Source organism: Mya arenaria, chromosome 15 (genome assembly GCF_026914265.1).
Source record: "Mya arenaria isolate MELC-2E11 chromosome 15, ASM2691426v1".
Taxonomy (NCBI): Eukaryota; Metazoa; Mollusca; class Bivalvia; order Myida; family Myidae; genus Mya; species Mya arenaria.
Window position 1 is genome coordinate 30,371,880 of NC_069136.1, and position 139,914 is coordinate 30,511,793.

The 139,914-nt window shown below is 35.6% G+C and overlaps 6 protein-coding genes and 3 long non-coding RNA genes across 15 annotated transcripts; 6 read left to right on the forward strand and 3 right to left on the reverse strand.

Moving 5' to 3' along the window:
* Positions 1–2,762: 2,762 nt before the first annotated feature.
* On the reverse strand, positions 2,763–22,938 carry LOC128220244 (alanine--tRNA ligase, cytoplasmic-like). Of its 2 annotated transcripts, none has more exons than XM_052928560.1 (23): positions 22,824–22,938; positions 19,067–19,308; positions 18,360–18,548; positions 17,899–18,044; positions 17,032–17,223; positions 16,191–16,335; positions 15,637–15,782; positions 15,163–15,271; positions 14,588–14,626; positions 13,573–13,684; positions 12,677–12,813; positions 11,917–12,043; positions 11,287–11,450; positions 10,488–10,604; positions 9,715–9,855; positions 9,379–9,525; positions 8,838–8,920; positions 7,544–7,652; positions 6,950–7,063; positions 6,157–6,276; positions 5,212–5,286; positions 4,630–4,725; positions 2,763–3,808 (listed from the first exon to the last, which is right to left on the reverse strand). In XM_052928560.1, coding segments are annotated over exons 1-23 (2,940 nt in total). In that variant the 5' UTR covers positions 22,825–22,938; the 3' UTR covers positions 2,763–3,619. The 2 variants fall into 2 exon arrangements, with proteins under 2 accessions (XP_052784520.1, XP_052784521.1); XM_052928561.1 differs by lacking the exon at positions 22,824–22,938 and adding an exon at positions 22,592–22,811.
* LOC128220247 (aldo-keto reductase family 1 member A1-like) lies at positions 22,110–26,392 on the forward strand. 5 transcript variants are annotated; one of them, XM_052928568.1, is made up of 3 exons: positions 22,110–22,680; positions 23,519–23,658; positions 24,062–26,392. In XM_052928568.1, exons 2-3 carry the CDS (start codon positions 23,531–23,533, stop codon positions 24,912–24,914), a joined length of 981 nt encoding a protein of 326 aa, XP_052784528.1. In that variant the 5' UTR covers positions 22,110–22,680; positions 23,519–23,530; the 3' UTR covers positions 24,915–26,392. The 5 variants fall into 5 exon arrangements, with proteins under 5 accessions (XP_052784528.1, XP_052784527.1, XP_052784526.1 ...); XM_052928567.1 differs by lacking the exon at positions 22,110–22,680 and adding an exon at positions 22,752–22,889; XM_052928566.1 differs by lacking the exon at positions 22,110–22,680 and adding an exon at positions 22,868–22,921.
* Positions 26,393–29,606: 3,214 nt separating this feature from the next.
* LOC128220248 (stress-associated endoplasmic reticulum protein 2-like) lies at positions 29,607–33,449 on the reverse strand. The gene is made up of 3 exons (XM_052928569.1): positions 33,256–33,449; positions 32,304–32,376; positions 29,607–31,531 (listed from the first exon to the last, which is right to left on the reverse strand). Exons 1-3 carry the CDS (start codon positions 33,337–33,339, stop codon positions 31,494–31,496), a joined length of 195 nt encoding a protein of 64 aa, XP_052784529.1. The 5' UTR covers positions 33,340–33,449; the 3' UTR covers positions 29,607–31,493.
* A 188-nt stretch (positions 33,450–33,637) lies between these two features.
* Positions 33,638–52,164, forward strand: LOC128220246 (eukaryotic translation initiation factor 2A-like). The gene is made up of 17 exons (XM_052928562.1): positions 33,638–33,663; positions 36,305–36,374; positions 36,840–36,914; positions 38,009–38,127; positions 40,263–40,362; positions 40,620–40,702; positions 41,823–41,923; positions 42,298–42,502; positions 43,540–43,632; positions 44,131–44,232; positions 44,467–44,641; positions 44,914–45,080; positions 47,896–48,009; positions 48,537–48,601; positions 49,141–49,257; positions 49,812–49,877; positions 50,778–52,164. Exons 1-17 carry the CDS (start codon positions 33,645–33,647, stop codon positions 50,838–50,840), a joined length of 1,734 nt encoding a protein of 577 aa, XP_052784522.1. The 5' UTR covers positions 33,638–33,644; the 3' UTR covers positions 50,841–52,164.
* Positions 52,165–55,219: 3,055 nt separating this feature from the next.
* On the reverse strand, positions 55,220–68,246 carry LOC128218948 (mitochondrial import inner membrane translocase subunit TIM14-like). The gene is made up of 6 exons (XM_052926722.1): positions 68,112–68,246; positions 61,428–61,476; positions 60,708–60,781; positions 57,732–57,808; positions 56,036–56,106; positions 55,220–55,498 (listed from the first exon to the last, which is right to left on the reverse strand). Exons 1-6 carry the CDS (start codon positions 68,112–68,114, stop codon positions 55,431–55,433), a joined length of 342 nt encoding a protein of 113 aa, XP_052782682.1. The 5' UTR covers positions 68,115–68,246; the 3' UTR covers positions 55,220–55,430.
* Positions 68,247–68,454: 208 nt separating this feature from the next.
* LOC128220200 (probable glutamate--tRNA ligase, mitochondrial) lies at positions 68,455–87,584 on the forward strand. Its single transcript, XM_052928482.1, has 14 exons — positions 68,455–68,670; positions 72,483–72,555; positions 72,974–73,011; positions 73,237–73,284; positions 74,014–74,184; positions 75,258–75,344; positions 75,686–75,778; positions 76,467–76,561; positions 80,790–80,844; positions 81,048–81,152; positions 85,225–85,382; positions 85,612–85,672; positions 86,383–86,649; positions 87,430–87,584. Exons 1-14 carry the CDS (start codon positions 68,455–68,457, stop codon positions 87,526–87,528), a joined length of 1,566 nt encoding a protein of 521 aa, XP_052784442.1. The 3' UTR covers positions 87,529–87,584.
* Positions 87,585–96,304: 8,720 nt separating this feature from the next.
* LOC128220520 (uncharacterized) lies at positions 96,305–99,915 on the forward strand. The gene is made up of 4 exons (XR_008258801.1): positions 96,305–97,889; positions 98,228–98,387; positions 98,564–98,775; positions 99,093–99,915. It is a non-coding gene; the product is annotated as an uncharacterized LOC128220520 (long non-coding RNA).
* Positions 99,916–102,172: 2,257 nt separating this feature from the next.
* LOC128220523 (uncharacterized) lies at positions 102,173–107,466 on the forward strand. Of its 2 annotated transcripts, XR_008258804.1 has the most exons (5): positions 102,173–103,799; positions 104,139–104,298; positions 104,475–104,686; positions 105,004–105,164; positions 105,435–107,466. It is a non-coding gene; the product is annotated as an uncharacterized LOC128220523 (long non-coding RNA). The 2 variants fall into 2 exon arrangements; XR_008258803.1 differs by having other exon boundaries at positions 102,178–104,298.
* Positions 107,467–109,725: 2,259 nt separating this feature from the next.
* LOC128220521 (uncharacterized) lies at positions 109,726–115,016 on the forward strand. The gene is made up of 5 exons (XR_008258802.1): positions 109,726–111,350; positions 111,690–111,849; positions 112,026–112,237; positions 112,555–112,714; positions 112,985–115,016. It is a non-coding gene; the product is annotated as an uncharacterized LOC128220521 (long non-coding RNA).
* The last annotated feature ends 24,898 nt before the right edge of the window (positions 115,017–139,914 follow it).

Consider the following 139,914-nt stretch of genomic DNA (forward strand, 5'->3'; position numbering starts at 1 on the left):
ATTTGTGTAGGTGTGATTCAATTTTATTAATGCAAATCCTCTCCCATCACTCTCTGGCAAGCAACATTTTATTTCATTCTTGACATTCGAGAATTCACAATCAGAGCACACACAGCCAAGTGCATCCATATTTTCAATGTCCAGTCCAATCCAGATATCCGTGGAGTCTGGAGATATTGAAGAATTCGGTTAATACATGTTTTTTTATGCAAATCGATTTAAAACAGTAGAATTGATGTGTCCGAATTAGTATTATTGTTCAGTAGGGCGAAATAATGAACTAAGTTTTCTAATGATGATGTAAATGTTTGTGCTATGAACTTGATTAACCATTTTTGCTGAAAGCATCATTAACATTTACTGATCTAATCACTAAATGGCCTGAACTACGTGTTAACTTATGTTTAACCGTATGCATGAATAGATATCTGAATAACTAACATTCACCAAACGAGATATTTTCTGAATGTCATACTGTGGGTCTATGTTTATTGTTAACGGTAGATTTCCTTCTAGTTTCATTTAGTTGCATATATTCACTTCTAAAAGCATAAGTCATTGTCAACGATTTATTCCGTACGTACGTCCTTCCGTCACACCCTTGTCTAGAAAAACTTTGATGGGATTTCAATGAAACTTGAAACAAAGACAGAGGGCGATATACATAAGTGTAGTCCGCAAGAACCACAATTCTAGCTTCAGTAATTGCTCAATTATCCCAGCATGAATCGTTTATTTACAGTTTCGCTTTAGTAATGAAGCTGTTTGTCTGACCATACCGAAGGGACTTAAATAACACTTGGACAAACGATAAATAACAATGTGCGCAATAAAATGTCTCCCATTTGCCATGTTTTTTTTATCATAATTGCTTGTTATACTTAATATTTGTCCGGAGTACATTTTCAAATGTGTTTGAGGCATTGACTTAAAACTTAATATACATGAACATCTTAGCGGGGAGGGGTGTGGCGCACAGGAACCATACCCTTTGTTAATTTTTATACCTTTTTTGTGCTCATAACATTAAAAGTCTTTAAGGTATATACTTGAAACTTTACATACTGGTGGATCGTGTAAAGGAGGAGTGTGGTGCACAGAAGCCGTACCTCTGGCTTTGTTTTTATTCGAGTAATTGCCCTTTGAAATTTATTATCCGGAGAATAACTCGAAGCGTCTTCACATATTTACTGAGTAGAAGTGAAATGTAAACGAACAATAACTCTGCTTTTTGCATTTAAGGAGTTATTGCTCATTACAGTGAGAGAGAGAGAGAGAGAGAGAGAGAGAGAGAGAGAGAGAGAGAGAGAGAGAGAGAGAGAGAGAGAGAGAGAGAGAGATCGTATTCAGGAGGAGAGCAGTGCATAATTTACAATTTTACAAACTCATGTCATTTATCCCCATTTTGAGATTTCCTGTTGTCTATAACTCTGCTTTTTACCTTGGTTGGTGTCCTTGCCTCCTTTATGACATTCATTGTTGTCCTATATCCCTATTTTTACCTGTACTGTAGTTCTATTGTCCTTCCTTTTCCCTATTGTCCTTTTCCCTAGTTTGACATAACTTGGTGCCATTTATCCCCATTTAGTCATTTTTTTATATTCCACGCTTGACCTTCCTTTTCTTTAATCCTTCACCCCCATTTTCACCTTCTTTGTTACCCTTCATTATCAATTTGGCCTTCATTGTTATCTTTTATCCCCATTTTGACCTTCGTTTTTATCCTTTATCCCCAAATTTGACCTTCCTTGTTATCCTTTATTCCCATTTTGGCTTTCCTTGTTATCATGTATCCCCCATTTTGGTCTTCCTTGTTATCCTTTATCCCCATTTTGACCTTCCTTGTTATCCTTTAACCATATTTTGGCTTTCTTTGTTATCCTGTATCCCCATTTTAGCCTTCATTGTTATCTTTTATCCTTATTTTGGCTTTCTTCCTTGTTATCCTTTATTCCCATTTTGGCTTTCCTTGTTATCCTGTATCCCCATTTTGACCTTCCTTGTTATCCTTTATTCATATTTTGGCATTCTTTGTTATCCTGTATCCCCATTTTGGCCTTCATTGTTATCTTTTATCCTTATTTTGGCTTTTTTTGTTATCCTTTATCCCCAATTTCGACTTCCTAGTTATCCTCCATCTCCATTTTGGCCTTCCTTGTTATCCTTTATACCTATTTTTGCCTTCCTTGTTATCCTTCATCCCCATTTTGGCCTTCCTTGTTATCCTTCATCCCCATTTTGGCCTTCCTTGTTATCCTTCATCCCCATTTTGGCCTTCCTTGTTATCCTTCATCCCCATTTTGGCCTTCCTTGTTATCCTTCATCCCCTTTTTAACTTTTCTTGTTATTCCTTCATCCCCATTTTGACCTGCAGTGTTATCCTTCATCCCCATTTTGGCCTTCCTTGTTATCCTTCATCCCCATTTTGGCTTTCCTTGTAATCTTTCATCCCCATTTTGGCCTTCCTTGTTATCCTTCATCCCCATTTTGACCTGCTTTGTTACCCTTTATCCCCATTTCGGCCAACATCGTTATCCTTTATCCCCATTTTGACCTTCCTTTTTATCCTTTATCCCCATGTTGACCTTCTTTGTGATAATTTATCCCCCTTTTGACCTTCAATATTATCCGTCATCCCCGAATTTACCTTTCTTGTTATCCTTTATCATGCAAAGGCACATAACAATACCGTTTTTCACTTATTCAAGTTTAAATCTTTGTGTTCTTTATAACTAATTATAGAGAAAAAAACCCACTTAAATATAAAACTTTTATTATCTTTTTTTGATAGCAACCATCAACTGCATTATGACGCAACATATATAATAAAATATTTAAAATTGAACTGCCATATAAGTAATAATGCCAAATGTTCTTGATGCAATATAATGATGAAAAGTACAAAAAAAATAACAATGATATAAGATTTTCACTACGTGAGTATCATACTGTGTGTTGATCTCCAGTCAGCTCTATCTATACCATGAAGCTGTTGCATATAGAAGCCTAGAAGCAGTAATCTGTAAGGAGACATTTTCAATTGTGTGAACCTGTCGCAAGGATACTTTATGAAACAGCCCCATGAAGCATTATAAACAAACATGTACATAATTTTTTAACTATTTCAGCTTTGATATTATATGCTTTCAAACTGAATTATAAATTCAATCTATATGAGCAATTAACTAAATACTGCAATTTCCAATCATCTGCCAGATTGATGAATATTTTGCCATTTGTTTAGTAACATATTTCCTAAAAGCGACACAGAAATGCATTAAACAAAAAGAATTTCTTAACTTTTAATGTAAGAGTAAAACAAATGAATGTATCACAGTATGTGTATATGAATTAACACATAACTTTTAAGTATGTACAAACTCAACTTTTCAGGCCCCCAAAAAATCATTCTTAGATACTCATACAGATGTTAGTGTGTAAGGTGCTTTATTCTTCCTAATTGTAAAAAATACTTCTTTGCAAAGCTGGAATTTGATCAGGAACCTAAGATTTAAGATTGGGCTAGTCAGGGATTAACATCTCATAAGTATTTTTCTACGGCCAAATCACAAATTCAAAACACACTTATATGTTTAAACACACTTATATGTTCCCATGTTTAATTTTTGGTGGCACTTGTCTTCTCTGTGATGTAGTTTGCCTGTACACGATTAGCTGCCTCTAGAAACATGTCAAAGTTATCGCCCTTGACGGTAATTACGGTGTAGTTTTCCTCTTGTTGAGTAACCTGCCCTTGCACCATCTTGCACAGTTCTTGTACAAGCGTATCACTGGTGATGGGTGAGTGCTGAAATAGTAAATCACCACTTACATAGGTAATTATACATAAAAAATATCATAGGTACTCATATCATCTAGTGCAATAAAAATCTAGATAATAATTTGTCTTTTTTTATTTTTTTTTTAAAGATTTTCACATGAAGATTATGAGAGTCTGCCCCAATATCACAAAAATACTATGACAAGTCAAATCTCAATCACAAATTCAACTCGTTTTACTCAAAAATTATTAAAACTAGTACATCTTTTTCACCTTTAAAAAAAGCATTCCATCATAGAATATGTTGATAAATAACTTTGGGGAACATTCCAAAGAAAAAATATTCTACTGCATGAAATGTATCTTTTTTTGTAATGGTATGTCTCAATTGTTTTTTAACAATTACTCGTGTATATTTTTGGCTCTAGAAGAAGTTTTCTTTGAAATATTGACAATGTTTTTATCAACACCTTCTTTGAGTATACATTTTTGTTCTAAAATAGTTAAAACATGCAAGATTTTAAATCCTAATTTGTTTATGTCGTAAAATGAGTTTGAGATTTGACTTGAGTATTTTTTTTAATATTGGGGCCGGGAGTATTCATGAAACATCTCAAGTGACAAGAATTTCCTACCTTAGTCTTTATATTGTTTATTTCTCAGGCAAATTAAAGGACATGTTCAAGTTGTTTAAACAAAGGAAGTGAAGTATCTTAGGAACTATCCAGTAATTTTATCATGATGATCAGTGAGAAAGTGACTTACGATAGGAAATGTCTTGAGCAGATATTTAATAAATACCAGTCCTTATCACTTGATTGAAGTACATTAAATATCCACATTCCTACCTTTGGTACACACACATAAGCATTGGTGTTGTTGGTGGCTTGTACAACGAGGATCAACGGCCGCCTCACTGACAGTTTCTTCATCATCTTATTCAACTAGATAACAAAAATAATATAAAATACAAAGGTGAATAAAAATATGTATTACTATCAAGAACTCTCATTTTATTTGTATTTTGACAAATTGATATATTGTACCACTTCTGAAATATGGTATTGGTAGAAATTACTTATTAATATTATTTACTTATCAACTGTGAAATGTGTTTTCATGTTGGCTAAAAAATCCATATTGACCGAAGCGATTGGGGAACTGCATATTTTACAGCTAATAAATAAGTAAATAACTTACATGATACCGCATGATATGTTATAATATCATATGCTAAACTGTTTTCAGTCTTGAAACAGACAGTTTAGTTTGACATTTTTAAAGTGATTTTTCAAGTTTCCGATCTTTAAATAGACAGATCAATTTTGCATTTAATTTAGTCTATGAAAATTGCTTTTCAACAAATCATGGATGATTTATTTATCAATCATGAATTAATAATAATAATTTACTGATGAAGGAAATCTTACCTTTGGCAGAACCTTGACTGTGAATGAATGAACTATTATATCACTTCCGGGCTCATCCATTCTTCGTGTTAACTCCTGTAAGATCAATATGGTGATCATTTATACAATACCTGGCTATAATTATGTCATTATGTTTGTTTCAGTCAAAAATGTCATAATATAATTATATTAATTTACTGGGGTTTTTTCACGAAGAAAATTTCCTTTTTAATTGAAAAATCTTTTAAGATTAAATATTCTATAAAAATATAACCAAAACAAAATGGTGGGCTAAGCTGAATCCTGTTATAAGGGACTGAAGAGGTTTCGGGAAATGGGGGCCTGGAATCCAATATATGAGAAAGCAAATTATATTTGAATGGCCATTGACCATTATAATATCAATCCTTTGGTGCCATGTGGCCTGAAAAATTGTTGATAATAAATTAAAAAGTTAACACTTCCTAAATAGAACTAGGTTAATTACAAACTGTACATAACATATCTTAAACATTGTAATAATGTTCTTTACACATGATTGTCAGCTTTTCAAGGATTCTTGAACAACAATGTTGCATAATACATGCCCATTAACATGTTAGGTTTGGAGCTTAGAATTTGTTCATAGATTTGCAAAATCCCAACCATACAAAATAAGAATCAATCTTTACATTTACATATTTTTGCATCTAGTTTTAAACTTAGAATAATTGTTAATAACTTTCTGGTAAAATTGAAGAGAGAAGTCTGTTTTTGCATTATCTCCTGTAAAAGGAATGACTGATATTCCAAATATCATTTAATATTCGTCAAATGATGTCATGATTGTTCAAACGGAGCGCATTAACTAACAATGATATCATAATGCTGTGCAGTTCAAGCAAAATGATTGTGCATTAAAGACTAGAGTAAACCTAATATTTCTGATAAATACAACAATGAACATCATGAATAAATGTCTCGTACCTTCTCTAGGATCATGAACGCATGTTTATTAATCAGAGTGTTGATGTCCGTGCCCAGTGAGTCCATCTTCTGTTTGAGATCATCCTTGACCAACTTTGGTAGAACTGCCCTGCCTAGAACCTGGAATACATCAAACAAATAGAGGATAGTTGTTTGCTTCAGTGTAAAATCAAAATACATTTTTGCAATGTAATGGAGGAATATTATTTAGATGCTGTGATCTACGATAGCATATGAGTCTGATGTACTTATTTTCAATGGGGTCGTTGCAGAGGAGATGAGATTGTGTGAGATACATGGGGGCCTGGGTACACCACCTTAGCTCCTATTATCATATTTCAAATAGACCTCTAGCCTCTTAAACATATCTGGTATAAAGCACTATCACCAGGAACAAGTTTCCTGGATGTAAACCAGTATTGAGTAAGGCTACAACAATATACCATATTGCCATATATTGCAATATGCGGAGCCTGTATTGCACTATCATATATCATGAAACATTGCAATCTATTGTTATAAGATAATTGAAGAAAATTGTTTACGCCTCTCAAAATTATAATTTAAATATACAAGTTATCTTATAAAAATGAATCATCCAGGTTAAAAAAAATCTCAAATGAACAGCTGATCTATGAAGAGATTATCTTTTGCCAATAGATGATATGACAAGGTTTCATAAATAAATTGAATACTTTGAACTCCTCTGACAAACAACCTTATACAAATAATCAGGCGGTGAAAGGCTTCAATCCGCGTCATGTTAGTGAAGTAAAGACAATAAGTAACTCACTGCGTTAATTTCCTTTTGAAGTTGAAGGCATTTATCCAAATTCACCTCGTTACTCTTCAACTCAGTTATGAGGTCTTTGTACATTTGTTCAGTCTGAACAGCTTTGTGTTTCGCCTAAAATAATAAAACAAATTACAAATGGTCAGAGAATATCCTCCTTTACTGTATGCACCAATTTGTCGACCAATGATACCAAGTATTAGTCAAATATATGTCTATTTAAATTCCATAAAATGCTTGCTTCACATTGTTTTTGGTAATGCATGGTTTGGGTGATACTATATTTTGTAGAATGTAGGCTTTATATTTCCATCTGGTGAAATGGGCATTGAATAATCTCTTGAAATTGCATCAATTTTCAAAGTTTCATTTTGATGATTTTTTAAGTAAATGTAATTGACAAAAGTTTGTGGTTTAGACTTTAGTAATGTTGCAATATTTTGAGTAATTTGCAGTTAGCAGCATTATCAAGTAAGCTATTAAGGCTTACATTATTTAGCACCTTCTATGTGTGACTGAAAGAGGTTGAATAAAAAAAACAGATATTAAAACCTGAGGCTCTTGAAACATAGAACAAATTTATTATGGCCTAACCTTTACAGCATGTCTCCCAGTAAGACAAACCACAGACTTGACTGCGCTGGTATGACCCGTTAGACTGGTGATGCAGAAATCTTCTATCTCCTCGCTATTTGTAACATGCCTTTGAACAGAAAAGATCACCTTTAGCCTTACTAAGGTACAACATGCAAACGATGTAAGAAGTATGCTACACCAAAAATGCTAGTAAAATACTGAAAAACATGGATAAAAACAGTGAGAAATAAAAAAAAAATACTTGTCAAATTTATCCTTTATTTACATCAGTTAAAACCCTCATTGAATTTATGTGAAGAAATCAACTTAATTTGGTACGGACTTAAGACGTCAGTGATTATGTGCTTGGTACTCTTGTGCCTATATGTCAGCTGAAGCTAATACACTTGCCGTTTCTTATGTGCCAACTAAAGCTGTAAGCAAATACACTTGCCATTACTTACGTGCCAACTCAAGCTGTAAGCAAATACACTTGCTATTACTTATGTGCCAACTCAAGCTGTAAGCAAATACACTTGCCATTACTTATGTGCCAACTCAAGTTGTAAGCAAATACACATGCTGTTACTTACTTGCCAACTCAAGGCATAAGCTAATACTTGCCTTTACTTACGTGCCAACTCAAGGCGTAAGCTAATCCACTTGTCATTACTTACTTGCCAACTCGAGGCTCAAGCTAATACACTTGCCATTTCTTACTTGCCAACTCAAGGCATAAGCTAATACACATGCCGTTACCTACTTGCCAACTCAAGGCGCAAGCAGATACACTTGTCATTACGAATGTGCCAACTCAAGGCATAAGCTAATACACTTGCCAACTCAAGGCATAAGCTAATACACTTGCCATTACTTACTTGCCAACTCAAGGCATAAGCTAATACACTTGCCGTTACTTACTTGCCAACTCAAGGCATAAGCTAATACACTTGCCGTTACTTACTTGCCAACTCAAGACATAAGCTAATACACTTGCCGTTACTTACTTGCCAACTTAAGGCGTAAGCTAATACACTAGCTGTTACTTACTTGCCAACTCAAGGCGTAAGCTAATACACTTGCCGTTACTTACTTGCCAACTCAAGGCATAAGCTAATACACTTGCCATTACTTACTTGCCAACTCAAGGCGTAAGCTAATTCACTTGCCGTTACTTACTTGCCAACTCAAGGCGTAAGCCAATTCACTTGCCGTTACTTACTTGCCAACTCAAGGCGTAAGCTAATCCACTTGCCATGACTTACATGCCAACTGAAGTAGAAAGTGAGTATAATGTATGCAGCATACTTACGTGCCACCACACAGTTCCCTGGAGATGACCTGCTGAGTGCCAGGATCCCTCACAGTCACTACATACACATGGTCAGGGTATACCTGTAAACATGAATTCCACTTTAACCACAATAACTGACATACCATAGGCCAAAGAAATGAAAACTTTCTACATTTTCGTTGAAACACTGGGAAAAACTATAGCTATCACTGAATGGGATGAAATGGCAACTAATTTTAAATCTGACCTATGATAAAGATATGGACTAGAGACAAACCATCATCAATAAGGCTTATATAGCAAAATATAAGAAAGTTACTATGATCTTGGCCATGAAGGCAGTGACACAGATTTTGTGCACAACACATCCTCATACTATGATCGTCACTTCTGCTAAATCAGACGTAATTGATGATGCATGTTATTCCTATAAATCCCCCACTTCACAGAAGAAGGGGTATAATTAATACTCACATAATGATATATATCGGACAAAAAAAGCCCACTTGGCAATCTCATTTTGTTTTATAAATGCATGACGATACATAATCCGACATACAGCATTCTCAAGGTAGACAATTCCTTCCAATTGAAGAGCATGTTTTAGGGGAGTTAACTCCCTTTCCACCACAATACGGTCACCCTTGCCAAGCCAGGACCAGACCATGCTCTCTATCCGATATATGTCGTCTATATTTACATCTACCTGCAGCAAAATCAAAGCAAATTGGATTGGATGAAGTACAATAAAATTTATGAATCACATACTTTAAAATCAATTTTATGATAACAATATAGTGTATGACCATCTGGGACCGCAATCCAGAGCCATGGAAATAAAACACACACTATTTACAATAAACTGGTTAACAGAAAAATATATTGAATGTCATACCGAACATGAGAAGTCAAATGTAAGTTTCCCCGGTGATACATGAGATCCCCTCTGTTTGACCTCCGAGCCCAGGACATGATGTAATGCTGCATTCAGCAGATGGGTTGCAGTGTGATTCCTCATACAGCCTACACGGTGATCCTGGAAAAACGTCACAAAGCAGATTTGTTTTAGTTTGCATAATAAAAACAATAGTGCCAAGGAGTGAGTGTCAATGCTCATCTTTTTTCAGTCAAACAAGTGGCATTACAGATAATTATTACAGCAAAAGTAATGCACCTTGCTATGCATGTGAGTATTACCTTTGGAAACACTTGTGCTAACTTCCATATAAAAATCTTTATGTGGAAAACAACGGATGAGCTTATAATATATATGAGCTGTAATCTGAGGTAGGGTTCTTTAATGACATTGCAAAACATTTGGGCAATTTAGAATTTATAGTTGAATTCTGACATGTCTATTGATGATCACGTTTTTCTCCATTCTGAAAGGAAGAAAATCTGTCTGGTAGACTATGAATTATCTTTAATTTGCAAATACCTGCCAGATCTAATTTACAGCATCTGAACATTTGATAAAACACAAGTCATAGCTTTATGAATGTTCCTTACAGTTGTGTTGTACCTTTAATTCCACCAAATTTATCAAGAGAAGACTAACACCATTTATATGATAAACATACAAATATAGACACTAAATTGTGCCTCATAGTGCATCCGAATACAGTGAACATAGAACTTACATATTATAAGCATAGATACTTCACTTACTGGGTCAATATCTAGTTTAAGCTCTTGACCTTTCTCCATGTGACCTCTTGTTACAATGCCAACATGAAGAATGTGACCTTGACTGCACTGTGTGTCCTTGACCTCTATTTCACCTGTCTGAAACGTAACATAAAACTTATTTATTATTTATAAAAAGGCTTTTTATGTTCATTAAAAAGGTACTCCAACTGTGTAATATCATGTCAATAAAGATCCATTACTGATCAGTATGACAGTTTTTAAACTTTAAAGGGTTAAGGGGTAATTTACCCCTACTGCTATAAAAACCTTGATTAATGACATGGATTGTTTCAACGCATTATCAATTTGTGAAGAAGGAAAGGCATCCCAATTTAAAGCCACACCCACTAAAAAGCCGCTGTGACAGTCAAGGTTCAATAGGCTGCAGGAAATATACAGTTATATCTTGAGATTCAAGTGAGTCACATGCCCTGTGCATGTGCTGGCACTCGAAGAATAACTGAATTGCTTTCCAAGCAGTGTCTTTATGTTGGCCAATGATTATGCAGTACACCTACTCTCAGTGCAAGCAGCAAGGGGCCATCAACTATGGAGGTAGACTTACTGAGTAAAGGCCAACATGCCCTTTAAGGCACAAACAGGATAATATTCAGTATTTCAGAAAATGTTTTAAAAAATATTACCATCTTAATGCATTACATGTGTCTTATATCATTTAAGTAAATGAATTAGCTGCTTGATCAAATAAAAAAAGTCAATTTTGCACAAAAGAAATCATCTCTTAAAATACTTTGTGAATACAACTCCTGGTTCTTACCTCAGATGTAATAAAGCCTACATCACCAACTTGCCCTCCTTTCTCTGCATAAAACTGTGTCTTTCCCACAATCACACCAACCCGATCTCCAACATTAACCCTCTCTGATAGTTTGTTCCCATCATCCACTAGACAGCTTATAGTGCTAGTTACAGTGGGGAACTCTAATAAATCAAGTAAAGATAAGACAATCTTTTATTTTATTTTTCATAAGATAAGACAATCTTAATACCAACATAATATCTTATTTTAAGTCTAAAATTCTAAAACTATTGAATTTTATATAACTTGCAACTTGTTGAGCTTTTAAACCGACCATCATTTTTAACAGTAAATCACAAACAACAGTGCTCTACAATTCTTCAATGTGTTCTTCAAAATCGAGAGCAATTAGGGCCATGACATGAATCACAGCTCAGACATTGTGTTAATTATTGTTAGAAAAAAAATGTCCAGATTAATTGACAGATAAGTGGATATTATGATTACTAATTAATTGCCTCTCTTTAGGTACAAAAATACCCATCTTTCATCCCAGACATGACACAAGCTTGATGTTCAGGCAGTTAATGGTTATGCACACACAAATTATATATATGCAAAGGATATAACACAAAATGAGATTAGTACCATTAAACTTCAGGATTGCAGGGACATATTTCAAATCATCATCTGTTGGAGGGACCTCCCGGCTAGACAGTTCATTCAATAACTCGGCAGTGAAACACGGATATTGTACCTCAGCTTCTATAGGCACCTGGAACAAACATTTCATAGGTGGCCTTATGGTAAAGAGATTATGGGTTTGATCCCCACCAGAAAAACTTTCTCATGGTATCTCAACGTGGACACCAGTACTGGTTTCTACCCAGAAATGGTCACAGGCATGATTTTGCTTTTGTCAGGATTGAGCTGCAATAAGTAATACCAGTTTACTAAACAAACAGGCTCTTATGGCGAATAACACAATCTGGTTGTCAAAGAAGTCATGTGTATGTGCATTTGGTTGGTGGTCACCAAGTTGACTAAGTGAGTTTCCTCTAGTGTTCAGGTTTGACCACCACACACACACATACAGTCAGCACAATAACAAATGCTCGTATATTATTGTGGTGACAAACCTAGATACCACCACACACACGCACACACACAGCAATACCCCACACTCTCATATAATATAGTGCAAACTAGCCTGGTAAATATCAAGTGGTAAGAACTTCCTTAACACTGGTTGTAAACATATATATATTTAAATTATTAACAGAGTTGAACCTTTTGTATGCTTCTTTGAAGCACCATGGAAATAAATTTGTTCAAAATAAAAAGTTAACACACAAAAATCTCAATATTTGAAGGCAATCTACAGCAATCAAATTATTAGTTACAATACCTGTTGTCCGGCAGAGCTGAGATCCTCCATATCATTTCTGGCTATTGAAAGCCCAAACTGTGAGGCCAGTATCTCTATATAGTAGGGGGACATAGGATGTCCAAACCAGCCATCTCTCAATCGCCACAATGTTTCACCTGATTAATATACAAATATAGAAAAGCCTTTCCAAATTGATTATGTCAGGTTACAATTTTGAAACCTACATACAGCAGGACAAGTCAAACAAAGTGCCTTGAAAAAAACATCACCTTATAGTTTCTTAGACGACAAGCCCTTAGCAGGTTTTACCATGAAATCTCAATGATAGATCATTTGTTGGTCCATATCTGACACTAAATTAAGTTTATCCTTGACTCATTTTAACATTTTCAGCTGCTTAAAATCAATTCTTTTGGCTCAAGCTCAATAGGCATGCAGACAATGAACACACCAAATGACTATAACAACTCCAAGTCTATCACAATGCCTGGATTAGTTTGTAAAAAAACAACAGATGAGCTAAATATAGAGTCAATTTTAGAAAAGTAATGAGTCAGATACAATATTAAGCATCATATACACAATGTACAGGTATGAGTCCATCAGTTTAATACTACTTATTCTACCTACACACCTGTGAGAATCATCCATAACAGAATGTCAAAACCGGTGCTACTTAAGTTGGCTATATTTCACAATATTTTGGTTGCAGTTTGAAAACATATGAGATACTAATTTATTCATTTTTGTCAATATTTCAATAATGGTGTTGCCAATTTTCAGACTTACAAAATTGGCCAAAATCAAGAGCTTTGCAAATTTTTAACAATCTACAATAAATATCACATATAAATAGAAATTACTGTAAATAAATGTATATAATATTTATTCAAATGTATCTAGCTATTTATTACCATTTACTGACTTCAATTCTGGATTTTTCCTCATCAACTTCTCAAAGTTTTTCCTTCCATCACTGTACATCAGCAGGTACCTGTCTTCTGCTTCCATCAGTATTTCTTGTGTCTGCATATATGTAAAATAAACAAAATTAGCTTCAACAAGAGCAGCAACTGGATGTGATCAGGGCCCTAAATGGTATCTTCCTATATTTATTATCTGTAGAGTACCCAAATACCGAATACCTGTTAAAACATGCTCTTGTTTACCATGATCAATAATTTGATGAACTAGAGCAAAATAGATGTCTGCTTCAGAAACGCTTGTTGAAATTTGATTTTGTGTTGTCGAGTATTTACCTAAATAATTCCATTCATTTTGCACTAACCAGCAAAAATGTTTGAATGTAGCATGTGGGGGAATGGCATCATAGTGTGTGTGCACATCTTTGAGGCCCTTCTTTGTACTATTAACAAATAATAACTATTATTGCACTAATAGATCTGCGTTGCCTACTTATTTCCCTTTTTAGCAAACAGCAAACTTTTGAATTATCCCGTTATTTTAATTAATTGACGATTGAATTATCACTTGAGCTATAAATCTTTATTTAAACATGATAGCATTTTTTAATAGCAATTCAACAAATATTGTAAGATTTTCGAAGAAGGAAGTAACTTTTCACAATAACTAAACTGATTATGTTCAGAGTTGCTTCCCTTTTACTGCAAACTTTAAAGATGTTTTCTTTAAGTAATTTTAACTAACAACGACTAAAACTCGCAAACTCGCAGAGATAAAAGTGAAAAACAAAAGAATTCAGATATAGGGACTCAACCATTATATTTAATGTCAAGTGGGGTGACTATGCAACGAGCAATGAAATATGCACAGAGTATACACATTTTTTCATAAATGTTTCTTTCTTTGATTTCATAACATTACATCATCAAATAACTTTTCAAATATTTTGTCTTATACAAGTTAAACATCGAATGCAAAAACTCCCTGTAAATCTGTACAACTCACCTTTGAGGCATGCTGGCTCACCTCAGGGAAGGGGTCCCCCTGTAAGGCAAAACATTCAAACTTTACATCACAACACCCAAGTATAAAGTGAATACAATATTTCACGCTTTCTTCAGTTGGGGATTGATTTCAATTTGCTAAAAATGTTAAGATGAGCTTAGAATCGTGCTCCTTTGACTGAATTCATTGTTGACATATCTGTCATTTCTTTTGTGCTCATTCAAACTTACTTACCTCAATCTTATCAAATAAAGATCAACATATAAAACCTATTAAGTATGACCACTTGTAGAGACTGTTGAAGACATTGGAATGTACAATTATAACACAATAACTTTTATATCTCGCGAGAATCTCTCATTCAAATAGAAAAGTTTGTTATATATTTTTTTCATTAATATGGAATTAACAAGCTTAAATATTGAAAACCTGTTTGCACATGGATGATTTTACTTGGACTACAGTACGAGAGCCAAAGTATGATAAGTCGAGATAATACATATTGATGAAATCAACAGTTTATCACAGTCCATGATTGCAATTCCCTGAAAGTCATTGACATGTTCAGTGCTTACCAGAGAGTCAATGATTGGCTGTACAAGTTTTGGGAGCAGCCCTGGTTCCACTCTCAACACCTGGTGACACTGGTGCAGGGCCCGGTCTAACACCATACGCAGCCGGTTCCTGCAATAAAAGAGAATATCTATTGTTATAAAACTGAGAATTTCCCAGTTATGATTGTGAGAACTGCAGAGGGAATGCAAACAGTCTGTTTGGTTGAAAAAAGGGGCATAAAAATATGCTGTACGAACATGCATAATCTATGGCAACATGCGTACATTTCATTTGAATATCTTTCATGGATTTAGAGATAATCAGATATGGTCAAGTGTTGTATGCAGCCATGCTTATACCTTATACCTTTTCTTCTAAAAACAGACAAATAAAAAAATGAAGGAATTTTGCAACAAAACCTGAACTTTTTTGGTATCGCTGGGAAAAAAGGCAAGAATAAAATCAATTCCCTTCCAAAAGTAAAAAACTCGTACTGTAGGTCAAGCCTTCCAGGAAGCAGTCCATCACTGACACATACAGTGGCCATACGAGTGTGGTCAGCTATAATCCTGTACGCAGTGTCCAGTCCATGAGTGTCTGCACTGCCAACTTTGTCACCATATTCACCTATACCAGTCTCCTGGATAAAAAATATACTTTGATGTTCTAGAATAAGTTGTGAAGTAGTCTGAAGGTTTTAGGAATCTGACGAGTAGCAAGTTCATTGAAAGCTAGATTAACAATAATGACTTTTTATGTTAAATATTGATGTCCAGTGACCCAATACAACATTGATATCATTCCAGGTTTATTGCTTGCTGATTACTTACATGAACAATAAATGACTGAATAATACTCAAAGATTTTGTAAGGTAATTTATATTTTTGCTCTTAATTTAGCTGAAATCAAGACATGAAATTACCTAACTTGCAATTTCTCAACGCCAAAAATACCTTCAAATATATCAGTATATTTTACTTTTATGTTTGACTATGAGCCAGCCTGCTGTTTCAGTCAGTTATAAAGGATTTGATTGCATTCCTGTACCTTGTGTATGGCATCAAATATTGGCAGGAAGAGATCAGTGTTGTAGTTAGATCTGGTTCCCTGCAGGACTGCACATATTCTCTCGAGGCCCATACCAGTGTCTACATGATGGCTTGGCAATGGTACAAGGTGACCGGCTCCAAGCCTGTAAAACAGTAATACAGAAGTTGAGTATATACTGATTAATATAGCTATGTTGTGAAGACGGCAGTAATCTGATACATGAATCCCTTTTGAGTTAATATCCTGAGTAGAAACCACCAGTCCAGGTATCTTCTTTGATAGGCCATGAGAACTTTCCGTTGGTGGGCTCTAACCCAGGAGCTCTTTGGTGAGAGGCGGACAGTCACCAAGTTACTTTCACCATTGAGGTTTAAGTTAAAATATAATTTAAGATGGAGTGAGGCAAACAGGGTGCCAAACACAGATTAATCCATCTTTATGCTCAATTTTTTTCAAACTTAACAAAACAAAAAGATCATATCGTTGATAGTAGTAAGCATTTAATACTAGAATTCAGCAAATCATTTTTTCGGGAGTGAAAATCTTTTTTTTGGAAAAGGTCTTCATCAACATGACTTTTGATATACTGACCTGAAAATCATCAGATTCATCTACTTACCAATGGGTATACCAAGACTTTACAACAAAAGATTGGAAATGAAAAAGTGATACCAAGGGTATGATAACATCTGACAAAGTAATCCCTATATGTCTGCAATGCAGGCAACCTCAAAAGGCTAAAAAGCCTGCTATTAGGCCCTTATGGCAATCAATGGATGATAAATATGTTAATTGCAAAAAGACAAATGACACTTGTGCTCAAACCCAAAAATCGCACCTATTATACTGCATGAAGACAATGTTCCATATCTCTACAACCTCCTGTAAGCCTGTGTTGACTAGAATACCAGCATCACGGCTCCCTAAATGGTCATAGTGTATCTCTGTGCAAGGACCACAGGGGCCAGTATCACCCATGTCCCAGAAGTTGTCCTCCATTCCATATGGTAGAATGTGAGCCTCTGGGACACTGAAAAGTGCAATATCTTCATCATTATGGCGGAATGCAAAGCTCATGTTTATTTGTATATATTGTACATGTTTATGACACGCAGCAATAAATAAAAATCAACTAAACTCTATGGAAGATGGGTTTGATGCATCAACACCTTAACTACTAAAATATTTATGATAAGAGTTTAGTTTATACCAGTTAATTTTTGGTAAAAGGGACTTACAAAGCCAACTTTGTAAGCAATAACATGTTGCGCTTACCAAATCCCTCCCTCGCTATTTCAATTTTCTAGTCATATTAATTACTGCTACATAAAAACATAATACATCCTATATAACGTAGACAACCCTGATTCTTATAAGCTAAAGCTGAAAAAATATATCAACCATGCAAGTACATACCAATGCTTCTCTGTTTCTCTCAGACAATGAAGGGACATATCTTGACAATTAATAAAGCCAGAGTTATGGCCCTTGATACACATACACTCATTGTCACTGGTAATTATGTACTAAAATATGTCCCATGTGAATCTTGTCTTTAAGTCATGGCCAGTTAAAACATGTTACATGAAGCCAATACCACTGACACCAAAAAGAATGACAATTCCTCAACTTTTCATTAAAAAATTCAAACAAGCATATTAGAGCAATCAAAACTTAATTTCCATATGATTCAAGACCACCCCACCCAAGTTCTCTCCAGATCTCCCTGCACTCCAGGTCAGGCTTGAGTTCCTGACTGGGGTCCCCACCAAAGTAGGTAAAGTAGAGTCTTTCCAAGGGTAGTCCATACACACCCACCAGCAGGTTCAGGGCCATGCTGCATGCCTCTTGCTGAAAATACATTTGTACAAATGTGTAATTTTTATAATAATTGATTTCTTGGAATAACAAGTGATGAGTAACTGTAAATAATATATCAAAAAGTCTATGTATATAGTAGTCTCTAAAAAGATTCACCCTAGTTGTAATCTGCTTGTATGACTAACATCTGCCCCCCTGCTGCTATTCCAGATATATATTTATTGAATTATGAGTAACAATTATTTGTTACATTATCACTATTAAATATATATACAATGTATCTTACTTCCTTATTGAGGGATACAGAGAACAGTACATGTAGACTTTTTGGAGTGTGAGTCTCACCTTGAAATAATCCCCAAAAGACCAGCTGCCAAGCATTTCAAAGAAAGTGTGATGTGTGTAATCTCTGCCAACATCGTCCAGGTCATTGTGTTTGCCCCCGACCCGTACACACTTCTGACTGTTGGCTACTCTCTTGTATGCTTGAAGCTCAGAGTGGTCCTGGGTTGCTCCAAGGAAAATTGGCTTAAACTGTAAACAACAAGATCCATGCAGCCATAGTAAATATGAAACTAAAACTAATAGAAATAGCCACACTGTTTAGGCAGGACTTGGGGGAGTCCTTTTGATCGAAGCTCACCTAAAGTCAATAGATGTCAAGATGCTGTAGGTAAAATATATATTGAGAATATCCATGAAATACATTCTAGTCAATAGAAAGAGTAACACTACTTAATCATATTATAAATAATAGTTATGGGTAAATTTTCTAATGATTGGAGCCTACGACCACAGAAGCACTAGCACAGCTGAGCTAACCAGACGGCTGGTTCATACACACACTCACACACATACACACACTGCACTCCTCCCCCATTAACTGCCTAGTACCAATCCAGGCACTCTTGCCTTGTGGGGCTCGAACTCAAGACCAAAATAAAAACTAGCATGGCACTCTTCCAACTGAGGGATTGGACACTACCTAAACAATTCACTACTATGGTGCAGAATTGAAAAATGTACAATGTACATATTTTTTTAACAAATACCTGATTCATCCCTGCATTAGTGAAATATGTTCCCTCTCCTTTGCCTGGTATGACAGAAGAAGATTTCACAAACTGGTGATCATGCTTCTGACAGAAAAAGTCCAAAAATGCTTGCCTAACATTTTTCGACTTCCACTTGGTGTTGTTAGTTTTGACACTATATCTGCGGAGAGTGATGCTAGTTATCTTCTTCAAGCATGTTTGGCATATGCTATGGTGGAACATAGTGTAAGGAAGCAACACTGTAGATGTAAGAATATTTCATTTAGTTAGATACAGTAGGCAACCCGTTATAAATACATTTTGTATTTTGCAAATTATCAAATAATTCATCATAGGCTATAAAGATAAGAATACGTAATTAATCTACATAATTATTCATTATGATCTATGTTCTAAAGACGTCTTATGAGTTGTTCGATATACATTATTATTTTTAATGTAACACAAAAACAAGAGCTGTCACAATATGTGACGAATGCCCCCGAATGTGACATTGACCTATGAACAAGGTCAGTACATGAAAAGTTAAAGATCAAACAAATACATATGGCAAGTTATTTTAAATTGCCTTTGAACATAAAAAAAATACCACCCATACTTGACAACCTACATTCTTATGTCCTCATATTCAGCATTCCATTGTGAATAAACACAAAGTGTATCTTTCACCTTAGAGGTAGGGACACGGGTGTTGCACGTGACACGTCGTCTTGGTATGTCGAACACATGTGGCAAGTAATTTTAAAATCTGTCCATACAAGAAAAAGTTACAGCCCGGACATAACAATCTATACTCTATGTCATTATATGCAGCATTCCATTGTGAATAAACACCTAAGTGTGACCTTGACCTTAGAGGTAGGGTCACGGTTCTTGCACGCGACAAGTTGTCTTGGTATGTTGAACACATGTGGCAAGTTATTTTAAAATCTTTCCATACAAGGGAAAGTTACAGCCCGGACACGACAACCTATACTCTATGCCCTTATATGCAGCATTCCATTGTGAATAAACACTAAGTGTGACCTTGACCTAAGAGGTAGGGACACGTGTCTTGCACCCGACACATCGTCTTGGTAATTCAAACACATGTGCCAAGTTATTTTATAATCTGTCCATACAAGGGAAAGTTAGAGCCCGGACACGACAACCTATACTCTATGTCGTTATATGCAGCATTCCATTGTGAATAAACACTAAGTGTAACATTGACCTAAGAAATAGGGACACGGATCTTGCACGCGACATGTCGTCTTGGTAAGCCAAACACATGTGGCAAGTTATTTTAAAATCTGTCCATACTAGGAAAAGTTACAGCCCGGACACAACAATCTATACTCTATGTCATTATATGCAGCATTCTATTGTGAATAAACACTAAGTGTGACCTTAACCTTGGAGGTAGGGACACGGTTCTTGCACGCGACACGTCGTCTTGATATGCCGAACACATGTGGCAAGTTATTTTATAATCTGTCCATACAAGGGAAAGTTACAGCCCGGACACGACAACCTATACTCTATGTCATTATATGCAGCATTCCATTGTGAATAAACACCTAAGTGTGACCTTGACCTTAGAGGTAGGGACACGGTTCTTGCACGTGACACGTCATCTTGGTATGCCGAACACATGTGGCAAGTTATTTTAAAATCTGTCCATACAAGGGAAAGTTACAGCCCGGACACGACAACCTATACTCTATGCCCTTATATGCAGCATTCCATTGTGAATAAACACTAAGTGTGACCTTGACCTAAGAGGTAGGGACACGTGTCTTGCACCCGACACATCGTCTTGGTAATTCAAACACATGTGCCAAGTTATTTTATAATCTGTCCATACAAGGGAAAGTTAGAGCCCGGACACGACAACCTATACTCTATGTCGTTATATGCAGCATTCCATTGTGAATAAACACTAAGTGTAACATTGACCTAAGAAATAGGGACACGGATCTTGCACGCGACATGTCGTCTTGGTAAGCCAAACACATGTGGCAAGTTATTTTAAAATCTGTCCATACTAGGAAAAGTTACAGCCCGGACACAACAATCTATACTCTATGTCATTATATGCAGCATTCTATTGTGAATAAACACTAAGTGTGACCTTAACCTTGGAGGTAGGGACACGGTTCTTGCACGCGACACGTCGTCTTGATATGCCGAACACATGTGGCAAGTTATTTTATAATCTGTCCATACAAGGGAAAGTTACAGCCCGGACACGACAACCTATACTCTATGTCATTATATGCAGCATTCCATTGTGAATAAACACCTAAGTGTGACCTTGACCTTAGAGGTAGGGACACGGTTCTTGCACGTGACACGTCATCTTGGTATGCCGAACACATGTGGCAAGTTATTTTAAAATCTGTCCATACAAGGGAAAGTTACAGCCCGGACACGACAACCCATACTCTATGTCCTTATATGCAGCATGCCATTGTGAATAAACACTAAGTGTGACCTTGACCTTAGAGGAAGGGACACGGTTCTTGCACGCGACACGTCTTCTTGGTATGCTTAACACATGTGGCAAGTTATTTTAAAATCTGTCCATACAAGAGAAAGTTACAGCCCGGACACGACAACCTATACCCTATGTCCTTATATGCAGCATTCCATTGGGAATCAACACCGAAGTGTGACCTTGACCTGAGAGGTATGGACACGGTTCTTGCACATGACACGTCGTCTTGGTATGCCAAACACATGTGGCAAGTTATTTTAAAATCTGTCCATAATATTCTGAGTTATTGAGTCGGACGGACGGACGTGCGATTTTAATATGCCCACCTTCGGGGGCATAAAAATGAGAAATATATTGTTAAAATGCACAGTAATTTTCTCAATTTTAACAATCTTTGAAGGAATGGTGAAAATGCTCACTAGTAGGGTATGAATGAGTTGAAATTATAGCCCTAAGTATCCTATGTCAATTACCTGCAGGTCACTGTGTATACATTCAAGCTGCAGATAAATACTACATTTACCAAAAATGTATAACAGAAAACATGTCGTCCAAAAGATAGATAATATTCAACTAAATTGAATTGGTCGGCTACTGTGTACTAAAATTGTACCTTAAGTACTTGCAAAAACTTGCATGGCCTGCCCATGTATTTAAGATGATTACTTAACTAAATGCCAAGTGCCATTTAGGTGGACTAGGTTGTCATAAAGCTAGAAATGGCATATTAAAGAAAGATTTTAGTTGTAATTTCACAAATTGAACGACATTTATCTAATTTTATTTTCTCAACTTCTTGTTCATTACAATGCTCAAATATGACGCAAAGTAATGAAAAAGATCTTTATTGAAACAGCCCCCTGAAGTTTGTCTTTTTTTTTTGTCGATATAAAATAGTAGTATGTAACCTGAAATGCAATATGTATCCGAAAATTAGTATCCGAATACAACACTTAGAAATAAACTACCTTTCATACGAGCATGCTTTTAAAGATAGCAAGTGCAAATTGATATTAACAAAAAGCGTGAAAACCTCTATATACCTTTTAATGTGAGACGTAAAGATTGTTTTACAAAGATTCAAACCGTTGACGTCTTGTCATAACAATTTACTGTTGCACCGTCAAATGGGGTAGAATATATTCTGACTGTTTCTATGTACTATTTCAAGGCGTTTCTAGTTCAATATTATAAATATTACAACCAGAATATAATTTCATGTTTTTATGAAATTGCTGATGATCATTAAATTAACTGATAATTTAAATATCTTACTGTAAAACTAGTACTTTCTTTGACCTTATTACTGTACTGACACTGGACATATATTCATAAACAGAGGCAAGGATTATCACTAATGTTTTGCGCACACGGTAGTCCATATAATCAGCCGCTTCAGAGTCTTTGACGATTTTTTATATGGCAACTCTACGCGTCTATATCCCACTTGTTGTTTTCCTAGCCAAGAATGGCAGATCCCAGCGCCAAGTATATTGAGCGGAAAGATAACGGGCAACTGCTATAGATGGTTTCAAAATGGCGATGCTTTATTGACAGACGTTAATCTAAATTAAACCAATAATTTGTGTTTAATTAAAAACTGTAATTAGTAATAGGTATTGGCTAAAATAATTAAAGTGTAACTTTTATGTTTTTATTTATAATTGAAGTGTTTAGTATTGTGGAGTAACAGTTGAAGAATATATTTTACATTGATATTGAATAGACGACTTGTGGCGTTTAGGGAACAAAATGAATATATATATCCAAATGTAAAGAAAGTTCCCTAAACACGCATTATTGTGGCTAGCGCACATGGATGATTATTAGATTAAATATGATCCCTCTATCACAACTGAGAAGTAAGATTCTTGGACCGATTTTTTTTATTTGTGGTGTAATTGTTTTGCAATCTTGTTCGCTCCTACTATGGGCCATGACACAGGGTAAAAATACATAATACATTTCAGTTCAACACAAAGATGTCATTAAGAGTTTTGAAGCCTCTTATTCTCGGGAATGGGTATTTGATGCCAAGACTTGGAATAGGAACATACCAGATACGTGAAGACCTGTGCAAGGAGATTGTCCATAGAGCTGTGACACTTGGGTATAAACATATAATCTTGTCATTTTAATCTAGGAGACAAAATCAAAATCTGATGTACTGTAAAACATGATTGGAATCTTGAAAGCATTCAACAATAATGTGAGAACAAAATGTTTTTAGAACATTATGGACATAGTGCATATTTTGTCATTATCTGATGTATCAGCATCATTTAGCTGTATACACATACATATATACATGTTTGTATTTTTCTTACACTGAACAATTTATTGTTTCATAAATCATTTATTATAACAATGAAAAGTGAAGGTAGTGGTTATGATTATCATAAAAGTCTTCTCACATCCTGCATCTGCATGCTGTGATTGTGTTCTTAGAGCATTCCAATCAATATAATAAAAGCTATTTGTGGTAATACAAACACTTTAATATTTTTATTCAGATACAGACATATAGACACAGCACAAGTGTATGAAAATGAACAAGATGTTGGGGCTGGCCTGCATGCAGTCGAGAAACACAAGATTTGTCGACGTAATGACCTCTTTGTAACTACTAAATTGTCTAACATCTCCTTACATCCTCGTGATGTCCGTCCAAGCCTGCAAGAGTCTTTGGAAAAGCTGAAACTCCGACATGTTGACTTGTTTCTTATCCATAGTCCATGGGGATTGGCGAATAGGGGTGATGGTAATTTACGCCCTCAATTGAAAAATGGAACATTGGAGTATGCGAGATATGACATTGTCCAAACATGGAATGCAATGGAAAATCTTGTTAAAGAGGGCTTGACCAAATCTATAGGAATATCAAACTTCACTCAGAACCAAATGGAGAAGATTTTTGTAACTGCAAAAACAAAACCACATAATGTTCAGTTTGAATGTCACGCATATTATCAACAAAATGTGCTAAGAAAATTTCTAGGAGAAAGTGGTTTAAATGCCATAACAGCCTATAGCCCATTGGGAGCACCTACAAGGCCAGAAAGACATGTTATACCGGAGAATAAGTTTGAGATTCTATTGGGAGACAGGACTGTTTTAGAAGTTGCCCAGAAATACAATGTCTCATCAGCTCTTGTATTGTTACGGTTCTTGTTAGAACAAAACATGGCTGTGTTGGTGAAGACTTCAAATTTTGATAGGTTAGAGGACAATTTGAAAGTTGTTGATTTTACACTGGACCATGAAGATATGTCAAAATTGAAGAATTTGGACAGAAATGTGAAGTTCTTTGTATTTACAACTTTCCAAAACCATCCTGATTTTCCAAAGCCTGGGGAGCCATACTAGTGTCAACTGCATTTAACACAAAGTTGAAACAAATTCTATTTAGTTTGCATTTATAAATCATCCATCTTGACAAATTTTGTGGTGCTGTTTTATCCAGTCCAATGTGCAATAAGCTTTTAGCATTTCTTTATCTCCCTTTGTTTTTACTTAAGACTATCATGACACAAATGTTAAGGGTGTTAGAATATGGTACTGAACTTAAATGTGTAAATCACTAAATACTGTTGAAAAAAAGGTATTCAATGAATACATATTCATTGTCCAACAGATCCATTACACATTGATTGTTCAGAACTCTGTTTAAAAGTTAACTACGTTTTTAAATTTCAAATTTTTATTTCTCTAGGTCATGTCTCTGCTTATTTGGGTTTAACATTATGTCATCGTCGGAGGCGTTGGTTAAGTTTTGCATTTAGGTCACTTACATGGAAACTATCAAAGCTATCACTTTGAAACTTGGGGAACTTGTTCATCTAATGCCCTTCTTCACATTGTACCAGAGTCTCACCTGTTTTTCTTTGGCTAAAAACATGAATTTTGATGGATTTTGGTTGATTTTGAGAATTGGATTTTTGTTGGCTTTATTTTAAAAAAGATTCACAGACAATAAATGGGTCATGCACTTCAATATATCAAATGGGTTTTTGAGTCACACATTTGGAAAGATAGGGGATATTTTAGTATTTTGAAGTTTGGTGCTTGGGTCACTTACCTGCAAACTATCAAAGCTATCACTTTCAAACTTTGCAATACCTGTTCACTATCAAATGTACATGTATGTTAAAGGATAAAATCAGACGAGCATTCAGCACCCACAGGTGAATAGAAATAGTTCACCTTGAAAAGTTAAAAATGATTCTGAACAATCGGCACAATGGATAGCCTGTGGGCAACCCAAAACGATTACCGGTATGCAAACAAAATCATGCAAGCCAGTCAAGCAAGTTTGAAAGTGTTAAATCCTGATGCCTTTTTTTTTATTAATTACATCACACTCATTGTGCAATAATAGACTAGTGAATGTTCCATGCTTGTGTCTACATACATTTAAGGTGTCTGATACATTCTACATTTATTAGATTTATAGTATGCATTTTAATTTTAATTGATTTTTAAAGTGGCATTTATTCGTTCATTACCTACATGTATATATTAATGTTTTATACAAGTTACTTCCAATTTTTTTAATATACAAAACAAAGGATTCTCAATAAGTTTTGGTTGAACTGTACCAAATACAAAAGTAACTGACAAGCTACTGGTTGAAGAAAAGTGCTTTTTGGAAAAAATGTTTTTTAGAAAATTTGAGGCGACATTTAAGTCATTTAAACCGTCCAGTTTAGGTTGCCGGCCTGTTCTTATTGAGAACCCTGAATACATGTACCATTCATAATGTTCATGCCTCATGTTTACAAGACTTGATGGTCAGTATATACATAACTTAAAAATCATAGATAAGCAATAAAAATTGCATAAGAGCGTTGTGTTTTATTTATGTATTTATTTATGGAAAAATCCTGATTATTAGATGAGGGTTCGCTGTTGGGCATCAAACAGATGATTTCCGCTCAATAAGATTAGTTAGCATTGATGGACGACAAGAAACATGTTATATACAATGTAGGTAGCTTATGTGATAACAGGTCATTTATTTATAAAAATGGTTACTGCCTTATGACTTTGAGCATTTGATGGAGAGTGATGAAATTTGGTTTTAAGGTGGCTTAGGAAGACACATGTTTTTTGGGTCAGAAGCTGGAAGGGTCAAGGTTAAGATCACTATTACTAAACACTGAAATATCATATCTTCTCAATTACTTTAGAATTGATGTACTTGTATCATGGATGAAACTATGTATACAGCAAACCAAGCTTATTTTAAGATGTACTTTGGGATTTTGTGGGTTGATGGGGTAATGGTGAAGGTCGCTGTTTCTAAAAATAGAAATATGGTTTCGCTGAAAACCTTCAGTTACATATAATATATATATTGATTAAACTTCTTGTGTAGAAGCTTATGTTGAGTTAATTGCTTTTTTGGGTAGGGTCGATTTCGCTTAAAAACCTGAACTGAGAATAACCTAGTGTTGAAACTTGAAATATACCAAGCTTATGTAAAGACATTCATTGGAGTCAATGGGATCAAGGTCAAGGTTGCTGCTTCTGAAAATAGTTTCAGCTCCATAACTTGTAAGAATTGGCAGGAGGTGATGAAACAAGTTATGTATGAAGCTTGAGTAAACAATAGCTGCAATTGCTTTGATAAGTTAACCTTGATGTCACTAAAAATAGAATGAATAATAGAAAAATGGTTTCTGCTAAATGACATCAATTAGAATAGAATAGATCTTTGGGCCCTGTCCACACAAAAACTCAAGAACATTCACAGTGCCGTAGCTACACTGAGGCAGCTGCCTCGGTGTATTTTTGGGCATACTAGTATATCAATTTCTATAGCTCTAAAAATAACTCTTCGACTTTCTTCATTTGCCTCAATGTTCACAAACCAATGCGGCAGAATGTCTATATTTGAAAAAAGAACTGAATATTAGATAGAATAAACTCTACTAACTACCGCGGTACTATACCTTTTAATGTTGACTTATTGAGTATGTAACATTTAATTAGGAAGAATCAATATTTTAAACATTTTTAACTAACACTTTTCTTTGGGTTTTCTGCAAAGCGGAAAGATATATTAAAAACATTCTTGACTAAAGATGTGTCTGATCTGTTAGCTGGTTTGACTGAAGAAGAAGAAAAAGAAGAATATGAACTCTACAATACGATGTGTCAAAGCGACAGTCTTTGCCAACACTGTCGGACACACGTTGGCTATCATGTGTTGACTCAATAAGCACGCTAATTGTAAATTATGACAAGATAAACAATGCACTACAACAAGTGCTTGATGAATCTTCAGGCCAGTCTGCAAATGATGCAACAAGTTAAAGGCGCATACTGAAGCACAGAACATCATTGAAATTCATCAAAATATTAGAAATGAGGATGTTTGACAAATTTTACAATCACACAGTAAGTATTGCTGCATATATTGAAGTTGTACCAAAAGCCAAGAACAGTTGGCCGAGAGAGAAACCGTGCAAATTCATCTTCGGATAAAGGCAGTGTCCAAGACCATTACAGATTACTTTCCATTCCTCGACCACATGATTTCACACATGAAGACACGTCTGCCTGCTGAACTGGAAGGCGCACTTAAGGGAACCATTCTTCTTCCTGGACACATGCAAAATCTTGACTCCGCTCTAACAGATCAATTAAAGGAGGCATTTCTAGATGACTTGCCATGCCGAACCCTGGGGATTTTGAACAGAAAGTATTGCGATGGCCTTGTACAACAAAAACTGTACCAAAGTCATGACGTTGGAAGAAGGTAAAGCTGCATGTGACAGTCTTTTTCACCAACTTTTCAAGAATATTCAAATAAATTATGTGTCTGCCTGTTGGTTCTTGCACTTGTCAAAGGAGTTTCAGTTCACTGAGGCGGCTTAAGACCTGGAGTCGGACATCAATGGGTGCCTCACGATTTAATGGTTTGGCACTTGCCTACGTCCACAGGAACAACATTGCTTAAACAAATTCTTAAGTTGTGGAAAGCCACAGGACACCATCGCATAGCACTGGCATTCATAAATTAAACTGATGATATGTGCAACGTTTAGAAGTAGGTTTATGGTATTGGTAACAAAGCCTCATATGATTGTGACAGTAAATTTCTTCTAAATGCACATTTGAATGGTCTAAATTTATGTAAACCATGTAGAATTAACTTCAACTGTATCAAAACTTATAGCACTAAAATGTTCAAATGTTATATTTTTATGTAACATTTTTATGCATTTAATTCCAAGCCCCCGGACCCCCCTAGGCCGTTCTGCATCGGTGTTTTTATTTAGGACCATGAACAAAACTTGTAGCTTGCACTCAAACTTAAGATGATGCTTACTGGTTCTGGAGTTCAGTCAATAGCCAAGGTCAATCATTACGTCAATGCATAACTTCTAAATAACATGTTCCTGGTAATATTTAATCCTTACTAAAAGCTTACTGTAATTTAATGATATTTCATTATCAAGGACAAATGCGTTAACTTAACAGCAAACTGCAAGAATCTTTATTTAAGGTCAGGTATATGATAACAGGCTAAGAGACATAAGCTTAATGAGCTATTTTCCACAGTATATACCGAGTAGTATTTAAGGCCATTGGCTGTGTTGATAATTTTATACAATACAGTACACTTACATCTTGTTATTCAACATGTTTCCTTCACTTTCACCTGATAATTTTTCACCAAAGTTATGATTACAAGTTTTGGTACTATTTCAAGTACTTCAAATTTTGATTCTTCATCATTCTTACTGTATCCTTTTCCAGAGAATTAAAGCCCATTTTGACCATTCTCAATTCCTAGGCAATTCCCAGGTATAACTCCAGTTATCAAAACTCTGATGGTTTTTACTTAAATGGCACAATGGTGTCCTGTGTTTGGGCTGCCATACAGACCTCTTGGAAATTAAGTAAAACATTTACTCAAATGTGTTTTGGTTTCCACAGAACCAAAATAAATAAATTTATGTTCAATATTAGAGTCATGTTTAGCTTGTGTCACAGATAATATTCTATCATTTATGAAACTCATGCTGTGAAGGAAATAGATAAGAACAATTTCTATTTGTCATGTTTTATCTATAACGTACCATCATTGACATCAAATATATACAACAACATATATATTTACATATGTTGAACACAGATATATGATAAAACTTGATAAAACTTCAGACTATTTGAGAAAGTCAACAGCTTTTTATCTTTTCTTTATAAAAAAAATGCACCATACATGCACATGTATGTATTAGTTTTTAAAAGTATTTATTGTATAACAATCAGCATTCTGATAACAACTATTTCAAAATTATTGTACATTGAGTGTTTTTTATCAATTGCTTGTCAAACTTACACAGTAGGAATGCATTAACAAATCTCTCTGAGATTTAATGCTTAACAAAAACGAGATAATTTAGCATATCCAGTAGAAGGCAGTACATAATAAAAGTGTGTGTGGTCCATCCTGTCTCCGCCAGTATCAAACAAACTTATGAACTAATGAATGGTAATCAAGGGCTCAGCACAAGACGGACACAACTCGAATTATTTCGATATGGAGTTAGGTCTGGATTGGGCTGAGCCCTGGCAATGATGACAATAATCAGATGACTAGCACTTCCCGATATTGGAACAATTATGCTGATACGGTCAATTAAAGCTGCACTTACTAACTGCACATATTTTATGACCTGTACTGGCAGTTAAAAAGGTAGTGATTTTTTGCCTTGCTCTATTAAAAAAAAGCATTGCTTCATTGAAAAACCCCAACTTGTCTTCAGTAGCAATTTAAAATCATTTACAACAAACATTAACTCGGGACTTCAAACAATTGATTTTGGCATGTAAAATAAAAACTGATGTAGGTGGGTAAGGGTTTTTTCCATCCCTTTTCCAATCAAAAAAATCTATCGAAGCATCATGAGCAAATAATTAAATGATCATTTTGTTATTAAAAAAAGTAGCTTTTCAGTAATTGAACTTAAGTTGATAATTAAAATGGACATTTCAAACCATTCCCTAAAACTGTTATCATTGATGATATAAATCAAAATATGTTTTTAATTAAATATCTCAATTACGAGGGATACATTTGCACATCAATAATTTTCCATTAATAAAGATTTTATCAACAATCGTTCAAATTTGATATAAAAAAAATTATACCAGAAAATCTTTCAAAATTTAGATATTATTTACGAGGCAATCACTAAAACAAGTGAAAAAGATGAAAGCTGAATCAATGTTCATGTATGCTTCAAAAAATGTACCTCTCATTTACCTTACAACATTTATAATGATGCAATCAACATTTTAACATCAAAGCATAAAATGCATGTAGGAAGTAATGAACAATGAAACTTGACAATCACTTGTCAAGAAATTGACATGTTTTGTTTCTTTAGTTTCTGCTGCAGGCATATTACAGTGTCAAGTGATGTGATCAGTAAATCAATTCATGAATTGTTTGTAGGTTTAAATGTGAAGGTTAACTTTTTCCAGGGGGTGTCACAGACACTTTAATATAATATTAATAATTTACTACATTTCAACACTTACTGGCATCTCAATATATCATTTTATGAACAACATATTCCGATTGTATTGAATGCTTTTAACTGGCTTTGTATAATATGCATATAGGAAGAATCCAAAACTACATGACTAAAACTTACTATAAAGTATTTATCTAAAGAGTTAGCAGACTTACTAAATGTACTTAACTAGTTACAACAAGAAATATGTAAACAGTGTCAGTTCAAAGGTTTCTATTTGTATTATTACATTCAACTAATTATCTAAATTAAAGTTTCTTGAACTAAAGAATTCCAAGAAACTCATATATATTGCTGCAGTCTGGTATAATCTGTTCTTTTTTTTGAAGTGTGCCTGAGACATTGGTAAAAATCCTGGAGCATATTCAGTGTCCGTATCCATTCCGTCCGTCTAGAACATTCTTATACTCTGTATGATCTGGAAAATGGCTGAAAAGAGATAAAAATATCTTATAAGTTAATATCAGTCTCTTATACAAATATAGGCATTGCCAGTTTGTTACATCTTCACAATCACATGTGTATATGAAACATGCCACATGTTAAATTTGTTGGTGTGCGGTATTGAGTGGCATTTTAAGGAGTACTAGACAAAGGACTCCCTTTGCAAAAACCTCAAAATTTGGCATTATTCTGTATGAAGACTCTCAAAAAGTTATATATACTTATTTATAGAAGCCAAGGGGGAAGGAGATTACACACTCGTAGTATCAACAAATAAATGGATATGGGTATTATTATTACCAGTATATTTTAATACATAAATTTGTATTCTCTGATTGTTTTCAGATAAGTTTTTAAAAGAATATATTTGTCACCTTAGTGCAATAACTCAATAACTGCATATAGAAATAGAAGCAGATATTGAGTTCTTGCACTTAGGTGACGAATTATTATTCATTTAGTCTGCGAAATTAACAATTAAACCTACTTGTCCTTTTGATCGGTAAAATGTCAAGATAAACTAAGATTGACAAAATGTACCTGTCGGAAGAAACTCAAGTTAAATGAGTCATGTACAGAGGGTCCTATAATATTTTTTAATAAAGTTGTCATTCAGGTAAGAAATTAAGTTTTTATAATTAAGAAACTTCCTTTTATTTGGACAGCAAAACAACCAAAAAATGCTTGTCCAATATAATTTGTCCAGAAAATGACAGTTGCTTTTTTCGCATTCTTTATTTCTCAAGAAGAACCTAACCTGATCCACACACAACAAAGATGAACAATGCTAACAGCCAGGGTCCTACTGGGTATTTTTCTTCCTGGGGTTTCTGAAAACATAAAAGGTTGGAGAAAATGCGAGGAATAAAACAGGAATTCATATTTAGAGTGAAATTCTTGAAATGATACCTTACCGGTGAAGTAAAAATTCCAATGATTTATTTGTACCATCCAAGAGTGATGTAAAGGAATCCCTTTTCTCCCCAAAAAAGTGTGTTTTTTTCAAAATAAATGGAATGTTTTCAAATGAATTTTTACAGGGAGAAAGTCAGGCCCCTGAACTAAAATATAGTTTAATACGATTTATAATGTATGCTTATTAAACAAATTGAGGTGCCAAACCTGCTCAGTAAAACCCACTAAAATGACAGTGTACTAATGTACCAATAATTTGCCCACTTTCAAAAATTGTTATTTATAAAAATTGTTCCGGAGTGAATTTTTTTTTCTATAAAATTGTTCTGTTTAAACAAGTATTTTTGGGGTGACATATTTTTCATTTCGTTGAGCGGTAAAAAGTATAATCACCAAACTGGCTCAATTTTCCTGATGAAATGCTCATTTTCAAAGAAAAAAATCCTATTTTGAACACAAACTATCATCATGTATAAAAAACAATTTTAAACAAATTGCTTAAAAAAGTTAACATGGTAAAACAAATAAAACGTACAAGCAAAACAGTGGCTTCTTACCAGTGCATTTCAAACATAACAGAAATTGATCCTGTATTATCTATTTGAAGATTTTTTCTTCAATACATTAGTGATTAAAGCAAGAGCACTTCAATTTTCCGATTTGAAAATAAACTCATTAAATTGTTTTTCCGTTTTCATTCTTTGCTTTAATAACAGAATATGTATCTAAATGAGTTTATTTTCATTTTTTTTTAAAAAGAAAAATCGGATGTTTTTGTCAACAAAAAATCTTACCAATGATTTTGGCACATTTCCTCTGGTCGTGATGTTTTTCAGGTGCTTTTCGCTTTGTAAGCGCATTCTCTGTTTGGCAGGCATGATTTCTGTTGTTTATTTGCGTTCACCTCAAGAAAAATCGAATGAATAGTGTTCAAGTTTGAAAGCTGTCACTTTCTCAAGATTTCTTCCACGTAGAGGAAGTGTAATGCGGTCTGTTTCGACACGTCAACGCCCATAAACAAGTTCTACAATTGTTGATATTTTCATTTTTACAAGTGACTGCAAGAAAGAGAAAATATGTTTTTCTAACAAATAAGGTGATTAGAGCTAAATGAATAGTTTTCAATAGAAAACTACCGCAATTTCATTTATTGTTGTAACTACTTTCTGCGTAAGGATACAATATGGCGCTGCCCATTGCACGTGAGAAATTTGTTTACATTTTTACATTTTAAAGACAATTTGTTAAGTAGACTATGGCGGTGTGTTTGAGAACACGCATTATTACAAATGATAAATCTTAATGAGATCAAAACAAGGTGACAAAAGTCTGACTATCTTGTAGGGTTTGGTTTTTCTGTTCGTACCCAGATAATTTCGTACCAGAATAAATTCGTATCATTTTATACCCTATGTCGGATATTGATTTAAGTGTATCTATCTCTGTTTAATGTCAACTCCTCTTTCGAGTGTTACTGACATGTTAACAGTAACGACAAGCACGAACTCTAACAAAAGCCACAAACACGGTGTTTTTCACTCTACATTGTCCTAACTGTTGGTCGAAAAATCGTCTATCTGGAAAACAAATAACATTGAAAATGCTACATTTTTATTTCCTCCGCTATGATTCAGTATCATCTTGCAATGTAAATTGCAGGGAAATCATGAGCGAAAAAAACCCACCAGGACTTGAGATATATTTCATTTCTGGTTCCCATTTTATTCTAATTCTAAAAATATAGAAATTAAATGTCCGGATACATAGAGTATGTATGTATTGAATTGTCTCCCCAATAATAGCATCTACACTGATTATAGTCAAACATAATCAGAACTAGACATTTATTTCGGTTACAATTACCTATATTTAATTGATACTCTTCAACCATTTTCGTCAAGGAGATCTTATAACTGGGAGCTCATTTGCAGAATAACTCGCTTAAATTAGAGAATTACACAATGCCTTGAAACTTGAACTGTTAATCAAGTTCTTACCTACAGGTTTTAAAGAGCATGAACAGCCTGCTAAAACAAATGGAGATTGCAGTGGCTGTCAGAAGTATAATTAAAGGGTTTAAAATGGTTGGAGGTGCTTCAATGGCCTATTTTACTGTGACAAAGTATTCCATTATATTGATGCAACATTCATTCAACAGTTGAACATAATTTTGATAATTTCTTGACAGAAATGTGAGCAAAGTCAAATGTGTCTCCTGATTCTTGTATTTGCTGCCTGCGCAAACAATATTGAAGTGGCTTTGTTTTTGAAATTGTTAAAACTAATGTCAGGAGTGGCTTTGAAATTTGTTATTTATAGAAAGCCTTAATCCAGGAGCTTCAAGGGACCTATGGCTTGGCCCCAGGAAAATTTTCAGTATTATTCAAGTGATGTAAAAGATAAAAAGGTCAAGCATTCCATTCAAAATAAACCCTATCGTCACAATAGGTGAATCTACCACCCTCATTAAAAATAAACAACAAATGTGAATCAAATCATGATGTCACTGTTTTCTTTGATAAGACCAGTTTCTTTTAAATTATTTTTAAATAAACCCTGCACACTACCACAGAAAAGTGAATTGCAATATAACGAAAAAATAAAAAGCTGTTTTCAAATTATGATATTATTTTTTCCCTCCTACAACATTTTTGGATTCTGGTGGAATCGTTCTTAGCTTTTTGAAGGGGTTTTGCAACTACAAGTATTGTATGTATTCTTCTACATATAGGTCAGACTTTTTTTAAGTAATTTCTTTGTGAATAAGGAACCTTAGGGAGGGCAGCAATTTCTTATTCACAAAGAAATTTAACTCAATAAATTCTAACTCACTTAGTGTTAGCCCCTCCAAAATTGCGTCAGCTGTAAAATGAAACTGTGCGCCTGTCAAGAAGACTTGTCAAACACGACAAATATTGTGTCTTCATTTAAATAGGGTTGTCCGGTTAGTGCAGTGGTTAGCACATTCGCTTCTCACTTAGGCAACCCGGGTTTGATTCCTGGCCTGGGCCCCTGTGAGTTTGGTTTGCGGTCACAAAGCGAGACAAGTTGGTTTCCTCCAGGTACTCCGGTTTCCCCCACAACAAGACCACACTTCCTTGTAACATTGTGCTCATGAGAATGAATATTATAATGTTGTAATAACTTGTTTCACAATCGTTGTAAAGTGAATAAATGTTTACAAAGTAAATCAGCGTTGACACTGAAATTGCTCCTTTGCAAATGCAAACAGTAGGCATGAATATAATAAAAATGATAATGCAGATGTGCAATTATAGCAATTACTTAACCATCTTAACCATGAAGAGTCGTCTTCAGCAAAGTAACAATTCTTCACAAATATAAAACTAAACAATTTAAAAATCTAGCGCCACGGAATCGGTGAATGGTTAAAAATGTAGGGCAAACACTAAACACTGATGAAAGAGTATTGTGATCTGTGTGCTTCTAAATTTCCATGAAAGAAGAATTAAAGTAAATAAAGTTTTATAATAAATGAGTTTTTATAACCAATATTCATGGTTATTTGGCTTAATGCTGTTGAATATTAAATCATCATCTTATCATTGGTGCCAATCATACAGTAAGGACGCCTATGGAAATGATATATTAGAGTAATCCATATCAGCTCTACAAAACTGAACAGATTATGGTGAACATGCAGCCAGCACATTACACAAGAACAGATTATGGTGAACATGCAGCCAGCACATAACACAAGAACAGATTATGGTGAACATGCAGCCAGCATGTTACACAAGAACAGATTATGGAACACTGTACATGTGTAAACACTATTGCCAGCTCTGTTTTAGTGACATTTTTAGTTTTATTCTTTTACAGTTCGAGGTTCGTCCGGGATCTGGATGGTAAATGGGCCACCAAACCCAGGGCAACAGCATGATTTTGCAAGGTAAACACAGGCTATTCTAATGGGAATATTTGGTTTATTTGAAATACATACATGCTTGAATTTATTACTCTTTTTCTCACCATTCTTTCAATTTTCAATAATATTTATAAATATTAATAAATATTTTTTATTAAACTGCACATGCACCTTAAATTATTAGCTGAATGCATTTATAGTATATTTCTTTAAAAGTTGAAGGCAGTTCACTTAAAAAAGTAAAGCAAAAAACAAGGTCAAGGTTATGAGTTGATTTTTCTATCTTCAAAAATAATTAGCGTACTCAAAAAATTATATTTTTTTGCATTTAATTTGTTTAAAAATATTTTTTTATATAAATGACATGATTTCATGGTTTATGTACAGATATTGTTAATGTACATTTGCAAATTTATTTATTATATACAATTATTGTACTGATATTAACCACTTTAAGAAATGAAATAAATGTTTATTTGTCTATTTCAGGGAGCCGAGTGGACGTTGTAAAGTGATGGTGTTCAGCAAGGATGGCTCAAGACTCGCCTGGTGTAATGGAGATTGGTAGGGATTAGCATTCATGATTTTATTGAATAATAGAAAGTCGGAGCAAAGAGATTGTAAAAGAATGTAATGATGTAACCCAAAAATAGGGGGTGTTTTAAGCTTCATGTTTAGTTTAGAAGAACACTTTGAACTGTGTACACTTTGCCTTTGGTAGGGGTTCCAGCACCATAGAGGAATTTATGTTGGCCTCAACTCTTACTCCATTCCAGGTTTTTTTATGGCTGGAAAGGTGGGCATATTAAAATTGCACCATCCTTTCATTCAGATTTTCTATTGTATGGACAGAATAAAACTAAAATAACTTGCCACATGTGTTCGACATACCAGGACAATGTGTGTCCCTTCTCTAAGGTCAAACTTAGTGTTGGTTGGCTTTAACTTTCTTTCGTATGGACAGATTTTAAAATAACTTTCCTCAAGTCTTCGACATATCAAGAGGACGTGTGGTGTGCAAGACCTGAGTCCCTAACACTAAGGTCAAGATCACACTTAGTGTTTGTTTACAATGGAATGCTGCATATAAAGACAGAGAGTATAGGACAGGTCATGTCCAGGCTGTAACCTTTTCTTGTATAGACAGATTTAAAATAACTTGCCACATGTTATCCACATACCAAGAAGACGTATCGTGTGCACAACCCACTTGGGGGGGGGGGGCATTCATCACTTACAGTGACAGTTCTTGTTTTGTTCTTTGTTTCCCATATGAAGAGTGTTGATAATGCTTAATAAATGACAATTAATACATATTTTTGCAGTAAGTCTTCTGTTAAACTTTCGTAATTTATGTATTAAGGATATGTATATTGAGTGTGTAAAACAATAATGTGCATGTGAATTTCGTTTGTGGTCACCAAGCCAGACAAGTGGGTTTCCTCCAGGTACTCAAGTTCCCCCACAACACAAGACCACACTCATGCTTACCTTCGTGCCAACATGAGTAATTAATATAATGTTTCAGTAACTTGTTAATATTTCACAATCATTGAAAAATAAACAAGTTTAAACTAATAATGTGCAGAAGAATGCATCTGTCATGATAGCATTACGTTTGACATGATTATGATAGCCATTGTTGTGTTATTTTCCAGCGTGAAGGTTTATGACACAGTGAAGAATGAGTTTATTCAGGAATTTCCCCGTCCTAAGGCCTCCTGTATGACGTTCTCACCTAGGGCCTCATTGCTCGTCACTTGGGAACCGTACACAGGTAAGCAGTTAACAAAGTCTGCTGATAATGAAACTAGTATGCCTTTAGTTTTAATCAAATTGCTGTCTTACTGTAAACATTTTGTTTCATGCCTAAATTTTGAACAGGTATTGTACTCAAATACAAGTAGGCTATCAAAATAGTTTATAATTATATAGTTATGTTCTGATGATTGATTATATTTTATCAAAAAATGATTGGTTGGGCCAGAAATTGGAGACAATCGGTTGAATTTCCTCATATTTGATCATTGATTCAACCGGTAAGTTGTTTTTCTTCATTCCTCTCATTATTTGCATTCAGTTCATTTCTGCCAATTTTCTCCTTCATTGATACATTCGAAAGTGTTCATCAGCAATATGACCGAAAGCAATAACAACACCAGTGCTCCAGCTAGCCCGTTTTTCAATGGCGCAGCGCCCGTGCCCCTTTTCTTACCGCCCTGCCCTTTTTATGAGTAGTGCCCTTTTCACAAATACTCTATTAGGGCCAATTATTCCGTTAGTGCCCTTTTTACTATTGATATCATTATGAAAGAGCAGCAGCCCTTAATCCGCTGTCATAATTTAGACAAATTACGTAATACTTATGATAATAGTGATCCCGCTAGGTGTCACCATGCCGCCATTGTCTGCTTAAAATATGCTGTACTGCCCTTTCATCTTCCCATGTGCCTTGTCCAAGTCATATGACAGCTAAGTGTGTATTTGTGTAGTGAGCAGACGACCTGTGTATTCATAATTGGTCATCTTCTAATCCAATAATTAGGAAGAGCCAAATACGGGAACAACGGCAGGAGGCGGGGCTATTTAATGTCAGCCAATCAGAATATACATTGAGAACTCGTTCATTCAATCATGAAAGTTCATAAAATGCGATAGAAAATGTGAAGGGATGGTGAAAAGAGTTGTCAAGCACAAATCTTTAAAAATAATTATATTGTACTGATGATACTCGCCATTTTAATTAAAAATTGTTGATTTGAAGCAGACGGTCACTGCCGATTTGTAAACATAAGAAAGGTGGCGCTGACACAATCAAATACCTCATCTTTTCAGTAAAAGTTTTGAAAGTTAATTTCTAAAATATTCATGATGAAAATTTCTTTGTTACCCACAAAAATATGTTGATGTTTTATGTAGCATTTATGTACCATGTCTTGTCAAAATTCGCCGAAACCGCCATTTTGTCAGAACATTTTTCTGAGTTATTTTTATCAATGCTCTGTTTTATAAGTGATTTTTTAAACCAGGGAAGTGATTTTTATTTTCATTTTCTTCTAAAACATCTGCATATTAAACATTATTTTACCAAAGACAATTAAATAACAGCCAGGCTGAATGTAACATTCGTACCCAATCGCGATCGTACCAAACTAAGATTCGTCCCCAACATATATCTTTTTTTTTAAATTTATTTATTTGATTGCTTCAAATGTTTAACTGTGTTTGTTTTTTTCTTCATTTAACATGATTTTTTGGAGAAATATGTGACATTGCACTAAAGAAGATGCCAAACAAGTACAACCATACTACCACAGACAAAAGACAAATTTTAATTTTGATATTAAAACACACCCTTCTAATTTTAGAGAAAAAACAACAACACCATTTTGTATAAGTCTGAAAATCATGAAAAATGATTTAAATTGAGCATGTAAACAAAACAAATTCTAGGGGCAGACCCGCCCCCCCCCCCCCCCTTAAAAAAACAACAACAAAAACAACCTTGTGACAGGGATTGACCCCTCCCCCCAATCGCCTCTACACGACTCATGTAGCTTGCCCTTTTCAAAACTCCACCCTGCCCTTTTCAAATCCTGGCTGGAGCACTGAACACTAAATAATTTCAAACATACACATAACATGTTATAAAGCATAGTTATGGATTATAAGTTCTTGAACAAGAATAAAACTGTTGTCAAAAACTGATTGCACCAGTTACTTGAGTGGAACCAATTATGGATAGTCAAACTGGAACCGTTGCCCAACGCTATCGTTACATGACCTTTGTCTCTTTACCATCATTATAAATTCACATGTACAAGATAATGAGGCAGTTGTTGCTCCTGATAAAAGAAGTAAATATTACCTTGCTTGAGACTATTACATTGCATGTTTATTCTGCCTTTCCAGTTGACAAGGAAACCCAGGCTGGGGTAGCCAACCTTCACATCTACAATGTGGCCAGCGGACAGTGTGTCAAGTCACTTATACAGAAGAAAGTCACATACTGGTATGTTCTGAAGTGGTGTTTTATTTCTAACTATAGGACTTTAGGGATATTGAATACATTGCAGTCATATTTTTTATCATCCATGCCCTATGAGGTATGAAAATTGAAATGTATCTATTTACAGTCACAGCAGTACAATGTGTAGCTTTGTTGCTCTATTAGTTCGTTTAGAGCATTGTTATAGTGATAAAAGATTTTAAATACATTATTTAAGGGGGAACAATAGCTACCCTTTTGATATAATTATTTTCATGCAGGAGTCCCAGTTTCTCTGATGATGAGAAAATATGCTGTAGAAATGTCAACAATGAGCTTCACTTCTTTGAAAATGGAAATTTTGGTAGGTGTTCAAATACTTATATTGTGTCTTTCATTTGTCTTGATTTTGAGGTTGCTTTATTAGTCAGGATTTAAAGTAAAGCTTAAAAATATTTTATTATTATTTGTCAGTTTAAAAAACAACATTTATCATTATTCAAAGTGCATCATGTTTTTTTCCTGGTATCCTGGTTACAAAAATCTTTCAGGATTTGGTAATTGCCAGTAATCTGTTAAAAAGATACATGTTTCATTATTCCCTGGAGTCTATTGGTTGGTTGGACAGGCAGGTAGTTTGTCAGTCTGTTGCATTGTGGATCAAACTACTTCTACAGTTTAACATGATGTTTTCTGTGACTTGGTATATACATTACCATCTGACATTGTATTGAACTGGTGTAGCTAAGCTTTCTAATGTAACAAGGGATTAGGACACTCCAACAGTCTCATGGATTAGCTGTATCTTACCCATCATTGATTCAAATATTTTTAGGCCCTAATAGTTGGTTTATCCAGATATCTTCTTATTAATCAATGTACAAAGCTTATTGCACTGACTTACAGTTTAATCTACAAATATATTTTATCAGGCCTCACAGAGTGTACCTCAGCAGTTTGTGTTTTTTTCTGACCAATTTGTAGTCAAAATTCAACCCCATGCTTAATCAAAACAAATAAAAAATCCCCAAATAATGTGAAAAATTCCCGATTGAAAGTTGTTCATTGTTTTAAATAAAAGAATTAACCCCCCAAACTGGTTTTGTATGGAAGAGTCCATGTTTTCATAAACTAACAATCTTAAACACTTTCATCTTTTCTATATGATTTTCAAAGTATACATGTTAATTTCTAGGCTAAAATGACACATTTTTCCCCTTTCCAATCATGATGAAAAAGGTCCTGCTCAAGTATGATAATGGAGGTTGTTTTAACAGTATCTAAATGTTCTAACAGTTTAAACTATTACACTGTTTCATAAGATATATAAGGAAACCCGTTCCCATGGTGATGGAGCATCGCCTACAAGGTTATTGTGGTTATTGTGTGGGAGCCAGGGCCAGATTATTCAAGAAATTCTCAATGGTTGCCATCTAGTTTACATATTTGTTATTACATAATAACTGATGAATGATTGTACACAGATGAAATCAAGACCAAGTTGCACCTACAGAAGGTAGCAGGCTACAGTTTGTCTGGTGCTGGCCCGCCGTATATGGTGGCAGGCTACGTCCCTGGCGCTAAGGTAGGAAATCTGGCTTCATTTTTAATATAATTTATGCTTGATCTTCAAGACTCAATCGCCTTGATGTTGGATGCTCTGGTAAAAAGACACTCAACACTAGGGGTAATTTTGAGAGTACATGAATTATCTGCCCTTGATGAGGCTGGAACCCAGGATATAATGTCATTGTCAGACCTCATTTAAGTAACTGTTGCATCATTAAAATGTGGCCGTTAGTCGGTATTTTGGCAATAATGAGTTATTAATGTAGCATTATAGTTCAACTTATTTTGAGGGCAATTGTTTCTTATTTTTGAATTTGGGCTTTTATTTTAGGCCTATTACCCATACCGTGGCACAGTTAAAAGTTTATACAAAATGTTTCCATACTTTAGGGTCAGCCCTCTTTTGTACGAGTGTTCAAGTACCCTAACTTTGGTGGCAATAACGCAGCCATCGCAAACAGAACGTTTTTCAAGGCTGACAAGGTGGAGATGCAGTGGAACAACAATGGGTCGGCCATGTTGCTATTGACAACCACAGACACATCAGAGTCATCATATTATGGAGATCAGGGACTGCACTATCTGGGAGTTAATGGTGGGAAAATAACTGAATTGGTTTTTGTGAATTATAATTATTATACCCCCCAAAACAAAGTTTTTTTGGGGGGGTATACTGGAATCGGGTTGTCCGTCCGTCTGTCCGTCCGTCTTTTTTTTGTCCGGGATTCATCTTTGTCGTTATTGAACGAATCTTTTTCAAACTTTCAAATATTAATGACCATGATGTAAACCTGTGCCTCCGTGGATTTGGTCAGGATCGCATGATCCTGAGTGGAGTTGTGGCCCCTTAATGAGTTAAATTGGGCAAAATTAGCTTTGTCCGGGATTCATCTTTGTCGTTATTGAACGAATCTTTTTCAAACTTTCAAATATTATTGACCATGATGTAAACCTGTGCCTCTGTGGATTTGGTCAGAATCGCATGATCCTGAGTGGAGTTGTGGCCCCTTAATGAGTTAAATTGGGCAAAATTAGCTTTGTCCAGGATTCTTCTTTGAAGCTATTGAACAAATCTTTTTCAAACTTTCAAATATTAATAGCCATGATGTAAACCTTTGCCTACATGAATCGCATGATCCTGAGTGGAGTTGTGGCCCCTTAATGAGTTAAATTGGGCAAAATTAGCTTTGTCCAGGATTCTTCTTTGAAGCTATTGAACAAATCTTTTTCAAACTTTCAAATATTAATAGCCATGATGTAAACCTTTGCCTACATGAATTTGGTGGGAAATAAATGTATTGCCTTGTGCGTTCTAGTTCATCATTGGATTGATCTTTGATAAAGTTTATGTATGGATAAAGACAGCATTATGGTTCTTATATCAGTTGATACTTATGTTTGGTTGTTGTTTGTTTGCAGATGAATTTTGAAATGAAATGACGGAATACAAATAATTTAATGGCATGTAACATCAAAATACAATTTTATGGACTAAAGTGAGCATCTTTAAATAAAACTGTTCATTCCTCTGGCTCTGCAAATATTTCACTGCTTGAAACCCTTAAATTTAAGTAATTATTGGATTTGCTACAGGCTTTGAATTAAAAATTGATGTGCATTATATATGTCTAGGTGAGAGCAGCCTCGTTCACCTGGGGAAGAATGGACCGGTGTACCATGTGGAATGGAGCCCTAAAAGCACTGAATTCTGTGTTGTGTATGGATGTATCCTTTCTCTGATGGCCAGCACAGTTTTAAGACAAAAGTTGAAACACAAGTGTGGTACAAATGTCTGCTGGTTGTCTGTGTATTAAATTATAAATATTAAATACAATTAATTAAATTCAAGGTTTTTGATTTTTTTTTTTTATACACCTCTGAATCTTAAATTCTTAAGTTAAGCCAGCTTATCCTTACTTTAAAACTATACAGAGGGTCATAAAGGCCAGGTATTGCTATAAAGTTATCTATACCATATCAATGTATTAATGATATAAATAAGGAGACAAGTCTTAATATTAGCTCTCTCTTCAATCCTTGACCCTGTATAATTGTAACATGCTGATATATTAACAACATATGAATAAATACTGTTTAAACCAAAGGCCACTTAAACTACATTTTCATGCAGATAAAATAATCGGAAACATCTGAAACATTCAGGTTGTTGTAAACATAGAACATACATGTACATGAGAGTATTGGATCCTTAACTCCACCCAGTCATGCCAGCCAAGGTGACAATCTACAACCAGAAGACAGAGCCTGTGTTTGACTTCGGCACGGGACCAAGGAACTTCTCCTTCTACAATCCACAGGGAAACAATATCCTTTGCTTAATATGACAGTTGAAGTTTGATGGTAACTGATTTGATCATTGAAATTTAATTTATACAACAGCTTAGTCATACTTGATTGAGTGTACAATGTCATTCTTGATAAAACACTGTAAATTACTTGTACATGTAATGGAAAATACTCCAGGGGCCTTTTTTAATTAACATCCTAGTAAATCTCGGTCATATTTTGAAATGAATTGTTTAACCTTGACCTTTGTACTTCTTGCATTGTGTGGGTTTGGTAATCTCCGTGGTAACATGGAATTCTGGGACGTAAAGCAGAAGAAGCTGATATGCCAGGCCACATCACCAGACACGACATCGTTTCAGTGGTGCGCAGATGGTGAACATGTGCTTACAGCTACCTGTGCTCCCAGACTCCGGGTTGGGAATGGGTAGGTTTAATTTGTGATTAAAGAGATTAAGCAAGGCCTTATGATTAAAATTAACAGAACATAAAAGTCAGAAAACACAAAAGAAATATGGTTATGGAAAAATGAAGCCAAATTGCGAATTACATGTGATTGTACGTTCATGAAAATATAATTATAATTGAATCAATTATTGATCCATTATATCTCCAATAATTGAATTGTAAAAAAGTATCAATTACCAACACTACATTAAATTGTCATATCAGACACCTGTTATTACCCTCTTTCTACAGGTTCCGTATCTGGCACTACAGTGGTGCGATGTTACATGAGGAGTTAACAGGCAAAGGGGAGGAACTCTGGGAGGGATTCTGGTGCCCCGCTCCCACTGGCCGGTTCCCGGAGAAACCAATTAGCTATAGACAGGTTCAGTCTGAAGTAGCTGCTCCTGCACCTCCTCGTAGGTTACAGGCAACTTATGTTGTGTTAAAAATACTAAATGGTTGAGTTTGAGTTTGGTTGGGGGTTCTCAAACCTGATAAGTTTTTTACATAGTTTTAAGAATGATGTACTTCCTTTGGGCAGGCAGGCGGCCAGCTATTGTCTTCAAACCTATGAACTTAAGTAAGGCTTGACATATCTTGACCAGACTTTGTATATAGGAGGAGATTAAAGATACGGTAACTTTCATGGGATTGCGTTTTGGGCCCCTACGGTCAAGGTCACAGTTACTTTAGAAAAACGGTTTAAACTAAATAACTTTAGTAAGGGTTCACATATCTCGACCAAACTTCATATATTGGAAGAGTTTATGGATATCTTGAATGGGATTGTGTTTGGGGCCCCTGGGATCAAGGTCTAGATCACTGTTACTTAAAATAAAAAAGTGGTTGACACTGAAATACTTAAGTTACTAAGTTAGGGTTGACAAATCTTGACTAAATTTAGTATTTAGGAAGGGCTTATGGAGGTTTTTCAAGGGATTGCGTTTGAGGCCCCTGGAGTTAAGGTCAAGGTGTAACTTAAACAGTTGAAACCGAAAAACTATAGTTAGGGTTAACATATCTTGACTAAAATTGATATTTAGGAGTTGATGGAGACCTTTCATTGGATTGCATTTACGGCCCCAAGGGTCAAGGTCACTGTTACTAAAAATATTTTTTAAAAAACGGTTGAAACTGAATAACTTTAGTAAGAGTTGACATATCTCGACCAAACTTCATATATCAGTGGTCGAATATAGCACAAGCCTACAAGCCCTGCACTGGTATAATGCTTTCCAGGCTTGCTCAAATTCTGGGTTTTATACAGCAGGGGTTGTTCAAAAATGTAATGCCAAGCATTAGTATATGAATTCGGGCGTGTTCATCCAAAAGACTAATTTCGATGACTGATATATAGGAAGATTTAAGTAGACCTTTCATGGGAATGCATTTAGGGCCCCTAGGGTCAAGGTCACTGTTACTTAAAATTAAAAAAAATGTTTGGTACTAAATAACTTTAGTTAGGGTTGACGTATTGTGACCAAACTTGGTATACTAGTATAGGAAGATTTTTATGGAGACCTTTCATTAGGTTTCCTTTGGGGCCCCTAGGATCAAGGTCAAGGCCAATGTACTATTTTATAAATTTTTGGTACTTAAGAACTTCACCATAACTTAAGTTAGGGTTGACAATTTGTGACCAATCTTAGTATGAGGAAATAGTTTATCAAGGACTTCCATGGGATTGTTTCTGTGGCCCCAAGGGTCTTGGTCATGGGCAATGTTAATTAAAATTGAAAAACAGTTGAAACTGAATCGCACAACGAAACCTGAAGTTCTTCGGTCAATCATTGAAAACCTGGTTTCGTGGCATTACAGTGTTTCTTGTTTGTATTGTTTTTAAGTATTCAAATTTGCCAAAAAATAAGCTGCACTTACTTGCAACAAAGTAAGTTGTTAAGGGTGATGTGATGTTACTTTGTTAGTATATAAATCAATACCTTGATTAAAACTGATGTGACTGCAATCTGTTTACCGAACATGTACCAAACTGGTACTTTAAATCGGATAAACTTTCTTGGGCTGTATAACAGTATTGAAGGACTATGATCCTAAAAATTACATGTTGAATTAAATTTCATCTCCCTAGTAAATGATTTCAGCTACTTCAGTTGAAAGTCTTTGATGAATTTTGGATTTAAGTCAGGTTTAAAAAATGACAGTGTGTTGCAGAAGAAGGGCAGGGTGCTTTGGGTAAACAGGACAAATTGTTTAGGGCTGTGAAGAAATGATTCATTTTGAATTTGATATATAATGTAAGGAATTGTGTTTAAGACAATTTAAGGGTTTAAACTGCCAAATATTTAAAGTTTGTGATTATTTATAACCATATTATAAGTTTAAATCAAAACAAACAAAAACAGATTTGATTATCTTATCCATTTAAATTAGGGATGGCAACGAGTAGTAAAATTGGTACTCGAGTACCCGGACAATCTTTCGATCGAGTACTCGGGTACTCGATTACTCGGAAAAAATGGATTTGTTTTCGGGAAAGACAAGATCGTGTATACATGAATCGTTCATGACGTATATTGTGCGTTGGTCGTATTATTGGACGTTTCATCCTTAAATTAGACTTTCATTATGTACTTCAACAGAAAATTAAATAAAAGGAAAACAAATATTGTTTCGTGCTTGATAATAATGAACGAAATACTTCGTACTGTATTGTTGTTGTTTACCTCATTAATATTCAAAATTCTTTGATTTAACATCAACCAATCAATTGTGATAAACATTACACAAAATAGTTAAAATACGCCCATTAAGAAATCAATGCTTGTAACGTTCGCTCGTTAGCGTCCATTGTTTGGTGAAAGGTGTCTAATTGGTAAACAATAGAATTGTGTAGTTGAAAGTTCCGCTATCAAAACTTCGCTAATTAAGATCAGTGCTAATTAGAAATAGGGCCCCTTTGTTGACAGTTTGCAACTCTCAACTAATTCATTAGGGTCAATTGTGTACACAGCGGGGATTAAAGGGACCGTAAATTGTCCTCTTGGCAACTAACCAGATCTGTTACTTTGTAAATTGTGTATTTTGTGATTTTATAGATTTTTTCCGAGTACTCCAGTAGTGATTTGGTACTCGAGTACTCGGACGTTCGATCAAGTACTCGGGTACTAGTTGCCATCCCTAATTTTAATATATGAAAGCAGAATGGTGTACTTGATGGTCTCCATGAGGGCAGAAGGGTGCTGCCAAAAAAGTTATTAATTGTCTTTACAGCCGGTGCCCAGAAAACCTATGTGCCACCATCAATGCGGGGTCGGGAAGGGACCATGCCATCCACGAAACTTCACGAGTATGAGCTTCCGTCCAACATGAAACAGCAAGCCACAGGTACACTCACCATAATTTGTCTTTTTGAGAAGCAAGATATTGGTACTTCATAGGCTTTAAGTCTATGTCAGGGATCACTTGAGTCAATAAACAAGATATATACATGAAATCTGGTTGGTACACATGTTCACTATTTGATTATTCATGATGCATAACTTATGTAGTAGCAAGGCCCATAACTCTCAAAGTAGCATCACCTACAACTCTTGGTAAAATAATTGTTGTGTAACCCCATGTTTGACTGAGAAAAATGGATCGGCTTGCCATGCTATTGTTCAAGTTACATAAACAATGAAGGTGTTGTCATCCATTGATTGTCCTATTAATTTTTCATTGGCATTGTGTCATGTCTCAAATGTCAATAATATTAGACGAGCCTTTGGCATGAGCTAAACAAGATTTTAGGGCTAATTCATTTACATCATAGACAAGTTTTAATGTTAATGCAAAAAGCTCAGTGTCTTGTTGTTTTTTCAAAATTCATTGACAGTATTCAAACATTGGCTGATACCTATCTATACTTGCAGATCCTAACAAGCCAATGAGTAAAAACAAGAAGAAGAAAGAAGCAAAGAAGAATAGAGATGCTGATGTGTGTATATGCAACTGATTGCATAGTTTTAGTTTTTATTTTATTAACGCACTTCCTGGTAAATTTGTCGAATTATACAATTAATAAAAAAATAAGCATAAATACAGGTTTAAACCATTATTCGCAGATATAAACTGCAGCAGAGCTAAAACTGACCATTGTTTAATTACTTCACTTTGAGTAACCTTTTAGAAAGTAAGGTCAAATATATACTGGATTTCAAAGTTGCATATATTTGATTTTGCATAGTAAAAACTTTTTTGTACATTTTTGTCCTGTTTAAAACTGCAATAACATTTTGTAAAATAGTATTTTGATCTTTTATTTTTCATACAGATTAAATAAGCAGGCACTACCCTTTCAAAGGAGTTAAACATTTTTGTATGATGAACAAAATCTATCATGATGGTCAATTGAATGGTATTGTTAGAAAAATAGTTTTTTGTAGGATGAATATCCTTAATGCAATAACATACATTCTCATACAAATACATAGTTGTATAGTTTTTTATCACATTTGTCTATTTTCTGTTCTGTAGAAGGGGGGAGCAAATGAGCAGGCCCCTGCTCCCATGGCAACTGCTGCCCCTAGCAACCCAGCAGCGCCTTCTACAGGTGACCCAGAGAAGGACAAGAAGATTAGGAATCTCAGGAAGGTGGGTGGAGTATAACCTTGAGGGTTTAATGTAACCTTGAGGTTATATTAGTGAAAATTATTTAAAATCGTTGCTAGAAAAAAGGACGTATGAATTCACATAGTATCATTTGGAAATGAAGGAGAATTATTGACCAAAATGAAAACATGGGAGGACATTTTCCACGAAAGTTGAGAATTCACTGCACTGGGCAATTTTAGCAGTTTATCGACAGAAAGGAAAAATTTAATATCACTTTATTAAGTCTAATTTATTTTTGCTTAATTATGAATACAGCTGTAAGCTGGTATAAATGACTATCAAGTTTATCATGGTGGAAACCAGGGCTGGTGTCCATTTTGAGAGGCCATGAGAAAATACCTCTGGAGGGGTTCGATTTTACAACCCCTTGGATGGGAAGCAGACAGCTAATACCACTGGACCACTCTCAACCTTCTTTGAATGCACCTTGACTACAACAAACATATAACTTTGTAAGCTTCTCCTAAAGTTGAGGGAATTGGCCTGCATTATGTGAACACTGATAGCTCTAACCTAGCTTTTCTCTTATTCAGAAATTACAGCAAGTTGAGAAGTTGAAGGAGCAGCAGGCAGCTGGGAAGACTCTGGAGAAAAACCAGGTGATCATTAGAAGATTCATCTGAAACAATCATGTTCTTAAGATAATTATTTTCAACGTGTGATTTAAAATTAAACCTCCATCAAATACTTCAGGACTAATTAAACTGGCCATGGAAATGGTTCAAACCATTTCAAATGTTCAAAGCCAATTGTATAAAACTGGTTTGTTTGGTTTGGTCAAAGTTAGCGAAAATATGTATGGAAGAGTAAATATTATCAAAATAATCACTTTTGACCAATCAAATAACTCAAACGTCAAACTAACCAAAGTCAAGCACTGTTTATTCACATATACATAGCAATGTCAGAGGTCAAAGGTTACCAGTAGATCTTGTCAAAGTTTTATATAATTCGTAGATACTCTTTTGAACAAAAGTTTGTAAATTCAAGGCCTAAGAAAGATCAATTACCAATAGAGTTACTAAGGCTTTTTGACAGAATATAGCATATTCTGTCACATTTTTATCTAACTATTATCAATAGGGCTCTATTTTGACGATGTTTTATCATTTTGTTCACATTTTAGTCACACAAAAAAAATCAATGAATTATCCTTAACAATGTGACCGAGTCCCTTTAAAATTCAAAATAAAAAACAAACACTTGAGCCATGGTCATTGCCTTAGTGTCGTGCGCAGTAGCATCGTCATAATGCAAAAACTTGAGCCTTGGCCATTAGTCCAGAGAACATTTAAGATATTCAATGAAACTTGATACACACATTGCCGGAGAAAAATAAACACATCCTTAGATAAATAGTTTAATTCATGTCTAGTTACGCCCCTTGCTTGACTGATAAATAGGGACAAGCATACGCTTTTGCTCCGTGTTACTCTTATTGGTAATTATCTTATTGTAATGTAATGAAATGTTCACCATTTTATCATTTTTACCTACAGTTGGAGAAGTTAAAGACTGAGGACTCATTACTGGAGGAGATAGAAGCCCTGGAAATAAGCTGATAAGCACTGTGGCTGATGCCGGGAAAGAATGAGTTATTGCAAGCTGTAGGGTGAAATAGTTGTACTGGTGTGTTTAATGGCATTATGAGAAGTGCTAATTGATGTGCTGGAATTTGTATTGAAACCAAGCAGTTTTATGTTAAATATTTGGTGCATTTTTCAACAATATTTTCCTTTTATTTAGAAAATGGGTTTAATTGTATTGATTTATTGTTATTTGGCAATCAGTTTTGTTGTCGATGGTTCAGAATGCATGGTTATTTACAACGAAAAATGTCAACAATACACTTGTAAATAATAAAGAAAAACGTATATATAGCAGGACACAAGTGCTGATAACTAGTTGTTGATTGGAGAAACTGCTGATTAGATCAATTTCAACAGACATTCAAATGACAATTTAATCTGAAAGGATTTTATTTCTATGGATATTATTGTCAATTGTGCAATACTGTGCTCAACCCTAACATACATACCAGCCATTGTCACTAATGTTCTGAGTCTGAGTGGCAGACTCATACCTCAATAGTGCAAATCCTATTTTTAATCTCCAGTGCAAAAAAAAATTGGTTTAACATCAATTTCACATCCAAAAAACTGATAAAACTATCTTTAATTACATTTAAAAAAGACCTCAGCGGATCATGGTCCCTGCAGGTATTTACCATGTACATGTATGCATACTGACACTCTAGACCTCAGCGGATCATGGTCCCTGCAGGTATTTACCATGTACATGTATGCATACTGACACTCTAGACCTCAGCGGATCATGGTCCCTGCAGGTATTTACCATGTACATGTATGCATACTGACACTCTAGACCTCAGCGGATCATGGTCCCTGCAGGTATTTACCATGTACATGTATGCATACTGACACTCTAGACCTCAGCGGATCATGGTCCCTGCAGGTATTTACCATGTACATGTATGCATACTGAGACTCTAGACCTCAGCGGATCATGGTCCCTGCAGGTATTTACCATGTACATGTATGCATACTGACACTCTAGACCTCAGCGGATCATGGTCCCTGCAGGTATTTACCATGTACATGTATGCATACTGACACTCTAGACCTCAGCGGATCATGGTCCCTGCAGGTATTTACCATGTACATGTGTGCATACTGAGTGATCTACTACAAGCCATCACATTTACGTTCATGTCTGATTGTGATCTAGATCATATTAAACCTGACTTAAATCATGCACTTTTTTCATTTTGTGTTAAACTGTGTTGAAAATAGATTAGATTGTTAGTTATTATGTTGACTGTATTTAAGAACTGTTTACTGACAAATAAACCTTTTGTTAACTTTCTATTTCTTCTTTCTCCTATTTGGTGATCAACTTGTAGATATCTCATGAGGCTGAGTATCACACGCCTCTCCAACTATCTGCCATATAAGCCATCCGCATAAGACCTTAAAAAGACCTTAACCAGACTGTTTTAGGCAATTTAAATTTAAAAAAAATATTTAACCTCACTCAGTAAAATGGCAGTTATTTAAGATTTAAAGGCAAGTGATAAATTTGCAAAATAAAATAAAACACAGCAGTCCAAAGGAGGTGTATATCCCTCACCATTGTTTTTTTTTTAGAACATTTTGTTTTTCTAAATACTTTAGTAATGAAATTGATGAGATCCAGGAGAAATGTTTATGTTGTCACAACAAGAAGTCCAATAAGTAGGTCACTCAATGAGATCCATTTGTACCAAGTTAAATAGTAACCATCAATGCATAATAAGTAAGTTATAGCGCATACATGAGCATTTGTACTTGATCTTTAAATGGTTCGTGTGACCTTGGCCTTTGAGTTATGGACCCGAGTCAAGGTCACTGCATATCTTCTCAATGAGGACAACATTTATACAAGTTATATGGTAATCCATCAATGCATAAGTAGGTTATAGCCAAGACACTACCATGTGTTCTCTGACCTTTGAATGTCTTGTGTGACCTTGACCTTTGAGGTATGGGAGTGGGTCAAGGTCACTGCACATTGTCTCAATGAGGGCAACATTTGTACCAAGTTAAATGATAATTCATCAATGCATAAGTAACTTATTGCACGGGCACGAAATATTAAGGACAGACTGACGGACGGACTAAGTGCATTCCCATAATCACCTTCCAACTGTGGCGGGGAATAAAAAAATATGGAAAGTCAATGGCCATAGGTCTTCAGTGTTTTGGTTGATCTAGCTTACAGTCATTTTAATTTGAATATGTTTATAATGCCCTCACATGTGAGTGCTAGGACTATCTGAGAGCTAATTTGGTCAATTTAGAATGCAATGTAAGAGTCATAACAGATAATTGGGCTTCCCTCTTTAATTTGTTGATCTATTCCGACCATAGACAGGCTAAATGTTGCTTAAAGTTTGACAGTGGACAAGGTCCATTAAGTATAATTTTGAACATTCAATTTCATGTGCAATGATTGTGGATCGACCATAATAATCTTGTTTTTATTTGACCTCATACAAATAATGATGACACCCTTATAAATGTTACCAAGTTTAATGGTTACTGAAGGTGAATAGTAGATCAAATTGTCAAAACTCATTGAAGGTCCATAAGTTGTGAATAAATTCAAAATTGGGACTAAACTGGGACACAACATATTCGTTTAATCATTGTCTAAATATTTTAAATTATTTTGCCAGCTGATCTTTAGCTTGTATCCAAGACAATTGTGGGCTAAACAGTAGCCACATGTAATCATAAACAGAATAATCTGATGTAGGTTAATATTTATACCACGGAAATGCCATTTTTCATCTTTTCTAAACGGTCCACCGTTTCTAAAAACAATAAATTCGGTCTTATCAAGGTTGACCTCCATACCTGTATCTAAACATGTATTCAACTGTTGTGGTAATTTTGAGGACAAAATTTGTTGAATTTGACTTATCCCCTGTCTTGGACCTTCATTACATAGAAACAAATGGTGTCTCATGACCTGATCACATATTTTAGGACTCTATGGGATCTTTCAAGTGATTTAAAGAGTTTAAAGTGGTTGATTTTGTCAAAAGCCTTATGAAAATCAATGTATAAACAAGACAAGGAACATCGCAATGGGACCAAACCTGGTTTTCAATGATTGACAGAACAACTTCAGCCTGTGCTGTGAAGAGGGCCAAATGTTTTACTGGCTGCTAGATAAATATATTGAAGCAATAATTGAAGATATTGCAATCAATTTATATTGTATCTTAAATCATATTACTAGGGCACTGCAACATCAGGAAAAATCTACAGTCAAGTTTTACAAAGATGAACCCACTTTTCAAAATAAGATTTCTTAGGCCCTAAATTGATTGGAATAGATATTCCGTTAAAATATGACTCCATAGAAAACATGTTTCTTTTTACGAATAGTAAGAAGTTGAGGTATCATAAATGAACTGTAACTGAAGATATTCAGTTCAAACAATAGTTCTATTTTTAGTAACAGTGACCTTGAGCCTGAAGCCCCAAAGACCTCATAAATATTCAGTTTTTCTATTGTTAGTAATAGTGGCCTTATCCCTAAATGCAAACTCCTCCTTTATACCAAGTTTGGTCACAATATGTCAACCCGAACCAAAAGTATTCAGTTCCTTTTCCTATCCTGAGTAACAGTGCCATGGCTTTGACCCTACTTGGGGCTCCAAATGCAATCCTATAAACGGTCTCCATAACCTCTCTCTATATACCAAGTTCGGTAACAATATGGCAATCCTAACCAAAGTTAGTTTTATAGCTGAGTTTTACGTGTCCCGCCCGCACAACGACGTACATAATTCTAATGACCAGATTAGAATCACACTTTTTTCCCAAAGACATTTCTGTACTATGGCTTGTAGACAAAACATTTTTATTGACAGTTGAATAATTGCGACAAAATCCAGTTTGACATTCATCAATCTTTCTTCTGTCTTCAGCCCATCTGAATATCTGTGTTTTTTCTTTGCTTTAAATACATGTACTTCGATTTTACCCAACATTTCAATACATGTACATTTTATGGCAACTCACACCAGTTTAAATTGTTCTCATAAGACTGTAAAACTGGAACAAATTTCTGAACAGACCTGGAATGCCAAATAAAAAAGCATATTTAAGTTTTATTTCATGTTGAACTTCTACATTTTCACATACAATCATCCAACATACATGTAACATTTTGTAATATTATCACAGATTTGGCACAGTTTCATACAGTAATCATTGTCAACAATTCTGATAAGACCTAAAGCTATGTTCAGACCTTTTAAAGTTCATTTCATTATTGAAGGTTTCATTCCTTTAGAACTATTTTCATGTTGTTTTTTTAAACATTAAAAATTAACCAGATGCTTCCCAAAATCCTCCTTATTTCAAAATAGGTGCACTCCTGATTTCCTATAATAATCGTTTTTATGCTTTAAAACACACCCTCGAAGGTCAATAAAGCACCAAAGATATGACATTAATGAACTTGAAGTCTGTGTCGTTCCGATGTCAATGATTTATGATGATCTGATCCAATATTTCATCCAATGCAATCATGTTTGGGTAGTTCGGTAGTAATCTGCCCCCTGTATGTCTGAGGTTTCAAGGCTTTTTCGATTCCAAGTAGTCTTTTGCCTCGTTGATTTTGGTGGCCAGATAAGGTGATCCTCCTGTAATAAAGAATTGCTGTGTAACGATACATATACGTAACTCAGGAAAGGTAAAATAAAACTTATAACTTACTACTTAACATGAATCAGAGCTGGTATTCACTTGGTTAACTTATGGTCATACCAATATGCAACCTGATTAGCTACATTATTCTTAAATCCAACTAAGACCAACATTTAATACCACCCATGCAAGCTTATTAAGGCTAAAATGTCAATGTTTTAAAATATATTCTTCATTACTGCTTAGTTAAAAGGTATGACGAAACAAAACAAACAAAAATGGGGAGATACAATTCTTTGGGAGATCCTACCCAGTCTGTGATTAAGTTTACCTCCTCGTTTGGATACTGGTATTAAACCCAAGGGTACCTCAGACTCATAAACTTGAAATTAATATCATACTGGGTCAAGTTCTTGTAGTGAAGGACGCTTCAACTACTTGTCTTTTTGCAGCCTTGCATTCCACCACTAAAGTTACTACTTTCTGCAGAAATAATAAAATGAATAGGAAATGAGTCCCTGCTGCAGACTTACCACGATCAGGGTGGTTCAGTAACATGATCCTTTTATGTGCTTCCTTTATTCTCACTGGAGAAGACGACTGACTGAAATTACAAAACATAGTTCTATCAATTTACGGTATTGGGTAAGTATTTAACAAGAGCATCACTGAACGAATGCCAAAACTAAGACTTGTTTGTTGGTTTCAGTCAAAAGCTGAGTCATTACTTGACAATTAATAAAGTGAGAGTTCCTGGCCTTTGCTAAACATGAGTGTATTGTCACCGGCGATGTTTTTTTAATGTTGGCCAAGGTTTAAAAAATTGCACTGCGATACAAAGGCTGTGACAATACCTCGACATTTCTTCATCGAAAAACAGCTGAGATAATAACAATAGATGTATTAGGGTTGTTGTTGATGAGTTTAGGGAAAACATTTAGCTTTAGATTTATCAGTATTAACAAGAGATGTTTGTGAAACATTATGCCCCCTGAGCGCCAAGTTGCCAGAAATATTTGGACAATTGAATGAAATATGCATGGACTGAAATGACAGCTGATTTGTCATTGGATGCATATGAGGCAGGTCATCTACTGGTCATACCTAATCTTCATGTCAAGTTTGATGACCATAGGTCCGGGAATTGTTGAGTTATCACTCGGACAAGCTTTGGTCTTCCAACAGACCGACCGACATGTGCAAAGCAATTATATAACCCCTCTGCTTCGAAGGGGGGCATAATTAAACTAGATGTTCACTGAAAACTGATACTTCAACTCATGCATTTAGTGACATATAAATTTCTACTGTCTACTATATAAGAAAATAAAATATGGACAATCAGAAAACCTTTTTTTAGCTTACAGTCACACTGACCTTGACCTTTGACCCACTGACCTCAAAATCAATAGGGTTCATCTGCTGGTCATGACCAATAAGCCTACCTAGTATGAGGTCCCTGGGTCAAAGCGTTCTCAAGTTATTGATCGGAAACCGTTTTTCATGTTAAGGTCACACTGACCTTGACCTTTGACCCACTGACCTCAAAATCAATAGGGTTCATCTGCTGGTCATGACCAATAAGCCTACCTAGTATGAGGTCCCTGGGTCAAAGCGTTCTCAAGTTATTGATCGGAAACCGTTTTTCATGTTAAGGTCACACTGACCTTGACCTTTGACCCACTGACCTCAAAATCAATAGGGTTCATCTGCTGGTCATGACCAATACACCTACCAAGTATGAGGTCCCTGGGTCAAAGCGTTCTCAAGTTATTGATCGGAAACCGTTTTTCATGTAAAGGTCACACTGACCTTGACCTTTGACCCACTGACCTCAAAATCAATAGGGTTCATCTGCTGGTGATGACCAATACACATACCAAGTATGAGGTCCCTCGGTCAAAGTGTTCTCAAGTTATTGATCGGAAACCATTTGGTATTCCGACCGACCGACAGACCGACCGACCGACCGACCGACCGACCGACCGACCGACCGACCGACATGTGCAAAACAATATACCCCACTTTTTTCAAAAGGGGGCATAAAAATGAACATTGTTTCTGTTTTTTGTAAAAATCAGTTCATGATCCAAGAGTATTGACTTATCAAGTTAAAATGGAAGAAATGCATCCTATGGCTATGGAGCAGAAATAAAGTCATCAGCAAATATGTTCATATTCACTATTATGTGATAACCTTGAAAAGATCCAAGGAATGTTAGGGCATACCTGACTCCAAGAATTAGACTGGCCTCTCTTTTACTCATCTTTTTCTCAAACCCTCCTCTGTAATATTTGCTGAAAGGCTGTAAACAATACACACCCATAATGATAATGTTCATGTTAAAATGAAAAAAAAATTGAAATACATATGAAAATTGCTTGGACGGAAACAAAATGTAACAAGAGATGTTTGTCAAACATTATGCCCCCCCCCCCCCCCCCGAGCGCCATGTTGTCAGGATTATATGGACAATTAAATGAAATATGCATGGACCGAAATGACAGCTGATTTGTCGCTAACATTGTATGCCGTTGAGGCAGTTTTAAGATTATGACCATTCAAAGTTTGAGGATAGAGTGTGTTATGACCATGACCTTTGACTCTATGACCTCAAAATCCATAGTAGTCATCAGCTGGTCACCAAAAATCTAAATGTTAAGTTTGAGGGCCATGGGTGCAGGCATTGACAAGTTATCACACAGACAAGCATTTTTCGTTCAATGTCACTGTAATCTTGACCTTTGATCCAATGACCCCTTAAATCATAAGGGGTCATCTACAGGTCAGACACAACTCCAAGTCAAGTTTGAGGGCCATGGGTGCAGGCATTGTCCAATTATCACTTGAAACATTTTCGCATTCAAGGTCACTGTGAACCTGACCTTTGACCCAATGACTCCTAAAATCAATAAGGGTAATCTCCTGGTCAGGCCCAACTTACATGTCAAGTTTGATGATCATAGATTCAGGCATTGTTGAGATATCACTGGGAGAAGATTTGTTAACTTTTTTGCGTTAAAGGTTACTGTGACCTTGACCTTGGCCTGATGACCCCCAAAGTCAAGAGGGGTCATCTACTGGTCAGGCCCAACCTTCATGTCAAGTTTGATGACCATAGGTCCAGGAATTGTCGAGTTTGCTTTCAAGGTCACTGTGACCTTGACCTCTGACCCCTTAAATCAATAGGGGTCATCTACTGGTCAGGCCCAACCTCCAAGTCAAGTTTGAGGGCCTTGGGCGCAGGCATTGTTGAGTTATCACTCGGGCAACCTTTTATCGTTCAAAATCACTGTTACCTTGACCTTTGGCCCAATGACCCCTAAAATCAACAGGGGCCATCTACTGGTCAGGCCCAACCTCCAATTAAAGTTTGATGGCCGTGGGTGCAGGCATTGTCGAGTTATCACTCAGACAACCTTTTACCATTCAAGGTCACTGTGACCTTGACCTTTGGCCTGATGACCCCCAAAAACAATAGGGGTCATCTACTGGTCAGGCCCAACCTCCAAGTCAAGTTTGAGGGCCATAGGTGCAGGCATTGTCGAGTAATGACACGGACAACCTTTTACCATTCAAGGTCACTGTGACCTTGACCTTTGGCCGGATGACCCCCAAAAACAATAGGGTTCATCTACTGGTCAGGCCCAACCTCCAAGTCAATTATGAGGGCCATGGGTGCAGGCATTGTTGAGTTATCACTCGGACAACCTTTTACCATTCAATGTCACTATGACCTTGATCTTTGACCCGATGAGCCCCAAAAACAATAGGGGTCAGTTACTGGTCAGGCCCAACCTCCAAGTCAAGAATGAGGGCCAAGGGTGCAGGCATTGTCGAGTTATCACTCGGACATCCTTTTACCATTCAAGGTCACTGTGACCTTGACCTTTGGCCCGATGACCCCCAAAAACAATAGGGGTCATCTAATGGTCAGGCCCAACTTCCATATCAAGTTTGATGACCATAGGTCTAAGCATTGTTGAGTTATCACTCGGACAAGCTTTAAAATTATTTTACCATTAAAGGTCACTGTGACCTTGACCTTTGACCCGATGAGCCCTAAAATCAATAGGGGTCATCTAATGGTCAGGCCCAACCTTCATGTCAAGTTTGATGACCATACGTCCAGGAATTGTTGAGTTATCACTCGGACAAGCTTTGGTCTACCGACGGACCGACCGACATACCGACATGCCTGTGCAAAGCAATATACCCCTCTTCTTCGAAGGGGGGCATAATAATAGTAATACAATAACCTGGTATTGTTTTTTTTTAAAGAAGCTTGACTGTGGGAGAAAGCTGAGAAATAATCAATGATGGACATTAAATTTGCACTTTTGTATTCAAAGCTGCACTCTCACAGATTGAAATTTTGACAATTTTTTTATTTTATTTTTTCCAACAGTGATCTTGAAAGTAGGCCTATTCACCTGTATTCAAAAGCGACCATCTACTGCATAAGATCAGTGATCTCAAAATCAATAGGGATCATATACTAATCATGACCGACTTGCGTACAAAGTATGAAGTTCCTGGGCCCAGACCCTCTTTAGTTATTGAGCGGAAACCGCTTTTCAGCTCCAGGTCACCTCGACTTTTGACCTTCTGAACTCAAAATCAATAGAGCTTATCTACTAGTTGTGACCAACTGGCATATCATTATAAATTTCCTTTGACCGTCTGATATCAAAATCAGTGTGATGGACAGATGGACAAGGTAAAAACAATATGTTTCCCCATTAATGGGGGATACGTAATTATTTCCCAAAATAAAATGTTCTTCCTACCTAGCTTGCTATTTTTGTCAGCATGTAGCCGGAACCACATAATTATTTGAATTTGGCCTGAGAGAACATATCTTTATTAAACCATCTTAAAAAAATGTTAAACTTATTAAAGGTATATATTTCATTTTTACAGATTACAGCCACATATTCGTGTACTGAAATGTTCATGTGTCAGTAATATCTTGACAAATGTCATTCAAACAAGAAGTCATTATAAATTGCTTCTAAATATGATCTTGAAAGAATAATTAATTTAAAACACAATCAACTACTGAATACTTTAACCATTTTTTTTATTCGCTGAACATAGAATATCAACGAACATTTTATAGATTTTTAAACATCTTATAAATGGAAAATTGTCGTAACTCTTTGAGTCCTAGACAAAAGAGTCTAAATTTTAAAGAAGCTTACATCTTTTGGCAAGAGTGTATCTGCTTTCTTGTATGCCTGTTCTAGAACTTTCCTGTGCTTTAACATCTGACGTCCTGAAATCCGAGAATTTTAAAATTTTAAAATGATCAAGCTGAAAATTTTCACTCACAATCTTAATGTTATTTGTCGAGAAAATTACACTTACAAATAACACAATGGAGAGGAAACATGTAATTCCTGCTTGCATATAATTTGAGGTTAATAATTTGTTGCTTTGATAATAAAGAAAGCCCCCACGACCTGAGTTGTTAAAATTATATAAATCACCAGTATGTATAGTATTTATCCTACAGGTTGGGTGTTTTGTACCATCTACTAATAAAATATTGTCAAGCTTACCATGTAATAAGTAGTGTGTGTAATTGAACTATCATTGTATAGTAACTTAGTGCATGTGTAGAAGCTCTGCGTACTGATTAATGTTACGAAAATTGATGAAACAACAAAAACAAAGGAATACTAATAAGATACAATAGTTCTTGTTTCTAATTTATAACCATCAGTCATCGAATTAGACTTTTGAATGAACAAGCCTGAATTCTTACTATGGCTTGGCATAAAAAAAAATAAAAAAAGCCCTGCTATATAATTTTCAGAATATGAGCAAGCCCTGAAAAACTTTTTATCAGTACAGGGCTTGTGTTAATTTCAACCACTGAACCATGCATGAAGCATGCAAGACAAACAGGTTAAACTTACCTATAACAGCCGCTGTTGTGAGACCCAATCCTGCTAAGATCATACTCGTCTGAAAAAATAAAAGTAAAATTGTGAGGAAACTTTGCCTTTATCCATGTGGTCTCGATTCTTCATTTATAGTGTTCACAATAGCATGACTCTACTAATTGTGCTCTGCAATTCAAAGACAGAGCTTCAGATAATACTTTGTACTCCCTTATGTAATTGTATTTAAAGTGTATTGTACACATTGGTTTCATTTAATAAAGTCGGTGTTATGGCTATTGGTGAAGATGACTGGCACATTGAATGGCAGACATACATGTACTTTACTCTCACATTATCCTTTATGCAAAATGTAGATTAGTTGAATTGATTTTAAAACAGTTTAATGGGCATCTTTGATTTGGTCAAAAGGGTTGTTCCGAAATGGAAGTAAATTATTGTAGTAGCCCAACATTTGTATTCATACTGATATGAACAGATTTTTGATTTTAAATAGTAATTGTAGCATTTTAAAGGGTATTTATGGGTCCTGTATTTAAACCAAAAGCAACCGTATTCTAGCTTTAGGAAGAAGAAAATTTACAAACTTGTCTTTTATGAAAAAAAGATAAGACTATCCAAACCAAAAATCACTCCTGCCTGCAATTATGACCGTTCATGGATATTTTTTCATTATTTTGACATTCTTATGTATGGTGGCATTTCGGAGGACTAGCCTCCTGGTGTCTTTAAACGAACTGCACTCCTACACGATCAGGGATACTTTTTTTTACTATTTTGACATTTCTTATGTATCCCTGTAAAGCTACAACTCTCTACCATTTAACACCATGCAAAATAATATATAGTAATATTATGATCTAAACTGGATTGAACTTGTCATTAGAGTTGTTAAGTTCACATAAATATATTCTGGGTCAAGAATACCCTTTCATACATGTACACAAACTGTCCCAGATTTACAGATATGGGATAATTGATAAACAAACAACACAATCATGTAAGTGTTTTATGATATCTGCACATGTTATTTGGCATAATGAGATAACTTAAAGCTGCACTCTCACAGATTTACCATTTTTACAACTTTTTTTATTTTTGTCTTTGAAAGAGCAAATTTTTGCCTAGATATCTGCAAACCAATGATATAAGACTGCTGACAAAAAATCAGATCATAGATATTCCTATTTCCGTACGAAAATTAATGTTTTATGGCTCAACGGCTTAGCCAAGATAAAGTGGACACTTGCGTTGCACGAAGGTCAATTTTTAAAGTGGTTCGAATCGTTAAAATTCAATATGAGTTTGCAAGCTTAATGCCTCAAGCATTATGCTCTAAAACTGTTCTTTTGTAGCAGACCTGATAAAAAAGTTACAGACTGATACATGTATTTACAAGTAGACGTGTTGGCCTACGGACTATACATATTGAAGCATAACATGTTTTGTTTGGAAAGTAGATGCAAATATCCTACCTTCTTTTTGCTCATAAAGTACTAGTAATGTGTAAACATTATACATTCGAGCCAAAAATTTGATTCTGAATCAAATGAAAATATTTATATGTGTAGGATTGCAAGATCCACCAAAAGCAGAAAAGAAGTCACACTTATATTTAGCAGAATCATTTAGATAACAGCTCAATATAATCAAATTTCCTTTTAGATCAAACATATAGGTGTCTTTTGTTAGCATACAAAGTCTTGAATGACCTACACTTCTTATTTTTTTAAAAGCTTGAATCATAAATTTAGGCTACAGAGGGGCTACGGACTATACAAACACAGTAATCATTCTAGAAACATAATTATATGTTTGCATTATACAGCAAAAGTATCATCTTTTACCAACTGATCGTCCCCAGGCCCTATTATCGCTTGAACATTTACCTCAATGAAATAGATAATTTATGACACTTTATTCAAAACATGGAAACAACCAGCAAAATAACAGTCATTTCTTGACATGAAAACTATTTTAAGTGCTTATAGCACTACATCTCCAACTTAAAAAATTGCTATTAACAGTCAAACTTGCAGAAACAAAAGTAAATGTAAAGAAATAGTGACAGAAGTTTTTTATCTTGCATTTATACTTGTTACGAAGAGGCTACGGACTATACAGGCTGGGTCCCGCATGTGCTTAATTATGTGTTTACTTAATATCAAAAGGTTAACAGTTGAAGTAAATTGAAACATTAAATGTTCAAAAGTGTATAATAGCATGATATAGTATATTTACCTGTTGAAACAGTGCTTTCAGGGAAATGCACGGAACTGTTTCACAAATGAGCATTTCTCAGAAAATTTTCTCATTAATTGACAGAACTGATACATATTTATATAGGCATCAAAGATTAACCAATGTTTGATTTAATTTGTGTTAATAATATTTTCATACCAATATATACTTATTTCTTTTTACATAAATATTAATATTAAAATAAGTTGTATATTGAATACCAATCCTGACTTAGATTTGATTAGGCTATCATCTGTCATTATCTCCTTTGTATCTTTGTGCCCTAACATGTATATGTTAAGAAATCTCTTGGCATCAATATTAGTGAAGTAATCCATTTATGTGCAAATTTCAAACTATTTAAACTGGTATTTCATTTTCTAATCTTTTTTAACTATAAGTGATGCATTCTCCATATAAAGAAAGCCACTGTAAATTCATTCAAATGGGGGAAGTTTCATGAAGGCTTTTTTGCCCCGCAAAAGTTTCAAAAAATAAATGCCAAAATGGTGCTTGATCTATATGTTAAACTAATATAAACCTTAATAAATGCAAAGATAATTAATATTATCTCTTTCACCAAACAATTAAGAAATACTTGATGAAAAATGGGTACATATCTTAATGAAACGGCAAAGTTGCAATTTATCACAGTTACTTTCATTTTCCGAATGTCGCAGTAACCGCATCTATAGCATTTCGCATGAAATTTATTTGGTTTAAATATCTTTACATGTTGGAATTTCTACCTAATTCATTTTAGTCACAAATTCATTTAGAATTACTCAAATGGAATATCATCATTGTTCACATTTTATATCAATTAATGATCAAGTCTTTGCAAATTGTTTGGTAAAATAGAACACACTACTATTTTATGCTAAAAAATTGTGTTATTCTGTGCTTGAAAATAAATTTAAAAAAGCACTAGTGACTATAGTGCTTTTTTAAATTTATTTTCAAGCACAGAATAACGCAACTTTTAGCATAAAATAATGCATGATGTATCAATACGTATTATTGGTTTCATATAATTATGCAAATTATACACATGTTAATACACTAAGTGATTAAATTTGCATTGTTTAATGCTCATAAATTTATCACTTTTAAAAAAAATTGTTGCGCGATTGCGAAGCTGTAATTGAGCCTCTGCCTACATACCCCTTTGATTTCATGCAATACTTCCCGGTTAAACATTAACAAGCTAGATATCACACACACAGACATTTTAACCCCTAAGTACTTTATACAAAATACAACCAAGTGCTACTGTTGATTGATATTATGTTAGTGAATATACATACAATCAACCTAACTGATGTTGAAGGTCCATATGCATAGTATGAAGTACAAAACATGGAACAGAATGAGAACAAATACAAAAAAAGTCTTTTAAATACTGACATCAAGTAGATATTTATGACATAAAAGCAGTATAGTCCATAGCCCCTTTAACTATCATTATTGTGTTTTACTTATGTCGAACAGATTATAACTGAACACCAAAAGATTTGTATAATATCAATGTGAGGCTATCAAACAACATTGAAATTACATTGTAACACCATTTTATTGCACTGAATGAATCTTAAACACAACTGATTGTAATCTGCTCTGTATTTACGGATTCAAACCTTCATTACATACATATATTTAAGACAAGTTCTTATTTCTATTCTCCCTTAAACTGTGTTTGCTTTCATTTTACATTCATGATTCTTTTTTATTAAAAGCTAGCTTTAATTATGATCTGACCTTTCAATTTAAAAATAATTTTGAGGGGGGCTACGGACTATACAGGGCTACGGACAAAATAGTTTTGACTGTTGATTCTTCATTCAGTAAGCTAGCTTCTAAATATTTTTGTGATAGCTTCCTGCCATTGCCTAGAAGTATACAACAGATTGTCATTGTCATACATAATCATGTCACAGTTGTAGGACATGTTGAAAAGTGGGGCTACACAAACTATATTTACTATACAAAAAAAACTTCATTTGGGCAAAGTCACGAGAAACGAGTTGAGGACCTTTAATAAAAATGTTTGTGATTTTCATGTGTTAAAATATTCTATGTATTCATAATAGGTGTTCTATTATTCAATAAACAAAGTTTAATAGTCCTTTTTCAGTGTAGAATAAGTAAGGGTGAAAAAAGGAAAATGTATAATAACAAGTGTACACATTTACAATTTTCCACATATCTTCATCAATTATTGTACAATTTTCATTCCGTAAAAAGTAGTGTAACTAAGAATGGTGTCCTTAATTGGAAAACATCATTTTAGCAATGTATTCAAGATTGCCTTTATGAGCTGTATGTTTAAACAAGAGCTGTCACAGAGACAGCGCGCTCGACTATTCCGCCGCTTATCAATGTAAGGATTGAAAAGTTTTGAATGGATCACATTTAGATTAGATTTCAATGCAATACATGGTGTGCCGAGATATTAACATAAATGTGGTTCCATGCAAAATTTTAATGAAAATTTCTAAGTCTAATAATAAAGGGCCATTAATTGCAAAAATACAGTTATCTAACTTGGTTATTTAAGTTGGGTGGTTGAATACCATTGTATAAAGTCTCAATGCAATACATCAAATAGTTGCTGAGATATTATACTATGTGTGCTAACATGCAAGACCTTAACCAGAATTTCTAAGTCACATAATAAAGGGGCAAAACTTATATATTATAAAAGATAGAGTTATCTTACTTGATTAAATAAGAAGGTTAAATAGATGGGAGCCTGTGTGTAAAGATTCAATGCAATTAAAATTACATGATGTATTCGCTGAGGTATTGACTTAAAAGTGGTTACATGCAAAACCTTAACCAGAATTTCTATGTCGAATAAAGAAGGGGCCATTATTTTTATTTAATGCAAACTGGAGTTATCTTACTTGGTTTTTAAGTAGATTGGATGGTTGAGTCGCATTGTATTAAGTCTCAATGCAATCCATCAAGTAATTGATGAGATATTAACCTATGTATGCTTACATGCAAAACCTTAACCAGAATTTCTAAGTCAAATAATAAAGGCCCATAATTTGCATTATATTCAAAAAAGTGTTATCTGGGAATACATATCTAATGTTTCAATGCAATACATGATATATTTGCTAAGATATTGACTTAAATGTGGTTACATGCAAAACCTTAACCAGAATTTCTAAGTCGAATAATAAAGGGCAATTATTTTGCATTAAATGCAAACTAGAGTTATCTAACTTGGTTAATTAAGAAGGTTGGATGGTTGACTACCATTGTATAAAGTCTCAATGCAATACCTCAAGTAGTTGCTGAGATAATAACCTATGTGTGCTTACACGCAAAACCTTAACCAGAATTTCTAAGTCAAATAATAAAGGCCTATTATTTGCATTATATTAAAATAATTGTTATCTAACTTCATTAATTTAGTATGTAAGATAGTTGGGAACACATATCCAAAGTTTCAATGCAATAACTGATGTATTTACTGGGAGAATGACTTAAAGGCGCTTACATGCAAAACCTTAACCAAGGTGTGACGCCAACGCTGACGCCAGGGTGAGTAGTATAGCTCTCCTTATTCTTCGAATAGTCGAGTTAAAAATGGCTATTTTTTGGTGCAACAGCATAACATCCAAAATAAGGGCATTTCTGGACCTTTCAAACAGTATATTTGGAAAACCATTGAATAAACATACATAAAACTATATATTGCTGGAAAGGTCTTACTCTTATCAAGTACTATTAAAATACACTAAAGTGTCAAAGATCTTATGTAAATGGAAGCCAAAACCAGCATATAACATTGGAAAAGTTAAATGTCCACTTCATCTTGGCTAAGCCGTTAATCCGTTACTAACAGTTTAAGAAAAATGCACAAAATATCATTTTTTAATTTCAATATAAAAATCAGCAGTCAGCAGTCTAATATAACTGGTATTCATGGATTTTCGCCAAAAAATTGGCTTGTTCTAAGACAAAAAATAAAAAAAGGTGTCAAAACATTCAATCTGTGAGAATGCAGCTTTAATGTGTGTTTAAAAGTAGGCGATAATATTTTCGTAGAAATTTGAATTTATAACGGAGATAATTTCAAAACTGGCCGCAAGGACAAGGACCATTTTCTACTTTTTGCTGGGACGGTGGATGTCACGAGTCTGCCATTGTAAAAAAATGTAAACAAAAATTGTTAACGGGCATTTAGCCTTTAGCCAAGTTTAGGTGGATAGGTCTGTGACACATATTAGTGTCTTCGGTTTGGGAGCTCCACGTGTAACAGCTTAAAGTTACACAAAAACATAATCATAAATGCAATAGAAACAACCGACTTGACAAAATTTTGTACGGTTCTCTTACTCTTTCAACTTTTGTTTTTTAACGTTTGCAAGGTCAAACTAAAATTTAATTTTGACAGATAAAACATTAAGAAAATGTTAGTTATTTTTTAGTCAACATCATTACCATTTTTCTTTTATCTCCAGGAACGATATCGACAAAAACAATGTAAATATTTCAAGTAAATTCTTTGATTTTCAGCGTGTTTTGATTTGACAGTTTTCTGACGAAATTTGTTTACGAAACACACGTGAAGAGAACGCTTTTTGTTAGATTAACAAAATTTACGACTATGGGTAAAAATGATAATTCATTGTACCATGATTTCTGGATAAACTGTACAGAATCATTTAAAAAAAACTATTAATTATGAAATACTTCAAAGGTTGAATTAGAGTCACTGTTTTATTCTAAGCGAAAAATGAAGTTTTTCAAATACTAAATTTTACGACAGTTCATTTACGACAAGATGGCGCTGCCCATGATGAAAAGAAAAACGTACATTATTTTTCGTAATTTTTGCAGAAACTATGGAGTGTCAGTTGACAGAATGGTCCGTGTACGATTTGCCCCAAGTCCTACTGGAATGATGCATCTAGGTGGTCTTCGAACAGCTCTGTTTAACTATCTGTTTGCGAAGTCAAATAATGGAAAGTTTCTCTTGAGAATTGAAGATACTGACATGGTAATTTACTTCTTTTATGTTTAAAGATTTGTTTTATCCAACCGTCACAATATAGTGTCACACAACTAAGTTAGTATTAGGTACAGTAAGTCACGGCTTGAGGCAAGGGTCGTAAATTTGCTTTACAATGATTAAATTTCTATTAGGCCAAAAAAAAACACACCTGTGTTTCCGGTAACCCCACCGACCCTATTATTTCCATGATGACCCAAAAAATTTTTAGACATAAAAGTAAAAAAAAATATTTATTTTTTAAATATTATCCTAAAATATATATATGTATTTTTTTAAATATATCGTCATTATTTTCGTTGTTTGTCTTTCAATGTCCCTGGAGCATAAACTTTCTTTCCTGATTATGTATTACTGAGACGGAAAACAAAATGGCCGAGGGTGGCGAATTCTGTCCGATGTCTCCAAATTGACGCATGTTTACGGTCCAAACACGTGGTTGATAACAGGAGACATATTTCGCTGTCTTTATAATGAACATTTTTTTAATTATAGCTTGCGGTGTTTTTTATCCATGTCCAAAATAAAACTTACTTCTTTACGATTAGGCTTTGCGTATATCATGCAGGCTTCTTACGATTAGGCTTTGTGAATTCATGCAGGCTAACTGCCAGGTTCCAATACACATTTCACTAATCGTTTAATTAATATATCCACAATTATCAATGGTTATTCATTTCGCCTTATTTAACCCTTTACTTCATAGATACGCAATTTTACTTATCTATCCATAGCTTCATAGATACGGATCTTAAAGTTTTATCAATAGCTTCATAGATACGTAATCCTACATATTTGTAATGTAGGGGCATTTATTTTCATACCTGATGCTTGTTTATTTGCTATAAATTCATATTCATGAAGTATAAACATCGATAAATACAATGCACTAAAAAAAACCACTATGTTACTATTTAAAGAATTTCGGAAAATCGCGAAATAAGGTCACTGGTATCAAAGATGCATAAAACGTTGACTGCGCAGGTTTGTGGGCATTCCTGTTTCGTTTTCCTCGTGGAAATTTACACAATACTGCAAGTTATAATTAACTACCAATAATACAACTATATTTTATTGATCACGCACCTGACGTCACAGGTCATGGTTCGGAATCGTGTCAAAATGTCGACCATGTATGATAAACAAAAAATCATCTGGCTTGTATAAACAAAGGCCATAAATCATTATACGGGACATTTGTGTCACTTCTGTTTGCCAATCCGGTCATAAAAATGCGCATCTGCTTCTACAAATTGAAAGTAAGTATAAAATAATGACTATCCCTATTGTTAAACTTTGACATGACCCAATTTAACATCGATCAGCTGTTGAAACACGTGTTTTCGAATACACAAGAATGCAATGTAGAACCAATTTCTGCCCTTGTTAACTTCAGTTTAAAACAACATTCCTGAATAATGTCATTTATATTCCAGTGATTGTCTGACGAATCGGAACATTCTGGCTTCGATTAAAATGAGTTTGAGTATGACGTCGAGATGGCAAATTTGGACCTCGGCGTCACGTACACAAGGATACGAGAAATGAGGATTTTAAAATCAAACCCAATTATATCAATACCTGGACGTGCAATAAACGATATAAATTTAGTAAACAACAACATGCAGGCCTCATTTAGTAGTTGAATAATAACTTTATTTGTTCATTGTAGTGTTTAATAACCGAAAGTGATACGTACTGTGACTGTTGATCAACTTTTCATTTGATAGCCAGGATTTCGCCTAGGCTGGTAAGAAAATATGATACGATCGAAAAAATAATAATCAGTAATCATTGTCTGGGAATCTTAAAACAATGACCGAAATGTTTGAATTCACTATAAATATGAATGAAACTTTGATTGTACGAAAATAAGATACGTAAAATAAATCCATATCCGCGTTAACTTGTTCTATTATTAACGTTCTTCCACTTGAAGGCCTAGTTTAGGGGGCTCATAGTTGACAAGAAAATCGGCGATTTTCCTGCAGCAAATGAAAAAATTTAGTTGATAATTGACTGTTTGGCTAGAACATTATCACAGATTTGTACGCGACTTATAAACGAGTATTGTATACATTTCATGGGCAAAATTGGAAGGAAAATACGGTAGTCGAAGGTAAGAAGATAAATTCAGACAAGAAATAATGCTATTTTTATCAGACTTTTTGTAAATTAGGAAACGCTTAGATATAACATAAATGATCTGATGCAACAGAAAATTGCATGATATTGAAACCGTAAAAAAAAAAAAAAAAAAATCCAGACCCTATTTTTTTTGCCATGTTACCGGAACCACAGGTATTTTTTTTTTTTGCCTTAACAATCGACTCTACTCTTCATTAAATTTAAACAAAATGTGCTCTTGATTCATAGACAGGTTGTTAATTCAACACAGTTACTGTTTTGGCCTGGTCCATTTCAGCCTCCTTTTTTTCATTTATGTTTTTTGGATATGTTTTGCTGAAAAAATGTATGCAAATTTAGTATGGAATTTCATTTCTTTTTGACTTATCACAAAACAGGGTTTGACACTAACCTCGTTCAGAAACTACATTGTCTATCAAAAAGCTGGTCCTGTCTAGAAAAATCCATGTCTTGTTAGCCCAACTGGACGTGTTGAAATTTTTTAGTGTTTGTTTACTTGTAGCTCGTATACAATTATACATGAAAATGAACAGATAATTTGACAGTAATACCGAACATATCAATCTTTTTTTTTCAATTTTGCCTGTATCATTAATAGAACTGGGATTTCCAGTGTATGTGATGGAAATTCCAGTGCATTGACGGATTTCCCAGTTCTATAATCAGGTATGACGTCAGCTGTAGTGGATCAATCAAACCATTTGACAGGCTCTCAGCCCTTCCTACATGCAGGTGCACACTGCACACCATACATGTTATGTGTCGTAAAATGATAAAGTCGGATTGGTAAAAGAAAAAGCCATGCTTTAGTGTTGAATCACCTATTTTCCTGTCAAAGTAATTAAATTTAGTGAATAAACATACTTTTTTATGTATAATGTATATTAGTGTTTACTAACTTTTGAGGCTATCCAAATATAGTTGTTTCGAATTGTTTACATGTTGCTTTCAAGCAGACAAAACTAAAATGGACCTGCATAAATACAGGTGTTTTTCCGACAAAGAACCCCTAGAGAGTACAAAGTATAGTAAAGTACAAAAAAACACAAAAGTGTAAAAGGTGTTTTAAGTGTAAAAGGTGGTTTTGTAAGAAATGGAGAGACAATTTTTAATGGCTTGTTTATACCTGTAATGACAAAAACAGCGTTATGTTCTGCACCCCGTTTAGAAAATTTTAACATGATCTAAGACTTACTGGTCTAGTGATTGAAAAAGTTAACGTTGAACCCTGCAAAAAAGTAATTTTGGTTCAGTTTGTCATGTTTTGGAATATTATATATATTTTCTAAATAATTTTTAGGAAAATATTTACTGACAACATGCTCTTCTATAACACAAATGTGGTAACAAGAGTGAATACATTAATTTCTTTGGCAATAAATATTCCTGAAAAGAAGGATTAAACATTTATTAATATTTTTTCTGTTAATTTTGAGAACAAGACTATGGGCTAAGTTAAGTCACACTGGGTTAAAATGGAGCAGACCAAAATGGTTACTGGGCAAAAATCACTCTAATTCGAAATACAATGCATACTTGCCAAGCAGTTGTTATTCACTTTGCAATAATATTTCTTCCAGCATTAACTGCCATTGTCCTTAAATTATCAAATTTAAATAGTTTTTTAGAAAAAATATGTTTTCAAATTCCAGACAAGGAAGGTTGATGGAGCAACAGAGAAGATCGAAGATGTTCTGAACTGGGCCGGACTTGTTCCTGATGAAAGTAAGTGAGGGCCAGTTTGAGTTGGGGTATATGTAAGTTGCTGTGACCCCATTCAATAAGAAATCTTAGTTGTAAGCCTTACCCTGCTGCTTAAAAGTGCTTTAGGACACCCATAAATGTACTTTAATATTTTTATTGAGATGCAGATTACACCCAAAAATGGGGTAACGATCTGAAGCCTTACTATCTTTATTGTTTCTTAAATTGTGTAATCATTTGTATGTGAAATTATATTACTGTTTTATTATATTCTGTAATAAGATATAAAACTAAGCTTTTTTAATATCACCCAGTACTAAGTTCTAGTAATTAAATGGACGTCTTGTTCTTTTTTATTTTAATGAAATATATAACGGGCTGTTATTCATTACCTTACATGTATATCTTCAGTTTTGTAAGAATATCTTGACATCTACAGGTCCAAGACAAGGTGGCGAGTTTGGACCGTATTTGCAGGTAGCTATAAATATAGTATTGTGGTAAGAAAAATGTACGAAAAATACATTGATAAATTGATCCATCTCTTAAAATAACTGAAACATACATAAATTTCAAGAAAATGAAAACAAATCATTATTGTTAATATATTTGGGTTCATGAATTTAGTTTGTGTTTGTATTTGTGAAATAATTTGGTTCACAAATGTCATAAATTATTATGTTGATGTACGTGTATCTACAGTCACGGAGAATACAGCTGTACCAGGACAGTGTGGAAAAGTTGCTTAATGTAAGCTTTCATTTTTTCAATTAAAAATGGTGAAGTCTGTTTACATGTGATACTTTTTAGAAAAATCTCTGTTTGAACCTTAGCATAAAGTTTAGGCTTGTTCTATATTTTGGCCTAGGTTCTAGGTTATATTCCAGCAGGATGTGTTTATGTGCCCACTTAATGGGGGTGCATATAGAAATGCCCTTGTCAGTCACTGCGTCCGACTGTGATTCCATTGATAAGTATTTTGCGAACTATTGTCATTCAAAACTCCCAAACTGTTTGACCTAGAGTCTTGAAACCTTAGGGGAATGTTGTTGAGATGATGAAGTTGTGCACCTGGGGGTTTGTTTGCAGCTACACATAGTAAGAGAGTTATGGCCCTTTAATTATCAAAAATTGGCATTTCCTAAGTTATTGTCATTTCATTTGATGGTAGTAGCAGTAAAAAAAGTTCTATTATTGTGTCAACAGCTAAGAAAATAGTTCTGGTAATACCATTGTTAGCATTTTGTGGGCAAATATGAGTGACAAAATGAATGTCTATGGATAGACTTTCATTTTGGTTGGAAATAAATTAGAACTGGTGTGTCTTATAGACACAATTTTAGTATCAACTTATTTTAGATACAAAACTGATTAGAAATGTTGCTCATTGCTGCTACATGTAAAGAACATTAGGAGTGCTTTTATTGGCCATTATGTTGTGCCAACCATATTTACTTCTTTACAAATATCACTACCCAGTCCGGTCACTGCTACCATTGTTTCTGCACGGAAAAGCGCCTTGCTCTACTGAAGAAGGAGGCGATACGACGTCAGGAGACGCCCAAATACGACAACAAATGTCGAGACCTCACACAACAGCAGGTGCAAGACAAACTGGACAAGAAAGTGCCATATGTCACACGCTTTAAGGTAAATATATTGTGCTTGTTACTTATTGAGGCATTTTGCTCTTGTAACTTTATGAGGCATTTTGCTCTTATAACTTAATGAGGCATTTTGCTCTTGTAACTTAATGGGGCATTTTGCTCTTGTAACTTATTGAGGCATTTTGCTCTTGTAACTTAATGAGGCATTTTGCTCTAATACTCAATGAGGAATTTTGCTCTTCTTACTCAATGAGGCATTTTGCTCTTCTTACTCAATGAGACATTTTGCTCTTGTATTAGTCTATGAGACATTTTGCTTTTGTAACTCAATAAGGTATTTTGCTCTTGTGTTACTCAATGAGGCATTTTGCTCTTGTGTTACTCAATGAGGCATTTTGCTCTTGTGTTACTCAATGAGGCATTTTGCTCTTGTATTACTCAATAAGGTATTTTGCTCCTGTTACTCAATAAGGCATTTTGCTCCTGTTACTCAATAAGGTATTTTGCTCTTGTGTTACTCAATGAGGCATTTTGCTCTTGTTACTCAATGAGACATTTTGCTCTTGTGTTACTCAATGAGGCATTTTGCTCTTGTTACTAAATGAGACATTTTGCTCTTGTATTACTCAATGAAACATTTTGCTCTTGTATTACTCAATAAGGCATTTTGCTCCTGTTACTCAATAAGGCATTTTGCTCTTGTAACTCAATGAGGCATTTTGCTCACATTTTGCTCTTGTTACTCAATAAGGCTTTCTTTCCAAGCTTAATTCAATGCAGAATATAAATCTTTTTACAACAAAAATATGAAAATAAGCAAGAAAAGATCAAAATAATAAAGTCATATATATATAAATTTGATATCAAATCGTAGATATTTCAAATTTTCAATCTTAAAAATTAGAAAAAGTTGAAAAGTTGAGAAGTTTTACTCAGAAGCTTTATGAATACAGGCTCTGGACATACCGGTGCATTTATTGGTGCAAATACAGTAAAAGTGTGCATTTGTGAAACACACTGACCCTGACTCTGTGCACTTAGAGGAGTTTTATAATGCAAACTGACTATTTCAACATTTGAAATTGATAAACATGAGCAGATATGTTTTCCTTACAGTATGAGGCGATTACAGAGCCATGGACAGACCTTGTGTATGGGGAAATCATGGACAGCTCTACTGAGGAGGCCCGGGAGGGAGACTTTGTAGGTTATACAGATCATTCTCATAAGTTTAGTTTATTCAAACCAATTTCAGTTCAAATGTTACCCAAGTCACTCTTGACTCTGTTTCCTATGTAAACACCATTGCTTATGGCCTTTTGAGAGGCCAAGGAAAAGGATCAAACTGATGACCTCTGGTTGAGAGGTCGATGCCTTTGACCACTGAACCACTCTCACCCTAATATGTTTTTGATAGTAGGTAGAACAGTATTTGGCTAGGTACCTTCTTTTATCTCAATTGTTTCTTAGCTTAGTTTTGTTTTTTTAAAAGATGATTATAACATGCAGTCTAGTATGATTTTAAGCTAAATATTCTGTTTTAGGTAGTTATAAAGTCAGATGGCTTCCCGACGTATCATTTTGCGAATGTTGTGGATGATCACCATATGCAGATTTCACATGTGCTCAGGGGAATGGTAATAGGAACTGTTTTTACTAATTCTGAATTAGAAAGATGTTTGAGCATAATACACTTATTAGGTCAATGAAAATAGAGCAGTTAAAAAATTGTTTGAAATGTCAGTTCCCCCTCCCCCAATTTTTTTCCCCCCATTTTGATAAATGCATATTACTTAAATGAATAAAAAAGCAATGGATTTCTTGAAAAAAAAAATCTTGACAATACTTTTTCTTTTATAGCATAATGTATGCATAACAACATGAAAACATGCATATTTTCCATTTTATTAGCTATTTTGGCCCGATTTTGTATATTTCTCAAAGTCAACTTTTTCCCCAATTTGGTAAAAATAAGTCCAAAAATAATCACTGGATATAAAGTGGGTCTTGTGGACAAAGGAATACTATTCAAGCAGTGAGACACTTAAAAAAAACAAGGCTTTGAAATTTCCATATCAAACATGAGGAATTTGGACTGTTAGATTTATATTTCATCTATTGCAAATAGAAGCTAAGTCTGTGAAAAAATCATTTATTTTCAAGATAAATTATTATACCGTAGTATTAGATAACCACTCAATTTCCTTTAATAGTGTAAACCTGCAATTGATAGATATTCTATGATATTAGTAAATTAAACATTTTACTTGAAAGTCTCTAGGCATATTTGCTTCAGATTCCATGTTGTATGTTTCTCTTCACCAGGAATGGAGTGTGTCAACTCCGAAGCATCTTCAGATGTACTCAGCGTTTGGTTGGCAGCCACCACAATATGCCCACCTTCCTCTCATACTTAACAGGTTGGTAGATATTCCTTCATTTTGAATGAAATTGTTTCCTGATTTCCTTTTTTAGCTCACCTGTCACATAGTGACAAGGTGAGCTTTTGTGATCACAATTTGTTCGTCGTCCGTCCGTCCATCGTCCGTCCGTCCGTAAACTTTTACTTTAAACGACATCTCCTCATAATCCGCTTAGCCAATTTCATCCAAACTTCACAGGAATGTTCCTTGGGTGGTCCCCTTTGAAAATTGTTCAAAGAATTGAATTCCATGCAGAACTCTGGTTGCCATGGGCTACAAGGCCTAGAGCCTTAATATTTGGTATATAGCATCATCTAGTGGTCCTCTACCAAAATTGTTGAAACTATCCCCCTGGGGTCAAAAATGGCCCCGCCCCGGGGGTCACTTGTTTTACATAGACTTATATAGGGAAAACTTTAAAAATCTTCTTCTCAAAAACCACAAGGCCTAGAACCTTGAAAATTGGTATGTGTCATCATGTAGTGGTCCTCTACAAAATTTGTTCAAATTATTCTCCTGGGGTCAAAAATGGCCCCGCCCCAGGGGTCACTAGTTTTATTACTTAGTGTTATATAGTAAATCTTTAAAAATCTTCTTCTCCGAAACTGTAAGGCCCAGGGCTTAGATATTTGGTATACAGCATCATCTAGTGGACCTCTACCAGATTTGTTCAAATTATTGCCACAGGGTCAAAATTGACCCCGCCTAGGGGGTCCTTGTTTTTACGTAGTGTTATATAGTAAAAATATTCTGCTCCAGAACCGTAAGGCCAGGAGCTTAGATATTTGGTATACAACATCATCTTGTGGACCTCTATCAAAGTTGTTCAAATTATTGCCACAGGGTCAAAATTGGCCCCGCCCTGAAAGTTATTTGTTTTTATATAGTCTTATATAATAAATCTTTAAAAATCCTCTTCTCCAAAATATAAGACCTAGAGCTTTCATATTTTGTATATAGTGTTACCTAGTGGACCTACACCAAAGGTATTCAAATTATTGTCCCGGGGTCAAATTGGCCTTGCTCAGGGGTCATTTGTTTTTACATTGTCTTGTCACTTAAACATCTTTTCCTCTGAAAGTAAAGGTCAGAATGACTCCATACTTGATATGTAGCATCCTTACATGGTCCTCTCTCAACTTTGTTCAAATGGTTTTGTTTGGCCCCTTTTAGGGGTCACCAGAGCAAAAAATAGAAAAACCTTTAAACAACTTGATCTTATTAACTGCTTGATGGATCTGCAAGTCTGAAGCATCCCAGCATGGGCCTCTGTCAGGTCTTTTCAAATAATTTTGTTTGGCCCCTTTTAAGGGCCACCAGAGCTAAAATTAGTAAAAAAAACTTAACATTTTCTTTGCATGAACCCCTTGATAGATCTTCAGCAAATTTGGTTTGAAGTGTCCTTGCATGGACCTCTCTTAAATTTGTTCACATAATTTTGTTTGGCCCCTTTTAGCTAAAAATAGAGTAAAAAACGATTATTCTTGTGAACCTCTTGATAGATATTTACCAAATTTGGTCTGAAGCATCCTTGCATAGACTTCTCTCAAATGTATTAAAATAATTTTGTTTGGTCTCTTTTATTTTCATATTTCTTATAATATGCATGAATGTTCTCAAAATGTCAAGACTTAAATCATTGTTGTGTACGCTAAATTACTGAAATACGACGATAATTATCGAAATACACAAGACAGTTATCGAATTATGCCTTACATACAATTTTTTGTTTGATTTTTACTTCAATATATGTTGTAAATACTAGTGTTGGGAATCGGTTGCAATTTTACTATCGATGATCGGTTCCACTCAAGTAACTGATTATCGATAGTACAATCGGTTTTTAAAATACTAGATAGTACCTGAGTTGTAGTTTTATTCATGTAGAGTATTAAACTCTTAATCATTATATGCATATACCTTATGTCTATGATTGAAGTTATTAAGTGTTGTTGTATAAAAAATAGTTCATTTCCTTGCTCATTGTGGCTTTCATCAGCCATTTTGTTAAAGATAACATCTTAACACTTACTAAAAAATTTTTTTTCGATAATCGATTATAACTAAATACTATCGATTGTCGCCGATTTCAGACCCAACCAATCGATTTTCGATTATAATCGATCATCGGAACATCACTAGTAAATACTTTACCAACCTCAATTTTTCGGCTCTGATTTTTACATTTTTCCGCTGCGTCCTATCTTATATATTAAGGGTTTTTACCCCGTTTTTTCAACTATTTTTTGGCCTGTGTCCTATCTATGCTAGCGTCCTATACATGATATAATATGGTACCTTTCAGCCAAGTCAAAAAAAAGAAAACAACATATGCTGCAAATTTGTTTTTCCATCATTTCCATTCTTTGAATGAATAATCCAGTAATTTGTTCTTTACAAATCACTGATACTCTTTTTTTCATGTCTTGAATTTCACAATTTATTGTTAACACAATGCTCTAGTATCAAGAAGAACAACAAACTGTTCCTAAAATAATCTAAAACCTTAGTACAGTGCTCCAGCGAGCCCCTTTTTTGAGGGCGGTTACCTCTAAGTTGAAGGTCACACTTAGTGTTTATTCACAATGGTATGCTGCATATAAGTACATGGAGGTTAGGCTGTCGTAACCGGGCTGTAACTTTCTTTTGAATGGACAGATTTTAAAATGACTAGCCACATATTTTCGACATACCAAGACGACCTGTCGTGTGCAAGACCCATGTCCCTACCTCTATGGTGAAAGATACACTAAGTGTTTATTCACAATGGAATGCTGAATATGAGGACATAAGAGTGTAGGCTGTCAAGTATGGGTGGTATTTCAGAGGCAATTTATAATAACTTGCCATAACAATTTGACACATAAAGGCAAGATCAACTTTTCATGTACTTGTTCATAGGTCAATGACACATTCGGGGGCATTCGTCTCATACTGTGACAGCTCTTGTTCAATATTCTTTGAGAAACAAGCTATATTGATAACAAAGGTTAAACTCTTTTACTCAGGTGAGCGATTTAGGGCCATCATGGCCCTTTTGTTTGTTAAAACATTATATTTTGAACCTCAGACATGCCCTTGTACAGTGTACATAATGTCATACAACGTTTTCTTGCTTTAGTATGAAATAAGAATCTAGTATTATGAAACAATTTTCTCACACTTATTTTGTAGAATGTACCGGCTAAATCCCTTGATTTATTGAAACAGTATCTATTTTTATTATGCATTGATTAAAGACACCTGATCTGTTTAAAAGTAAACTTAAAACTGTTCATTATGAGACCACTTATTCTGCCATATGTACAAATACTGGTTATACACTGCAGCATTAACTGTCATGAACAAAGAGCAACATATCTGAATCCCATACATGTACTTTACTGTTTAGCTGTATACCATAACCTTCATGCAACCTTCATGCAACCTTCCTTGTAACAATGGTACCCTACTGGTCGCAGCGCATCGTTATCAACAACTGTACTTAATTCCGTAATACTATGGGACAATTGACTGCCAAAATCTCAGTTTAATGAATATGCATGAGGCAGGGAAAATAACTATCCTACCAATGAATTTGCATGTTAGTTTTGTAACAATTCAATATTCTTCAATAGCACTTTAGTGTCAGTAGTCTTCAGGCCGAGTAGTCTTGACTGCTGATAAAAATTATTGTTCTGAAAAGTGGACCCTGTTTAATTCTAGCTTTCCCAAGAATATATTTCAATGATATAGCATCTGATACCTTGCGAAACGATTGCCTGATTATTTATTTATGATTATAAAATTTTCTTAGCCGTATCAGCCATGGTACACAAAGATCATGGTTGGGGATTTCTATATACTTTTACAGTTAAATCTTATAAAGTCTTCTTCTCTGAAAGTGCAAGTCACAGACCCTTGGTATTTGGTATGAAGCCTCATGGAGAGTTCCTTTACCAAGATTGTTCAAATTATGTCTCTGGTGTGAAAAATGCCCCCGCCAAAGGGTCCTTAGTTTTCTATAGACTTATATAGTAAGTTTTTAATGCTTTTTCTCCATCTCCACGTATATAATATTATGAGACATAGTAAAACCCTTTATACCTCCTTAAACTGGTGGATGACTTTGACAGTCCGGGTGAGACCACCACCAGGGAAATAGACTTGAATGGATGTTTTACTAAATTTGAGCTTGTCCTAAATTGGACCACTGAATGTTATACATACTGCACTTAATTTACAGAGATGGAACAAAGCTTTCGAAGAGACAGGGTGACATACATGTCGAAAGTTTTAAGGTAAGCCGCCCATAAATTTTGCCTATTTTTTTCTTACATATAAGTAAAACTATGAAGACATGAAACTTTTTCACAATAATAATCTTAAAAAACTTGTAATTCACTGCCCTGCAAAAAATGAAATATTTTAAAGAGAGTATTTGTATTTGTTTTTTTAACCAAAATTTAAGCATTCAATTTGCTTTCATTTTTGTTTTTTCTAGAACCAGGGAATAGAGCCAGATGCCTTGTTGAACTATCTTACCACTGTGAACCGGGGATTTTCTGGTCCAACAGATGGCAAAACACTTCAGGAGCTAGTACAAATGGTAGGTTAGAGCTGTCAGACATACACAGTGATAGGTCCATGTAAAATCTTTATCTGTTTTAATAAAGTTCATAAGTAACAGTTGAATCCCTTTGGCTTGAACTCTTAGGGACTGGTGGAAATTGTAACCTCTAGCCTCGAAGCGTTTGAGCCTAAGAGAATTGCTTACAGTCTGTTTAAAGAAATCGGTCTTTTCATCCAGTTTGAGCCTATGAGGAAACCCAGCCCAGGGAGTTTATGACAACAGAGTTCGTCTGTAAATAATCTAAATGCTTGAAATAGATTTATAGTAATATTTCAAAGTTTTGTAAAATATACCCCTCTGGACCCAAACTCTACAGAAACAAATTAATGTCTCTAGTCAAGCAGAGGGTCGTCACCAATATACACCAATATACACACACATGAGGGTTTTTTTGCCAGAATACATACATGGCATATCTCCCTGTGGGGGGAAAAATCCCCCGGAATTTCGATCCATTCCCCGGTCTCCCGGCGGGAGATAAAATTCCCCGGAATTTAAAAAAAAAAAGTTGTTTTTTTTTGGGTTTTTTTGAAATTTTACATCAGGCAATAATGACATAGTGAAACCACAGTATGTGAGTGAAACTCTCCAAAAGGAAACTTTTACAACAAGTGATCAATTAATTTGTAGTAATTAAGGCAAAGAAATATTACTCTTTTGGAAGGAAGAAACTAATAATATTTATTCTATTCTCTTATTGTCTGAAAGTCATCAAAGCTGATAGAATTAAGCACAATTTGTTTAAAGACTTTGGAGGAAGGTAAATTTAATTTAATTGTCTTGAAAACATATTTTTCCAATGACATATTTTGTTCTGCAAGTGCATTACAGTATGACATGACAGTGTATCATAAAAATATGATAAATCATGACATAAAATAATTCTGTATAATGAAAAAAGTTCAGAAGTTTTCAAAGCAAACTATATGTGAATACATTTTTTCTTACTTGCGTCTAAAAATACTTTAAAATTTCGCCAACTTAGACCTACTAAAAAAATCCCCCTGAATACAACCAAAATCCCCCTGAATTTTCAGCCTTTTGAACAAATCCCCCTGAATGGTCTCCAGAAAATATGGCATGTATGAGAATAACCTTGGTCATCTCTCAGACTGCCTCCTGGAAACAGACTATCATAGATAGGCAAATAGCAACTTTAGTAAACAACAGTTCTCCTGGTTACTGAAATTTCTATAAATGTTATTGTCTTTTAAGTTGTTGATTTTGCATTGCAATAGTAAGTTAAATGCAATTTGAATATACATGTAGATGGAAGGCTTTGAATGTGCAGCAGGTATTATGAAAATGCTATAAATACTATCATGTAAGATAACTGCAGATGCTCACGCTAAATTTCAAATGGGTTTCCCAATAAGTACGGAATATGTTTCTAGAATATTGGTTTCTATTTTGGTCAATATCAATAGGAAAATAAACATTAAAATTTATTAATTCTATGTTAATTTAATGGAGAATGCATTTTGGTGCCAATCTATGAGAGTTCCTGTAATGGCATATATATTCATTTACTTCAAAAATGCTTCAAAGGATTACAAATTTGTCCTCTCCTCTAGGAATTTCAGAGGTTCAGTGGTAAAGATTGGCATAAGATTTTTATTTCTATAAATCTTTTAATCTTAAAAATGGTAAATTAAAGCTGATTCATAAAGGATGAATCTAGTAAGCCAAATAATATTTACACCTCAACTTCCATTCCTTAAATGAACGTCATTTCGGTAATTGTTCAATCGATGAACGCAACATCTTCAGATATGTTCGGATCGCAATTCATTGCATAACAATATACATGAAAGCTATTGATCTTGTTATTGGTTGTATTGTGTCTGCAGGTCCCGTAAAATAAAGATCAACATTTTTAAAAGGGTTAGTTTATTATATTTTAAATATATTGGTACCAGAAATGTTGAAATTTTATGTTTTTAAGTGATTTCAAGCGCTTGATCTTTTCCCGCGTTATTGTGACGTCATTTGAAAAATATGTTTCCGGTTATAGTCGGGTCTTTCTATTTACAGAATGGGTAAGAACGGATTACTGAAAGGTTTTCTTAAATGAAATGAAGTATTTTTTTACAATTCTTAAATGAAATAATGAACTATTGGTGTAAATATAAGGAATGAATTGCGGGGTTGATGTCATTATCGGGGATATGAACGCAATTGGGTTGGTCAAAGTACGCGTGGAGTCCTTCGGACTCCACACACATTGACCAACCCAATTGCGTTCATACCCCGATAATGACATCAACCCCGCAATTCATTCCTTAATTGAACAATAGGTTTGGTTTTAGCTAAAGAGTTATGGAAGGTTGCTGCACTATGTCCTTTTTTGGTAGCACCCTCTAATCTGCCGTCATGGAGACGAGCCTGTGTACCCTTCTGCCTTCATAGAATTAAATGCTAATGACTGTCAAATATTTCTTTTGTACTATTTAAAACTTCTAATAAGATTACAAATACATACACACTTTACGTATTTGGCAGTTTAAACACTATATCACCTCAATCTAACATACTTCCTAACATTCCTGTCAAACTCATAATGTTCAAGTTCTTCACAGCCCACTACAATGTGCCTTTTTCACTATCACATACATGCCATATTTCTGAGCGGCTTCCCAGGGGATTTTGGTCTGAATTCCAGGGGATTTTGATATTACACCAGGGGATTTTTACGCGGCAAAATATTGCGCAATATTAACTTTTATAATATGAGAATAAATATAGGAATACACTCTAATTACAATAATTTTTGGACTTAGTCATCATGGTCCTTCATGGAATTTCACACTCATAATATGATGGATACCAACTTGAATCAGCACCAAGTCCCTTTTTGGAAGAGCCCTGTCTGTTTTTTACTTCTGGCTAACTCCCTAAAAGGATAGTTAAGCACAGAAACAAGTTAAAATACATGTCATTATACCCCCACAAACGAAGTTTGAGGGGGTGGAGTGAGCTTGTCGGTCGGTCGGTCTGTCAGTCGGTCCGTCTGTCGGTCGGTCTGTCTGTCGGTCGGTCGGTCTGTCGGTTTTCATGGTACAGGTGTAACATCAGAAGATAGAGGTCAAGTTCGATATTGGGGCTGGTGGGGCCAAGGTCAAGGTCACTGTTACTAAAAATAGAAAAACGGTTTCCGGACGATAACTCATGAAAGGCTAGACAGTTTTGAACAATTTTTGGTACACAGGTGTAACATCAGAAGATACAGGTCAAGTTCGATATTGGGGCTGGTGGGGCCAAGGTCAAGGTCACTGTTACTAAAAATAGAAAAACTGTTTCCGGACGATAACTCATGAAAGGCTAGACAGATTTGAACAATTTTTGGTACACAGGTGTAACATCAGAAGATACAGTTTGGTACACAGGTGTAACATCAGAAGATATAGGTCAAATTCGATATTGGGGCTGGTGGGGTCAAGGTCAAGGTCATTGTTACTATAAATAGAAAAATGGCTTCCGGACAATAACTCATGAAAGGCTTGACAGATTTGAACAATTTTTGGTACACAGGTGTAACATCAGAAGATACAGGTCATGTTCGATATTGGGCTGGTGGGGCCAAGGTCAAGGTCACTGTTACTAAAAATAAATAAACCGCTTTCCGGACGATAAAGCATGAAAGGCTTGACAGGTTTGAACAATTTTTGGTACACAGGTGTAACATCAGAAGATACAGGTCAAGTTCGATATTGGGGCTGGTGGGGCCAAGGTCAAGGTCACTGATACTAAAAATAGAAAAACGGTTTCCGGACGATAACTCATGAAAGGCTAGTTTTTCTTGTCAGCAGTGTAACTTCTAAATTACTCAACAGATTTAAATAAAACAATACATGCATGATAAAAGAAGATGCAGTGTGCAGTAACCTTGGAGTTATGGCCTCTTTTCAAAGGAATGGTTTGCCATTCCTGTGTCCAGGCAGCATTTGGGGGTATTCATCACTCCTGTGACAGCTCTAGTTTATTTTGTTAATTTTTGCACCTTTTATGGGCTAAAGGTTTCATTTAATACATGTTTTCTTTTCAACAGTTTTCTCTGGATCTTGTAAATCGACATTCATCTCGACTTCAACCGGAGAAACTCGGACCACTCAATAGGAAGCACCTACAGAGGCATTTCAATGGCAACAGGAGGCAGGAAATATTAAATAGAACACGAAAAGCAGTCAAAGACCATTTTGGAGATAGGTAAATTTCTTGTTTTTAAAAAGTGGAAAGTTTGGTGTCAAGGTATGTAGGCTGTATTTCCTTTACAATACAATCTATGGTAGAGAAAAAGTAATCTTTTATTACTGCCCATTAACCATTCATCCTTTTAAAAAAAGCTTTATCAGAATGAAAAATCTGGCTATATATATAAATGCACATTCCACTTTGCCCCTTGCTTATATCTTACTCTGTTTGTTGTATATTGCAGGCTGGTCAGTGTCCATGTTTTAGAAGATCATTATATTGAGCCATTATTTCAATGGGCAATTGTAAGTATGGCAACACAGAAGTTCATTTAAACTTAAGTCTGACACAGTGTTCAAGTTTAAATCTGGAAATGAAGCATCATTTTTATTGTTGAATACTGCGCAATCATAAATATTTGTGAGACATAAATTTCCATGGATTACGTGGGTTGGCAAAAAGTTATGATATAAATGCAGAATATTCTGTAAAAAAAATATTCTGCCATGGTATTCTGCAATTTCTGTATGAAGCATATGTTGACATGTAAAGTACAAATATAAACAGAACTACCCAATGACTTGACAACTTGATGTGTTTTAGATTTATACTGCTTTACAGCTTGCTTTTCTTTATAAACTCATCTCAATACCAGTACTGCTGTAGTTGGCATGAAGATGTATCGTTTGATATTTTATTCATTTTTAGCTTGTCTAAGTATTTCAATAGCCTTAGTGTCAGCAGCATTGCTGTGCTATCACTATGTTTTGGCTATACCTGAAAAAAACAAACATTTAAGATATTTATTTGAAACTTGTTTGCCAGAAAAAATATATACATGTGTAGCAAGGCCCATAACTGGCTGTATTAATTGTTGAGTTATGCCCCCTGTTTTCCTGAAAAAGGAACAAGCAAGACTTAGTGTTGGCTCCACAATACTCTTGTTATTTTTTGCAGTTCTGCACCATACATTATGACAGTGTTAACCAGAAAATGTCCTTACATGTTTTTCCAGGAGCACAGAATCTCCTCAATCCAAGACCTCACAGATCCCCTTTATGAGTTCATTTGGATCACCCCGACCTTAAAACATCTTCACCATATCACCAGGAAGACCAAGAACAGTGTGTCTGTTATAGAACAAACTATCCACAAACTTAAGGGAATGACAAACTTTGTCGATGCTGAGGTGAAAAGCATTCTGAAGTGCCAGTGTAAGGAGCTAGGGATGAAAACCATACAATACATGGGCATTGTCAGAGCGAGTCTTAGTGAACAGACGGTAAGAAACTTAACCTTCAACTTACTCTATCTTACCCACACCTGTTGCATAGGTTACTTGTATGATTGGTTATTTTCCTCCCATTAATCTTTCTTTATCCACTCTTCTTGATGGTCCCTCTGTGTGGGAAATGTTAGAGATCCTTGGAATTGCAAGGCTGACTGGAAGATGCCCTGACTGCCCAAAGGGCTTACAGCAAATAGTGCAGTGTTAAATACTGTTATTTGCTATTCAGGAATGTCTCCCTGTGTTGGAGATTATCGAAATCCTTGGGAAGCCATCCAGCATAGGTCATTGTCTGGAATCACCTAACATCAAGTGTAGTCAACCAGCCTACTCTCAACGGGTTCCAGTCAGCCCTTGTGAGACTGGGAGGCATCTCAAATTCTCTGTGTCTGTTTTTAATCATCTTTTAACTAAAGTGTAAAAATTGAAAGTTTTAAATGTAAAAGGCCTTTCTGACTGCTGAGTGTGCTCAGTATGTTATCACAACGCGAGAATACTCATATTGAGTGATGCAATTACTAAAGATGTTGATGATGATCATCATTAAGACTACTTCAAAATGCCTTGGGTGTTTTGAAGACTTCCAGCTGATTCTATTTTGTCTAAAACTGTTGTCTGCTCTTCAGAATGGTCCCTCTTTGTCAGTGATAATAAAAGTTCTTGGGAAGCAGGAATCCTTTTGACGACTGAAACATGCCCTGGCTGCTGTTAGAACTTTCAGATTATACTGTATTTTTTAAACTGTACTGTTTAAAACTGTATTCTGAACTTCAGGATGGACCACCTGTGTCAGAGATGCTGGAGATCCTGGGGAAGCAGGAATCCCTACGACGACTAGAGCATGCCCTGGCTGCCCTAAGGACTGCCAGCTGATACTGAACTATTGATAGAATTGAAATTATTGTTATATGTGTTAAGAAAAAATAAATGTGTATATCTATAAAGTGTCGGTGTCGTTGTTTTACCAAATCATTCTGAAATTTATGTAAATTTTGATTATTGGTCATAAATGAACATTCTAAGTTCAAAAGGTCAAATGCTAAATGTTAATCTATTTACATAATGGAAGCATTTTTTAAATCTACATCGAAAATTATTTGATCACATTTAGGCCAAATATTCTACCCATTTATATCAGCTGATATGGACATGCAAAATGTTTTATACCCTAGACTTTCCTTTGAGGGACTAGTCATTACATACACGCCCAGAATTCCGAGTGATAGTGCAGACTTCAAAAACTACTATTACGAATTGATTCGTCAAGCCTACACTTCAACAAGCAATGAAATGATTCGTGCATTTCAAAAATATGCATATTCTTCTATCATGGTTTAAGCTAATACAATGTAGTATCAAATAGCAGTTTGTGTAGTTTTGCTTAAACTACTTATACATGTAATTGTTAGCTATAATAATGCAATATAATATAGTATCGAAAAGTTGAATGTATTGAATATTCCCACATCTGCTATATGTTATGGTGATTGGTTTTTGAAATGAGATAACTGCTCGTCGTTATCCACATACATTGTATTTAACATAGATACAAGTCTATTAATTACTGTGGCAAAGTTTACTTTAATTTTACTTTGCCCATAACTTGCCACACTGGAGTTTGAGAGACACATACACATTTTAAAGTTTCTTGTAACTTTAATTTGTTCCAATATTAACAAACACAGTCATATATTCACATGAAAACTACATTCATAAACATTATTAACGTGATTTGATTGTACCAAATAGTTACATTTTATAACATCATATTTTATAAATAATCTGATATTTCGGGTTGTTCCGACAATTACAATTTATATTAAAACTATATCATAATTTTGTTTACTGTTCTTCTCCCGCTTGACCATTGCCATTTGTACCTTCGAATCATTTCGGCAAGGGCTTATACGCAAGTGCAGACTCGTGTTATTAAAATGTTAATAAGTTTTCCATAGCCAATTGCTTTTCGGGGGGTATTTGTATTTTCGTTAACTTTCAATATGCGTAAGGGCGTAGTGCGGGAGGAGAACAGTAAAGACGTTTATCACATAAGGGTAGGGACTTTCACACACGCATGCACACACGCATGCACACACGCACGCAGCACGCACGCACGCACACACACACGAAACAAGAAACTGGTTACACAGGTTAGGGATATGAATATATGAAGAAAAACGACATTGGAAATCTGGCTTTAACATGCAGGACATAATCTTTCACCAAGAGGCAGTGATAAGTAGTTTGTGGACAACTTCGTTTTGGTACCCATTGGCATAGATACATTTCAGACCTACAACTTCTCTGAAAATTGACGAAGCTGAAATATAACAAAAATGCAATAACTACTGACAGGGTACAAATGTATTGTGTTCTTTCATTGTGATAAACAATTGCATTGTAATAATCATGAAAGACTTTGTACAAGTGCAATTAAAGATAGTGAAACAAGCTAACAAAAGTCATCCACATTAAACGTGGGTTTCAATGATATATTAGCTAAATATGTATTTTTCACTTGCAGTCTTAGAGGTTCGAGTGAGTGCAGGGTAAATTGACCATTTTCGGAGCATGCCAAACCCCCAGACTACGGTTTTGTAATTCATGGATGTATTCATTAACTGTGATATTCAACTCGCCGCATCTGGCCGATGCTTATTATGTTTGCTTTCTTAATTTCCTTTTACAAGAAATTAACGTATCATGAACGACCTGATTTTGTTAAGAGCCCTCTTTTTCGACAATGCGTTAACCGAGATCACGCGAGATTCTGTGCATGACAACCCCCTGCTGTGTATCTTCTTATTGCACCGGTGTTACGGTAGGGGCCATTTCCCGTGTATTTGTTTATTGGCTCAGGACCATTTAGGACGGTTGACAATTTTCGAGTAGATAGTCTATTTCACTAATACATATAAACAATACCCATAGCTAATGCATTTATTAATTAAACCGATTCGAAATTAATAATAAACAAATAAAGAGTAAGAAGTTTTTAAATAATTATATAACGACAAAATGAAATCGTTAACAGGACTTGGTTTGGAGCCATTTCCCCATTTGTGCCATTTATTTTTAAAAAGTTAAAAGGCACCGTTGAAAACTAGTTGAAGCCTTAATTTAACGTGACCCCGCACCCGCAATCCATGTATAGTACAAAACTGCTGTGTATTGATCTTAATCTTTATTGCCCTAGGGGTGTATTCAATATTGGTCTTAATTGGATCGAAGAACGATGTAGCTAATCGGATTACGTGTTATTACCAACTGAATCGATGATTTATGATCATAAAGATAACTTCAGTTTTAAAAATTGTATACCACCCTGTGCTGTTTATCAGATTTCATCTCTGAGTGTCAAGCTGTGCTTTTCGAATAGCACGGCTCAATTGCGAAAGACGGAACACGCTCGGTTTGCCGGAGATTACCGAGTAGCTAATTGTTGCGAAAGAGGGACGCGTTGCACACGGTCGTGTTTTATAAATGCGCTTTTCGAACAACAGGGCACGCTTAAAACAGCATTTAACGGCCGGTGTCTGGTTTTTAAAAAAATAGTGTGTATGCGAATAATCATTTGTGCAACGAACGAGGTACATGTATGTAGTTATTCTTTTAAAAAAATAATGTTTTCGTATATATACGGCTTTTTATTTTTGTCTGACTAGTTTCGTTTTGGCAGTTACTCGATGTTGAGTGGAACACATCATTTTAGCCGCATTCTGGGTTGAGAGGGCTACAGGCCCACCCGTCTGTCCGGTAAAGAATTAATTAACACTGGAAATTAATATCTCAAGAAGTACAGGGGTGGTTCCGTTATAAATATGGCGCAGTTGCCTATACGCGAGTACGCGGCTGAATCCACATGATTTCGATAAAAAAAATCAGCCAAAGTTACACTGATGATATTCGTACATGTACTTGACCATACATTCTGTTAAAAACATATGGACATAGAAAATTTTATCATACTGTTCAATGGCAAAAGGGACAGAAAATAAGACTTCCGTTAGGCAATCTGAATGTTATTAACAGAGTCGGGACTTACATGTATTCGTTTGCTATTTTAGAGAAAAAATCTGCCGAGTAACGGGTGTATTTGTTGATTTACTAGCCTAAAACATTCCATTTCCTAGTTCCCAATAAAGCACACCAGAATGCGACAGAATGTACCATTGTTTTTATAAAATCCAGGGGGGGGGGGGGGCATGCCCCAAGACCCCCATTACAATTATGAATCCACATGAATAGAGTGCTAGCTACGCCAATGTCCACTATCAAACCTACGTATTAATTAATGAGTTCAAATACTGTAACACTAATTTGAATATAATGCAAATGTTGAGCCTTTATCATTTGACTTAGACATTCTAGTTAAGGTTTTTCACGGATCTTATTTATGATTAAAGTCAATATTTCTGCACATAAATCATGTATTGCATATGTGCTCCCAACTATCCAACAAACTTAATTATTAAATCAAGTTAGATAATTCTATAATTGCCATTTATTGTTGAACATAAACATTACGGTATAAAGGTTTTATATGTATTAGCACAAATAGATTTATATCACAGCAACTCCTTAATGTATTTCACTGATCCTTTAGACAACGGTACTCAACCCAACCTTGAAGAGCCAAATTACTAACTGTATTTGGCAAATAATGGCACTTTATTATTGAACTTACAGATTTTGCATGGTTCAGGTTTTGCATGTAACCACATTTAAATCTGCACTCTCACAGATTGAACTTTTTGACACCTTTTTTATTTTTTGTCTTCGAACCGTTCAACGAGCCACTTTATGCGAGAGACTGCTGACAAAAAATTAGATCGCAGATGTTTATATTTAAGTTCAAAAATAGATGTTTTATGCATTTTTCTTAAACCGCTGGTAACGCTTTTAGCCATTAAACATTAACTTTCGAACGGAATATGAAAATCTGCGATCTGATCATTTGTCAGCAGTCTTGTATTACTGGTTTTCTGATATCTACGCAAAATTGGCTCATTCCCAGACCAAAAAAGGGGTTAAAACGATGTGCGTGAAGTTAGCACCGTAGCACCGTATCCCCATATCACCGCGGTGATGCGGTGCTAGCACCATATCACCATCAAAATCTATACAATAAGAGGACATGCAATATTCTCGAAGAAACATGTAAGGCTCGTTCTCGCAGAAACGAGCAAGGGGACCATAGGGGCCTATGTCACTGTGTAGGCGAGACCTGGCCCTAGGTGATGGCACATGTGAATACCCTAGGATTTTAGTCAGGCTATGCGGGATAGGGACATGAACTCGATCCCCCATGCCAATTTGGCCCGTATTCCGACACTGTTATGGTGCGGATGCCTTAAAAACGAGCAAGGGGACCAATGGACACTGTATCCAAGGGTTACCTGGCAGGTGTGATACATTCGGGGCAAACTGTTAATACTACGAGGATTTTAGTCTGGCCCCGTCCTTAGCCCAACATTGTGCGTATATGGGCAATATAAGCCCTACTGACCCCTACCATACATGTAAGGCTCGTTCTCGCAGAAACGAGCAAGGGGACCATAGGGACCTATGTCACTGTGTAGCCGAGACCTGGCCCTAGGTGATGGCACATGTGAATACCCTAGGATTTTAGGCAGGCTATGCGGGATAGGGACATGAACTCGATCCCCAATGCCAATTTGGCCCATATTCAGACACTGTTATGGTGCGGATGCCTTAAAAACGAGCAAGGGGACCAATGGCACTGTATCCAAGGGTTACCTGGCGGTGTGATACATTCGGGGCAAACTGTTAATACTACGAGGATTTTAGTCTGGCCCCGTCCTTAGCCCAACATTGTGCGTATATGGGCAATATAAGCCCTACTGACCCCTACCATACATGTAAGGACTCGTTCTCGCAGAAACGAGCAAGGGGACCATAGGGACCTATGTCACTGTGTAGCCGAGACCTGGCCCTAGGTGATGGCACATGTGAATACCCTAGGATTTTAGGCAGGCTATGCGGGATAGGGACATGAACTCGATCCCCCATGCCAATTTGGCCCATATTCAGACACTGTTATGGTGCGGATGCCTTAAAAACGAGCAAGGGGACCAATGGCACTGTATCCAAGGGTTACCTGGCGGTGTGATACATTCGGGGCAAACTGTTAATACTACGAGGATTTTAGTCTGGCCCCGTCCTTAGCCCAACATTGTGCGTATATGGGCAATATAAGCCCTACTGACCCCTACCATACATGTAAGGACTCGTTCTCGCAGAAACGAGCAAGGGGACCATAGGGACCTATGTCACTGTATAGCCGAGACCTGGCCCTAGGTGATGGCACATGTGAATACCCTAGGATTTTAGGCAGGCTATGCGGGATAGGGACATGAACTCGATCCTCCATGCCAATTTTGCCCATATTCAGACACTGTTATGGTGCGGATGCCTTAAAAACGAGCAAGGGGACCAATGGCACTGTATCCAAGGGTTACCTGGCAGGTGTGATACATTCGGGGCAAACTGTTAATACTACGAGGATTTTAGTCTGGCCCCGTCCTTAGCCCAACATTGTGCGTATATGGGCAATATAAGCCCTACTGACCCCTACCATACATGTAAGGACTCGTTCTCGCAGAAACGAGCAAGGGGACCATAGGGACCTATGTCACTGTGTAGCCGAGACCTGGCCCTAGGTGATGGCACATGTGAATACCCTAGGATTTTAGGCAGGCTATGCTGGGATAGGGACATGAACTCGATCCCCAATGCCAATTTGGCCCATATTCAGACACTGTTATGGTGCGGATGCCTTAAAAACGAGCAAGGGGACCAATGGCACTGTATCCAAGGGTTACCTGGCAGTGTGATACATTCGGGCAAACTGTTAATACTACGAGGATTTTAGTCTGGCCCCGTCCTTAGCCCAACATTGTGCGTATATGGGCAATATAAGCCCTACTGACCCCTACCATACATGTAAGGACTCGTTCTCGCAGAAACGAGCAAGGGGACCATAGGGACCTATGTCACTGTGTAGCCGAGACCTGGCCCTAGGTGATGGCACATGTGAATACCCTAGGATTTTAGGCAGGCTATGCAATATAGGGACATGGGAAAGGCCCCTTATGCCTATTTGCCTCATATTCATTAGATATTATGGTGAAGTAACCTTAAAACGAGCAAGGGGACCATAGCGACCTATGCCAGTTAGTTGCTTAGACATATTCCTAGGTGATAGTACAAATGAATAACCTAGGATTTTAGGCAGATTGTGACAGAAAGTGACATGGAAAAGGCTCCAAATGCCTATTTTTCCCTCATATTCATTACATGTTATGGTACAAAAACCTTTATACGAGCAAGGGGAACATAGCGCCCTATGTCAGTGTGTAGCTTAGACCTAGTCCTAGGTGATAGTGCATATGAATAACCAAGGATTTTAGGCTGGCTATACGAGATAGGGACATGGAAAATGCTCCACATGCCTAATTTGACTCATATTCATTACACGTTATGGTTCAGAATCCTTACAACGAGCAAGGGGACCACAGCGACCTATGTCACCGTGTAGCTTAGACCTAGTCCTAGGAGATAGTACATATGAATTATCTAGGATTTTAGGCAGATTGTGCGTGATAGGGACATGGGAAAGACTCAAAATGTCTATTTTTACCTCATATTCATCAAATGTTATGTTGCGAAAACCTTAAACAAGCAAGGGGACCAAAGCGGCCTATGTCAGCTCGTTGCTTAGACCTAGTCCTAGGTGGTAGTAAATATGAATTATCTAGGATTTTAGGCAGGCTATGCGATATAGGGACATGGAAAAGGCCCCCTAAACCTATTTGCCTCATATTCATTACATGTTATGGTTCAAAAACCTTAAAACGAGCAAGGGGACCATAGCGGCCTATGTCCCTAGTCCTAGGTGATAGTACATATGAATTACCTAGGATTTTAGGCAGGCTATGCGAGATAGGGACATGAAAAATGCTCCAAATGCCAATTGGCCTCACATTTATTACATGTTATGGTTCAGAAACCTTAAAACGAGCACGGGGACCATAGCGACCTATGTCAGCGCTTTGCTTGAACCTAGTCCTAGATGATAGTACATATGAATTACCTAGGATTTTAGGCAGGCTATGCGAGACATGAAAAAGGCTCCCAATGCCTATTGCCCTACATTCATTACATGTAATGGTGCAGAACATTTAAAACGAGAAACGGGACCAAAGAAACGTATTTCATCGTTTAGCCGAGACCTAGTCTTAGGTGATTGAACATATGAAATTCGTAGGATTTAAGGCAGGCTTTGCGGTAGAGGAACATGGAATAGACCCCCAATATATATTTGCCGCATAGCCATAAACTTGTTATGGCGCGAAAACATTAAAACGAGCAAGGGGACCACAGCGACATGTGTCACCATGTAGCCGAGACCAAGTCCTAGGTGATAGTACATATGAATAACATAGGATTTTAGGCACGCTATGCGAGATACGTATATGAAAAAGGCTCTCAATGCATATTTGCCTCGTATTAATTACATGTTATGGTGCAGAAACCTTAAAACGAGAAACGGGACCAAAGCGACCTATGCCACCATGTAGCAGAGACCTAGTCCTAGGTGATAGTACATATTAATAACGTCTGATTTTAGGCAGGCTATGCGAGAAAGGGACGTTGAAAAGGCTCCCAGTGTATATTTGCCTCATAGTCATTACATGTTATGGTGCAGAAACTTTCGAACGAGCAAGGGGACCATAGCGCCCTATGTCAGCGTGTAGCTTACACCTAGTCCTAGGTGATAGTACATATGAATTACCTAGGATTTTAGGTAGGCTATGAGTGATAGGGACATGATAAAGGCTACCAATGCATATTTGCCTCATATTCATTACATGCTATGGTGCAAAAACCTTAAAACGAGCAAGGGGACCAAAGCGACCTATGTCAGCTCGTTGCTCAGACCTAGTGCTAGATGATAGTACATATGAATTATCTAGGATTGTAGGCAGGCTATGCGATATAGGGACATGGAAAATGGCCTCTTATGCCTATTTGCCTTATTTTCATTACATGTTATGGTGAAGAAAACTTAAAACGAGCAAGGGGACCATATAGACCTATGAGAGTTTGTTGCTTAGACCTAGTCCTAGGTGATAGTACATATGTATTACCTAGGATTTTAGGCAGATTGTACGAGAAAGTGACATGGAAAAGGCTCTAAATGACTATTTTTACCTCATATTTATTAAATGTTATGGTGTAGAAACCATAAAAAACAAGGGGACCATAGCGACCTATGTCAGCTCGTTGCTTGAACCTAGTCCTAGATGATAGTACATATGAATTACCCAGGATTTTAGGCAGGCTGTGCGAGATAGGGACATGAAAAATGCTGCCAATGCCAATTTGCCTCACATTTATTGCATGTTATTGCGCAAAAACCTTAAAACAATTAAGGGGACCAAAGTGACCTATGTCAAGATGTAGCTTAGACCTAGTCCTATGTGATAGTACATATGAATCACCTAGGATTTTAGGCAGGCTATGCGAGATATGGACTTGGAAAAGGCTCGCGATGCCTATTTTTACCTCATATTCACTAAATGTTACGGTGCAGAAACCTTTAAACGAGCAAGGAGACCATACCGACCTATGTCAGCTTGTTTCTTAGACCTAGTCCTAGGTGATAGTACATTTGAATAACATAAGATTTTTGGCAGGCTACGCGAGATAGGGACATGGAAAAGACTCCCAATGTATAATTGTCTAATATTCATTACATGTTATGGTGTGGAAACCTTAAAACGAGCATCGGGACCATATCGACCTTTGTCATCATGCAGCCGAGACCTAGTACTAGGTAATAGTACATATGAATAACCTAGGATTTTAAGCATGCTATGCGAGATAGGGACATGGAAAAGGCTCCCAATGCATGTTTGATTCATATTATATACATGTTTTGGTGCGGAAACCTGATAACGAGCAAGGTGACCAAAGCGACCTATGTCACCATGTAGGACAGACCTAGTACTAGATGATAGTACATATGAATTATCTAGGATTTTAGGCAGGCTATGCGAGATAGGGACATGGATAATGCTCTCAAGGTCCATTGTCCTAATATTCATTACATGTTATTGTGCAAAAACCTTCAAACGAGCAAGGGGACCATACCACCCTATGTCAGCGTGTAGCTTAGACCAAGACCTAGGTGATAGTACATATTAATTACCTAGGATTTTAGGTAGACTATGGGTGATAGGGACAACATGGAAAAGGCTCCCAATGCCTATTTTCCTCATATTCATTACATGTTATAGTGCAAAAACCTTAAGACGAGCAAAGGGACCATAGCGACCTATGGCAGGTCGTTGCTTAAACCTTATCCTAGGTGATAGTACATATGAATTACATAGGATTTAAGGCAGATTGTGCGAGAAAGTGATATGGAAAAGGCCCCAAATGGCTATTTTTAACTCATATTCATTAAATAGTACGGTGCAGAAACCTTAAAACGAGCAAGATGACAATAGTGACCTATGTCAGCTCGTGGATTAAACCTAGTCCTATGTGATAGTATATATGTATTACCAGGATTTTAGGCAGGCTATGCGAGAAAGGGACATGGAAAAGGCTCCAAATCCCTATTTGCCTCATATTATTACATCCCAGCAAGCAAGGCTAAATGGGTCCCATATGGGCTGAATCTGGGCAAAAAGCCCATATGGGGCCCATATAGGACCCATATGGTTGAGAATGCCCAGATGGGACCCAGATGGGACCCATATAGCTGTTCATCTATATTGATTGGATATACAAAGGGAAACGAAGATCATTGTTATATGAAAATATGTAAACATCGATACTATGTGAAAAAAGTTCATTATTTCATGAATCGGATTCACATCTTTTGACATGATATGCCCCAGATAGGTCCCATATGGGTCCCATATACTCGGCATTATCATTATAGTAGGGCAGTGTTAGATGGTAAGGCACGATGTTGTGGCGATGATACATAAATACACAAGGAAAAAATATTTTTCCGTATTTTCATTTTTTTATTACTTCTTAAATATAAACCTTTTGCAATTGTGTTTTTAGTAGCAATTTAGTCACGAATAAAAAAAAATATGCAGAAAAAATTGTCACGTGACATTTTATAGACGCGCGGATGATGAACGTGATTGAGTGAAAAAATAATGGTTAAATTCATCTTTTAAGAACAGGTAAGGGTTCTTATTTAACTTTTAAAGCAACTTGTATTTATATTTATAGTAATTTGATTTTAAACAAGTGAATTACTGATGAATTTCTTGTAGAAGTATTGTTTGTGCTACGATTTTGTATTTTGTCATATAATTTCGCGATAATATATAAATTATAAAGTAAAGGCATTCGGGATGGCAGATGCCAAAACAAAACAAAACTAAATAAAAACAACGGCAAATTAATGGTTCATGCAGGTGTGGGGAACCTATTTACATATAGACCTCCAAAGAGATTTTAACATTCTTTTCTCTTGAATGGATTCTGACAATCATTAATCTTTTATCCAATTTAAAAGTGCACCAAGGATCGAGGCTGTACGAGGATATGAGCCAGTGTGCCACTGATGCTAATGGTGATGATGAGGATGATGGCCTTGTTACAGTCAAGACCAACACCCCCCAACATTCCAGCTACCTGTTCATTATTCGATGCTCGGCAGAGCAGAATCCAAAAAGGTAAATAGAAAATGTTAATGGAATGTAGTATGGTTTTCATAATTGAACCTTGCATCTTTTTATTATTATAAACATTAACAAACAGCCAATCACATTATTGGTTTAATGGTTCACTGTTTATTACCTGAAGTGTCTTGTTTCAATTTTTATTTTTGACAGAATGTTATTTGTTCCAGATCAGGACACCTGGATCTTTGTGATTTTGGAAAACCAGCAGGAGCAATTGCGATAACATACGCAGCTCCTGCGTCTCATCCTGGCGAGAGATTCAGCACAAGATGCAGGTCCGAGTGAGTTGCCAGAGGAGATATCTTTCCCCCTCAAAACTGTGGTGGATTTGGCAGCCTTCAAAGAGCGAAAGTCACAAGCGAATGCTGCAACATCCATTGTAAGTTTCCCAAACATAGTTGACTGACCTTTTTTATGAGGTGTCTTTAAATTTAAAAATGCATAATTTGAGCTTTAAAATTACATTTTGAAGTGACATTATTCATTTAAGTTTGTTTTTGAAATGTGATCTGATATTATCAATATAAGGGCAGGCACACAAACTGAGCCAGTATAGGTGGCGCTGACAGTGCTTCAAATTTTAATATTTAATTGTACCACATTGAGTGTGATACTATGGTTCTGCTCGAAAGTTTTTGCTGTTTTGCATTTATATGTGGATTTACAGGCATTTTCATGCACAACTTTTTGTTCAAGGTAAAAAACTTGGCAGAATATGGTGGGAGTGACACAGTGGACACGTTTTCCCGGATAATGAAGACGGTGTTTTGTAATGATGCACTCCATGCTCTGTTTATTAGAATTGTGCGTCTTTCGATTAGTGTATTTTTTTTTAAACACATTCGTTAAAGCATTCGGAGCTCCGCGGCCATTTTTATCGAAAACAACCTTTGATGTATGCCGGTACATCAGTTAAATTTCTTAATTATATCATTAATTAAATGTAGGGTTTTAGAATTGTTTTTATTAATCTAAGATTAAATTGATTGCCAGTGAAGTGTAATATTGCAAACATAATTAAGATTCCCAAGAGTTAAGTCATAAAGTTTAACTGCTAAAAAAATTACTACGCGATCTACTTGCAGCGGACTTAAACGTACCGCTTTTTGAGTATGTAAACCGTCCAAATACATCAGAGGTTGTTTTTGATAAAATGGCCGAGGAGCTCCGAATGTCGTTAAAGTCTTTAAAAAGTGTGTGTTTTTTACATGTAATTTTTGACACACTTTTTCAGTTTGACAGCTTTAACTGACAGATACAATCAATAAAACAGTTTTCACTTATTATTAAGTTATTAATCAAATTATAAATGTACTAGATAGTTTTAGCTTGGTATTGTCAAACCAAACTGAAAAAAATGTGTCATAATTTCAGTGACATTTTTCTTGTGTGCCACTTTTATATTGCCAGTATTACGCAAAATCTTAACATTGTCAGTATGTAATTTTTGTTGTCTTTTTTAGTGTACATCTTGTTTTACATTTCTAATGTTTTCATGTTAATAAACTTAATAAGATTATTGCTATCTTTGTTGTGTAATGAAATATTATGTTGACATTATGTCATTTGTACTTCTCAACATAGCTGTTTGTAGAGATAATCAATGAAAGGATAGTAATGCAATAGGTGAACACTCAAGATCAAATATTTTAGGTAATTGGAATCAATATATTATAACCTGTAATAACAAAAGTAACGGTTTACCCCAAATTAATTGCTTAGGTAGGGCATATAGAGCCCACAAATACCATGTGGGACCCATATGGGTCCCATATCAAGCCCTGTTCAAAAACCCATATGGGTCCTAAATCGAGCCCAGTTCCAAAACCCATGTGGGGCCCATATGGGTCCCACATTCAGCCCATATAGGTTGCCCATATGGGACCCACATGGAGCCCTGTTGCAAAACCCATGTGGGGCCCAGATGGGTAGCCCATATGGGACCCATATGGTAACCCATGTGGGACCCATATGGGTCCCATAAGTTTTGCTGGCTGGGATGTTATGATGCTTTAACCTTAAAACAAGCAAGGGGGCCATAGCGAACTATGTCAGCGTGTAGCCGAGACCTAGTCCTAGGTGATAGTACATATGAATTACCTAGGATTTAAGGCAGGCTATGCGAGATAGGGACAAGGAAAAGGGTCCCAATCCCTATTTGCCTCATATTCATTACATGTTATGGTGCAGAAACCTTAAAACCAGCAAGGGGGCCACAGCAACCTATATCAGCGTGTGGTATAGACCTTATCCTAGGTGAAAGTACATATGAACTACCTAGGATTTTAGGCAGGGTATGCGAGATAAGGACATGATAAAGGCTCCCAATGCCTATTTTTACCTCATATTCATTAAATGTTATGGTGCAAAAACCTTCAAACGAGCAAGGAGACCATACCGACCTATGTCAGCGTGTATCTTAAACCTAGTCCTAGGTGATAGTACATATGAATATTTAAGATTTTAGGCAGACTATGCGGTAGAGGAACATGGAATAGACCCCCAATATATATTTGCCGCATAGCCATAAACTTGTTATGGCGCGAAAACATTAAAACGAGCAAGGGGACCACAGCGACATGTGTCACCATGTAGCCGAGACCAAGTCCTAGGTGATAGTACATATGAATAACATAGGATTTTAGGCACGCTATGCGAGATACGTATATGAAAAAGGCTCTCAATGCATATTTGCCTCGTATTAATTACATGTTATGGTGCAGAAACCTTAAAACGAGAAACGGGACCAAAGCGACCTATGCCACCATGTAGCAGAGACCTAGTCCTAGGTGATAGTACATATTAATAACGTCTGATTTTAGGCAGGCTATGCGAGAAAGGGACGTTGAAAAGGCTCCCAGTGTATATTTGCCTCATAGTCATTACATGTTATGGTGCAGAAACTTTCGAACGAGCAAGGGGACCATAGCGCCCTATGTCAGCGTGTAGCTTACACCTAGTCCTAGGTGATAGTACATATGAATTACCTAGGATTTTAGGTAGGCTATGAGTGATAGGGACATGATAAAGGCTACCAATGCATATTTGCCTCATATTCATTACATGCTATGGTGCAAAAACCTTAAAACGAGCAAGGGGACCAAAGCGACCTATGTCAGCTCGTTGCTCAGACCTAGTGCTAGATGATAGTACATATGAATTATCTAGGATTGTAGGCAGGCTATGCGATATAGGGACATGGAAAATGGCCTCTTATGCCTATTTGCCTTATTTTCATTACATGTTATGGTGAAGAAAACTTAAAACGAGCAAGGGGACCATATAGACCTATGAGAGTTTGTTGCTTAGACCTAGTCCTAGGTGATAGTACATATGTATTACCTAGGATTTTAGGCAGATTGTACGAGAAAGTGACATGGAAAAGGCTCTAAATGACTATTTTTACCTCATATTTATTAAATGTTATGGTGTAGAAACCATAAAAAACAAGGGGACCATAGCGACCTATGTCAGCTCGTTGCTTGAACCTAGTCCTAGATGATAGTACATATGAATTACCCAGGATTTTAGGCAGGCTGTGCGAGATAGGGACATGAAAAATGCTGCCAATGCCAATTTGCCTCACATTTATTGCATGTTATTGCGCAAAAACCTTAAAACAATTAAGGGGACCAAAGTGACCTATGTCAAGATGTAGCTTAGACCTAGTCCTATGTGATAGTACATATGAATCACCTAGGATTTTAGGCAGGCTATGCGAGATATGGACTTGGAAAAGGCTCGCGATGCCTATTTTTACCTCATATTCACTAAATGTTACGGTGCAGAAACCTTTAAACGAGCAAGGAGACCATACCGACCTATGTCAGCTTGTTTCTTAGACCTAGTCCTAGGTGATAGTACATTTGAATAACATAAGATTTTTGGCAGGCTACGCGAGATAGGGACATGGAAAAGACTCCCAATGTATAATTGTCTAATATTCATTACATGTTATGGTGTGGAAACCTTAAAACGAGCATCGGGACCATATCGACCTTTGTCATCATGCAGCCGAGACCTAGTACTAGGTAATAGTACATATGAATAACCTAGGATTTTAAGCATGCTATGCGAGATAGGGACATGGAAAAGGCTCCCAATGCATGTTTGATTCATATTATATACATGTTTTGGTGCGGAAACCTGATAACGAGCAAGGTGACCAAAGCGACCTATGTCACCATGTAGGACAGACCTAGTACTAGATGATAGTACATATGAATTATCTAGGATTTTAGGCAGGCTATGCGAGATAGGGACATGGATAATGCTCTCAAGGTCCATTGTCCTAATATTCATTACATGTTATTGTGCAAAAACCTTCAAACGAGCAAGGGGACCATACCACCCTATGTCAGCGTGTAGCTTAGACCAAGACCTAGGTGATAGTACATATTAATTACCTAGGATTTTAGGTAGACTATGGGTGATAGGGACAACATGGAAAAGGCTCCCAATGCCTATTTTCCTCATATTCATTACATGTTATAGTGCAAAAACCTTAAGACGAGCAAAGGGACCATAGCGACCTATGGCAGGTCGTTGCTTAAACCTTATCCTAGGTGATAGTACATATGAATTACATAGGATTTAAGGCAGATTGTGCGAGAAAGTGATATGGAAAAGGCCCCAAATGGCTATTTTTAACTCATATTCATTAAATAGTACGGTGCAGAAACCTTAAAACGAGCAAGATGACAATAGTGACCTATGTCAGCTCGTGGATTAAACCTAGTCCTATGTGATAGTATATATGTATTACCAGGATTTTAGGCAGGCTATGCGAGAAAGGGACATGGAAAAGGCTCCAAATCCCTATTTGCCTCATATTATTACATCCCAGCAAGCAAGGCTAAATGGGTCCCATATGGGCTGAATCTGGGCAAAAAGCCCATATGGGGCCCATATAGGACCCATATGGTTGAGAATGCCCAGATGGGACCCAGATGGGACCCATATAGCTGTTCATCTATATTGATTGGATATACAAAGGGAAACGAAGATCATTGTTATATGAAAATATGTAAACATCGATACTATGTGAAAAAAGTTCATTATTTCATGAATCGGATTCACATCTTTTGACATGATATGCCCCAGATAGGTCCCATATGGGTCCCATATACTCGGCATTATCATTATAGTAGGGCAGTGTTAGATGGTAAGGCACGATGTTGTGGCGATGATACATAAATACACAAGGAAAAAATATTTTTCCGTATTTTCATTTTTTTATTACTTCTTAAATATAAACCTTTTGCAATTGTGTTTTTAGTAGCAATTTAGTCACGAATAAAAAAAAATATGCAGAAAAAATTGTCACGTGACATTTTATAGACGCGCGGATGATGAACGTGATTGAGTGAAAAAATAATGGTTAAATTCATCTTTTAAGAACAGGTAAGGGTTCTTATTTAACTTTTAAAGCAACTTGTATTTATATTTATAGTAATTTGATTTTAAACAAGTGAATTACTGATGAATTTCTTGTAGAAGTATTGTTTGTGCTACGATTTTGTATTTTGTCATATAATTTCGCGATAATATATAAATTATAAAGTAAAGGCATTCGGGATGGCAGATGCCAAAAACAAAACAAAACTAAATAAAAACAACGGCAAATTAATGGTTCATGCAGGTGTGGGGAACCTATTTACATATAGACCTCCAAAGAGATTTTAACATTCTTTTCTCTTGAATGGATTCTGACAATCATTAATCTTTTATCCAATTTAAAAGTGCACCAAGGATCGAGGCTGTACGAGGATATGAGCCAGGGTGCCACTGATGCTAATGGTGATGATGAGGATGATGGCCTTGTTACAGTCAAGACCATTACCCCCCAACATTCCAGCTACCTGTTCATTATTCGATGCTCGGCAGAGCAGAATCCAAAAAGGTAAATAGAAAATGTTAATGGAATGTAGTATGGTTTTCATAATTGAACCTTGCATCTTTTTATTATTATAAACATTAACAAACAGCCAATCACATTATTGGTTTAATGGTTCACTGTTTATTACCTGAAGTGTCTTGTTTCAATTTTTATTTTTGACAGAATGTTATTTGTTCCAGATCAGGACACCTGGATCTTTGTGATTTTGGAAAACCAGCAGGAGCAATTGCGATAACATACGCAGCTCCTGCGTCTCATCCTGGCGAGAGATTCAGCACAAGATGCAGGTCCGAGTGAGTTGCCAGAGGAGATATCTTTCCCCCTCAAAACTGTGGTGGATTTGGCAGCCTTCAAAGAGCGAAAGTCACAAGCGAATGCTGCAACATCCATTGTAAGTTTCCCAAACATAGTTGACTGACATTTTTTATGAGGTGTCTTTAAATTTAAAAATGCATAATTTGAGCTTTAAAATTACATTTTGAAGTGACATTATTCATTTAAGTTTGTTTTTGAAATGTGATCTGATATTATCAATATAAGGGCAGGCACACAAACTGAGCCAGTATAGGTGGCGCTGACAGTGCTTCAAATTTTAATATTTAATTGTACCACATTGAGTGTGATACTATGGTTCTGCTTGAAAGTTTTTGCTGTTTTGCATTTATATGTGGATTTACAGGCATTTTCATGCACAACTTTTTGTTCAAGGTAAAAAACTTGGCAGAATATGGTGGGAGTGACACAGTGGACACGTTTTCCCCGGATAATGAAGACGGTGTTGACAACAAATCTGGCCCGCCAATACAACCTAAAGGAAACCAAACAAAAAAAGAAACTGGACAGACTCCACTTGATAAACATCTTTTTCAGTAGGTGGTTTTGTTGTTGTATATATTAAGGTGTGCTAAATGAAACTACCTATGCTGTGCATATACATCAATGGATTTAAAAAAAAATATAACTGAGTATTAGTGTTAAAAAATAACAAACTTTTTAAGATAACTAAATTTATCTGCCTAGCTAAAATTACCATAGATAGTTGACGATAAAATGCTGCTTATTTATTACTAAACATTTGATAATCACTTTGATGAAATAACTGTCTCAGATATTCATCTATCCACTAACACTATTTACAGGATGTCAATAATTGAACCCAGCAACACACTTTAGAACCGCAAGGAAATGGAGGGGGCCATATAGAAGTGGCTTTCCGAGTCGCGGAGTCGTGAGGTTGGCCGCAAAGACCGAGCAAGAGTCACCCCGATGCTTCCTTCAGTAGAATGTTGACTTATTTACTTACCATAAAATTTACGATTCCACGAACCACGAACATACGGATTTACAACTCAGAATTAAACCAGCAAAACTTGTCAGACTATTTTTCAAATTGATAGTATACAATAAGTATGCTTCTATTGTTTTATCATAAACACATCAATGTCGTGTGACATGTTATGTAGTTTGTATGCAAAATGTATCACAATAATGTAATAATGAGATATCTCCAACTTTTCCCCTAAATTTTCATATCATTAAGGGCTTCAAGAAGAGCATTTCTTATCTATATTTATAGGCAAATCCATGTTGCTTTTACTTTTTTGTATAAACATAAGACAAACTGTCCATGACTAATAAGAGACCCATCAACAAGACAAATATATTTAGTTCACATTTGGATGATTGTTCTAAAGAAGACTCTTAATAAGCGAAACCTGTTGACATTGAATAATTATCATAATATCTCGGAATGATGTCAGTTTTTGTTTTACTATAATATTTTCTTATCCTGGGTACACCATTTTAAACTTTGATACACTCAAAATAAACTTATTTTAAGATGAAGTAAGAAATTTGGCTGAATGAAATAAGCTACTTAAGGGTGTTACGCTTAAGAACTTTCGAGAAATTGGGGCCAGATGACTTTAATTATATCAACCCCATTTATTTCCCTGGCGATAACAGTGATCCCAGATTTGTATATGGTAGATACATATTTAACCTATGGATTGAGCGTGTATATATTAATAAATTCTTCTTGATATACAACAATGAATCAGGTCTAAATGATATAATTTTATTATGTAAATATTTGTTATACAAATGTAACTTATATGCTGTTGCTCTACTTTTGTTTCATATGTATTTTGTAATGTAACTCAACATACATGGAGGAAATAAGGATATATATATGTTTTAACATTCAGTCATGTCAGTTCACTAGTCAGTATTACAAGGTGCATTAATTGTGTTAGTCAATAGCTCTGGTTTGTGTTTAATTTTTTCTCCTTTTAAATTCTTTTTTATTTTACATGTATGATTTTTGTGATTGAATCCAATGTACCAATGAACTTGAAACTGTTATTTCATTTCTGGTTTGAAACGCTGCTTTATGTCTAAGCAATATTGTTATACTTGAATGTGTAGATGCACTCCATGCTCTGTTTATTAGAATTGTGCGTCTTTCGATTAGTGTATTTTTTTTTAAACACATTCGTTAAAGCATTCGGAGCTCCGCGGCCATTTTTATCGAAAACAACCTTTGATGTATGCCGGTACATCAGTTAAATTTCTTAATTATATCATTAATTAAATGTAGGGTTTTAGAATTGTTTTTATTGATCTAAGATTAAATTGATTGCCAGTGAAGTGTAATATTGCAAACATAATTAAGATTCCCAAGAGTTAAGTCATAAAGTTTAACTGCTAAAAAAATTACTACGCGATCTACTTGCAGCGGACTTAAACGTACCGCTTTTTGAGTATGTAAACCGTCCAAATACATCAGAGGTTGTTTTTGATAAAATGGCCGAGGAGCTCCGAATGTCGTTAAAGTCTTTAAAAAGTGTGTGTTTTTTACATGTAATTTTTGACACACTTTTTCAGTTTGACAGCTTTAACTGACAGATACAATCAATAAAACAGTTTTCACTTATTATTAAGTTATTAATCAAATTATAAATGTACTAGATAGTTTTAGCTTGGTATTGTCAAACCAAACTGAAAAAAATGTGTCATAATTTCAGTGACATTTTTCTTGTGTGCCACTTTTATATTGCCAGTATTACGCAAAATCTTAACATTGTCAGTATGTAATTTTTGTTGTCTTTTTTAGTGTACATCTTGTTTTACATTTCTAATGTTTTCATGTTAATAAACTTAATAAGATTATTGCTATCTTTGTTGTGTAATGAAATATTATGTTGACATTATGTCATTTGTACTTCTCAACATAGCTGTTTGTAGAGATAATCAATGAAAGGATAGTAATGCAATAGGTGAACACTCAAGATCAAATATTTTAGGTAATTGGAATCAATATATTATAACCTGTAATAACAAAAGTAACGGTTTACCCCAAATTAATTGCTTAGGTAGGGCATATAGAGCCCACAAATACCATGTGGGACCCATATGGGTCCCATATCAAGCCCTGTTCAAAAACCCATATGGGTCCTAAATCGAGCCCAGTTCCAAAACCCATGTGGGGCCCATATGGGTCCCACATTCAGCCCATATAGGTTGCCCATATGGGACCCACATGGAGCCCTGTTGCAAAACCCATGTGGGGCCCAGATGGGTAGCCCATATGGGACCCATATGGTAACCCATGTGGGACCCATATGGGTCCCATAAGTTTTGCTGGCTGGGATGTTATGATGCTTTAACCTTAAAACAAGCAAGGGGGCCATAGCGAACTATGTCAGCGTGTAGCCGAGACCTAGTCCTAGGTGATAGTACATATGAATTACCTAGGATTTAAGGCAGGCTATGCGAGATAGGGACAAGGAAAAGGGTCCCAATCCCTATTTGCCTCATATTCATTACATGTTATGGTGCAGAAACCTTAAAACCAGCAAGGGGGCCACAGCAACCTATATCAGCGTGTGGTATAGACCTTATCCTAGGTGAAAGTACATATGAACTACCTAGGATTTTAGGCAGGGTATGCGAGATAAGGACATGATAAAGGCTCCCAATGCCTATTTTTACCTCATATTCATTAAATGTTATGGTGCAAAAACCTTCAAACGAGCAAGGAGACCATACCGACCTATGTCAGCGTGTATCTTAAACCTAGTCCTAGGTGATAGTACATATGAATATTTAAGATTTTAGGCAGACTATGCGGTAGAGGAACATGGAATAGACCCCCAATATATATTTGCCGCATAGCCATAAACTTGTTATGGCGCGAAAACATTAAAACGAGCAAGGGGACCACAGCGACATGTGTCACCATGTAGCCGAGACCAAGTCCTAGGTGATAGTACATATGAATAACATAGGATTTTAGGCACGCTATGCGAGATACGTATATGAAAAAGGCTCTCAATGCATATTTGCCTCGTATTAATTACATGTTATGGTGCAGAAACCTTAAAACGAGAAACGGGACCAAAGCGACCTATGCCACCATGTAGCAGAGACCTAGTCCTAGGTGATAGTACATATTAATAACGTCTGATTTTAGGCAGGCTATGCGAGAAAGGGACGTTGAAAAGGCTCCCAGTGTATATTTGCCTCATAGTCATTACATGTTATGGTGCAGAAACTTTCGAACGAGCAAGGGGACCATAGCGCCCTATGTCAGCGTGTAGCTTACACCTAGTCCTAGGTGATAGTACATATGAATTACCTAGGATTTTAGGTAGGCTATGAGTGATAGGGACATGATAAAGGCTACCAATGCATATTTGCCTCATATTCATTACATGCTATGGTGCAAAAACCTTAAAACGAGCAAGGGGACCAAAGCGACCTATGTCAGCTCGTTGCTCAGACCTAGTGCTAGATGATAGTACATATGAATTATCTAGGATTGTAGGCAGGCTATGCGATATAGGGACATGGAAAATGGCCTCTTATGCCTATTTGCCTTATTTTCATTACATGTTATGGTGAAGAAAACTTAAAACGAGCAAGGGGACCATATAGACCTATGAGAGTTTGTTGCTTAGACCTAGTCCTAGGTGATAGTACATATGTATTACCTAGGATTTTAGGCAGATTGTACGAGAAAGTGACATGGAAAAGGCTCTAAATGACTATTTTTACCTCATATTTATTAAATGTTATGGTGTAGAAACCATAAAAAACAAGGGGACCATAGCGACCTATGTCAGCTCGTTGCTTGAACCTAGTCCTAGATGATAGTACATATGAATTACCCAGGATTTTAGGCAGGCTGTGCGAGATAGGGACATGAAAAATGCTGCCAATGCCAATTTGCCTCACATTTATTGCATGTTATTGCGCAAAAACCTTAAAACAATTAAGGGGACCAAAGTGACCTATGTCAAGATGTAGCTTAGACCTAGTCCTATGTGATAGTACATATGAATCACCTAGGATTTTAGGCAGGCTATGCGAGATATGGACTTGGAAAAGGCTCGCGATGCCTATTTTTACCTCATATTCACTAAATGTTACGGTGCAGAAACCTTTAAACGAGCAAGGAGACCATACCGACCTATGTCAGCTTGTTTCTTAGACCTAGTCCTAGGTGATAGTACATTTGAATAACATAAGATTTTTGGCAGGCTACGCGAGATAGGGACATGGAAAAGACTCCCAATGTATAATTGTCTAATATTCATTACATGTTATGGTGTGGAAACCTTAAAACGAGCATCGGGACCATATCGACCTTTGTCATCATGCAGCCGAGACCTAGTACTAGGTAATAGTACATATGAATAACCTAGGATTTTAAGCATGCTATGCGAGATAGGGACATGGAAAAGGCTCCCAATGCATGTTTGATTCATATTATATACATGTTTTGGTGCGGAAACCTGATAACGAGCAAGGTGACCAAAGCGACCTATGTCACCATGTAGGACAGACCTAGTACTAGATGATAGTACATATGAATTATCTAGGATTTTAGGCAGGCTATGCGAGATAGGGACATGGATAATGCTCTCAAGGTCCATTGTCCTAATATTCATTACATGTTATTGTGCAAAAACCTTCAAACGAGCAAGGGGACCATACCACCCTATGTCAGCGTGTAGCTTAGACCAAGACCTAGGTGATAGTACATATTAATTACCTAGGATTTTAGGTAGACTATGGGTGATAGGGACAACATGGAAAAGGCTCCCAATGCCTATTTTCCTCATATTCATTACATGTTATAGTGCAAAAACCTTAAGACGAGCAAAGGGACCATAGCGACCTATGGCAGGTCGTTGCTTAAACCTTATCCTAGGTGATAGTACATATGAATTACATAGGATTTAAGGCAGATTGTGCGAGAAAGTGATATGGAAAAGGCCCCAAATGGCTATTTTTAACTCATATTCATTAAATAGTACGGTGCAGAAACCTTAAAACGAGCAAGATGACAATAGTGACCTATGTCAGCTCGTGGATTAAACCTAGTCCTATGTGATAGTATATATGTATTACCAGGATTTTAGGCAGGCTATGCGAGAAAGGGACATGGAAAAGGCTCCAAATCCCTATTTGCCTCATATTATTACATCCCAGCAAGCAAGGCTAAATGGGTCCCATATGGGCTGAATCTGGGCAAAAAGCCCATATGGGGCCCATATAGGACCCATATGGTTGAGAATGCCCAGATGGGACCCAGATGGGACCCATATAGCTGTTCATCTATATTGATTGGATATACAAAGGGAAACGAAGATCATTGTTATATGAAAATATGTAAACATCGATACTATGTGAAAAAAGTTCATTATTTCATGAATCGGATTCACATCTTTTGACATGATATGCCCCAGATAGGTCCCATATGGGTCCCATATACTCGGCATTATCATTATAGTAGGGCAGTGTTAGATGGTAAGGCACGATGTTGTGGCGATGATACATAAATACACAAGGAAAAAATATTTTTCCGTATTTTCATTTTTTTATTACTTCTTAAATATAAACCTTTTGCAATTGTGTTTTTAGTAGCAATTTAGTCACGAATAAAAAAAAATATGCAGAAAAAATTGTCACGTGACATTTTATAGACGCGCGGATGATGAACGTGATTGAGTGAAAAAATAATGGTTAAATTCATCTTTTAAGAACAGGTAAGGGTTCTTATTTAACTTTTAAAGCAACTTGTATTTATATTTATAGTAATTTGATTTTAAACAAGTGAATTACTGATGAATTTCTTGTAGAAGTATTGTTTGTGCTACGATTTTGTATTTTGTCATATAATTTCGCGATAATATATAAATTATAAAGTAAAGGCATTCGGGATGGCAGATGCCAAAAACAAAACAAAACTAAATAAAAACAACGGCAAATTAATGGTTCATGCAGGTGTGGGGAACCTATTTACATATAGACCTCCAAAGAGATTTTAACATTCTTTTCTCTTGAATGGATTCTGACAATCATTAATCTTTTATCCAATTTAAAAGTGCACCAAGGATCGAGGCTGTACGAGGATATGAGCCAGGGTGCCACTGATGCTAATGGTGATGATGAGGATGATGGCCTTGTTACAGTCAAGACCAACACCCCCCAACATTCCAGCTACCTGTTCATTATTCGATGCTCGGCAGAGCAGAATCCAAAAAGGTAAATAGAAAATGTTAATGGAATGTAGTATGGTTTTCATAATTGAACCTTGCATCTTTTTATTATTATAAACATTAACAAACAGCCAATCACATTATTGGTTTAATGGTTCACTGTTTATTACCTGAAGTGTCTTGTTTCAATTTTTATTTTTGACAGAATGTTATTTGTTCCAGATCAGGACACCTGGATCTTTGTGATTTTGGAAAACCAGCAGGAGCAATTGCGATAACATACGCAGCTCCTGCGTCTCATCCTGGCGAGAGATTCAGCACAAGATGCAGGTCCGAGTGAGTTGCCAGAGGAGATATCTTTCCCCCTCAAAACTGTGGTGGATTTGGCAGCCTTCAAAGAGCGAAAGTCACAAGCGAATGCTGCAACATCCATTGTAAGTTTCCCAAACATAGTTGACTGACATTTTTTATGAGGTGTCTTTAAATTTAAAAATGCATAATTTGAGCTTTAAAATTACATTTTGAAGTGACATTATTCATTTAAGTTTGTTTTTGAAATGTGATCTGATATTATCAATATAAGGGCAGGCACACAAACTGAGCCAGTATAGGTGGCGCTGACAGTGCTTCAAATTTTAATATTTAATTGTACCACATTGAGTGTGATACTATGGTTCTGCTTGAAAGTTTTTGCTGTTTTGCATTTATATGTGGATTTACAGGCATTTTCATGCACAACTTTTTGTTCAAGGTAAAATACTTGGCAGAATATGGTGGGAGTGACACAGTGGACACGGTTTCCCGGATAATGAAGACGGTGTTGACAACAAATCTGGCCCGCCAATACAACCTAAAGGAAACCAAACAAAAAAAGAAACTGGACAGACTCCACTTGATAAACATCTTTTTCAGTAGGTGGTTTTGTTGTTGTATATATTAAGGTGTGCTAAATGAAACTACCTATGCTGTGCATATACATCAATGGATTTAAAAAAAAATATAACTGAGTATTAGTGTTAAAAAATAACAAACTTTTTAAGATAACTAAATTTATCTGCCTAGCTAAAATTACCATAGATAGTTGACGATAAAATGCTGCTTATTTATTACTAAACATTTGATAATCACTTTGATGAAATAACTGTCTCAGATATTCATCTATCCACTAACACTATTTACAGGATGTCAATAATTGAACCCAGCAACACACTTTAGAACCGCAAGGAAATGGAGGGGGCCATATAGAAGTGGCTTTCCGAGTCGCGGAGTCGTGAGGTTGGCCGCAAAGACCGAGCAAGAGTCACCCCGATGCTTCCTTCAGTAGAATGTTGACTTATTTACTTACCATAAAATTTACGATTCCACGAACCACGAACATACGGATTTACAACTCAGAATTAAACCAGCAAAACTTGTCAGACTATTTTTCAAATTGATAGTATACAATAAGTATGCTTCTATTGTTTTATCATAAACACATCAATGTCGTGTGACATGTTATGTAGTTTGTATGCAAAATGTATCACAATAATGTAATAATGAGATATCTCCAACTTTTCCCCTAAATTTTCATATCATTAAGGGCTTCAAGAAGAGCATTTCTTATCTATATTTATAGGCAAATCCATGTTGCTTTTACTTTTTTGTATAAACATAAGACAAACTGTCCATGACTAATAAGAGACCCATCAACAAGACAAATATATTTAGTTCACATTTGGATGATTGTTCTAAAGAAGACTCTTAATAAGCGAAACCTGTTGACATTGAATAATTATCATAATATCTCGGAATGATGTCAGTTTTTGTTTTACTATAATATTTTCTTATCCTGGGTACACCATTTTAAACTTTGATACACTCAAAATAAACTTATTTTAAGATGAAGTAAGAAATTTGGCTGAATGAAATAAGCTACTTAAGGGTGTTACGCTTAAGAACTTTCGAGAAATTGGGGCCAGATGACTTTAATTATATCAACCCCATTTATTTCCCTGGCGATAACAGTGATCCCAGATTTGTATATGGTAGATACATATTTAACCTATGGATTGAGCGTGTATATATTAATAAATTCTTCTTGATATACAACAATGAATCAGGTCTAAATGATATAATTTTATTATGTAAATATTTGTTATACAAATGTAACTTATATGCTGTTGCTCTACTTTTGTTTCATATGTATTTTGTAATGTAACTCAACATACATGGAGGAAATAAGGATATATATATGTTTTAACATTCAGTCATGTCAGTTCACTAGTCAGTATTACAAGGTGCATTAATTGTGTTAGTCAATAGCTCTGGTTTGTGTTTAATTTTTTCTCCTTTTAAATTCTTTTTTATTTTACATGTATGATTTTTGTGATTGAATCCAATGTACCAATGAACTTGAAACTGTTATTTCATTTCTGGTTTGAAACGCTGCTTTATGTCTAAGCAATATTGTTATACTTGAATGTGTAGATGCACTCCATGCTCTGTTTATTAGAATTGTGCGTCTTTCGATTAGTGTATTTTTTTTTAAACACATTCGTTAAAGCATTCGGAGCTCCGCGGCCATTTTTATCGAAAACAACCTTTGATGTATGCCGGTACATCAGTTAAATTTCTTAATTATATCATTAATTAAATGTAGGGTTTTAGAATTGTTTTTATTGATCTAAGATTAAATTGATTGCCAGTGAAGTGTAATATTGCAAACATAATTAAGATTCCCAAGAGTTAAGTCATAAAGTTTAACTGCTAAAAAAATTACTACGCGATCTACTTGCAGCGGACTTAAACGTACCGCTTTTTGAGTATGTAAACCGTCCAAATACATCAGAGGTTGTTTTTGATAAAATGGCCGAGGAGCTCCGAATGTCGTTAAAGTCTTTAAAAAGTGTGTGTTTTTTACATGTAATTTTTGACACACTTTTTCAGTTTGACAGCTTTAACTGACAGATACAATCAATAAAACAGTTTTCACTTATTATTAAGTTATTAATCAAATTATAAATGTACTAGATAGTTTTAGCTTGGTATTGTCAAACCAAACTGAAAAAAATGTGTCATAATTTCAGTGACATTTTTCTTGTGTGCCACTTTTATATTGCCAGTATTACGCAAAATCTTAACATTGTCAGTATGTAATTTTTGTTGTCTTTTTTAGTGTACATCTTGTTTTACATTTCTAATGTTTTCATGTTAATAAACTTAATAAGATTATTGCTATCTTTGTTGTGTAATGAAATATTATGTTGACATTATGTCATTTGTACTTCTCAACATAGCTGTTTGTAGAGATAATCAATGAAAGGATAGTAATGCAATAGGTGAACACTCAAGATCAAATATTTTAGGTAATTGGAATCAATATATTATAACCTGTAATAACAAAAGTAACGGTTTACCCCACATTAATTGCTTAGGTAGGGCATATAGAGCCCACAAATACCATGTGGGACCCATATGGGTCCCATATCAAGCCCTGTTCAAAAACCCATATGGGTCCTAAATCGAGCCCAGTTCCAAAACCCATGTGGGGCCCATATGGGTCCCACATTCAGCCCATATAGGTTGCCCATATGGGACCCACATGGAGCCCTGTTGCAAAACCCATGTGGGGCCCAGATGGGTAGCCCATATGGGACCCATATGGTAACCCATGTGGGACCCATATGGGTCCCATAAGTTTTGCTGGCTGGGATGTTATGATGCTTTAACCTTAAAACAAGCAAGGGGGCCATAGCGAACTATGTCAGCGTGTAGCCGAGACCTAGTCCTAGGTGATAGTACATATGAATTACCTAGGATTTAAGGCAGGCTATGCGAGATAGGGACAAGGAAAAGGGTCCCAATCCCTATTTGCCTCATATTCATTACATGTTATGGTGCAGAAACCTTAAAACCAGCAAGGGGGCCACAGCAACCTATATCAGCGTGTGGTATAGACCTTATCCTAGGTGAAAGTACATATGAACTACCTAGGATTTTAGGCAGGGTATGCGAGATAAGGACATGATAAAGGCTCCCAATGCCTATTTTTACCTCATATTCATTAAATGTTATGGTGCAAAAACCTTCAAACGAGCAAGGAGACCATACCGACCTATGTCAGCGTGTATCTTAAACCTAGTCCTAGGTGATAGTACATATGAATATTTAAGATTTTAGGCAGACTATGCAAGATAGGGACATGGAAAATGCTCACAATGCCTATTTGTCTCATATTCATTGCATGCTATGGTGCGGAAACCTTAAAAGAGCATGGGGATCATATAGCCCTTTGTCATCATGTAGCCAAGACCTAGTCCTAGGTGATAGTACATATGAATAACCTAGGATTTTAGGTATGCTATGCGAGATGGGAACATGGAAAAGGCTCCCAATGTATATTTGATTCATATTCTATACATGTTTTGGTGCAGAAACCTTAAAACAAGCAAGGGGACAATAGCGACCTATGTCACCATGTAGCAGAGACCGAGTCCTAGATGATAGTACATATGAATAACGTAAGATTTTTGGCAGGCTATGCGTGATAGGGACATGGTCAATGCTCTCAATGCCAAATTCATTAAATGTTATTGTGCAAAAACCTCAAAACGAGCTAGGGGAGCAAAGCGACCTTTGTCAGCTTGTTGATTAGACCTTGTCCTAGGTGATAGTACATATGAATTACCTATAATTTTAAGCAGGCTATGTGATATAGGGACATGGAAAATGGCCCCTTATGCCTATTTGCCTCATATTCATTAAATGTTATGGTGAAAAAACCTTAAAACGAGCAAGTGGACCATAGCGCCCTGACAGTTCGTTGCGTAGACCTAGTCCTAGGTGATAGTATATATTAATTACCTAGGATTTTAGGCAGGTTATGCAAGATAGGGACATGGAAAAGGCTCCCATTTTCAATTTGCCTAATGTTCATTACATGTTATGGTGCAGAAACTTTAAAACGAGAAAGGAGACCATAGCGACCTATGTCACCGTTTAGCCAAGACCTGGCCATACTCGGTGTTGAAACACGAAAATATCCTATGCTATGCGGGATAGGGACATAAAATATGCCCATTATGCATATTAGTAATTTACCCGATATTCTTGCAGCGTTATTGTTTGTTATTGTGTGGAAACATTAAAACGTGCACTGCGACAATATGGACATATGTCACTGTTCAGCCGAGACCTTGCACCAAATGATGGCATATATTTGAATAACCTAGGATTTTAGGCAAGTTATGCAGGATAGGACATGGTAAGACTCCCAATACCGAATATCCAATATACAACTGTGATGGTGCGATAACCTTAAAACAAGCAAGCGAACCATTGCCACTGTATAGCCGAGACTAGTTTAAGTTTATGGCATATATGAATCACTTAGGATTGTAGGGTGATAATGCGGGATAGGGACATGAAATAAGCTTCCAACACCTACCTGACCCACATACTTACCGTTTATGTTGCGGAATCCTTACAACGAACAAGGGTACCATATCGACCTATATTACAGTGTAACTGAGACCTGGCCCTTGGTGAGGCCTTATGTGAATAACTTCGGATTTTCGAAAGACTTTTCGAGATAGGGACATACATTTGGTTCTTAATGCGTGTTTAATATGTGTATATAAATGTGCCTGTCATAGGCAATTAAATAAATAAATAGGTCCAGTTTTTATTTGTATTTAGAGTTACTACGGTGTTAACACCTAATTGTGTGATGGCCGTAAACGACAGTGCCCTTTAGTATTTACTTAAGGAATGAATTGCAGAGTTCGGACTCCACACACTTTGACCAGCCCAATTGCGTTCATACCCCGATAATGATATCAACCCCGCAATTAATTCCTTATATTTACACAAATAGTTCATTATTTCATTCAAGAATCGTTAAAAAAAATCTTCATTTCATTTAAGAAATCCTTTCAGTAATGCTTCCTTACACATTCTGTATGTGAATCACTTAGGATTTTAGGGTGATAATGCGGGATAGGGACATGAAATAAGCTTCCAACACCTACCTGACCCACATACTTACCCTTTATGTTGCGGAATCCTTACAATGACCAAGGGTACCATATCGACCTATATTACAGTGTAACTGAGACCTGGCCCTTGGTGAGGCCTTATGTGAATAACTTTTTCGAAAGGCTATTCGAGATAGGGACATACATTTGGTTCTTAATGCGTGTTTAATGTGTGTATATAAATGTGCCTGTCATAGGCAATTAAATAAATAAATAGGTCCAGCTTTTATTTGCATTTAGGGTTATTATGATGTCTACACCTTATTGTGTGATGGCCGTAAACAACAGTGCACTTTAGTATTTACTTAGGAATGAATTGCTAGGTTGATGTCATTATCGGGGTATGAACGCAATTGGGCTGGTCAAAGTGTGTGAAACCCTAAACTGTGGACTCTGCTGTATAATTAACATAAATACACTGTCATATCGATCATTGACATAACACCTTTGGGTGTGCACCGTCTTCCATGGAATCCAAAAGTATGTTGTTAAACTTATAAAGCCAAAAGGGGGTTGAGGCCTAGGGTAGCCCAATAAGATTTGCTATTGCAGTTAGGGGCGGTCCACGATTTGATATTTCCTAGGGATCACAACTTAGTCTTGATCCGTCTTCCCCTTGAAGCATAGAATATGCGGCATAAATAAATAAGGAGATTTGAGGGTTCTTACGCTATAATATCGCTATGTCTAAATTCAGTCTTGAACTGTGCACTTTGGTGTAATATTTGTTTATTTATATGGACATGAAACGTTAAATTTATGGCGTCACATTGGGAATGTGACGTCTTCCATGTTAGCCTAAAAAATGTGAACACCTAAACAAATGCGGGGCTAAAATAATTCTAAAACTGTGCATTTTGTAATACATACACATGACAGAGGCTTGGAACTATCCCGGAATACGGTGAAGATGTTTGCCGTTACATAATGTCGTATCCCGGAGAGCAATGCTGATTTGTGATAAATGCATATTTATATACTTGATGTATGCTTATTAATGACAGTCTTTGATAAATTACCGCTTTAAATGGCCACATTCAGGAAAGGATACTAACACATTCATAAGTTTACAAAATGTTACCATATTTTTAAATGTAATTTATTCAAGAAATATATTGTATATATGTAGCATACGTTTATAGACCTAAATATAAAGATAATGCGACTTATCTTTATCTAAAAGTAAACACATTGGATACTCAACAACATTGCTTAACGAAAAGCCCTCTTTTCCCCTGTAAGTAATCACTGTTTTCTCTCCTGCACCTCTTATATCATCCAAAATGTTACCCCTGTGTACCCCCGTTAATACGGATGCTCGGTAGCTCCCAAATTTCTATCTATAAGGCATTGAAGGTAAATTTCGCCAATATCTGTCTCTAAAAAATATAAAGCTATTGTTTTTGTTAAACAGGTACTATGTTACGACTGTTTCTTATATAGGGCCAATTTAAATTCGAAACTGTGCTAGAAACACCCTCAATTTCAAATCTGAAGCTAAGCTTTAAAGCTGCACTCTCACAGATTGAATGTTTTGAGAACTTTTTTATTTTTTGCCTTGAAACTAGATTTTTTTTTGCGTAAATATCTGCAAACCAATGATAAAAGACTGCTGACAAAAGGTCAGATCGCAGCTTTACATATTTCCGTCCCAAAATTGATGTTTTATGCATTTTTCTTAAACCGTTATAAAACATTAAATTTGGAATGGAAATATGAAAATCTGCGATCTGATTTTTTGTCAGCAGTCTTTAATCACTGGTTAGCAGATATTTACGCAATGTTTTCCAATTCCAAGACAAAAAAAAAAATAAAAAATAAAAAAAAAATTGGAAAAAACGGTAATTCTGTGAGAGTGCAGCTTTAAACCTTATGTTTGCAACCCGGTGTTAATCAATCTCCAACGCAGTGTTCTCCATTAACAAGCAGAATAGATCACTGCATATGCATGGAATGCAGTTATATATACTTCCTAAGTGCGTTTTCTTCCCTCTCGCTTTTGTAGTTTTGACCAAACTTTTGTTACAATACAATAAAATTCATTATTTACAAATGATTTACATTTCATTTACCAAAATAACGTTTTTTTTTCTATTGACACGGGATTTTCATGTTGTGTGCTCAAACACCTTAGCGATGTATGAAGGAATGTTCATGTGTTCGTTCAATACGCTCAGACCAGAGTTTTCCCAGATCAATGCCCTATGTGAGGTTGAAGTGATCACTCTGGCAATATTCATGGTAATTGAACATAAACTCGTGAATGCCTCGAACATGAGTCATCACAGTATATTGAGGCATAAGGCAATGCTCACGTGTTAATGTGCTCAAACCAGACTTTTCCGAATACAATGGTATATTTGAGGTTGAAGAGATTCCAAATGCCGACCACTCTAGCATAGTGGCAATAGCCACGATAATTTTAACCAAACATGTCAATGCCTAGAACATGAGCCATGAAAGCGTATTATTATTATCCATAGTTCACATTATAGGCCCTGAACCTAGTTTATCACTACACATTCTGTTAGGGACCCCTTAGTCGAATAATCGGGTCAGTCCGTCCCCAAAATGGCCTTTGCAGCAGCAAAATTCGATTTTCGAGCTCTATTATCGGCTATTCAGTACAACAGCTCCAGCGATATAAATTGTTCATTATGTAAGCCTCGTGGCCTAGTTCATCCCTTCAATTAACGTTATGTCCCCTATGTAAAATTTTCGGGTCAGTTTGTCCCTATCCCGCATAGCCTGCCTAAAATCCTAGGGTATTCACATGTGCCATCACCTAGGGCCAGGTCTCGGCTACACAGTGATATAGGCCCCTTTACCCCTTGCTCGTTTCTGCGAGAACGAGCCTTACATGTATGGTAGGGGTCAGTAGGGCTTATATTGCCCATATACGCACAATGTTGGGACGGGGCCAGACTAAAATCCTCGTAGTATTAACAGTTTCCCCGAATGTATCACACCGCCAGGTAACCCTTGGATACAGTGCCATTGGTACCCTTGCTCGTTTTTAAGGCATCCGCACCATAACAGTGTCTGAATATGGGCCAAATTGGCATGTGGGATCGAGTTCATGTCCCTATCCCGCATAGCCTGCCTAAAATCCTAGGGTATTCACATGTGCCATCACTTAGGGCCAGGTCTCGGCTACACAGTGACATAGGCCCCTATGGTCCCCTTGCTCGTTTCTGCGAGAACGAGCCTTACATGTTTCCTCGAGATTAATGCTCTTATTGTATTGATTTTGATGGTGATACGGTGCTAGCACCGCATCCCCGCGGTGATATGGTGATACGGTGCTAACTTCACGCACATCCCGTTTCGTGAGAAGCTAAGCTTCGAGGCTCGCAATTTAAAGCGAGCTGGCGTGATCGACAAAACATGGATTTCCGGGTGTCGAGTGCTTATTCTGTTGAAAAATGAGACCCGTGGACTTGTGATCAGCTCCATGGAACAGATTGAGTCTATCCGTGATGGACGTCCGCAGTCTGTCGCACCACCGGCCAGCCAACGTCATGACGTCACCGCGAGCTAGAGCTGCGGGAGATGAGTGCGTGAACTCTTATTACTGTCATCGCCGTGCTTTATTTACTTTTCACAGTCAATAATATTTATTGACCCACTTTGATTTGTTGTTAACCTAGTTCAATACTATATACTATCACTGTGCAGTACGCTTTCCATATTTGATCAATATTATCGATAATTCAACACCTTAAATAGATATATAGTGCTATTTATAGCCCACTGTATTTGTTCTTCCCTAGAACTGCATGAGCGATGTTCTGTCCGCGCCTGACGTAAATCCCTTCAGTATTGTTAATATCCTTATAACGATATTGTAATCACTTATAAGGAGTCGTAAGAATTGTCGCTCTGTTTCCTTCATAAATCGGGATTATATCCCATACATCATATTTCGGCTTATTCATTCTTCATGTCTGTTCTTTTTTTAATTACCATTAATATTTATATATTTATATTTGATCAATTATTTTCGTCGGGGATTTGAAAAAAGGCATTTGTAAATGTTCCATATATTAGCAATATATCAGTATTTCTTAAATTTAATGAGATTATCATTCCTTTTGTTTTAATGAATTCAATGATAATGGTTCTTAGTTCACTTTTTTCTTGTAATTGGAAACTAATGTTTTCATTATTATGTATATTTTTTGCTCTTGTTCTACTGTCATTTCTTTTCTGTTTTGTGCTCCTGTGTACTGTATCATGTTTGTGTTTATCCCTATGGCAACCGCGTTTGATTGTTGACGTTATTAAGTACATGTAGTTAATTATGGGATCTGACTTATGTTCTTATAGGATTGCCATAGGGTTGTTTAATAGAACAGAACAGAACAGAAAATTTATTTTTGACTTAAGCATATACAGCTCATCGTCACATTACACAAAATATAAACATAAATATAGAATACACAAACGCATAAAAAATCAAATTATATAAAGTTTCATGTATAACACATTTTAAATGAGTTTTGCATCATTGACAGATTTTTCAGTAAATTCTCGAAAATGGAAAGAACAAAAGAAAAAAAGGAAAACATCCACCAAGTTACACACAAATCAGCGTGCATGATGGTTGATATGAAAGTGAGAATGTTAAATATATTCTTTAACACATAAACCTTGAAAAGTGCGGAAAGAAATCGAATAAGACATGAAAATAGAAGCAGTATTGCCGTTTATAGAGGAACCTTATACCAATAGATTGGAGATACATCATGTGTGATAAAACAACGACAGGAAACAAAACAAACAAACATGTAAAAAGGAAATACAAAGACATATACAGCTCGTCTAGTTTTTGGTGACAATTTATGAATAAAACCATTAGGCATTGTTCTTTCTTATTTCAAAGGCTTTTAGACAAAAAATTGCTAATTTAACAAGAAGTGATTTATTATCAGTTTGCAGTAGAGAGATAAACTTAGCCATACTAGGATGTTCTGAATAGTATCTGGGTATAAAGTTTCTACGAACATCAGCATACATTGGACATTTTAAGACAAAATGGTACTCGTCTTCCAGATCGTTTAAATTACAAAATGTACACTTTCTTTCATTTCTTACAATGTTATTATGTCTCCCAACTTCAATATTTAATCTATGTGACGATAGTCTTAATTTTGCAAGTACTTGTCTGTACTTCATGTTGTCTAATTTATGAATGTAGCTTGAAACTTCGAATGTGTCTTTTAGTTCTTTATATATAGTTAGTGAGGTACACCTTTCCATACCCACTCTCCAGTCTGAAATATAAATATCTCGTAGCCTATTTCTAATCAAAGGTACAAAGACAATCATATTTACTGATTCTGAATAAAGCCACACGTCATGAAATCCAGAATGTTGTAAAACATCTCGAACATTTGAGGCCCAATTACTAACAGCACGGTTTGCATCTATCTCTCTTAATTTTTTACCGATAGTTGTTCTTAAAATACAATTATCAGTTTTGCTAGTGAATAGTTTGATAAAATATTTAACAATACGAATTTATCGTTCGATATGTAGCGGAAACCGACCTAAGACAATGTATTTGTAGACCGTTTTACTTTAAGTATCCATTTACAAAATCGTTTTTGCACTCTTTCCAAGCACTCATATTTCCCAAATCCCCAAACCTCCGATCCATAATTAAGTATAGACACAACATATGAGTCAAACAGATTAAACATAATTTTAACTGGAACAATTGTATCTTTTACAATAGAAAATAAGCCATTCATTGATCGAAGAGCTTTTCCAGTTTTAGCTGCTTGAGCAAAAGAACGACCGGACGCTAGTACTACACCTAGGTAATTAAAAGAGTTAACTATTTCAACATCGACACCGGCATATTTCCATTTGTCAGTTCGCGAAAGTCTACCACATTTTTTGAAGACAACATTTTTAGTTTTCTCAACATTCACTGTGAGTTTCCAACGATTACAATACGTTTCCAGTTGATCAAGTGATTCCTGTAAGCCTTCTTTTGATTCGGATATTAGAGCGGCATCGTCAGCAAACAACAATAGGTAAATATTAAGTTCATCAATGGTGAGCCCGGCGTTGGTTCCTTGTTGCAAATGTAACTCAATGTCATTTAAAAATAGGGAAAAACAGACCGGGGAAGTTATCTCCCCTTGAAATAATCCGACATTACTATCAAAGAAATCAGACAATGTACCTACATGTTTAACACATAGCTTCACTTCTTCGTACATTGAGCGTAACAGAGCCAAAAATTTACCATCGACTCCTGATTTTATTAATTTATACCACATCCTACTCCTATCAATGCAGTCATATGCTTTTTTAAAGTCAACAAAACAACAGTATAACTTCTGTTTAGAATTTAACTGTCTTTGAATCAGCCAGTGTAAAATAAAGATAGGATCAACGGTACTGTAATTATTTTTAAAGCCAAATTGAGCATCAGTGAGAACATCATACTCTTTAGTCCATTCTTTAAGCCTCTCGTTTAAAATAACTGTAAATAATTTCGCAAAGCAACTGATCAACGTAATCCCCCTATAATTATTGGGATCCGACTGATCGCCCTTTTTATATACAGTGATTGTTGCACCGTTAGCCCAGGACTTAGGGAATGTTTCCATATCAAGAATGGTATTGAAAAATAAATGTAAGGGCTTAATCAAAATCGGGACACTGGCTTTAAAATACTCATACAAAATATTTTTAATGGAACATGCCTTGTTATTTCCAAGTTTACTAATCGCCTTCAATATTTCTTCTTCACTTATAGATCTATCCAAACAGTCAAAGGTAGGTGAATTGCTATCATTATTTCTATCAAAATCAGATAAAAATTCAGAGCTAAAATCCTCGTTATCATTCTGCAAACCAGACATAAGCCCTTCGAAATATACCTTAAAATCCTCATTTGAGATACTATCGCCTGTCTGACTTTTGGCTTTTAATTTAAAAAGTTAAAGCACGTTTTTGTAGAACTTCCAAAATATGTTCACTGAGCATATATCCATTAACAGTCTTAATCGCGTGAATATACTTTATATTACGACTCTATTCAATATCACTACGGGGCCTATTGACAGTTAATGACATAATGGTATCTATTATGAAGCCATCTTACGCAGCTTTGACAGTTTACAAATTATGCATTGAATGTATTTTTGCTGTGATGTTTGGTTTTTCAGAGAGTAACAATGATCTTATATATATGCCAATATTACTAATTTTGTCCAGTGACGTTGAATGTAATCCTGGACCTGACTCCGAATCATGCTTTTCAATATTACACCAAAAGTATCCGATCTAAAATGGACTTCATAAAGGACAGTTTCTTTGACTTTGACATTTTGTGTTTTACTAAAACACATCTCTCTGGTGAAGTTAGCGACGATTTTCTTTTAATCGATAAACACGAATTCATGTTTAGAAAAAGATAACTCGCCCCATTCTGGAGGATTTTTAATGTACATATCGGCATACTTCCGACCGATACGTAGAAACGAGTTAAATCAAAGCACTGAAAGTGCTGATGGACGGTGACATTGTTCGGTCTGCAGAACTAAGTCCTTCCTCTTATAAACACAGAAAATCATCGGAACCTAATCTTGAATAAAGAAGCATAATTTGAACACTTTTAAGTGAGGACAATTAGACAATGCTTCAAACCAAATATCTGAGCTTGATATTTATTTTCCAAACATAATTATTCATCTTAATGCTGTAGCTTTGAAAAGTTGATGAAAATGTCACCTGGCAATATCATCGTTAATGTTTGTTTGCAGAACTACTTCATAGTCAAAATTTCATTCCAGTTGCAGAACAAATATGCCAAAAGGACACAATCAAGATAACTGAAGCATAACATTAACAGATGTTTTTAAAACAGTATACATGGTCCAAAGTTCAATGTTGTACTCAAAATTAAAAACGTAGGCCTTAGCTGATGCAACTGTGCACAAGATGATCAATTTGCAAGAAAAACAATTGTCGAAAACTGACATAAACTTGGTATTAATGTGTAGAATGCATTGAATCTTACTAACTGAAGTACCACATAGTTTACAATTTATTTTAGCTAAGCAGTGATTTTGTATTTTTCCATTAAAAATATTACTGAGTATGTCTACGAAGGTATATAGCTTAAATATACCAGCGGTTTGGAGTAAGCCTTTGTAGCACAGTGGATACAACACTGGACTGCTATTTTTTTACATTTTGGTCCTTTCTCTATAATTATGATTCAAAGCATAACACATTCTATTAAATAATTGTCCTGAGTTGCGTTACAGGAAAAAAAAATTGGTGCCAATCTGGTGTACAGTCCCTTTAAAGTAACACGAGAACAACAATGATGAATTGTTTTCCAAACATAGCAACATTTAATTGCAGAGGCCACAAAAATAAAAAAAGTAAGTGAAAATGTCACAATCGTGGTTAGCCAAACACAACATTTATAATTATTCTTAAAGCAGTACATTTTATGAAAGAGGGTCAAAAGGTCACAGTAAAGAAGATCTGAGGACAATATTGATAATTGTTTTGCAAAACATACTGAACTTTCGTTGCAGTACCTTAGAATAGAAAAGATGGTCAAACGGTAATTATAAAGGTTATCCAAGTACAATAATATTGATATTTGTTTTAAAAGTTATACACATGGTCTAAATTTCTTTGCTGTTGCTTCAAAAATAGAATGTATGTCAAAAATCATATCCTATGTCATCAAAGCACTACATTGCTTTTTGTTTTGAAAACTGTACTAAAAACTTTCATTGAAGTAGCTTAAAAATAGGAAAGTATGTCGAAAGGACAACGTTATCAAAGCACAATTTTGATTTTTGATTTCGAATCAATGGTCTTAATTTCATGGCTGAAGCTTCAAATTTTAATGTGTGTCAAAAGGCCATAATCTAGGTCATCAAAAGACAACATTAAATATTGTTTTCAAAACTGTCTAAAATGCTATAGCTCTAAAAAATAATTAGGTCAAAAAGGTCCCAGTCAGGGTCATCCGAGAACGTCATATATAAATATATGTTTGTTTTCAAAACAGTACAAATGTCAAGTTTTCATTGATGAAGCTTTAAAAAACATATTCAACAACTTCAGGAAATGTGTAAATAACTTAGCCTTTGTCGATCATACTAACATATTTCCTTGACGAGTTGTATAATACAGTCTATTATATGATGACGAGTCTTAGTATCTTTTTATCAAAATATTCTTTAAGTAAAAACAGCAAAAACAACTTACCTGTTTTACTTCTTTAGTAAACAAGAGCTGTCACAGAGACTGCGTGCTCGACTATTACGCCGCTGTTCAGTGTAAGGATTAAAAAGTTTTGTCGAAACATGGATCACTGTAAAATTAGATTAAATTTCAATGCAATACATTATGTATTTGTTGAGATATTAACATGAATGTGGTTACATGGAAAATTTTAAGTCCAATGCTTGAAACTTTAACCAGTATTTCTAAGTTGCATAATAAAGGGGCAAAAATGATAAAATATAAAAGATAGAGTTATCTTTCCTGATTATTTAAGAAGGTTGAATAGTTTGGACCCTGTGTATAAAGTTTCAATGCAATACATGATGTATTTGAATTTATATGTCAAATAATAAAGCAAAACCTTAACCAGAATTTTTAAGTCGAATAATAAAGCAGTGTTCGACACTAACGGGGTCCCGGGATCCCGAGGACACCAATTTTTCAGGAGGGACACCTGAACTTCGAAGTCCGGTATTCCGTCGGAACACATAAATTTTTGAAAGGGTCATTATTTGCATTAAATGCAAACTAGAGTTATCTTACTTGGTTAATTAGGAAGGTTGGATGGTTGAGTACCATTGTATAAAATCTTAATACAATACATCAAGTAGTTGCTGAGATATCAACCTATGTGTGCTTACGTGCAAAACCTTAACAAGAATTTCAAAGTCAAATAATAAAGGCCCATTTTTTGCATTAAATTCAAATAAGTGTTATCTAACTTCATTAATTTAGTAGGTTAGATAGTTGGGAATACATATCTAAAGTTTCAATGCAATACATGATGTATTTGCTGAGATAATGACAATGATAATTAAAGGTGCTTACATGCAAAACCTTAACCAAGGTGTGACATCGACGCTTGGGTGAGTAGTATAGCTCTCCATATTCTTCGAATAGTCGAGCTAAAAACAGGATACATGTACCATTAAAGCGATGCTATTCTCTGCACTACAAGCATGCATTGCAAAAATTTGTATTAGTAAAAATTTCAAACCAAAAAATCATGCGATCATTCTCACACTGTTTGTAAGAAGAATACATATAAAGGTGATATCAAGTACAGCAGAAAGGAATAAAAACAAAAAACTAAACTTTTTTTAATTGTGACATCATAATGGTCACCGGTAAGATGAAGTCATAGATTACTATGTGTTCATGACGTCATTTCCTATTTAAACCAATATAGTACCCCATTCAGTACCCAATGTGATTGAAAGTTTTTATCAGGAGATAAGATAAATATCACATTTTCCTCTTAAGAATTGATTGGAAATTTAATTTGACATTTTTTCATCACAATGAATACAAAATGACAAATTGTCATTTGAAAAAAACATTCTTGTCTACGAATTTGTTTAAAAACATGTGGAAGGATACTATAAGTTCCATGGTCAGTAGGTAGCCCGCGATATGGGATATTCAATGTAAAGGAAACCATATTGTGGTGGAGTGAAGCTCGAACCTAAATATGGATTCTTGCCCCCCATATTTCCAATACTATGTCACCTACTAACCCTGTAATGTAAGTATAACGTTGACAACCTCTTACCCTGTTTAAATGTTTTATTTATTCATTGAAATATTCATCAAATCCGAATAAAGATGCCATTTTGGTGTAATTTAAATTTGGAAAATGGAAAAATGTGGTGTCACCGCGTGACCTGTCCTTGACCAACAGCGGTGTTTCATAAATATTGGAGTTGTTATATTTTTTTGACCAATTGAAATAGACCAATGTTATATTGATATACCCATGTGTATTTAGGAGAGAACAAATGTGTGATGGCTGTATTTAACTGGATATAAAGTATACAAGTAAATAAAAAGAACACGAAAAAAAAAATCTTTATGAATAAACATTATTCAGAATGGGTGGAGTGATCGATGATAATGAGCCCTTCTTAATCATTAAGCTAGTTACTTTAGGTCATTCAATTGACTTAGAAAACAACCTCATTGTCTAATTCATTGTCGACGTAAAATCTTATGCAGGGATTGTGCATCAGGTGAGTGACAGTAGGCTGAGGAAAAACCAAACTTGAAGAATGAAATTGTTAATGATTAAGGATAGCACTTCATGTATGCCTATCTGAAATTTCATTTGCTTAATTGTAGGTTTATTCTATTTTTGTTGTTAAAGCTGCACTCACACAGATTGAAAGTATTGACAACTTCTTTATTTTTTGTCTTCGAACGAGCCATTTTTTTGCGAAAATCCATGGAAACCAGTAATATAAGACTGCTGACAAAAAATCAGATCATAGATTCTTATACTTAAGTTCAAAAATTGATGTTTTATGCATTTTTTCTTTAACCGTTAGTATCAGATTAAGCCATTAAGCATCGATTTTTGAACATATATATGAAAATCTAAGATCTGATATTTTGTCAGATATCTTATTATTGGTTTGCACATATATATTTACGCAATAATTTGCTCTTTCCAAAACAAAAAATAAAAGAAGCTGTTAAAATAGTCAATCTGTGGGAGTGCAGCTTTAAGGGCTCATTATTTCTTAGTCTAAACAAGTTGATGTTCAAATTAAGAGTCTTCTTATCCATAAACATCTATTAAAACAAGTTTTTAAAAAAGAGGGTGTTTTGAAAATATCAAAATTGAATTAAGGAAAAGAATTTCATATTTATCAGGTTTGAACGGACATTTCCAAATGCTTTACCCTTTGGAACAAGCCATGTGGTAACTAAGAAATATGTCAAGTCCAAGATATACGCATTAGCACAAAATAAACCAAGCACAATTTTGATCACAATTCACACACTGTGCAAGCATGTCAAAACATGGCCATGCTAAAATTGCAAAATTTCCTTCTGATTGAAAAAAAATCACAGGCTGTCAGACTAAATAACTGACACTCCTTTTCTATAAAAGTTCATGCTGTCTTCAGGAATAAATTAAAATAACGAATAAGGGTAATGTAACATTCTGCCAAAGGGGGAAGTGCATTCATAGTATGTGGATGTCCTGGATTAAATATGCAAATTAACATACCAGGTCTCTGTTTGGAGGAAGAATACATGTATATGTATATACAAGGGTTATGCATGATTTTCTCTGAAGGGATCTGTTGGCCTTGAACATTTCAGTAATATGGCTTGTTTTTATTGATCTTTTTTAGACATACATGTTTGATGCTTGATAGGCATACCAATGAGAATGATTTGCCCAAAATTGCAACAGAACAATTTCAAGGGCGTAGCCAGAGTTACACACTTACGCACATGCGTAACATCAATTTAAAAAACGAAAAAATGGCCAAACATGGCATCAAAGTCGAGGGTTATGTTTTGACATCATAATAAAACCTTAAAGGGAAGATCAGCTATAGAAAGCATTGTTCCTCTGTGCTAGATATCTAACACAGCCTTAAAAATCACTTATTTTTTTTTCCGTGGGGAGCAGCTCCCCCTTAACCTCCTACGGTTACAGGAATTCCCCATCCCATAGCCTCTCACATTTAGTACAGCCTGGCTACGCCCTTGAATTTGATTAATTGCCAAAAAATGTCAAAATCCTGTCTACATTCTAGTATTTTGATTTATTTATTTTCATTGAGTAAGACCCTTTTGAGCTATTTAAACACTGTAAATATCCGTAAAGCTATATGCATGTATACAATATTGATATCCCCAGCATGCACAATTAAGTTATGCATTATCTTTTACCATTGTTAATTTTAACATGCAAGAAAATACTGTAATTTACACTTACCTGAAAAAAGTGTAGTAAATGATAGAGAATAATAAGTGGCAGATTTCAAATCAAGGCATTTAAGGCTCACCAGGGGCTTAGCACCATCCAGATAATACAGACAGGCTAGCTCCGTGTCCTAATGCCAGGATCATTTATAGTAACTTTATCTTGTTGAAAAGTTTAATACTTGACTAGTCCAAATAAACAGCAACTTCAGAGTCTTGGACAAGTTTTGTTTTGGCGAGTCTTCATGTCCACATCCAACTTTTTCTCCTAGCCAAGAATGACATTTCAAGCACTAAGTTTATTTAGTTCAAATAATTGTACATTGAATGATTTTTTACCATTTTTGATATGGCACATCACATCTATAATTTTTGACTTGATGCATATTGAGCTTCAAGATGACACGCATCAGCCAGATAGGTCCAAAATGGCAATGCTATGTTGACAGAAGCTGATCGGAATTTAAGTGTTTAATGAAACACTTGTGTAATTATACACACTTGTGTGATTAAACAATGATATTGGCTCAAGATAAATTATGTGAAACTTTCATGTTCCTGTTTTGCAATGCAATCTTTAATATTGAAGTGTTGTTACAGTTGAAGAAAATATTTTACTATGGTATGAATCAGATCAACATGGCATTACGGCAACCAAATTATGCACTGGTCATTCAATTGTAACCACGCCTCCCCCCCCCCCAGATCTTGGGAATAGCAGGGACTTGGACTTTCAGTACAGCCAAAACCGGCTAAATTCCATACCATGCGGAGACGAACAGTTGGTAAAATCCCCACCAAAGTCCCTGCACCCCGGGGACTCTAGGCAAGGCCAATTACCCGCTGTATTTAAAACAGACAAAACCACCGCATTTACCCGGCAATGTGGGGCCACCTGAAAAGCATAAACACGACCCATTTCACCGGCTATTCCCCGTATATCCCCGGACCTGGGGTGGCCGTGGTTACAATTGACTGGTGCATTAATATCACAATTTTAAAGAAAATCTGAAATACCCTACTGAACTATGCAGAAAGATGACAACTGTGACGCAGATGCAAATTGTTTCGAGTTATTTATATAATCATTATTTTTCACATCAATATTTGCAACAATTATTAACATCTACTAATGCTAGTAATGGCACGAAGCAAAACGACGTCATTGTTTTTTGGATTTTCACTTAGTTTGTATTTCCGTGTTTTACTGCAACTTACTTTTAGTGGTGGGTGACCTTTCGCTGACAGTTGTTTGTAACAAGTAACTGTCACGTGTTTACAAATTCAAACTCAGTGATTTGGCTATCATTTACTAAAGGTGCAAAATGGTTTGGTACAAAGTTGCTTATGTCAACAGACATCATCGTCAACATGACGGAAAATTGGGGTTGTGAGTTTCCGGCATCATATGATAATCCACTATATGCACACGATTTACAAACAAATTTGAGGTATTTGGCACTCCATGACTTAAGGTCTTGCTCGGACATTTAGCATGAACCCAATTCCTACAATTAGAACAATGTATGCATAGATCACTACTACAGTCAACAACACATATAGCACAAGGAAACTCATCCATCATTAATGATTTCAGAGTGTAAAGTTCTATTAATTTGGACTTCTTTAATACTCACAGCAATAACTTACCTTTTTACTCGCGATTGTTATTTATGAATCTTCAAATGAAGCCGTCAATTTGTGTAAAAATCACCCGCAATTATAAATGTACACGTAATGCGGTCCTTTAATGCGTAATTATTATGGTATTTACTCAACACGTGTCACAGAGCCGAAAAGGGTTTACCCAAATTAACACACTTTCAATAATACCAAACTGTCCCCCAAAAAACGTGCCGCTACTTTGTGGAGTGTCATATACCGGGTGATAGTTGTTGTTTTAAACATCGCCTGATTCTGTGTATTTGGTGTGGTCTGGTTATTAGTGTCCATAAGTAAGCTAATTTATCTGAAGATGAGAACTTCGCTGTTTAAAAACTTCTTTTTTCAATTTTCATATAAATAAAAATTAAAATTTGAAAGCCCTGAACTATACTGTAGATCTAAGTTAGTTTAAAAGAAAATGATTTTAGCGACATTTTCGACCTATTTCAAAGGCAATGTTTCAAGTATATTCCAAAATACTTTCAAATGCTGTTTATTGATCTAACATTTCCATAAGAATATAAATTCTATTATTTGAATCCAAATTCATAATCATTTTCATAATACAACAACTAATAAGTTATTTTACCTGCGTTAAATCGTCTTTCGGTTGGCGAAGGGAGACAACTATTTCACTGACATATTGTCTTTATTCAATTGAACAATAAGTAAATATTTTCATGAACTTTTTCATTTTTATGAGTGTGTTTTAGTTATATGAATATTATGAGATCATCATTAATTGGAATAATTGATTATTTTGGAAGCTTTTATCTGTCTTTCGGTTGGCGAGTCGGCACGCGGAATTCGATCTCGAACACTGAAATTTCAACTGCCTATTACATCATTATATTTTAATATTTTTCTCTAAAATTTTGTTTGGTAATGTATTTGTATAATATTAATATAAAAAAAAAACAATAAAATAAATGCACTAGAAGGCGTCTTTCGGTAACTTTCATGCGTCTTTCGGTAATTTTATCCGTCTTTCGGTAAATAATCGTATTTCGGTAAGTCTAGGGACCGGGTCATTTTGGGTCATGCCATTAACACATCATATTTTGATGATTCTACTAAAAGAGTCTACAGTATGATATATATTTTAAAATATTTCGATAGTTCAAAGTATTGAATTAATTATGTTTAACAACAATGTACTTCAGTATTCAGTTCGAAACATTTACGGATTTAATTTTATCGATACAGTAAAATGGCCGAGGAGTTCCGAATGAAAATTTGTAGTAATGTAGTGGAACTATTTCCATGAAGTAGTCAATATTGGCGAAATGATTTATCAATATAAATATTTGATTTCAGTACCAATTGTCAATAAATTATACATGACCCACTTCTCCCACTATTCGCCCAGACATTTTAGAAAAAAAAATATGTAACAATCACTTTAAATCAGCTGTGTATTCAAAACAATGATGAGAACTATTTACTGAGCGCACTGGCGTTCTTTGGCTTGTAGTTTGCTCGGCTGATGTGCCTACTTAGGACGGGCCCTGAGGGGCACCTTCCACGTCCAAAAATTATCTACCTGAATCATTATGGGTCGAATTAAAATACAAAAATGAATGTTATCTAATAGGGACTATATATCGCAATCCTCATTTAACAATTGATTTTTGGGATAGAGTCAACATTTGCCTAAACAAGGCACGTGATTTCTGTAGCAATATCATTGTTTTTTTTTGAGATCTCAACGAAGACCAACTCAATCCTCTAAACCGAAAGTTTCGAGATATCATGGCATTAAACAATTTACGTAATGTCATAGATACTCCAACTAGAATAACGACCTCTACGCAGACTTAATTAGATCCAAATGCAGTTTCTCACCACATTAATGTGTTAAATTCAGGCATTTTTGAAACACCCCAACACATGAGCGACCATTATTGTGCCAATGGCTATATAAAAAGCAGTTATTCTACTAGAAATAGTATCACCAGAAAGGTATGGAACTATAAACAAGCCGATTTTAATAAAATGAATGGACTTATAAGAACCACAGACTGGACCTATTTGAATAACGGACATATCGATGACGCTACAAATAATTTTACAAAAACATTTATAGATATCGCAGAGAAATGTATCCCTACATACTTTGCAACAATTCAATATTCAGATAAGCCGTGGTATAACTCCGAAATCAGAAAATTATCCAATACACGTGATAAATTAAAAAGCAAAGCTACTCGATCAGGTCATTTGCGTGACTGGATCGAATATAAAAGGGTTAGAAATATAGTTTCAAATATGACTAAACACGCAAAAGAACTCTTCTTTAGTAACCTTGAGGGTAAACTTACGGAGTTTAATTCATCAAATCCACGTCTTTACTGGAAAACTGTCAGAATACTAGTTAAACAAAACAGTGGTAAAGAAAATGCAATACCGCCACTGAAAAACTTAGACAATTCTTACTCATTTAATGATTCGGAAAAGGCAAGTTCTCTTAACGATTTTTTTGTTTCCATTTCGAATGTAGACGACGTTAATGTACAATTACCCAATTTACGAATGAAGACGAATAGCGAATTAAGTCATATTGATATTACTGACACTGAAATAAAAGACGTCCTTGACAACTTAGACATAAATAAGGCAAGTGGTCCCGACGTAATTAGTCATAGAATGCTTAAAAATACTTCATCCACTATTTGTATTCCTCTACGTATTATCTTTAATAGATATATTCGAGAATGTATATATCCAACAAGATGGAAACTTGCAAATGTAATGCCTCTTTATAAAAAGGGTGACCGTACTTTGGTGGCTAACTATAGACCTATTTCGTTGATAAATTGTGTGGGAAAGGTAATGGAACGAATTATTTTTAAACACATGTACAATTATATGCACCATAACAACCTCATTTACAAGTATCTGTCGGGTTTTATTCCTGGTCACTCAACGGTGTATCAACTTATTGATATATATCACCAAATTTGTAAATCATTCAATGACAAACAGTCAACAAGCATTGTATTTTGTGACATATCTAAAGCGTTTGACAGAGTTTGGCATCGTGGTCTCATATTTAAACTCCAAGAATACGGAATTTCAGGAAATGTACGAAGATGGTTATCACATTATCTTCTTCATAGGTCTCAGCGTTTTTTTTAATAGGAACTTCATTTTCTAGCATTAAGCACATATCATCTGGGGTCCCACAAGGCTCTGTTCTAGGTCCACTACTGTTTCTAATTTATATGAACGATATCGCTGAAACCCTTACGTCAACTAGGCTTTTTGCAGACGATAGCTCTCTTGAAGTTTCATCGAACAACACGCACTTCATGGAGGTTATAATTAATAGTGATTTACAGAAAATATGATCTAAACAATGGCTGCATGGTACAATTCAATCCTTCAAAAACAGAAGCTTTATTTTGTTCTCTTAAAAACAGCTGAAACCATCTTTTATGTTTGATACCACACCCCTAGTCCTAAGTGACCATCATAAACATTTAGGCGTAACACTTAGTGCAGATGGAACTTGGCACAACCATATAGACAATATTATTAGTTCTGCCCGAAAGATTATTGTTTCCATGCAAGCGTTAAAATATAAACTACACTGCAAAACTCTAAATCAAATATAATATATCATACCTACGACCAATTCTTGAATAAGCCTCAATAGTCTGGGATAATTGTACACTTTATGAGAAGGAAACAATAGAAAAACTTCAATACGAAGCTGCAAGAATTGTTACTGGACTCACTCGATCAGTATCAATTGATAGACTTATCAAGGAAATAGGATAGACTTCTTTGTCGGACAGAAGAGAAATGCAAAAGTTAATTTTAGTTTACAAATATTCCCGCGGTGAATTGCCTACATACTTATCTGAACATTTTCCAACCATCGTGAACGATTCTACTCCTTATAATTTGCGAAACAACGAAAATTTTGTAATAATGAATAGACGTTTAGAAATATAAAATCGCTCAACTTTACCGTCGTCCGTGTCACTTTGGAACACGCTCAATATAGATATAAGGCAATCACCGACTCTTTCGAGTTTCAAGCACAAGTTAAAAGACAAATTCAAACAACGCGCTGTACCGTCTTTTTATCTATTTGGCGAACGTCGTCTATCCGTTTATCATGCGCGATTAAGAAATAACTGTAGTGATGTAAATTTAGATTTGTTTTGCAACCACGTTAGAGAATCGCCGCTATGTACACATTGCAAAGAAGTCGAAGATGCTGAACATTTTTTCTTTCATTGTACATTATTTACAGAGCAGAGATTAACATTGTTCAGAAACACAAGACAATTTCATCCACTGCGTACAGCTGAACTACTTTTCGGACATGACATAGTTTCCGCCGATCAAAATGTTCAAATATTCAGAGAAGTTCACTGTTTTATTAAAAACACCAATCTTATATTGTTCTCTATATTTCTTTTTCTGTATGTCCTTTTTATAACAATACAAATTTATATTGATATAAAAACTAACTTTGATATAACAAAACCTTTGCTTGGTATTTAATTTAACGTTTTGGGAGAGGGCCGTAACTGATGTTGGTATAACTCGTGGCCCGATCCCTTTGCATGTCAGATAATCACTCATTTGTTTTACATAAGGTATATATATGATCTATTTGTATTGCTTTATTGTCAACATACATGCAATAAACTATTATTAAATTATGAATTTCACCTGCAGCTAGAATGGTCGATATGTGGGCGTGAATTTCACCTTCAGCTAGAATGGTCGATATGTGGGCGTGAATTTCACCTGCAGCTAGAATGGTCGATATGTGGGCGGGAATTTCACCTGCAGCTAGAACGGTCGATATGTGGGCGTGAATTTCACCAGAAGCTAGAATGACTAGAAGGATCGATATGCGCGCGGGAATTTCACCTGCAGCTAGAATGGTTGATATGCGCGCGGGAATTTCACCAGCAGCTAGAATGGTCGATATGCGGGCGTGAATTTCACCTGCAGCTAGAATGATCGATATGCGGGCGGGAATTTCACCTGCAGCTAGAATGGTCGATATGCGGGCGGGAATTTCACCTGCAGCTAGAATGGTCGATATGCGCGCGGGAATTTCACCTGCAGCTAGAATGATCGATATGCGCGCGGGAATTTCACCTGCAGCTAGAATGATCGATATGCGGGCGTAAATTTCACCAGCAGCTAGAATGATCGATATGCGGGCGTGAATTTCACCAGCATCCAGAATGATCGATATGCGGGCGTGAATTTCACCAGCAGCTAGAATGATCGATATGCGGGCGTAAATTTCACCAGCAGCTAGAATGGTCGATATGCGGGCGTGAATTTCACCAGCAGCTAGAATGGTCGATATGTGGGCGTGAATTTCACCAGCAGCTAGAATGGTCGATATGCGCGCGGGAATTTCACCTGCAGCTAGAATGGTCGATATGCGCGCGGGAATTTCACCTGCAGCTAGAATGGTCGATATGCGCGCGGGAATTTCACCTGCAGCTAGAATGATCGATATGCGGGCGGAAAGTTCACCAGCATCTAGAATGATCGATATGCGCGCGGGAATTTCACCAGCAGCTAGAATGATCGATATGCGCGCGGGAATTTCACCAGCAGCTAGAATGATCGATATGAGGGCGTGAATTTCACCAGCATCTAGAATGATCGATATGCGGGCGTGAATTTCACCAGCAGCTAGAATGATCGATATGCGGGCGTGAATTTCACCAGAAGCTAGAATGATCGATATGCGGGCGTGAATTTCACCTGCAGCTAGAATGATCGATATGCGGGAGTGAATAGAACGTGTTAGATCATCTCCCGTGTTGTATTCATTGACAATTGTTTGTTTGGGCGGGGAGGTTAGAACCTTGCAATATGTTTTATGGAAATTTCAGTAAATCGTTGCGCAGTGTACTCAAGTTCTTTCGGTTAAACAGCATGTTCTTCGATCGGCTGCTCTTGTTTAGCACTTTCACTTTCTTTATCCACAAAACTTTTGTTGATATCGTAAATGCTCGAGTCGAGCCGCGATACACCAGTCTGTATTGTTTGTAAATGTAAATAAGTATTTTGCCTAGTGAGGCCGAAGTAACGTTGTAAACTGACCCCCATAGAAGAATGACCCCTGGTCATTATTTTATATAGATTTATGACCCCTTTCTATACAATACTGACACCCCTTATAAAATAATACCCCCCCCCCCCCGAATCTTATCTATAAAATATTGACACCCACCTGACCTATTACTTACAATCTCTATATCAATTCAAGTCACTGTCGTGTTTCTATTGCTTATATTTGTTGCTGTTGTTGTTGTTACTGCTGCTGATGTTGCTGATGCTGCTGCATCTGCTGCGTCTACAGCTGACACAACAGCAGTTTAACTTAGAGGCCCCGCTAAGAAATAAGCATACATCAATTGAAAATGAAATTTTTAATGGTTTTCATTTGAATTATCATTATTGTACTTAAAGAGAAGTATTACAACAATAGCAGTAATATTTATGTCGTTTTAAGGTTACTATAGAAAAAGAGAGAACCGATATTTTTAGGCTGGATGATAATTTGGTTTTGTAAATTGTTTACAAACCGTGTATTATTATCTTTAATAGGTCATCGGAAATGATTCTTGTTATGTTTCTTGATAGAAATGGAGATCATCCATTAGAAATAAAGCGTTTACGAAAATAGAAACATTTGGTAACATATTTTTTATGCTAGTTCGTCATCGATTTTGGGCCTTTATATAGCCTAATTTACGGAAAAGATTTGTTTCTTTGCTTCTCCAGATGTGGCATTTGATAAACACTGGAACCCGAAGAAAACCAGACTAGAAATGTTCACATAATGTGCTTATCAGCGATCTGACGCCAATCACATTTTTACTAGTCACTCATTCTAACTGTTTGTTTGTATATTCAATTTCTGTCTATGACCCCCGGTCATATTATTACGACCCCCGGTCATAAGTTTATGACCACGGTCAAGTTTAGTGAAGATTGCGTCAAAATGTGATTTCTAAAGCATTGGCAGGTTTTTTTTGTAAGATTTGACCTCTTGACATAGTTTAGACCCCACATAACCCAGTTTTAAACGTGACCTAGATATCCTTAAAATACTCATTTTGACCAAGTTTGGTGAGGATCAGGCAAAAATCGTGACCTTGTTTTTGACCCCACATGACCCAGATTTGACCTAGATTTTATTAAGGTTGACATTGTGACCAAGTTTGGTGATGATTGAGCCAAAAACGTGGAATTTAGTTAAATTGGCTTGCTAGTCTTCTCTGACGTCGGGCGACGCCATTATGGTCGAAAAGTAAAGATAATCGTATTGCCATTATTCCTCGCTATGCATATACAATGAGACCTTCGGTCAATTGTGTATGTTTCAGAGTTTTCGTATTTCATTTCGCTGCCTAACAACTGACTTTTTTGTGCAACTGGTG

Bases quoted from the DNA above. Each gene is read 5' to 3' on its own strand.
- LOC128220247 (XM_052928568.1), top strand. From the start codon at position 23,531: ATGTCATTAAGAGTTTTGAAGCCTCTTATTCTCGGGAATGGGTATTTG. The intron at 23,659-24,061 runs GTATAAACATAT...ATTTTTATTCAG, and splicing joins CATAGAGCTGTGACACTTGG to ATACAGACATATAGACACAG.
- LOC128218948 (XM_052926722.1), bottom strand. The intron at 57,809-60,707 runs GTAAGCTTCTTT...TATTGTTTACAG, and splicing joins ATACACTCTTGCCAAAAGAT to CCTTTCAGCAAATATTACAG. The intron at 56,107-57,731 runs GTATGCCCTAAC...TTGTAATTTCAG, and splicing joins AGTCTAATTCTTGGAGTCAG to TCAGTCGTCTTCTCCAGTGA.
- LOC128220244 (XM_052928560.1), bottom strand. The intron at 16,336-17,031 runs GTGCGATTTTTG...ACTGTTTTACAG, and splicing joins GTCTTCATGCAGTATAATAG to GCTTGGAGCCGGTCACCTTG. The intron at 6,277-6,949 runs GTGAGTTACTTA...GATGTATTCCAG, and splicing joins TTCAAAAGGAAATTAACGCA to GTTCTAGGCAGGGCAGTTCT.
- LOC128220246 (XM_052928562.1), top strand. The intron at 38,128-40,262 runs GTAAGCAGTTAA...CTGCCTTTCCAG, and splicing joins CACTTGGGAACCGTACACAG to TTGACAAGGAAACCCAGGCT. The intron at 48,010-48,536 runs GTACACTCACCA...CTATACTTGCAG, and splicing joins CATGAAACAGCAAGCCACAG to ATCCTAACAAGCCAATGAGT.
- LOC128220200 (XM_052928482.1), top strand. From the start codon at position 68,455: ATGGCGCTGCCCATGATGAAAAGAAAAACGTACATTATTTTTCGTAAT. The intron at 73,012-73,236 runs GTAGCTATAAAT...GTGTATCTACAG, and splicing joins AGTTTGGACCGTATTTGCAG to TCACGGAGAATACAGCTGTA. The intron at 75,779-76,466 runs GTAATAGGAACT...TCTCTTCACCAG, and splicing joins CACATGTGCTCAGGGGAATG to GAATGGAGTGTGTCAACTCC.
- LOC128220248 (XM_052928569.1), bottom strand. From the start codon at position 33,339: ATGCCTGCCAAACAGAGAATGCGCTTACAAAGCGAAAAGCACCTGAAA. The intron at 32,377-33,255 runs GTAAGATTTTTT...TTATGTTTTCAG, and splicing joins GAAATGTGCCAAAATCATTG to AAACCCCAGGAAGAAAAATA. The intron at 31,532-32,303 runs GTTAGGTTCTTC...ATCTCTTTTCAG, and splicing joins CTTTGTTGTGTGTGGATCAG to CCATTTTCCAGATCATACAG.